Genomic DNA, 144179 nt, shown 5'->3' with positions numbered 1-144179 from the left:
CAATGTTTTGCTATTACCCCCATATAGACCGATCTCCCGATTTTATTTGTTGGGCTTCCAGAAACCGTAGTTTTTACCAGATTTGTCTGAAATTGGAAATTTAGAGGTATTTTAAGACCAATATTGGGTGTGCCGGAAATGGTGCCTATCGCTCCATGTTTTGGTATAGTCCCCATATAGACCGATCTCCCGATTTTACTTCTTTAGCTTCTAGAAACCTTATTTTTTATACCATTTGTCTGAAATTCGAAATCAAGGGCGGCTTTAGAACCACAAATAGGTGTGCCGAAAATGGTATGTATCGGTCGATGGTTTGGTATAGACCCCATATAGACCGATCTCCCGATTTTACTTCATGAACTTCTAGAATCCGTAGTTGTTATCCAATTGGCTTGAAATTTGAAATATAGGGGTGCTTTGGGACCAAAAATAGATGTGCCGAAAATGGTATGTATAGATCTATGTTTTGGTATAGCCCCCATATAGACCGATCTCCCGATTTTACTTCTTGAGCTTCTAGAATCCGTAGTTTTTATCCAATTTGCCTGAAATGAGAAATCTAGGTTATTTTAAGACCATAAAGAGGTGCGCCGGAGGGTTTTAGGACTATAAATAGGTATGTAAGAAATGATTTTATTTTTTTGGGTTTCTAGAAACCATAGTTTTTATCCGATTTGCCTGAAATTGTAAGGCCTCCATATACACCGATTTCAATGCTTGAAAATGGAAGTAAAATTTAACTTCTCGTAATTATCTTTGGATCCAAGTAAACTTGTTTTTTTGAGTGTACACCAGACCGGACCAATCGACATGAAACAATAAATATCGAAAACAAACATCAACAAATTTATCCACAAATCACTAAGTTACCAATATGGAAGCTCAATATCAGCAGCAATCAAATTCGCAAACAGGAAGGGGTCAACAACGAATTTCACGGGAACATCAGGAGATGAACGCTACTGCTCTTCCTCCGTTTGAAGCTTATAATCAACAGCTCTAGTTTGTCCAAATTGAATACGGTTTTGCATTGTCTGGCATTACCCGCGATGAAACAAAATTCCAACACCTAATTGCAAAAATGGACCCAACAACCTGTGAGTATATTTTCAACATTATGTCTAATCCACACGCAGTCAGGACTCAATATATGGCAACTAAAGAATTGTTAAAAATCATCAAAGTTAATTTTTGTTCTTTTCGTAGTTCGTCACATTGACGATCTAGTTTCGTCAATGAGACGACATTATTTTCTTCCCGATCCAGGGAAAGTTAGCCAAAATTAACTTTTGATTTAAATTAATTTCGTTTATATGAAGTCCCATTATATGAATTCCACATTTTAATATAAGTTGGACAAAAGTTTTAAGTGTTTTATTTCCATGATGTATCGAGAATGCTAGTTTTCGTCAATGTGATGAAAGATTCTTCAAATTGATGAAACACACTTTTCTCTGAAATATGTGTCGAAAAAATCTTAAATACTAAATAAAACGGTATATAGTATATGGATTATTGTAATTTACATTTTTCCATTAATACTTAAGTGAAAAACCTAAAAGTCGAATCAATCGTCAATGTGACGAAACAGTGTTCAAAGCGATGATAAAATGCATACGTTATGTAGATGTGCATTTATTTCTCTACCTAAAAAAACACACACAGCCAAATTCGCTTGCTACGTTTCTTTTTTCAAATAACTGTACACAGCTTTTATTAATGAGAGCAAAGTTGTTTTTTGTTGAGTATTTCATGCTCTCTCCACATTTAACTTAACTCAAACGAGAATTTGAGCAAACATTTGTTCACATGGTTGTTTTTAAATCGGCTTCCAAGATGTATAAGAACAACTAAAGTCGTCAAATTGATGAAAAAAGTAATCAAATAGACGAAACATCTACTCCGTTGATGTGTATTCAAATACTAATGCAATAACACATTCTTATGTAGTTGTGTGGTAGAAATGTTGTTTTTTTTTTTTTTTTGTGCGGTAAGAATTTCTCAAATGGTTCTTATCAGTTGATGAGTTTAGTTCAAAGTGTGAAGGTGGTCGCTCATGCCGAAAATAAAAAGCTAATTGAATAACATTTTTCGTTCTGTGAGAAAGACTAATTGAATGAACAAAAATTCAAAAGGCAAAGGGTGAGTTAAATTTTGTTCAAAATTCTACTAGCATCGAAAATATTTTACAATAATTCAAAATATCAATTTTTAAATTCTTCTTTATAATTGTTTTACTCCATAGGCTGAACCCAAAAAACTTTTCATTCTTGCTATTGGTGATCTAAACACTGACATATTAAGGTAACAGCATGTTTGTGTATCTTGATGGTCAATTTATCAAAATGAACAGCTTTCGAAGAAAAGCAGATATTTGCATTTGTATGATACATTTTATGTACGAATTTATTTCGTTAGTTGTACTTTATTTCAAATAAATAAAATTTAAATTTAATAAAAAAAAAATAATATGGTTATTAAGTGTCGTAGAAAATATTTCTGATAATCCATATAAGTCAAATTTGTGATAAGGACGGAAATTGTCTAGTGGACTTATATTCGTCCATTCATTAATATAAATTTCTCCTCCTTACCACAAAATTGACTTGTATTGATGAATATGGTACATCAAATTTATGAGCGGTTTACATCATATTAATGAATCGATTACATCAAATGGATGAATCGATTACATCATATTGATGAATGGATTATGTCAAATTTATGAAAAGCATTCATCGCTATGACGATCGCGTTTGTAGCGACGACGAAGGAGAATCGTAGTTATGAAAAATTTCGTCATCGCATGGATGAAAGAGAATAATCGCAGATATGAAATACATAATCGCATAGATGAAATATTTTCATCACCTGGACGTAATATAGTGGTCTATGGGATGTCAAAGTGTTCATCACAGTGATGAATTACAATTCATCGCCATGACGAAAAATTCATCACAGGGACGAAATGTTACGTTAGCTCATTTTTGACGAAAAATTCGTCACCGGGACGTAAAAATTCGTTCTCATGACGTACATTTTCCTTTCAGTGTATGGGATCAATATACGAGTATAATTATGAACTGATATGGACCAACTTTTGCTTGGTTAATAGAAGACATATACAGACATCGAGCAGCGACTTTCAACCAGATCGGATGATATTTAGATTGTAGGAGAACATCGTCTAAGAGCATATACCTTTTCTGATGTAAAAGAGCTTTCTAATAAAAATCTACCGCGTTGATTTAAAAACAAATTAACTCTATTAATTGACATGAAAATGTTATGTTATAATAATATAAATAAAGATTATCACCGCCCATTGTAGTGTGTAAAATTACTTGGAATTGCTTTAAAGCACTTTTTATACCTCCACCCTATGACTGCGGGTATAAGATGAAGATGAAAGGAAATAAATTTGAAGGTCTACTGAACATTTGTTCGCAAACATTTTAAAAGAACCGAATAAAATAAAAACACGTAAATAAGTAATGATAATAACAAAATATTCTGAATGCAATTACATATGTGAAAAACAAAATTATTTCTGTAGTGATCGCAGTCAACCATATAAAAAACATAAAGCTATGGCCAAATAATTAGCTGCTTTAAAAGTATTTCAAAAATTATATGTGAGACTAAATAGTATGATGGTCATATTTAATTTTAAATAGGTTTTATTAGAGCTCTTGATGATGACGATTAAGTGTTTTAGAAAGGAAAATCACCAGAAGCCGTACACCAAAAAAAAAAAAATACTTTCCTCAGGAACGAAATTTTAGACAAAGGAAATCTGCCTTTTTTCTAAAGTATTTTCTCAAATTTATGATATGCGATTCAACGATTGTCTCTAATTCTTTTTCTTTACTTTTAAAGAAAATTCTTTAGCGTCAAAAGAAAATATTGTTTGTCTAAAACTTCGTTCCTTAGAGAAGAAAATTATTCTTTCAGTGTATTCTTAAATGAGCCAATCTCAATAATCTCAAAGCAGATTAAATAAGATTTGAAAGGCACCAAGTTATCAGAGTTAATACCCAGACCACAGTAAACTAACATCTTTTTACAGAAGCTATGCGTTATATATTTTATTATCTTTTAGTTGAAGATGAATAATTTGAAATTATTATAGTAAAGTATAAACTACCATTTATATGCATTTTATGGCTGCATAAACCATGTAATTATATGGGATACTTTGATTTACTTTATGGTATTTGTATTCGTAGCAATTAAAATTGCAAAGGCACATCAAAAGATTGATTTGTAAAAAAATTGCTTGCAAGGGTACTTTAGTAATGTCAGTGAATTTAAAACTCAACAATTTCCATAGACATGGAGAATAGTGTTTATTGCAAATTGCAAAATTTATAGTAATTATTTAGACACAAGATGTTTCCATAACATCTATAACATCCAGTATGTGACATTTATTCGGTTTCGAAAAATAAAATTGTTTACAGTATTTGCCAAGGTTTTATTCAAATATATTTAATATTTATTGCTAATTTGCACTGACATTCAAATTTTGTCATCACGAAAAGAGTATGATGCATCAGACAAACTATGGTATTATAGCAAGAATAACGCTAATACAAGTCCAATAACCATAAACCAAGCATTCGTTATACGATGACAAGTTTGTGTCTTAAGTCTTTTGTTTGCCCACCTAATCATTGCCATGTACAAGCTAAAAAGATGCATAAGTGGCACGAACAACAAATAAATCTCAAAGCCACGCAGATTTACTATGTGTAAATTTAACAATAAGTAGGAGTAGAAGTATATACACATTAAAATCAGCGAGAGAGAGAGAGCCCAACCCTATAAAAAGTCTAACATACAATAAGACAACAAATTTATTTAACCATATTTAATCGAAAGTGAATGAAAAAAAAAACAAACGTAAAACCTTTATTTTTAATAGAGGAAAAAAATTTATACGAATTCCCCAAAGGCCTTTGAAACAGTAGCCAAACTTATATGATTTTATCATCAATTGTCTTAGAGGAACATTATAAAAACAATAAATAATGTTAATGGTGTTTTGCCATTAAGTTTTCCTCCATATATACATTTTTTTGTATATAGACGAAAAGGAGGTGTTTGCCTAGGATTGAGGCTAAATTGACGTTACTTTACCAACTGTTAAAATGTTTTGTTTATGATCGATAAACTTTGGCTTTAAACGAAACTTAACGGAGGTTTACATGAAACGCCAACGCGCGCTGTTTGTAGACTTTGTAGTTATAGTTTTTTTTTTTTTTGGGGACTATCTAAATTAACTAAAATTGAGATGTTTGTGTTTAATTACAAAACATGTTAATGATGTCAAAATAAAGCGTAATAACTCTCAAAAGGGTGGAACGTAAAACTATTTATTTCAGCCGCTAAAAAATGAAAGGAAAGATCATTGTATATTTGTGGTTGTGAATGTAACAGATAATATTTGTTGAATTTTCTTTACACATGATAATGAGAAATATCCAATATCTACAAACCTATAAGTGAGATAGTATGCTATCTCACATAAAATACCAAATCTCAAAGAAGTTATAATTCTTAGTTTGAATTGAGCAATATATCCATGAAGGCTACATATACACGAAAAAAAAAATGTCGCTAGGGCAAAGATTTCTTGTCCTTAACATATATGAATGCAAATTTTGCTTAGCATAGAATAGGCATTTATCTGATATAAAGAATGTTTCCGCTTTTTCCTTATAATTACGTGATTCAACTTAAAACTGGGTATCTTTACATGAAAGAACATTTCGTTTGACTATAGGAAACTTGTCAGAAAAATTAATCAAAATTAATGAAATCGTCTGTTGATCTTGACTACAAAAGGGGATGTTTTCAACACTTTATTTTAAAAAAATTAATTGTATCAATTCATTTTTTAATTAAAAATTTTAAAATTTTCAATCATTGACTTAATTAAGTTAACGTTTCCATCTTGATTAAAAAGTTAATTCTATCAATTAATTTATTTATTGAAAAAAATTTCAACTTCAATCAACTTTTTAATTGGAAATATTTTAGTCACATTATTTTCAAAGTGCGTATTAATATCCTATTTATACGAAAATATTTAAGGCAAGTAGAAATTTTTTATCGAAAATATTGGCCATTTATTTATTTATTTTTGCAAACTTCAGATCGTAGATTTAAACCGATCTTCATAGATAAGTGTTTTCTTTGGCAGACAAATGAATCGATATATATATATATATATATATATATATATATATATATATATATATATATATATATATATATATATATATATATATATATATATATATATATATATATATATATATATATATATATATATATATATATATATATATATATATATATATATATATATATATATATATATATATATATATCGATTCATTTGAGAAAACACTTATCTATGAAGATCGAAGATTTGGCATGGGGGCTATATACAATTATGAACACGAGTCTACCAAAAATGACAGATTTTTTACTGTTTGGTAGATTGGTAGAATTCTTGATATTTTGGAAGTTTTTGCATGGGGGCTATATACAATTTATACGGGCGCTATATACAATTATGAACACGAGTCTACCAAACATGACAGATTTTTTACTGTTTGGTAGATTGGTAGAATTCTTCATGTTTTGGAAGATTTTGCAAAATATTCCTCTCCAACTATGAAATGCTTCATCAATTTTCTATAGAAATAACATTTTGACAAATTTGTCTACAGAAATAAAATTCTGAAAAATTTTTCTATAGAAATAAAATATTGACAAAATTTTCTATAGAAATACATTGTTGACAAAATTTCCAAAAGACATAAAATGTTGATAATATTTCCTATAGAAATAAATTTTTAACAAATTTTTTTTATAGAAATATAAAATTTTGACAAAATGTTCTATGGCAATAAAATTTTGGTAGATTATTTTTGGCTCGGGTGGCAATCGTGATTTTTCTGTGATTGGGGATCGGTTTATTTGGGTGTTATATATAATATAGATCGATACGGACCAATTTTGGCATGGTTGTTATCGGCCATACACTAGCGAAATGTACCAAATTTCAACAGGATCGGATGAATTTTGCTCCTTCCAGAGGCTCCGGAGTTCAAATCTGGGGATCGGTTTATATAATTATGAACCGATATGGACTAATTTTTGCACGGTTGTTAGAGACCATATACTTACACCACGTACTAAGTTTCAACCGGATCGCATGAATTTTGCTCCTCCAAGAGGCTCCGGAGGTCAAATCTGGGGATCGGTTTATATAAGGGCTATATATAATTATGGGCCGATATGAACCAATTCTGGCATGGTTGTTAGAGACCGTATACTAACACCACGTACCAAATTGCAAGCGGATCGGATGGCTAAATTTCTTTAAATTAAAGAAGAATTAAATGAACTGAAATATTGAATCTTAAGATGTAAGATAAAAACGCTTCAAATATAGGCTAAGATTTATTTTGAGGATTTGGCGTCTTTGGTTTAAAGTTTTTTTGGAATTAAGAAAAATTTTTTACTTTGAATTAATTAAAATTTGGATTTTTTAACTGGCATTTGTTTGTAGGTGATTACCTTTATTAATAAACCGCGAAAAGAGAATGAAATTTTGATAAATAAGATCTGTATCCACATTTTAATTTTTTTGGTCCTAGATTTAAAGCCATATAGGTTTGCTAAAAATTTCTTTATTTTAAAGTAGCCGCATCTTTGGCTCGGAATCAATACCAAAATCCTTTAAGGAAGGTCAAAATCTTTGGAGTGCGAGGGCTAACCCAAAACTAAAAAAAAATAATTTTTATTTAAAGTGTGATACGGTCAAAATTTGGTCAATATAAACTTGACGTATTTCTTTCAATTTTGCATTTAAAAAACCTGAACACCCCTCATTTTGAAGGTGTGTATATGTAGAATGTTGCTCCTATTTTGATTTTGGAATTCACTCTTCAGTTGTCAAAATGCCGTCCAAGCAAGAAGAGCAGCGTATCAAAATTTTGCTTGCGCATCGTGAAAATCCGAGCTACTCGCACGCAAAGCTGGCAAAATCGCTAAAAGTTGCCAAATCAACCGTTACAAATGTAATTAAAGTGTTTGGGGAACGTTTGTCGACAGCCAGGAAGTCTGGATTGGGGGGAAATCGAAAACCGGAAGCCGCTGAGACGACAAAGCGAGTTGCCGGTAGTTTCAAGCGAAACCTCTCTCTCCGAGATGCCGCAAATAAGCTGGGTGTATCGTCTACAACCGTGCATCGAGCCAAAAAACGAGCCGGACTATCGACTTACAAAAAGGTAGTGACTCCAAATCGCGATGATAAACAAAATACGACGGCCAAAGCGCTATCCCGGAGGCTATACACGACAATGCTGACGAAGTTTGACTGCGTGGTAATGGACGACGAAACCTACGTCAAAGCCGACTACAAGCAGCTTCCGGGACAGGAGTTTTATACGGCAAATGGAAGGGGAAAGGTATCAGATATTTTCAAGCACATAAAACTGTCAAAGTTCGCAAAGAAATATCTGGTTTGGCAAGCCATCTGTACCTGTGGCTTGAAAAGCAGCATTTTCATAGCTTCCGGGACTGTCAACCAAGAAATTTACGTGAAAGAGTATTTGAATAAACGTCTGCTGCCTTTCCTGAAGAAACACGGTTGTTCCGTACTGTTTTGGCCGGATTTGGCAAGAACCCTCCCAACACGCCAGAGCTCCGCCCAATTGAGAAATACTGTGCTATTGTCAAGCGGAACCTAAAGAAGACCAAAAAACTGCTAAGGACGAGCAGCAGTCAAGGCAAACTGGCTTTCTGCGGCGAAGAAGGTGGACAAGGTGGCTGTACAAAATCTGATGGCAGGTGTCAAGCGTGAGGCCCGGCAATTCGGATTTGGAAAAGCGAAAGCCTAACTGAATATTTTTCCTGAATTTTATACTAATTGAACTTGAAAAATAAATTTAATTTGATTTTTTAAATAAACGATTTCACCGATATACACGCGTTTTCCCTTGACCAAATTTTGACCGTATCACCCTTTATTGTAACTACAGGTTTGGCCCAAGGTTAGGTTAAGGTTAGGTTAAAGTGGCAGCCCGATTAGGATTCAGGCTCACTTAGACTATTCAGTCCATTGTGATACCACATTAACTAAAAGTACCTATTACATATGGGCACTGCTAGTTTTAACCGCTGAACCTTCTTGATTATTTTTCTTTGTTGAACCAACCAGATTGTTCCAAAAACAGTAGCAGACTGCTTAAGTTAACGTTTTCCAGATCCGCCAGTAATCTGAAGCTATATGCTTCTAAAAGTTGCTTGCGCTTTACACAAAATGCAGGACACTCACACAAGAGGTGTTTAATTGATTCTTTTTCCTCCGCATCATGACAGCTCATGCAATAGTCATTATACTTCGCGCCAATAGTTTTTGCAAAATCGCCTATCAGGCAGCGACCCGTTATAGCAGATATCAGGAGTGATATCTGATGTCTCGAGAACATTAGCATATCTAGTGTGCGGTTTAAGTTGAAATGGGGCCATATTTGCTTGGTGTCGTTACAAACCTTGCAATTCTCCCATCGAATTTGCCATCATAACAGCCTTCTCACGTAGCATGAGCTTGCAGGTAGCTAGGGGCAAACACAGTTCCCCGGTATGTTCCTATGGCCAGGCACCCATATTAGGTGAATATTGTACTGCTCAGCCATCTCATTGAGAGATTTGCGGCAGTCGATGGCCGTTTTCGAGTTGAGGAACACAGAGTCCAAGGATTTTATTGCAGGTTGACTGTCTGAGTATATATTAATGCCCACATTTTTTGGAACATTACTTCTCAGCCAATTCGCCACCTCTCTTATTGCTAATATTTCAGCCTGAAAAACACTACAGTGATTAGGTAATCTTTTCGCCATTCGAAGTTCCAGATCATTAGAATATACTCCGAACCCCACTTGTCCATCCAATTTGGAGCCATCAGTGTAGAAATCTATATATTCTTTATTCCCCGGGGTCTGTGTGCACCACGCCTCACTGTTGGGGATTAGAGTCTCAAACTTCTTGTCGAAAAGTGGACTCGCCAAAGTATAATCCACTACGTTAGGCACATCTGGCATTATTTTGAGGACAGAACTGTGACCGTAACCTTTTTCCGACCACAGCGATAGTTCGTGCAACCGCACAGCCGTTGTTGCAGCTGACTGTTTGGCCAAAATGTCTAAAGGCAATAGATGCAGCACGACATTAAGGGAATTTGTTCCTGTCTTGCTGAATGCGCCTGAAATACACAAACACGCCATACGCTGAACTTTATCTAAACAAGTCGGTTTCTGAAGTGCCGGCCACCAGACTACAACACCATATAGCATTATAGGTCTAACCACTGCCGTGTATAGCCAATGCACAATTTTTGGTTTTAGTCCCCACTTTTTTCCTATTGCCTTTTTGCACGAGTACAAAGCTACAGTTGCCTTTCTCGCCCTTTCTTCAATATTAAGCTTAAAGTTCAGCTTCCTGTCCAAAATAACGCCAAGGTATTTTGCACATTCACCAAAGGGAATTTCAATACCCCCTAAGGAAATAGGCCTAACCGTGGGAGTTTTGCGATCGTTGCAGTACATGACTAATTCTGTCTTTGCAGGATTTACCCCAAGACCATTGTCTTTCGCCCATTTCTCAGTCATCCGGAGGGCCCTCTGAATAATATCTCTGATTGTGGATGGGAATTTTCCCCTGACTGCCAGAGCCACATCATCTTTTATCCTTTATTTTTCTAGAGTAACCAGAAGGCTATTTATAGCAACATTCCAAAGAAGAGGTGATAGAACTCCTCCTTGGGGAGTGCCTCTGTTCACATACCTTTGTATGTTTGCTTGTCCTAGTGTGGCTGAAATACGTCTCTTCATTAGCAGTTCGTCTAACAGCCTGAGTATACATGGATCAACATTCAGAGTTGTCAGTCCATTTAATATCGAGCTCGGATGGACATTATTGAACGCCCCTTCGATGTCTAGAAAAGCCACGATTGTGTATTCTTTGACAGATAGTGAGCTTTCAATAAAGCTGACTAGTTCATGTAGTGCGGTCTCAGTAGACCTGCCCTTCGAGTATGCATGCTGTCCTTTCGAGAACAACCTTGAATCGATGCTAGTTCTAAGATAAATATCTATCATCCTCTCCAGAGTCTTAAGTAGGAATGAGGATAAGCTGATTGGTCGGAAATCCTTCGCCCTCAAGTGAGAGGCTTTTCCCGCTTTAGGTATGAAAACGACTTTTGTTTCCCTCCACTTTCCTGGGATGTATGATAAGTTGATACATCCTTTATATATCACTGACAACCAGGGGATAATTTTGTCAGTTACAGCTTGTAACTCCGCCGGAGTAATTCCATCAGGACCGGGGGATTTGAATGGTCCAAAGCTATTTAGCGCCCATCTTATTCTAGTTTCCGATACAATTTCCTCGACAGGAAACGACCGCTGAGCAACTGTGGCACCGCCAGTACATGGTTCAACCGTCTGATTTCCAGGAAAATGTGTGTCCAATAGTACCTCCAGCGTCTCCTCACTGGACGTTGTCCAATTTCCCTCCGTTGTTTTAATGAAACCTGGAGCGGATTTGGTGGATGCTAGAACCTTCCGTAGTCTGGAAGCCTCGGACGTATTCTCAATACTGCTGCAGTAGTCATTCCAAGAGTTATGCTGAGCCTTTCTCAGTTCTCGATTGTATCCTCTCAGATTCCTCTTGTAAGCGTCCCAGTCCTCAGGGGCTCTGGTGGACTTTGCCTTGTTAAAGAGCTTCCTGCAGGATTTCCTCATATTACTTAATTCCGTAGACCACCATGGTGGTCGATGTTTTCCCCTTGGCTTTCCTCTAGGGCATGCAGCTTTCAGTGAGATGTTGAAGGCCTTAGTAATCCGCTCCACTGCGTGTTCGATATCTTGCACATTTCTCATATTTGTCTCTGTTATTTCCGGTATCATCATATTGAACGATTCCCTATACCTATTCCAGTCAGCTTTCCTAATTGGTGATATGAACATCAAATTTGAAACTGATGTAGCGATGATCTGAGAAGCTGTGTTCACTTAAAACATGCCACTCAGATATCATTTCATTCAGTTCTTGCGAGGCCAAGGTGATGTCCAAAACCTCCTGCCTGTTTTTAGTGACAAAGGTTGGGGCATCTCCCTTGTTGCAAACTACCAGATTAGTACGCAAAATAAACTCTATTAGCGACTCTCCCCTTGCATTAGTATCACTACTTCCCCAAATACTATGATGCGCATTCGCATCGCATCCCATAATGAGTTTCGTCTTTGTTTTCAGTGACTCCTCAACTAAGGTCTTAACGGCACATGGAGGCATCTCCCTGTCATGTCCCATATAGACCGAAGATACCCAATATTTGCATTTGGCTATTTCTAAATTGGCAACGACAGTGTCTGCATTGCACATTGAAGGAAGCAGAAACAAGTTAAGCTCGTTTTTAGCAATTATACAGGCTCGAATTACATCATTACCAGTATACTGCAATAGTTTGAACCCCGGAGTACTTAATTCACATATTTTGTTTCTATAAACATATGGTTCTTGAATAAGAACTATGTCTATGTCCCCTTTCATCAGGAGAACTTTTAAGGCAGCACATGCAGCCTTACAATGATGAAGATTTATCTGGAGGATCCGTAGGACCATCGAGATTTTCAACAACCGTCACATCAGCCGCTTCAATCGAGTCATCAAGAATGTCCTCTTCAGAGATATCGGTGACTCTCGCAATAACCATAGGTTCGACTTTGGTGAGTTCTGAGGCAATAGAAGCCTCCTCACGCATACGGTATCTATCCATGTCTTCAACTTTGGTATCTCCCTCGACTTCGCAAGAGGATCCGCTTACTTCTGATTCAGACAGAGGCTTGTCCATTTCTGAATCCTTTAGCTGATCGTTTTTATACACCTTCATTTGGATATAATGAAAGCCATAACATACACGGCCCTGGGACTTTGCCAGATGTGGCAAAGACTGAGTGTTCAATATAAACACTGCATGCCGTCTTGGTCCATCCACTTCATCCAAACGGCCAACCTTCCAATCAGCTGTTGGAAGATCTGGATTGCATCGTTTCAGTCTATTTAAAATAGATTCAGGGTCAGAAGGGTTTGCAGGTATCCAGGCATGTGCTCTAGGTCTAGCCGGTATGTCTTTCTTCTCGACTAACTCTAGAGCAGCTCCTTCCCAAACTTCACCAATTAGTATCAGAGCAGCTTTAAAACATTCTATAGACCTCTGGTCCTCAAATGCGACTAGCTTAAATCGTCCTTGATACCAACCAGCCTCTTGGTGTCGAGGATCTGGGCCGGGAAACTTTTCCAGCACCTGTGAGTAGACGACAGACAGAGCATTCTCAATTTCCCCCCATTTTTGCTTTGGAACCATACCGTCCAATGCTCCTTTATTAATGATAGCCATCACAAGGCTATCTTTAGCAACTGAGGCAAACGATCTTTGATCCCTTTTGGAGGATGGCAGCTCATCCGGCGATCGTTCCCTTTTTCCAGTCTCAAGAATTCCTTGAGCCCATTTTAAGGAATCGCTTTGTCTAGCCGACAGCGTGCTTGGGTCGACTGATCCTAACTTCTTTAGGATAAACAAAGCATTTCTGCGTTCCTTGAATCTCTTTCGTGAGGGATTACCTCCTTTTGATGTCGTTACCTTAGAAAAAGTTCGACTTGTCAGAGTGTCGCCACCTGGTTTGGCCCAATATACCATTGTTAACTTTGTGAATATTAATTTCATTACTACAAACTGGCAAAACAAATGTACAATACCATGAGACCAAAATTATGGTCAACATTTATTTTTTCAACATTCAGCAATTGCAAAATGTACTACAATTCATTTGGGAAAAATGCCACCTAAGAGCTCTATTATGATGTAATCATCTCTCGAGGTCTAATGAAAATAAAAAATCTAAAACAAACCGAAAACCATAAAAAAGTCGACTATGCGTTTTGGTTTTAGTTGCCCCATATAAGCCAGCATGGAAACTAAGTAAATGTAGCATCGATTGCTAGTAAACTAGTTTCTCGATTACCAAATAATAAAACCTCTTTTAAATCAGACGCATTTTACCAAAACGGCAGACTTTATTGAATTTGCGTATGAATGACACTGAGACAAACAATTCAGGGAATCTATTTGTCAATTGGTAGGGACAGTTATTTATGTTGCAATATATAGATGTCTCTATAAACTGAAACATAGTAAACCGAAAAACTTATGGAAAAAAATAAATCACCTTGAACACTTTGAACTAAATTGTTTTTCATATTTTGAGAGTTCTTCAGTGAGTTGTTGAAATAAGGAAAATTACGTTTACGGAGTTATCGGCTATCATAAAAAATGAACTAAAATAAAGAAAAAATCATTGGCCAACGTTGACCATCCCAGCAAAACAATTTGGAAGTTCTTCCAAAGGCACAACTTTAAAAGCACTTCCAGAAGATATACTCCCAATGATGTTCTTTATTTTAACTACACAGGAAGTTCTTTTCATTCAATTTTTTACAACATGCTTTTTTCATATTTTTAATGGGCAATTTAAACTTTTCTTGTTTCAAATTGGTTAAAACCCGTTTAAGAATTCATAAAATGGTACAAATTATTTAAATTTTATCGAAAAAAAAATGCTAAATCCAATCTGAAAAAATTGTGATTTTTTGAAAATATCCATTAAAAATTATAAAAAATTATAAAAATTATTTATTTGGCAAAATATCACAGAATTTTTTATTTTACATCCAAAACATTGAATTCGTATCACATCTAAAGAAGTGATGCAAATTCAGTGCACCGGCTGTTGAAATAGAGGACTTCCGTCCTATGACAGGCCCATGTTAAATTCATCGCTTCTGCGTCAATTTTGCACTACTTCCGGATCCAAAAAGGACATTTTTATTACTTTTTTGGCGACCCTTTTTTTGCTGGGATATTAACCACGCCGTAGTTCACTCTTATTTTGTTATGTATTTTTTTTATCGGTGTATCTATGAAATTTAATCCACAAAAATTCTTTCAAATGTATATATCTCGTTTTTTTTTCATTATTTGAGTAGTGCGTTTTTCTTAGAAGTGTACTGTTGTCATATCACTTTACCGGTCCTATGGAGATTTGTTTCCAGATTGTTCGGACAGTGTTCAAACATGAGTTGTCCAAGGTAGATACCAATCTTTTTGCATATGTTGCAACATTGACAGTAACTATCTGAGTGACCAACATATGAATACGTACGTATGACAATATCTATAACGAACGCATAAACATTTAGGCCAAAATTCGATAAAGTTCCTATACGCACAATTTTATTTTGCTCGTTTCTGAGGGTTAGGATTTTGGGGGGAAATGTAGAGAATTGTAATTTGAGCAGAAGGGCGATTGTAGAACACTTTGTAAATACCATGAAATAATGACTTTCGATAACAATGGTTAGCAATTTGACGCTTAACTTGAATTAACCATAAATTGGGCAAATCTTAGATTATTGGTTCTTTTTATGGAAATGCTGTATTATACTCAGTCACATACAATGCGATGGGTGCGGTTGACTATGAAAATAAATGAATGGCCCTTATGTTAAGGTATTCCACACTTTGAGTGGAAGTTAACTTTTTTCACATATTATGTTGATGAAGTTTACTTTATATTAGTGGCGCCAAATAAAATCCAATAATGTGTAGTATAATGTCGTGTTCTCATAGTAGCTTAAGTTTCAAGATTAGTTCGATTATTTTCCAAGGGGTCAATTTTAGCATCTGTACTATAAGCGAAATTGAATAGAGAATTATGTAGGTACGAAAATTTTAGATCCCGACCAAAAACTGATGGTCTAAATACGTAAAGTTTTTTGTTTCTAATACTATAGGAAGTAGAACATGCAATTCGTCAAAGCACACTTCAAAAGTACCGATCTACTGTTACTTCCAGTAAAATTTTAGAGACCACTTCTAAGAGATTAGAGTAGAGTGCTTAGGGTGAATGGAAAGGGCACCCAAAGGTCGCCGAAAGAAATATCGCACTGAAAAAAATATTGTCGTGAGGTCAAAGATTTCATGTCTTTAAAATACGAATACAAATTTTGCTTAGCATAGAAGACGCATTTCTCTAAAATAAAGTTATTTTCCTTGTCCAAAGGTCGATAAGCTTTTCAATGAAGTCGTATTGTCCTTATAATTAAGTGATTTGACTTAAAAATGGGTATCTTAACATGAAAGAAAAAATTTATAAGCTAAGGTCAACTTGACTTTAATAATTCAGAAAAAATCTTTAAATTTAATGAAATTGTCTTTAAATTTGTTGTCTTTTTGCATCTTGACTACAAAGCAAAAAATCGTTCAAATATAGGACATGTTTTTCAAAACTTTATTTTAAAGAAGTTTTTTACTTCAAACATAGCATAATTTCTACTGGAAGTCGAGTCCTAATTTGGAAAATAAAGTTGCCGTTAACTCGTTTTTAAAGGACTTTGATAGCATATGAAGAAAAAAAGCTGAGATAGCGAAAAATTAAAATTTGCTTCCTAGAAGCAAGTGCACAAAACCTAAATTTAAAAGAGAATTGTGTCTTAAAAGTATCCTTACTTGTATTCTCCGCTTCTTTGGCTCGGAATCAATACCAAATTTTTTAAAGTAAAGACAAAATCTTTGGAACCGAGTATGCTTTTTTATCAGTGCGAGGACTATGTACCCACTTTTCATGTCCTCTAAAATTTACTAATCGGCATTCCAAGGTAAAGAATATACCAAAAGGAGAATTTGATGGTTATCAGTTATACTATGAATTTTGGTATTGATTCCGAGCCAAAAAAGTGGAGAATTGTTCTAAGGATACATTTAAGATGCATTTCACTTTCAAATCTAAATTTAGCATACTTTATACTAGGACAAAAATTTAATTTATATGTTTTTCCGTCTGTTTTCCTCATGTAATATAAAAAGTCCTTAATAAACGTCTTCAGCACAAATTAAAATTCAACATTCAAACTGGTACAAATTATGCAATGTTTCAAGAAAAAACGTCTTTGAAATACAGTCTTGAGAGACATCTCATATTTCTTAATACGTTTTATCTTTATCGTCAAGGCTTAAAAATCATAGAATTTAATTATTTGAATAATTTTGAAAGATTTATTTTCATACACAAAAAAATCTGATTCAATCAGGAAATTAATTGATCTAATTCATTTTTTAATTGAAATGTCTTCAATCAAAATATTTGGAAGTCAATTAAAAATTTAATTGAGATTATTAATTTTTGTTTCAATTAAAAAATTTGTTGAATCAATTACAATTTTAATTGAATAATTTTTAAAACTCAATTAAAACTTTAATTCGAAAACTTTTCGTGAAATATTATTTTCTGTGTAGGATTTTCGTTTAAGTAAGATACTTATTTATAAGTCGAATCTACTAATTCCAAAACCAAATATCTTCATTAAAAAGTCGATCAATATTTGGTCGAGTTGACAAATTTTAAGCAAAATTCGTATTCGTATTCTTACACGCAAAAAAATAATTCATTTCTACAAAATGACATTTTAGACAAGCATATATCGCTCCTTAATTGTTTTTCACTGCAAGCATGTTTGTTTGGAATAAAAGTATATAGTTTTTGTGATAAACATTCTTTTACAGGATGCAAAAATAATATCATAAAAACTAACTCAAAAAAAAAAAATTATTTTCTGGTTAATTCCCTCACATCTTTCTCATTTCCATCATCTTTTTAATTCTTGGCAGGATACAATAAAAACAATAGGTTAGGTTAGGTTAGGTTAGGTGGCAGCCCGATGTATCAGGATCACTTAGACTATTCAGTCCATTGTGATACCACATTGGTGAACTTCTCTCTTATCACTGAGTGCTGCCCGATTCCATGTTAAGCTTAATGACAAGGGACCTCCTTTTTATAGCCGAGTCCGAACGGCGTTCCACATTGCAGTGAAACCACTTAGAGAAGCTTTGAAACCCTCAGAAATGTCACCAGCATTACTGAGGTGGGATAATCCGCCGCTGAAAAACTTTTTGGTGTTCGGTCGAAGCAGGAATCGAACCCACGACCTTGTGTATGCAAGGCGGACAATGCTAACATTGCACCATCTTTTAGTATACCGATCGGCTTAGAATTAAATTCTGAGTCGATTTAGCTATGTCCGTCTGTCCGTCCGTCTGTCTGTCCGTCTGTCCGTCCGTCTGTCTGTATATGTAATTTTGTGCACAAAGTACTGCTCGCAATTTAAGTCCGATCGTCCTCAAATTTGGCATAGGGCCGTTTCTTGGGACAGAGACAATCGCTATGGGTTTTGGAAAAAATCGGTTCAGATTTAGATATAGCTGCCATATATATTTATCCCCGATTTGGTCATAGTTAGCGTGTTTATCAACCGATTTTCTTGAAATACAGTACATCCAAATATTTTATGAATCTCGAAAATAAATCGGTTCAGATTTAGATATAGCTCCCATATATATCTTTCGTCCGATTTAGACTCATATGACCACAGAGGCCAAAGTTTACTACCGATCTTCGTAAAATTTTACACAGAGGGTAGAATTGACATTCTACCAATGCTTGGTAAATTTGATTAAAATCGGTTCAAATTTAGATATAGCTCCCATATATATCTTTCGTCCGATTTGAGCTTATATGACCACAAATGCCAGAGTTTTGCTGTGATTTGCTTCACATTTTGCACAAGGGGTACGTTTAATAGTATTGTTAAGTGTATCAAATTTTGTTAAAATCGGTTCAGATTTAGATATAGCTCACATATATATCTTTCGCCCGATTTGGACTTATATGGTCTCAACAGCCAGAGTTTTGGTCAAAATCGATTCAGATTAAATATAGCTCCCATATATATCTTTCGCCCGAATTGAACTTATATTGCCTCAAAATCCAGGGTTTTGCCGTGATTTGCTTCAAATTTTGCACAAGGAGTACGTTTAGTAGTATCGGTAATTGTGACAAATTTGGTTGAAATCGGTTCAGACTTAGATATGGCTCCCATATATCTTATGTCCGATTTGCACTCATAGGAACAGGGGGCCCAAAGTTATACTCCCATTTACGTGAAATTTCGCATAGATAGCAGAATTATTATTCTAACTATACATGTGAAATTTAGTCAAAATCGGTTCAGATCATATATAGCTCCCATATATACGTACACCAGAGTTGTGGAAATATGGTAGACTGTTACACATTTTAGACCCATTTTCAATGGAAGTTTACTCCAATTAACTGGATAGCGTTAGCCGATTTAAATTTTAATTCTAGAGATTTTGTAGAAGTATAAAAATTGTCTCCTTTATATAGCTTCCAGCAAATGTGAAGTAGTTGAGATGGTAACACAAATTTTGGCCTACATAGTGGTGAAGGGTATAATATAGTCGGCCCCGCCCGACATTAGACTTTACTTACTTGTTTCTTTGAAATTTGGTATGTGGTGTAGGTATATGGACACTAACAACAATGGAAATATTAGTCCATATCGGTCCATAATTATATATAGCCCCCATATAAACCGATCCTCAGATTTGACCACCGGAGCCTCTTGGTGGAGTAAATTTCATTCGATTCGGTTGAAATTTGGCCGTTAACAATCATGCCAAAATTGTTCAATATCGAGTCCCGTATTTCACTTTTGGTTCCCAAATTACCCCGAAACAGTTCATATCGGTTCATAATTATTTATAGACGCCCTTTTACACACCGATCAAGAACTGAATTATATACGTATTTAATCGGCCTTTTTATACCCTCCACCATAGGATGGGGTATATTAACTTTGTCATGCCGTTTGTAATACATCGAAATATTGCTCTAAGATCCCATAAAGTATATATATTCTGGGTCGTGGTGAAATTCTGAGTCGATCTGAGAATGTCCGTCCATCCGTCCATCTGTTGAAATCACACTAACTTCCGAATGAAACAAGCTATCGACTTGAAACTTGGCACAAGTAGTTGTTATTGATGTAGGTTGGATGGTATTGCAAATGGGCCCTATCGGTCCACTTTTACGTATAGCCCCCATATAAACGGACTCCCAAATTTGGCTTGCGATTGCTCTAAGGGAAGCAAATTTCATCCGATCCGGCTAAAATTTGGTACATAGTGTTAGTATATGGTCTCTAACAACCATGCAAAAATTGGTCCATATCGGTCCACTTTTAAGTATAGCCCCCATAATTTGGCTTGCGATTGCTCTAAGAGAAGCAAATTTCGTCCGATCCGGCTGAAATTTGGTACATGGTGTTAGTATATGGTCTCTAACATTCATGCAAAAATTGGTCCATATCGGTCCATAATGACATATAGCCCCCATATAAACCGATCCTCCGATTTGGCTTGCGGAGCCTCGAAGAGAACCAAATTTCATCCGATCCGGCTGAAATTTGGTACATGGTGTTAGTATATGGTCTCTAACAACCATGCACAAATCGGTCCACGTCGGTCTATAATTATATATAGCCCCCATATAAACCGATCCCCCGATTTGGCTTGTGGAGCCTTTAAGAGAAGCAAATTTCATCCGATCCGGCTGAAATTTGGTACATGGTGTTGGTATATGTTCTCTAATGACCGAGCAAAAATTGGTCCATATCGGTCCATAATTATATATAGCCCCCATATAAATCGATTCCCAGATTTGTCCTCCGGAGCCTCTTGGAGGAGCAAAATTCATCCGATCCGGTTGAAATTTGGAACATGGTGTTAGAATGTGGTCTCTAACAAACATGCAAGAATTGGTCCATATCGGCCCATAATTATATATAGCCCCCATATAAACCGTTCTCCAGATTTGATCTCCGGAGCCTCTTGGAGGAGCAAAATTCATCCGATCCGGTTGAAATTTGCAACGTGGTGTTAGTATAAGGCCGCTAAATACCATGCCATATCGGTCTATAGTTATATATAGCCGATCCCCAATCACACAAAAATTGGTCCATATCGGTTCATAATCATGGTTGCCACTCGAGTCAAAAATAATCTACCAAAATTGTATTTTTATAGAAAACATTGTCAAAATGTTATTTCTATAGAAAATTTTGTCAAAATTTTATTTATATAGAAAATTTTGTCAAGATTTTATTTCTATAGAAAATTTTGTCAACATTTTATTTCTATAGAACATTTTTCCAAATTTTACTTCTATAGAAAATGTTGTCAAAATTTTATTTTGTCAAAATTTTATTTCTATAGAAACTTTAAACTTAATTAAATATATACGTATTTAATCGCCTTTGTTTAGTTTAGTATATACCACGTATGGACTATGTGGTATATATTACGGTGTTAGGAAGTTTTAAGATACCTTGCCATCGGCAAGTGTTACCGCAACCCAAGTAATTCGATTGTGGATGACAGTCTTCAGTAGAAGTTTCTACGTAATCCATGGTGGAGGGTACATAAGCTTCGACCTGGCCGAACTTAAGGCCCTATATACTTGTTTTGTCTAATATAAACCCCGTGTGGACTAACTTACAATTAAGAAGAGTTTTAAGATACCTTGCCATCGGCAAGTATTACCACAGCCCAAGGCAGTGTTTAGTAGAAGTTTCTACGCAATCAATGGTAGAGGGTAAATAAGATTCGGCCTGTCTGAACTTACGGCCGCATAAATGCTTGTTTTATTTGCTTTTATAGGACATTTTTTTTGCTGTAGGGGAAAGCTTTGTTTTTCTAGGAGAAATCTCTTCCCTAAGTATTGGTTACGTGAGGTTTAGTTTTAGTCTCACTTAGACTATTCAGTCCATTGCGAATCGCACGTGGAGAACTTCTCTTTTTTAATAAGTGGTGGCCGATTCTTTGTTTAACTCAATAGCAAGGGACCTTCTGTTTTAACCGAGTTCGAACGGTCTTTCTCATTGCGATGAAACCACTTAGAGAAGCTTGTAAACCACATAATAATGTAATCGAGCTTAAAACATAGTATTTTAAATTCCTCTTAAGTGAAAGTAAAAAATCCGCATTAATAAAAAGCAAGTAAAACTAGATCACACTCATATATAGTTCTATTGTGTGTACGAATAGTTATATCTAACCTTGAAATGATACTAGTATGATGATATGTCTTAGTCATTAAACAAAACAAAAGACTTAAGACACAAACTGGTAACATGTACAAATTCAATAATCGATGCTGGCTAGCATTCGTTTATGCATTCATTCATAAATTCAAATCAAATAATACCACATCTGAACGACATTTAATTTATGATTACCATATAAGAAGTTTTCACATATACCAACAATGTTGGGTTTAACCGATTGAAAATATTACTTATGGAAGTATTTTAATTTATGATATAAAATGTTTCCTATATTTTATGATTACATACTAATTAGAAAAAAAAAATGAGCAAATAAGTGCGGAGGCTATGAGGGTTAATTAATTACAAAATATAAAAACAAAACCTGTTCTTCCTAACATGCCAAGAGGCCTTTGTTTCTTCTGAATTTCCCATCTTATACAAAGACTAGTAGAAGTTTTTTCTCTGCTTTTCCTAGCATGACATGAGTTTACGATTTTATGAATCAATATGATTTTTCTTTCTTAATTAAAGTTGCTTATGTGAATTTGGTGTGAAATGAAAACCTGTTACCGCCTATTTGGTGGTGGGCCTGTTCTGCCATTAGAGTTTTTGTATGTCGGCTTGTTGCAACATATTACATGGGGCAGAAGTAAAAGGCAATCCAAAATAAAAACTCTAGAAAAATTCAGTGCGTATATATGAAATAAAAACAGACTCACTCGCTTATGAGTTAACTTATATATTGGCGGTAATTCCATATGAATGTTGACATTTCGTGTATTGAAAAGTTTATTGACTGCGTGCCATAATTTGTGGTTTATGTTCCCAAAATATGGGTCAATCTAAGCCTATGAAATGATCACAAAAATTTCCAAGTCTACATTCTGTATGGGTGCCATTCGCAGAAGGTCTTGTGAATGTGTGGTTTGTTGTTATTTTTATACTTGAAAGTGTTACTGTTTTTATTACTGGGGCTTTTTTTAATTGCAGGAAATTGCATTTAAGATTCGGTGATTTGAGATGTTGTGGCAAGGATAACTTTTTAATTGTAAATTGGAATTTTAATACTACCATTTATTATGTACACTGCGAAAAACGCATAGCCGGTTCCAAAGTTTTGGTCTTTACACAAATGATTTTGATATGGATTCTGAGCCAATGAAGTGGAGAATTGAAGTAAAAATATCTTTAAGGCAAAATTCCCTTTTAAATTTGTGTTCAGCCTACACTCACAGCAAAAACATATTTGGACATGTTTGCCGCATCCATTTAATGCTTATCTAGAGTATGTAATTGTCGCGAAAACCATGTATATATAATATTTGTTGGCAATAAGCATTTAAATGGTTCTCAGATGCCGCAAACATGTTCTATTATTTAAATGATAGAATTTGAGACCATTATATGGTCGGGAAAATCATGTACCTGACCATTTAATTTTTTTTTTGCTTTTTTGTAGGGAAAAAAGTATTTGTATAGGTCACGTATAGACCTGTCTAGAACCATTACATAGCCATAAAGACCATGTACATTGTTTTCGTGACCATTTATTTTGTTATTGTTTTTTTTTTGCAGCGAAAAGAATTTTATAAAAACATTGAGCAGGTACACACGATTTTTATTTTGCGCGTCAGTCGTGTGTTGATTGTTTCTTGGAATGGACGGAGATTACGGATTTACTGTGTTTTGTGTTAATTTATTTATTCAGAAGTGGCACGTGGTTTTATGTGAATACAAAAAAGGAAAATGTAATTGAAACAAGTATGTACGGCCGTAAGTTCGGCCAGTCCGAAGCCTATGTACCCTCCACCATGGATTGCGTAGAAACTTCTACTGAAGACTGTCATCCACAATCGAATTACTTGGGTTGTGGTAACACTTGCCGATGGCAAGGTATCTTAAAACTTCCTAACACAGTAATATATACCACATAGTCCATACGTGGTATATATTAAACTAACAAAGGCCAATTAAATACGTATATAATTAAGTTTAAAGTTTCTATAGAAATAAAATTTTGGCAAAATAAAATTTTGACATTTTCTATAGAAGTAAAATTTGGAAACAATTTCCTATAGAAGTAAAATTTGGAAAAAATTTTCTATAGAAATAAAATTTGGAAAAAATTTTCTATACAAATAAAATTTTGACAAAATTTTCTATAGAAATAAAATTTTGACAAAATTTTCTATAGAAATAACATTTTGACAATGTTTTCTATAAAAATAAAATTTTGGTACATTATTTTTGGCTCGAGTGGCAACCATGATTATGAACCGATATGGACCAATTTTTGTGTGATTGGGGATCGGCTATATATAACTATAGACTGATATGGACCAATTTTGGCATGGTTATTAGCGGGCTTATACTAAGATTTCAACCGGATCGGATGAATTTTGCTCCTCCAAGAGGCTCCGGAGGACAAATCTGGGGATCGATTTATATGGGGGCTATATATAATTATGGACCGATATGGACCAATTCTTGCATGGTTGTTAGAGACCATATACTAACACCACGCACCAAATTTCAACCGGATCGGATGCATTTTGCTCCTCTAAGAGGCTCCGGAGGTCAAATCTGGTGATCGGTTTATATGGGGGCTATATATAATTATGGACCGATATGGACCATTTTTTGCATGGTCATTAGAGACCATATACTAACAGCATGTACCAAATTTCAGCCGGATCGGATGACATTTGTTTCTCTTAGAGGCTCTGCAAGCCAAATCTGGGGATCGGTTTATATGGGGGCTATATATAATTATGGACCGATGTGGACCAATTTTTGCATGGTTGTTAGAGACCATATACTAACACCATGTATCAAATTTCAGCCGGATCGGATGAAATTTGCTTCTCTTAGAGGCCTCGCAAGCCAAATTTGGGGGTCCGTTTATATGGGGGCTATCCGTAAAAGTGGACCGATATGGCTCATTTGCAATACCATCCGACCTACATCAATAACAACTACTTGTGCCAAGTTTCAAGTCGATAGCTTGTTTCGTTCGGAAGTTAGTGTGATTTCAACAGACGGACGGACGGACGGACGGACATGCTCAGATCGACTCAGAATTTCACCACGACCCAGAATATATATACTTTATGGGGTATATGGGGTATATACATGGTCGCCGCATAGCTTCTATCATATTATTTTGCTCTTCGAATATGATTGTGACAATCATGTTTCCGTTTATCCGTTATTACAGTTTGTTTTTCATGTGCTATCTCAATCCTTTAAAAACGTGTTAAAGTCAGCTTAAATTTCCAAATTCTGGCTCGATTTCAAGTAGAAATTGTGCTATGTAAAAACGCCTTCAAAATAATGTGTGTTAAAACATCTCATATTTTAAACGATTTTTTGCATTGTAGTCAAGATATTAAGCGTCAATAATTTTAAAGACAATTTCATTAATTTTGAAGAATTTTTCTGAATCATTAAAGTAAAAAGTCTGATTCATTAAAGAACTTGGTCGTTTTTAATGTAAAGATACCCAGCCTAAATTTCCAAATTTCGCTTTGACTTCAAGTAGAAATTGTGCTATGTTTAAAAAAAAAAACGTCTTTCAAATAATGTGTTGATAAACATCTCATATTTATAAACGCTCTTTGCTTTGTAGTCGATAGCAAAATTTCAACAAATTTAGGGACCATTTCATTAATTTTTACGAATTTTTCAGAATTATTAACGTCGAGTTTACCTTAACAGAACATTCTTTTTTCGTGTGAAGATAACCATTTTCATGTTGACTAAACACAATTATAAAGACAAAACGTCGCCGTTGAAAAGTTTATTAACTTTTGGACAAGGAAGAACAACTTTAAATCTGGGAAATGCGTCTTTTAGTCCAAGCAAAATTCGCATTTGTATTTTAAAGACATGCAATTTTTAGATTTGCGACAATATTTTTTCAGTGTAAGGGTTGTATGCCAGTTTACATATACTCTAGATCCAAAGATTTCAACGTTCCTTTAAGGATTTTGGTATTGATTTCGTACTAAAGATGAGGTTTCTTTAAAAATAAAGTCTTTAATTAGGAAGTTATCTAGCTTTAAATCTATGATGTAAAAATTTTAAATAGGATACAGATTAAATGATCGAATTTTCATACCCTTTTGGATATTCACGTAGAAATAAATTCCAATTTAAAAACTCTTATTGCAACAGATACGAGTACTTCACTGTAAAAATGTTTTTTTTTTTATCGCAAAAAAAAACTTTAAACCAAAGATGCATAATCTTGAAAATAAGTCGTAGATCATATTTAAATATTTTTTATACCAACCACTAAACGATGGTGAGACCAATATCAGCACATCGAAATATTGATTTCAAACTTCATTAAGAATATATTTTCTGGGTCGTGGTGAAATTCAAAGTCGATCAAGCGATGTCAGTCGGACTGTTGAAAGCACGCTAAGTTCCAAACGAAACGAGCTGTCGACTTGAAACTTGCACAAGTTAATATTATTGCACTGAAAAAAAAAAGAAAGCAAAATTTGCATTCGTATTTAAAAGACATGATTTAAATACGAATGCAAATTTTGCTTAGCATAGAAGACGCATTTCTCTAATATAAAGTTTTTTACCTTGTCCAAAAGTCGATAAACTTTTCAATGAAGTCGTATTGTCTTTATAACAAGTAAGAAAACTCTAAAGTCGGTCGGTGCCGACTATATTATACCCTGCACCACTTTGTAGACCTAAATTTTCGATACCATATCAAATCCGTCAAATGTGTTTGGGGGCTATATATAAAGGTTTGTCCCAAATACATACATTTAAATATCACTCGATCTGGAAGAATTTGATAGACTTCTACAAAATCTATAGACTCAAAATTTAAGTCGGCTAATGCACTAGGGTGGAACACAATGTTAGTAAAAAAATATGGGAAATGTTTAAATCTGAACCAATTTTAAGGAAACTTCGAAAAAGTTTATTTATGATTTATCGCTCGATATATATGTATTAGAAGTTTAGGAAAATTAGAGTCATTTTTACAACTTTTCGACTAAGCAGTGGCGATTTTACAAGGAAAATGTTGGTATTTTGACCATTTTTGTCGAAATCAGAAAAAGATATATATGGGAGCTATATCTAAATCTGAACCGATTTCAACCAAATTTGGCACGCATAGCAACAATATCAATTCTACTCCCTGTGCAAACTATCAACTAAATCGGAGTTAAAAATTGGCCTCTGTGGTCATATAAGTGTAAATCGGGCGAAAGCTATATAAGGGAGTTATATCTAAATCTGAACCGATTTCAACAAAATTTGGCACATAATTCTACTCCCTGTGCAAAATTTCAACCAAATTGGGGTAAAACTCTGGCTTCTGGGACCGTATTAGTCCATATCGGGCGAAAGATATATATGGGAGCTATATCTAAATCTGAACCGATTTTAATAAAATTTGGCACACTTGACTATAGTACTAATTGTTCTTCTTGTGCAAAATTTTAAGTAAATTAGGGTAAAACTCTGGCTTCTGGGGCCATATAAGTCCATATCGGGCGAAATATATATGGGAGCTATATCTAAATCTGAACCGATTTCTTCCAAAATCAATAGGGATCTATTCTGAGCCAAAACACATACTTGTGCCAAATTTGAAGTCGATTGGACTAAAACTGCGACCTAGACTTTGATTACAAAAATGTGTTCACGGACAGACGGACATCGCTATATCGACACAAGAGCCCACCCTGAGCATTTTTGCCAAAGACACCATGTGTCTATCTCGTCTCCTTCTGGGTGTTGCAAACATATGCACTAACTTATAATGCCCTGTTCCACAGTGTGGAGCAGGGTATAATTAAGTGATTTGACTTACAAGTGGGTATCATAACATGAATGAAAAAATGTTTGGGCTAAGGTCAAGTTGACTTTAATAATTCAAAAGAATTCTTTAAATTTAATGAAATTGTCTTTAAATTTCTTGTCTTTTTGCATCTTAACTACAAAGTAAAAAATTGTTCAAATATAGGACAAGTTTTTCAACACTTTATTTTAAAGTCGTTTTTGCTTGAAACATGGCATAATTTCTACTGGAAGTCATTTCTGAATTTGGAAAATAAAGTTGTGGTTAACTTGTTTTCAAAGTACTTTGATAGCATATGAAGAAAAAAAGCTGAAAAGGCGAAAAATTAAAATTTGCTTCCTAGAATCAAGTACACAAAACCCAAATTTAAAAGAGAATTGTGTCCTAAAAGAATCCTTACCTGTATTCACCGCTTCTTTGGCTCTGAATCAATACCAACATTTTTAAAGTAAAGACAAAATCTTTGGAAAGGTGCATGCTTTTTTTAGTGTAAATTGAAACTAGAATGACTTTAGATATATTTGGTAGAAAATCCTGAAAATAGTCATGAACTCATTATTTATGATTTACTATCGAAAACCGACAAAATTGGGATTTCACAGACTCTGGTTTTCGAGATATCAATATGTGATTTTTGACGAATCATTCGTCTCGAGGCGAACGAAAATTCCACGAACAGGCAGTAAGTTCCGACCGAAACGAAACTTGGCACAAGTAAATATTATTGATGTAGGCATTGAGGGCCATATTTGAGGGCACACATTTAGATATAGCTCCCATATAAACCGATCCCGTTTTTTAAGAGCAAATTTCATCCTACCCGGTATAATCTTGGCAATTGGTTAATATCGGTCCATAATTAAATATAGCCCCCATATAGACCGATCCCCAGATTTGATAATCAGAGCCTCCTGGATGTGATGTCAGTATATGTTCTTTTATAATCATGCCAAAAATGTTATTTACATACTATTTTTTAATTCATATGCATTTAGAAGGCCATGGGTTCAATGCCTGTTTCGACCAACCATCAGCGGTGGATTATCCCCTCTCAGTAATGCTGGGGACATTTCTTAGTGTTTCAAAGTTTCTCTAAGTGATTTCACTGCAATGTGAAACGCCGTTCGGACTCGGCTATAAAAAGGATGTCGATTGTCAATTGGGCCAAACATAGAAATTGGTAGCACTCATTGATAGGAGAGAAATTCATCGCTTGTGTTATGACAATGTCCTAGGTTTTTTACCACAAATTAATTAAAACATTGATTACATTATCGATACAAGTAATAAATCTTTAAGAGCATATATTGTTTGTCTCTTCTTATTTCATTATCTTCACTACACGCCAATCAATCATTACACCGAAATGAAATCAATCAGATACATCATTATATGATTCGACAAATAAGCTTACTTTCAAATTTTCAACTTGAGCACCAAGTAAATCTCAATCTCAAAACTAGTTCACAGATTAAAATACCAAAAATAAAAATCATAAAACTTAAATTTTTCTTTAAATGCCAATTCTGGTCAACATAGGTGCAACACGCATTTGTTGCATAGTTGTCTACAAATGCCTCCTCTTTTTTGTTAGTTGCCAGAAAGCCAGAAAGCGTGTTTAGAGTGGTGGTAATGTTTGTAGTTTTTAACACCATTAACAAGGTGCTTTCTGTTTTAAATTGTAATGGTAATATGTTTTTTTTTGTGTGTTTGTTTTACTGTAGCCTTTGAGCGATATTTTTATTGGAACAGCATATAAAAATGCATTTAATTACCAACTACAAAATGACGGGCGGACGAGCGTTATATACTCATTGAGGCAGACAATTGGCCTACTAAGCAAAAAAAAAAAAGATTGTTACAATTTTCGACATTACTCTTATTGAATAATGCTGCTGTAGAATAACCCCATAAGCGTAGAATATAGGCCTAGAAAATTTATTGACAAAGATCTAAAGGTGTGGCGTGGTGGCCGTTGGAGCTATTGACTTTGCTTCCAATGTATACGGAGATTTTTGATTGTTCATCTTTGAGAGGTCAGGGTCTATAAGTTTGGTGATTTTTTACGTAATTTTTTAAATAATCAACGCATTGAATTTATCGTAATTCACTACAAAACTGGTGGAGAACTTTCAGTAACAATCCGTAACACTGCCTTCTTTCTTTGAGGCCACATGAAAGAAAAGCTAACAAACCAACATCAATTGAAGACCTCAAAGATAGAAGTCGTGAGTTTTGGTTATGAACAAAATTCAAGAAACTGATCAGGTACGAAAATTATTAATGCGGGATAGACAACACACCCCGAGAAGGAATATGATCACCTCAAACATGTTTTAAGAGCAAAATGTTATTTTTGGGTGGTGACCATGTATCCTAAACCAAACATTTTAGTATTTTGGAAGAGATAGATACCAAGGATTATGCTTCCCTCGTAAATCGTCAATCACGACCCTACATATGCGTAACAATAAAGTTCTTTTATGTCGTCTATCTCGATTTTGTCATGCAAATCGTGGCTGGTAATTGTGGTCACAGTAGGTTTCAAAACGAGATTCCCCTTGGGCGGTGTCAAAGAAACAAAAAGTGGCCAGCTACCAAATATTGGAGCTCACAATCATTTTGCATAAAAGCGGTTATAGGAGACTGTAAACAAATGACCACCATTAAAAGACCTTAAAGCCTTTTTCCATTCTATTTTGTGGGATTTTTAGTGCACATACACGCAATTTACAGCAGCCAATTTGGTATTTCCTTATGGGCTTAAATCGAGTAACTATGTGCCAGCCAATCGGCCATTTGTTCAGCCTAGTTGATTGCCATTTGACGCTAATTGCAAAAAAAATTGCGTGGTTTTTTATTGATTGAATTTTTATGAATTTTAACTGATACGTGCATGTGCACTGAAAACAAATATTGACCTGATATGAAAGATGATACAACCTAAATTTAACCTATTTATACAATATTAAAGACTCTTTTTCTCTAAATTTAGAGCATGCATTTTTGAAATTCGCTCCCCTCCGTTAAAGTCGTATGACTTTGAAGTAAGGCAATTTTTTCTTAAAGTAAACAAAAACATTTTTGAATTACGTTAACTTTGAATCTTTGGATTAAAAATAAAAGGCTTTAAATTTAGGCTAAGAATTGTTTTGAGGATTTTGCATTTTTGGTTTAGAGTTTTAAAATTGTCATATACCATTGTATTTGTATGGGAATAGAATGAAATTTCGATAACTTGGATATTAGACTACAGCAAAAGTGAACCTTTTAGGCACTAATCGTTCCTTTTTGAGTGTAAATATCTCACTTAAAAATCTCTTTATTTCAAAGAAGCAAAAATCTTTAGCTCGGAAAACCAAACTTCAGGGTCAAAATCTTTGGATCCAAGAAAATGTTTTTTTTTGAGTGTGGTTGAAACAATTTTAAATGCTCTGTTGCATCATTTCTAGTAAGAGGGGAGAACAAGTCGAATACATACTCATATAAAAGTTGATTTTTAAATGCTTTTCGGTTTTGCATTCAATCATAATCAATCGTAGTTTATTTAATGTTGAGTGATTCAATTTCCTGCTACAGCTTAGCCTATCCCTCAACAACATTGTTTGATGTCAAATGAATGACTTGCTATACGCATGTGTCTTAAGTCTTTTGATTTAATTGCCTAATTTCATTAGAGTGCTTGTGTGAGTGTTAGTTTGTATTCGACAGCCTTTGGAATTTGAACACACTTTGAAAGATATCTATCGCATAGTATATTAGATAAAAAAATTTAATTTATTTAACACAACATGTGAACATGTAAATACGCAATTTATCAATATATTCCATGCAATAGACGTTTAAATAAATGGTTTTAAGGCCATGACGGAAATTCTTGGAAAATTGCAATATCGCGATAAATATTTATAAATTATGATAGCAAGAATGTAACATAAATAATATTTTTTAGTCCCTGCACCACACTGTGGAACAGGGTATTATAAGTTAGTGCATATGTTTGCAACACCTAAAAGGAGATGAGATAAAACATTGGTGTCTTTGGTAGTAATCGATTTATCGATGTCAGTATGTGAACACATTTTTGTTATCAAAGTCTAGGTCGTAGTTTTAGTCCAATTGACTTCAAGTTTTGTACAAGTATGTATTTGACATCAGAATCCTATTGGTTTTAGAAGAAATCGGTTCAGATTTATATATAGCTCCCATATATATTTATCGCTCGATTTTCAGTCATTTTTACTCCGATTTAAGTGAAACTTTTCGCAGGGATGTATGTCAAATTTGGTAAAAATTGGTTCAGATTTAGATATAGCTCTCATATATCATTTACCCGATATGCACTTAATTGTCCCCAGAGACCAAATATTCAGCTGAATTTGTGCAAAATAGTGCACAAAACTTACAATTGATTGTAGCGTCAAGTGTGCTAAATTTTAATTGAAATACTCGTATGTGCAGATGAAGCTTCCATATATTTTTTTTTTGCCCGATTTAGATGCATATGACTACCGGAGACCAAGGTTTCACTCAAATTTAGTTAAAACAAGTAAGTAAAGTCTAAAGTCGGGCGGAGCCGACTATATTATACCCTTCACCACTATGTAGACAAACATTTGTGTTACCATCTCAACTACTTAAAATTTGCTGGGAGCTATATAAAAGTTTGCATTTCCAGATACAAATACTATTAATGGACACAGTTTTTTGTACTTCTACAAAAACTCTAGAATTAAAATTTAAATCGGCTAACGCCCTGGGATGAAACACAATGTTAGTAAAAAATATGGGAAATATGAAGCGAGAGAAATTTTAATGCAATTGTACAAAAGAGATTTATGATTTTTCAGGCGATACACACGCAAAAAAATAATTCTTTCCTCCCAAACGAAATTTTAGACAAACAAAGTTCGTTTCTCATTTGCTTTTCGCTGTAAGGAAGTGTATTTTGAAGAAAAGTATATACTTTTTGTGATAAACGTTTATTCTTTTCCAGGATGTAAAAACAATTTCATAAAGAGTAGCTCCAAAAAAAAAAAACATTATTTTCTTGCTAATTGCATTGTCCCTCACATCTTTCTCACATCCACGAGGATTTTTAGTTCTTAACACCTTTTCCTGTAATACCAACAATGTAGAAGAAATTATACGATTTTATAAATTTTTAAAATTTTTTTTACCTTTCGCCTGGACGGAGAATCGAACCGCGGACCATGCACATTGTAAGCCAACACACTAACCACTGAGCTATGTACCTGTTATGGTCATCAATAGATAAATATCAATATAAGTTATATTTATATAGCATAGCTTGCGGCGCCCACGAACCGAATAAACAAAGTTTATTTAACAGAAACAAACATTTAGTTTGGCACCGTGGCGCAGTGGTAGCTACGTCCGACTCTCATGCCAATGGTCGTGGGTTCGATCCCTGCTTCGGCCAAAGTTTTTTTTTTGCTTTTGTTTTTTTACATATATTCCAGATATATTCGGAAGATTCCGAAAAAATGTTCAACATTACATTGTACTATATTAAATTTTGAACTGTAAAATGTGTCTTATTAAAGACCTAAAGTCAGAAAAGAACAGTGTTTGATATAAACGAAATGGACTGTGTTGTTATTTCAAAAATAACTTTTTTTATTGAAAAAATAAAAATTTTGTAACAAACGAATTTTTTTGGTGATAAAAGTTTAAAATTTTCGAAGCAATTCAAAAAACTCTAACAAAATAAAAACGTTTTCGGTACACGTTTTCCAAACGTTTTTTTTCTTTGCGTGTATTTAAAACTCATCCGTTCTGTGGAAATTTTGGCATTGCAGTGTGTAGGATATGCCTAAGATATGGGAAAATTATCACAGAATTTTGTGTAAAGGGTGAGAATTTTGGCCATATTTGTATTCTCTGAGGAAACTATCCAGTCAATTGGAGGAAAATCCCATTGAAAATGGGTCTAAAATATGAAACAGTCTACCATATTTCCCCAACTCTGGTGTACGTACCTATGGGAGCTATATACAATCTGAACCAATTTTGACTAAATTTGACATGCATAGTTAGAATAATAATTCTGCTATCTGTGCGGAATTTCACGTAAATGGGAGTATAACTTTGGGCCCCCCTGGTCATATGAGTGAAATCGGACGGGAGATATATATGGGAGCCATATCTAAATCTGAACCGATTTCAACCAAATTTGCCACAATTACCGATACTACTAAATGTACTCCTTGTGCGAAATTTGAAGCAAATCACGGCAAAACCTTGGATTTTGAGGCCATATAAGTTCAAATCGGACGAAATATATATATGGGAGCTATATCTAAATCTGAATCGATTTTGACCATATTTGGCACATACAATAGTATCGTTAAAAGTACCGCTTGTGCAAAATTTGAAGTAAGTCAGGGCAAAACTCTGGCTGTTGAGACCATATAAGTCCAAATCGGGTGAAAGATATATATGTGAGCTATATTTAAATCTGAACCGATTTTAACAAAATTTGACACACTTAACGATACTATTAAACGTACCCCATGTGCAAAATTTGAAGCAAATCAGGGCAAAACTCTGGCTTTTGTGGCCATATAAGTTCAAATCGGACGAAAGATATATATGGGAGCTATATCTAAATTTCAATCAAATTTACCAAGCATTGGTAGAATGTCAATTCTACCCTCTGTGCAAAATTTCACGAAGATCGGTAGTAAACTTTGGCCTCTGTGGTCATATGAGTCTAAATCGGACGAAAGATATATATGGGAGCTATATCTAAATCTGAACCGATTTGGCTGATATTTTGCAAGATTTTAGAGATTCATAAAATATTTGGATGTACGGTATTTCAAGAAAATCGGTTGATAAACACGCTAACTATAACCACATCGGGGATAAATATATATGGCAGCTATATCTAAATCTGAACCGATTTTTTCCAAAACCAATAGCGATTGTCTCTGTTCCAAGAAACGGCCCTATGCCAAATTTGAGGACGATCGGACTTAAATTGCGAGCTGTACTTTGTGCACAAAATTACATATACACGCAGAGAAGAAACATGATTGTCACAATCATATTCGAAGAGCAAAATAATATGATAGGAGCTATTTTTGCGGCGACCATGTAACATTTTAACCTGCAACCATGTTGGATCAGTGAACATGGTTCTAAGAAAAATATAATTGTCCTCATCTAAAATGTTATTATATTGATAAAAAGAATTTTGTTTGGATGAAAAGACAATGGTCACGATTTAAAATGTTATGGTATTCATTCAAAATGTTTTTCTTCTAGTTAAAAGAACATGGTCACAACCTAAAATGTTTTGATCTTTATGAAAAAACTTTTTTCATCGTCGAAAAAAGGACGCCACTTGAGAAAAGAAAACACAAAATTAACTTTATTTATTTGTTTTTATTTATTTATAAACTAATTCATTGTTTGTTTGTATTTATAATGTCGTGCAAGCAAACATCACATATTTTTACACACACTATTTTATTTCAATTTCAACAATAAGTAATCATTCCATATTTACATCGTGTGCCCATCAAATGTACAAACGCAGACATCATGTAACTGCAAATAAAAATAAATGATCCATATAGAAAAATGCAGAACAAAAAACAGATATATTTTCAATTACACTTTCCTTTTTTGTGTTCACATAAAACCACGTGCCACTTATGAATAAATAAATTAACACAAAACACAGTAAATCCGTATTCTCCGTCCATTCCAAGAAACAATCAACACACGACTGACGCGCAAAATGAAAATCGTGTGTACCTTCTCAATGTTTTTATAAAATTCTTTTCGTTGCAAAAAAGTTAAAAAATTAAATGGTCACGAAAAAAATGTAAATGGTCTTTATGGCCATGTAATGGTTCTAGACATATCTATACTTAACATATAAAAATACTTTTTTCCCTGTAAAAAAGTAAAAAAAAATTGAATGGTCAGGTACATGATTTTCCCGACCATTTAATGGTCTCAAATTCTATCATTTAAATGATAGAACATGTTTGCGGTATTTGATAACCATTCAAATGCTTATTGCCACCATATATTTTTCTCCGCTCGAAAACTATTTTTACAAAGACAAAATACATGGTTTTCGCGGCAATTACGTGCTCTAGATAAGCATTAAATGGATGCGGCAACCATGTCCAAACATGGTTTTTCTGTGCGTGTACAGACAGACGGACGGACGGACAGACAGACAGACAGACGGACATCGCTAAATCGACACAGAATTTAATTCTAAGCCGATCGGTATACTAAAAGATGGATCTATGATCACTATTTCTTGGCGTTACATACAAATGCACAAACTTATTATACCCTGTACCACAGTAGTGGTGAAGGGTATAATTATGCAGGGATAGTAGAATTGACATTTCCACTGTGCAGGTTAATTTTGGTTGAAGTTGGTTCTGATTTAGTTATAGCTCCCGATTCATTCCGATTTACTTGAGAGAGTAGAATTAACATTTTAGCAATATGGTAAAAAAAGTTCATATTTGATTTAGTATTCTACCTATGTGTGTCGAATTTTGTTTTGTATATAAAATTTGTTCCCTTGCCCAATAGTCGATAAACATTTGGACTTAAAATTGGGTATCCTAACATCAAAAAATTGAAACAGGGCATACTCTTTATTCAGTGTAACAAATTTTCAAAATAAAACAAGTATATACGGCCGTGAGTTCGGCCAGGCTGAAGCTTATGTACCCTCCACCATGGATTGCATAGACACTTCTTCTAAGCACTGCCATCCACAATCGAATTACTTGAGTTGCGGTAACGCTTGCCGATGGCAAGGTATCTTAAAACATCCCAACACCGTCTTCTAAATTGTAAGTAAGTCCATACGTTGTATATATTAAATCAAAAAATGCCAATTAAATACGTATATAATTCGGTTTGACAAAGTTTTCTATAGAAATAAAATTTTGACAAAATTTTCTATAACATAGAAATAAAATTTTAACAAAATTTTCTATAGAAATACAATTTTGACACAATTTTCTATGGAAATAAAATTTTGACAAAAGTTTCTATAGACATAAAATTTTGGTAGATTATTTTTGACTCGAGTGGCAACCATGATTATGAACCGATATGTACCAATTTTTGTGTGATTGGGTATCGACTATATATAACTATAGACCGATATGGGCCAATTTTGGTATGGTTGTTAGCGGCCATATACTAACAGCACGTTCCAAATTTGAACCGGATCGGATGAATTTTGCTCCTCCAAGAGGATCCGGAGGTCAAATCTGGGGATCGGTTTATATGGGGGCTATATATAATTATGGACCGATATGGACCAATTCTGGCTCGGTTGTTAGAGACCATATACTAACACCACGTTCCAAATTTCAACCGGATCGGATGAAATTTGCTTCTCTTAGAGGCTCCGCAAGCCAAATCGGGGGATCGGTTTATATGAGAGCTATATATAATTATGGACCGATGTGGACAAATTTTTGATTAGTTTTTAGAAACCATATACTACCACCACGTTCCAATTTTCAACCGGATCGGATGAAATTTGCTTCTCTTAGAGGCTCCGCAAGCAAAATTTGAGGATCGGTTTATATGGGAGCTATATATGTTAGATACCATATACCAACATCATGTACCAAATTTCAGCCGGATCGGATGAAATTTGTTCCTCTTTGAGGCTCCACAAGCCAAATCTGGGGATCGGTTTATATGGGGGCTATATATAATTATGGACCAATGTGGACCAATTTTTGCACGGCTGTTAGAGACCATATACCAACACCATGTACCAAATTTCAGCCAGATCGGATGAAATATGCTTTTCATAGAGGCTCCGCATGCCAAAACTGTGGGTCCGTTTATATGGGGGCTATACGTAAAAGTGGACCGATATGGCCCATTTGCAATACCATCCGACCTACATCAATAATAACTAATTGTGTCAAGTTTCAAGTCGATAGCTTGTTTCGTTCGGAGGTTAGCGTGATTTCAACAGACGGACGGACATGCTTAGATCGACTCAGAATTTCACCACGACCCAGAATATATATACTTTATGGGGTCTTAGAGCAATATTTCGATGTGTTACAAAAGGAATGACAAAGTTGATATACCCCCCATCCTATGGTGGAGGGTATACAAAATCATAGTAATGTCTTGGTTTAGGATGTCGTGTAGTCGACTCCGATTAACTTCAAATCTTTCTTACTTCTTCTATAAACCGAATGAAAATGCTGTTCTAATGAACATGGCTCATCAGTTGTATATTTTTCAATATATGTAACAGTACAAACATTTTTTTGTCTTATTGACACTAGTTTTTTGTATTGGAAAAATGTTCAACAAAAGATTTCAATTGTCCCATAAATTCCCTCAGATCCAATCATCCATCTATGAAATATGTTTGCAATTTGTTTCACCTCATTTTGTCTAAATACTCTTAAAGTTGTCTGTTCTTATCATGAAATTCTCTTCCAACAACTATGGCTAAATTTAGGTGCAGTAGGTAACTTACGGTGACTGCAAGTTCTAGCCAACAAACATAAAATGTTCATGTCAAGCCAAATAAAGTACTTCACACCTTATTCATTTCAAACTGAAATGACACCAATTAAAATTGAAATAAAACAACCAACATAAAAGACAATGTCAACTGAAAAACTCGAGGGATAAAGCCAACAATAAAAAAAAATCAAACAATAAAAGACAATCTATATTGGAAGAATGCATTCAATTCATTGAACACAAATTGTCACCAAAATTTACATGTCTAAGTAATCAGGTGTTAAACGTGATAGATGGGGGAATACAAATTCGGAAAACCTCTATCAACTGATTGGCCTCTTTATACATTTGTCTTAGGGTTGTAATTGGTTTTGGGTTATCGACTACACTCGTAGAATGGACGGGTAGCCATATTAATCATGTAAATCTCGATTAATGACGTTGAATTTTGATTTTATGGAAGGCAATTAAATGTCAATGTGATATCAAATGCAAATTAGTAATGGCATTAATATGTTTTTCAAATGAATGATAAATGTACTCTACATCAGTTCACAGAAGATAAAGTGGATATTTTGCAACTTAACAACACAGACAACCAGTAAGTTCTATTGTTCAATTGTTAAAGAAAACCTCGTAATAATACAAACATTTGTACTCAAGGGTAAGGTTTTGAGATATATGTTTATTTCACAAGACCAAATGGGAACCACGACCACGAAAATAGGACCATATCCTATTTTATATGGACAAGTTGTTGCAGTGTTATTAGAAGGCTATACTAACATCACGTATTATATTTTTACCGGATAGGATGAAATTTGCTCCTCCAAGAGTCTCTGGAAGTCGAAATTGGGGATCGGTTTATATGGGGGCTATATAGAATTATATTATATTTTCCAATTGATAGAGACCTCGAGCTCGTTTTTATCAACAATTATCAATTGGAAAATCTATGTACAGGTCGAATATAATAAAAACATCCATAATATAAGAATTATATTATATATAGAATTATATTATATTATTATTTTTGCAGGGTTGTTTGAGAGCATACACTAATATCATGTTCAACCGGATCGGATGAAATTTTTCTGAAGTCATATCATGGGGTCGGTTTATATGGGGGCTATGGTTAGAAGTGGTCCAAAATTTTCTATAGAAAGAAATTTATGACAAAATTTTCTATAGAACTTAAACTGTTTACAAAATTTTCTATAGAAATGAAATTTATGAGAAAATTTTTTACAGAATTAAAATTTTGGAAAACATTTCTATAGAAATAGAAGTTTTGAGATATTTTTCTATAGAAATAAAATGTTGACAAAATTTTCTATAGAAACAAAATTTTGACAAAATTTTCTATAGAAATAAAATTTCGACAAAATTTTCCAAAGAATTAAAATATTGACAAAATTTTTGAGAACATTTTCTTTAGAAAATTCTAACTAAAATAGTTTTCTAATTGCAACATGTTCCAAATAAGTTCATACTTTTTGTCAAATTAGAGAATATTTATTAAAAATAAAGGAAAAGAGATATGTTTGTACGAATTTATTTCGGCATAAGTCGGCTATCATGTAAAACCTTCTTTCGGAAGGTTCAAGTGTGGTTCACTTTTGGGTTTAGTGAACTGCCTGAATTCATTCTGACAATTGGTTGATAGTTTTGCTGCAAATAGAGGATGCTGATGAGGAATGTGCGTCCATCCAACCATCTTGCAGTCTATAGGGCTTTGCCCAAATAAATTTGACAAACATTATTTTCCTCTGTTGGTTAAGCTACACTTGTAGTTTAGTCAATGCATGGTTTTAGGCTGAAATCAAAAACGACAACAAAAATAATAATTTCTTTCTGTTGTTAAGGAATTTTAGTATATTGAAGGAAAAAATTGGATTTTAAAATTGTTAAAATGTCTTTAGCGCTGTACGAAGTTCAAGACAGTTACAATTTGAGTAAAATTTATTCATTTGGGAGGCTTATGAAATCAATTTAAGCAAACTTTTGTCATTTTAGGTAAATATGAACCATTTTATTATACCCACCACCATAGAATGGTGATGGGGGTATAATAAGTTTATCAATACGTTTGTAACACATCGAATTATCGATTTCCGACTATATAAAGTATATATATACTTGATCAGGGAGAAATTGTAAGATGATATAAGCATGTCCGTCTGTATGTCTGTTGTAATCACGCTATAGTCTTCAATAATGGCGCTATCGTCCTGAAATTTGGCACAGATTCGTCTTTTGTCAGCACGTAGGCCAAGTACGAAGATGGGCTATATGGGTCCATGTTTTGATATAGCTCTCATATAAACTGATCCCCGATTTAGGGTCTTGGGCTTCTAGAAAACGTAGTTTTTATTCGATTTGCCTAAAATTGGAAATCTAGAGGTATTTTAGGACCACAAATTGGTGTGCCGAAAATGAGTAAATCGGTCCATTTTTTTGGAGTAGCCCTCTTATAGACGATCTCCCGATTTTACTTCTTGGGCTTCTAGAAACCGAAGTTTTTATCCGATTTGACTGAAAATTGAAATCTAGAGATATTTTAGGACCACAAATTGGTGCGCCGAAAATGGTGTGAATCGGTCCATTTTATGCTATAGCCCCTATATAGACCGATCTCTTGATTTTACTTCTTGGGCTTATAGAAACCGTAGTTTTTATCCGATTTGTCCGAAATTGGAAATCTAGAAGTATTTTTGGATTAAAATTATTAAAATTATACTCCACACTTTGAAATTTCCACAAATTGTTGTTAAAACTAGGAAAATTTAAGGCAAAGACAAAATTTGATATGGCTTGAAAACAACACATCTGGCGGGAAAAATATTTTCACTACAGCGGTTAAAAAGGCTATTTCAATTCTAAAGAAAGAAAAACCTTCAGACATTAATGCCGCTACAAAAATGGCACGAAATGTTATTACACGCAAAAAAATAATTCTTTCCTCCCAAACGAAATTTTAGACAAACAAAGTTCGTTTCTCATTTGCTTTTCGCTGTAAGGAAGTGTCCAGGATGTAAAAACAATTTCATAAAGACTAGCTCAAAAAAAAACATTATTTTCTTGCTAATTGCATTGTCCCTCACATCTTTCTCACATCCACGAGGATTTTTAGTTCTTAACACCTTTTCCTGTAATACCAACAATGTAGAAGAAATTATACGATTTTATAAATTTTTAAAATTTTTTTTACCTTTCGCCTGGACGGAGAATCGAACCGCGGACCATGCACATTGTAAGCCAACACACTAACCACTGAGCTATGTACCTGTTATGGTCATCAATAGATAAATATCCATATAAGTTATATTTATATATCATAGCTTGCGGCGCCCACGAACCGAATAAACAAAGTTTATTTAACAGAAACAAACATTTAGTTTGGCACCGTGGAGCAGTGGTAGCTACGTCCGACTCTCATGCCAAGGGTCATGGGTTCGATCCCTGCTTCGGCCAAAGTTTTTTTTTTGCTTTTGTTTTTTTTTTACATATATTCCAGATATATTCGGAAGATTCCGAAAAAATGTTCAACATTACATTGTACTATATTAAATTTTGAACTGTAAAATGTGTCTTATTAAAGACCTAAAGTCAGAAAAGAACGAATTTTGTTGGTTGTAAAAGTTTAAAATTTTCGAAGCAATTCAAAAAACTCTAACAAAAGAAAAACGTTTTCGGTACACGTTTTCCAAACGTTTTTTTTCTTTGCGTGTAGTAAGTCTTTGAAGGGAAAGAAATCTAATCCCAGCAAAAAAATTTGGAAGTTCTTCCAAAGGCACAACTTTAAAAGCACTTCCAGAAGATGTACTCCCAATGATGTTCTTTATTTCAACTACACAGGAAGTTCTTTTCGTTAAATTTTTTATAACTTGGTGTTTTCATACTTTTAATGGGCAATTTTAACTTTTTTTGTTTTGTTTCAAATTGGTTAAAAACAGTTTAAGAATTCATGGAATATCTGGCTGGCTAGTATATTCTTGGCAAACAATATGCTTGTTAAAATCAGATACATAATTTCCGTGAAAATAACATCTGTGCGCCAAAAATGTTACATGTTCCCTGGGAAAATGTAACATTTTACTCATATTCCTTCTCTAAGTGTGCAGAATGATTATAATAGACAGATATATATGATAAAATAAGATAAGATACATTTTCAGAAATCGATTATGTTGCAAACGTAATGGCAAACTTATTGCAACCACCATCATTTAGTACAGGATAAACAAAATATAGAAAAAAATATCCAATTCGCTTCATACCATTAGCATACTATAACAAATGATCATCTTTAGCATTTGATTTCTCACACTGATATCGAAGCATATTCAATATTAAAACTATTGTAACATGCTCCTAACCCCCACATCCAATTAAGTGGTCAGAGGTTATTGAATTAAAAATAAAATGCCCTTTAAATGGCATCACGATGTACAGACTTCTTGGAAATATGTAAGGTAGAGATTATAAACAATAAATGGTTAAATGGAAAACTCCTCCATAAATTTTGAATGGCCCACAGGCGATAAACTACAATTCGAATATTTATATCTATTTCTAAAATAGATTGAGAATATAATATATCAATATATCAAATGATTTACTATTGATTGCCATACTCGTATATCAGACAAAAGCAGATAGTTGAGTTGTAATTTATTGCCTCAGACCTGCCAGCTTTGAGGAATTGGAGTTTTGAGGAAAATCTTAAAATGCCATGAAATGATTTGTTTTAGGTATTTATTTGTCAGTAATACGCATTGTTTAGTTTTGTAGTACAATATTTCTGTTATAAGTTTTATTGCTAAAAAAAATAAGTTTTCTAGAAACATTGTGGTTTTATGATTTAATGCCATATCATCGTACCAGGTAGTGGAAGATGGTTAAATGCTCATAGACTATAGACATTGTCTAAGCCATTATGGACACTTAACATCCATTGAGGAATACAGTAATAAAAGCAATTCGTGATAGGCCATACTATGCTAAGGTTAATAGACAAAACCTAAAGTATAGCTCAAAAAACTCTTTACTTGGTGTTGTGTGGTTGTCTAGCCGTTTTGCGGATACGTTGGAACGAACAAGTTTGATGCAACTTTAGTTTGAAATTTAAATAAAATTGATGGGCAGCCTGCTGAGAGGCTATATGTTACATTTTCTATTGGTAGTCGGAGACTTTTTGTCTAGTGCTTGATAGGATTTTGAAAGGCTATTATTAATAATTTTTCTTTTAAAATCTGCAATTAAATTTTCTTTAAGATAATATACACACTATTCATACAAATCGGCTCTATGCATTAGGACAGCCAGAAAACCATAATTAAAGTGTTAAATGGTAAGCTTTAGTATTTCCTGTGAGTATTAAAAACAAAAACTCTACTAAACATTGCTTAACAAGGTCGTTCGTGTTAATGGGCTATGAGGTGTTTTGGAAAAAAATGCAAATCCAATATTCACAATTTATTTTAGAAAAATGGGGAAATAATATTGAGACTGATTTAAGGAAATAATATTGAGACTGATTTAAATTAGTTTTAAACATCACTCCAATATTACATACATAGAAAAGAAGTCAGCTAAAACCAGCAGTCCGTGATTGCTGTTTGTCGTAACAAATAACAACTCGTTAAATTTTAGTTTCTAAAATATTATCCATAGTATTTTCAAGACTCAAAAAGAGGTTTCTGTATACTGCTAAAAAGCTTCTACATACGATAATATACTGTTTTGTCTTAATTTGAGAAATATTCAGACTTTTGAGCAAATATTTTTTATTGTGTTACCTCTATTTTAGTTAAAGGAATTTTTATACCCTAAACCACATAGTGGTCAGGGTATAATAAGTTTGATCGGCCAAAAAATGTGCCTACCAGAAATATTGATTTTAGATAAAATATATACCGATCGGCTCAGAATCACCTCCTGAGTCGATCTAGCGCTAGATGTCCGTCCGTCCGTTCGTCTGTCCATGTATTTGTTGTTCACAGGATACCGGTCGCAATTATTAACCGATTTTGATGAAATTTTGTACAGGGAGTTTTTTGGGCACAAGGACGAACGCTATTGGAAGAAATCGGATCAAATTTAGATATAGCTCCCATATATATGTATCGCCCGATTTCGACAAATGGGGTCACGTTGAGCGTTTTTTCAAACGGATCGTCACCAAATTTGCCAAAAGGTAATCCTTTCCATCACCCTTCAAGTTTGCACAATTTTATCCAAATCGGTTCAGATTTAGATATAGCTCTCATATGTATGTATCACCAGATTTTCCCAAATTTGGCCACAAAACCTTTATTTATCAACCGATCTTACTCAAAGTTGGCTAAATATAATCATCTATAGCACTAACTCTATGTGCAAAAAATCATCGAAATCGGTTCAGATTTAGCTATAGCTCCCATATATATGTACCGCCCGATTTTTCTAAATTTGGCCATACAACCCTTATTTATCAACCGATCTTACCCAAATTTGGCTAAATGTAGTCTTCTATAGCACTAACTATATGCGCAAAAAATCGTCGAAATCGGCCCAGATTTAGATATAGCTCTCATATATATGTATAGCCCGATTTTCCCAAAATTTGGCCATAGAACCCTTATTTATTAACCGATCTTACAAAAAGTTGGCTAGATCCAGTCATCTATAGTACTAACTATATGTGCAAAATTTCATCGAAATCGGTTCAAATTTAGATATAGCTCCCATATATGTATCGCCCGATTTTGAAAAATTCGCCCCTATAACCTTATGTTTGACCATAACTGATAACTGATTTTACTCAAATCTTGCACAAGGTAACCTTTTGTGGTATTAATCAAACCCGCAAAATATTATGCAAATTGGTTCAGATTTAGATATAGCTTCCATATATATGCATCGCTCGATTTTCCCAAATTTGGCCATAGTACTCTTATTTATTAACCAATGTTACTCACAATTTCAATTTTTGATGTACTAGCCGATTGTACTTATACGTACTTGTAGCTCTTACATAAGAATATTGCTCGATTTTTACAAATTTGTATTTATTACCCACACTAATTTAACGATTTTCTCTTTTTTAATAATGGGCTCAATATTAGTGGCATACTAGTTCCGTAGGAGCAATATCAACACAGCCAGTGTTGCTAGAAGTAGGGGAAATTCCCTATATGTAGGGGTTTTCTAATATTTAGCATCTTGTAGGGACATAGGGCCACAATGTAGGACATTTTCACTCAACACAATTTGTAATAATTTTTACATTTTGGTGGCTCTAGAGGAGGAAATTAGAAGCCGGCAAGGCTTGATCTTTAACAATGTGTGGTAAACTTTATTCCTGTAGAAAATTTTGTCAACATTTTATTTCTATAGAACATTTTGTCAAAATTGTATTTCTATAGAAATTTTTTTCAAAATATTATTTCTATAAAAAAATTTTCTCAAAATTTTATTTCTGTGGAATTTTTTCTCAAAATTTTATTTCTATAGAAAAATTAATTACAAAAATTTGTTAATAGAAACTTTTTCCACAATTTTATTTTTATAGAGATTTAACAAAAAAGATTACTAATTTGGGTAAAATTCTACCAACTGTGTCAACCGTGGCGGTAATACAAATTTATATTCTAAGTTATATACGTTGCGTATTCATGTTTTAAGATAATAAAGTACTTAGAACCATTTTTGTTTTGTAAAATTTTTTAAATTTAACGAAAAATATAGTAGGGAAAATTGTTTGGGAATGTATAGGAAAGTAGGGAACTTTTTTTGTCCTTGTAAGGTAAGCCGAACATTTTCCCTGGCAACATTGACTATGAGCTATAGTCAGATTGACACAAAGCACCCATAGACATGTACCCCTTAATTTTCATAAATATGCAACTGCGGTTTATCTCCCAGACCTATATGCTACCCCACAAATGCTTATGATTACTAATTCTGTAATGGTGGTTTAGGGTATGATATAGTACATTTGAATAAGTGAAAGAAAAAATAATTATGTCCAATAAATTTTCTTGAATTTGTCGAAAAATCTATATTTATTTTTGTGAAATTGGCGCAACATCTGCATTTGTAATGCAGATTAGTTAAAATTTTCTAAAATTAACCAAATTTTTTTAGAAAAGTTTGGTGAACTAAAATTTTCCTTTGAGGAGGGTTCACTGTTTTTTGGGTGTAGTTTATTTTATTTTTTTTTTGTTTCAGCCAAAATAAAACATGAATAAGGGTAATGCTGAAATAAGAAACAATGATTACAGTATGCGCATACAGTAACTGTCCTCCCTTCTTCAGAAGAATTTCTGGCGTTTCAGCAAATTTATCTGCCGCGTTTACTAACAATTTTTTGGTTGTTGTTTTCATTGTTAAGATTTAGATTAGATTTTACATCGAATCTGCTCAATAATTGGCAGACTACAGACTTGTTATCGCCTTATCTGTCTGCATGTAGTCGTTGCGATAATGATCTATAGCACGGTTGCCACAGTTAGTACACTGAAAAAAATATTGTCGTGAGGTCAAAGATTTCATGTCTTTAAAATACAAATACAAATTTTGCTTAGCATAGAAGATGCATTTCTCTAAAAAAAGTTGTTTTCCTTGTCCAAAAGTCGATAAACTTTTCAATGAAGTCGTATTGTCCTTATAATTAAGTGATTTGACTTAAAAATGAGTTTCTTAACATGAAAAAAAAAATTTATAGGCTAAGGTCAACTTGACTTTAATAATTCAGAAAAATTCTTTAAATTTAATGAAATTGTCTTTAAATTTGTTGTCTTTTTGCATCTTGACTACAAAGCAAAAAATCGTTCAAATATAGGACATGTTTTTCAAAACTTTATTTTAAAGAAGTTTTTTACTTCAAACATAGCATAATTTCTACTGGAAGTTGAGCCCTAATTTGGAAAATAAAGTTGCCGTTAACTCGTTTTAAAGGACTTTGATAGCATATGAAGAAAAAATACTGAGAAAGCGAAAAATTAAAATTTGCTTCCTGGAAGCAAGTAAACAAAACCTAAATTATAAAGAGAATTGTGGCTTAAAAGTATCCTTACTTATATTCTCCGCTTCTTTGGCTCGGAATCAATACCAAATTTTTTAAAGTAAAGACAAAATCTTTGGAACCGAGTATGCTTTTTTTTCAGTGTTGAATTCTACCAAATAAGGTAGATTTTTTTACTACATGGTAGATTGATAGAATTATTGATGTTTTGGTAGATTTTGCAAATTATTCCTTTCCAACTAAAAGGTAATTCAAACATTTTCTATATAAATAAAATTTTGACGAAATTTCTATAGAAATAAAATTTTGACAAAATTTACTATAGAAAAAAATTTTGACAAAATTTACCATAGAAATAAAATGTTGACAAAATTTTTTATAGAAATAAAATTCGGAAAATTTTTTCTATAGAAAATTTTGATAATTTTTGTTTTGAAATAAAAGTTTCTATAAAATAAAAATTTTGAGAAAATTTTCTATAAAATAAAAGTTTTGAGCAAATTTTCTATAGAAATAAAATTTTGACAAAATGTTCTATAGAAATCAAACGCGAACAAAATTTTCTATAGAAATAAAATTTTGACAAATTTTCCATAGAAAAAAAATTTTGACAAAATTTTCCATAGAAATAAAATTTTGACAAATTTTTTTATAGAAATAAAATTCTAACAAAATTTTCTATAGAAATAAAATTTTGACAAAATTTTCCATAGAAATAAAATTTTGACAAAATTTTCGATAGAAATAAAATTTTGCCAACATTTTCCATAGAAATAAAATTTTGCCAACATTTTCGGTAGAAATAAAACATTGACAAAATTTTCTATAGAAATAAAATTTTGACAAATTTTCTATAGAAATAAAATTTTGACAAAATTTTTTATAGAAATATAATTTTGGCAAAATTTTTTTATAGAAATAAAATTTTGCCAACATTTTCGGTAGAAATAAAACATTGACAAAATTTCTATAGAAATAAAGTTTTGACAAAATTTTCTGTATAAATAAAATTTTGACAACATTTTTTTATAGAAATAAAATTTTGGCAATTTTTTTTATTGAAATAAAATTTTGAGAAAATTTTCTATAGAAATAAAGTTTTGACAAAATTTTCTATAGAAATAAAGTTTTAACAAAATTTTCTATAAAAATAAAGTTTTGGCAAAATTTTCTGTAGAAATAAATTTTTTACAACGTTTTTTATAGAAATAAAATTTTGACAAAATTTTCTATAGAAATAAATTTTTGACAAAATCTTCTATAGAAATAAAATCTTTCTGCAGAAATAAAATTGTTAAAAAATTTTCTATAGAAATGACAGTTTTCAAAAATTTTCTATAGAAATGAAATTTTGATAACATTTTTGGAATAAAATTTTAACAAAATTTTCTATAAAATGTAACTTTTGAGAAAATTTTCTATAGAAATAAAATTTTGACAAAAGTTTCTATAGAACTTAAATTTTCACAAAAATGTCTATAGAAATAAAAAATTCCAAATTCAATTTTTGTGTTTGGTAGGGTTTTGGTAAAAATTTCTCCAAATTTTGGTAGCTCTTAGCTCCGATCAATAAAAAAAGTCTTCGCCGTATTTTTCAAGTCTACTGTTTCGACTTTTTTTGTGTTCTCTGGACATGTTTATCTTCCCTAGCGAAACTACATTGATTATTTAAAAATGCCTACTATCTCTGCTATCCTAAGCACCTAATATCTGTCATTACGAATTCGTGAATCACTCTATCGTCGGTGGCTGCCTTTTTTGCGGTAGCTGAATATGGCTTATAAAAAAATGACGTGCTGTTTGAATTACCTTCCAAAAGTAAAAAATCATCTATCAATATTATTCGCTTTCTATTACTTCTCGATAAAAATTAATATACATCTTCCATAAAGATTTTCCCATTTTGTATACATCTGCCCCATGTGTATGCTTAATATTGCCATTGTCAAAAATATGAATTAATTTTATAGATGAATTCATTTTATAGAAAATTTTAACTAAACCGTAAACGCGTATATCACAAAAATAAGTAAATATTTTTCGATAAATTTAAATTCATAATTAATTTTTTACATGTTTAGGAAAATTTCAAATGCAAAATTGACATACGAAGTCCCATATGGGCGTACAACAGTTTTGCGACAAAAATGTTCCATTTTCATCATCCATAAATATTATTTTCCTCTTGAAACATGTTTGTGGTGATCATGTTCCTTTTCTGCATGTGGACTCTATAATTGATATTTCTCTTGGGCTCATTTCTATGAAAATTAAAATAAAATTAAAATTAGTGGTCTAAATATGATGACATATAAATTCACATGAACTTACTGAGTTTATATGATACATACAAAAATCTGTACGCATAGATCAAAATGAGTTATATATTTCTGGTTATTTTTAAGATATTGCATTTGTATCGCTTATTTAATTTTTTATTTATTTTTTCACATTTCAATGAAAGTGAATCTTCTCTGCAAAAACCGCAAAGTTTGTTTCTTAAGTCTTTTGATTTGTCTAGAATTATAAAATCATTCTTGTACTCACACACCTTAGTTCCTAATATTTTTAGAAGACTTGTATGTGAGCTTAATGACTTGGAACCAGTTTTATATTTAGCAATATATTGAATATAGTCATTTCGTTGTGAAAGTATATACAGGTATGTATAAATTAATATCGATTTTGTTTTATAAGCACACATACACTGTCTAATTAGAGCACGTTAAAAAACAACACGCTTGAATCACAAATCTAACTAACTTACCTGATTTTTTATTTAATTTATCTGAAAGATAAAAATGTAATAACACTTTTACAATAATTACTTTAAAAATATAAATAAGTATATTTTCATTTTTATAGTTAAGAAATGAAAATATTTAGGTATGTAAATATAAATAAATATTTTAAAAAACAATGTAGTCTGCTTTTTATATTATATTATATATTTAATTTATTTTACTTTATTCACTACATTGGGTCTTGTATCTGATTGCGGTGAATTTATTGAGGTGAGCGAACTTTGTTTAGATTTTATTAACAATCAAAAACATACTTCCCAAATAGACTACTTTTGAATCAGGTCATTGTCAAAAAGTGTTTATAATCTTAAAAAGGTGATATGAGATAAATTAACTTGGAATTTTTTATAATAAAGCTTCATATATATTTGGGAGAAACATGACATTGTTTTGCAAATTATAAAAACACCTTGATTTGGATTTGAGTACTAAGACATAAATGTCGTTGGTATTTAATATACACAAACCTTTCTTTGATATTGGAATACCATTCTTTCTCTCTTCACATCTATTTAATATATAATAAAATTTAATATATGCTTCAAATTTTCAGAAAAATAGAAAATTTTAATTTAAATGTTTTAGTTTGTATACCCAAAAGTGACACCACAGTGAAAGAAAATGTAGGTTTAAAATAATTTACAAATAATACTTTGAAGAAAATATAATAATAATAATAATAATAAAAATAAATGTTTGCTGTTGTTTAGAAAATTTTCATGTTTAGCAAAAAAAAATTATTGAAAATGCGTTGAAAATTTTAAAATGTCTTTTGCTCATTTAAAAAAAAAAATATGAACACAAATTAAGTACAATTTATTAATTTTATAAAGATATGAATTGTTTTGTGTGAATTTCGGATTCAGTTAATGTCCATTTCCAATCCATTCATTTGTCTAAAACTAAGTTTTTAGTTCGTTTCCTTACAGCAAACATAGCATAAGTAAAATTTGTATACACAGAAACAGTTAATCATTTTATGGCACGAAGTTACTACCTCGTGCAAAAATTGAACTAAATTATATAAATCCAGAAAACTTTAAAGGACCGGTGTACTTTTTAAATACAATTCAGGAAATTAATCTCATAGAAGAAAAAATTAACTAAAAATTTCATAGTTTGAGGGCAAAAATTGTAAAAATGTCTTTAGCGCCATACGAAGTTAATTTTGGAAAATTTTTAAATAAGCTGTACTGCAAGCGCAGATGTCACACCGATTTCACAAATAAGTAAATATTTTTCGACAATTTCAAGAAAATTTATTTGCATTATATAATAACCATACAAAAAACAGGTATATACCGTAGTAAGTTCGGCCGGGCCGAATCTTAAATACCCACCACCATGAATCAAATATAATAGTTTTGAAAAATTCAGGGGGCTTTGATGACAGATATTTTCCCAAGCAGATCAGTTCAACCAGTACGCTTCCCACATATAAATGTAAAGATTTTACCTATGAAGACTAGATCAGATTCTGAATTTATAAGAACCATTTTTTGTTTGAGTTTTAGAGGAATCATAAACATCTCTTGTAAGTGTGCAAGAAAATGATGAAATAACGCATTGATTTGAAATCTAAAATCTGTGGATTTTCATCCCAATTATTTAAATGAAATTTTGCATTCAGATTCAAGCAATTTTCACGATCAGTACGCCTTCTATACCCTCAATAAGTGAAATCGGTCTATATGGAGGCCTTACCAAATGGACCGATAAAACTAAATCATATACAATTTGTTATGGGTCTAAAATGCCAGTATATTTTCAATTTGTGGCAAATCGGATAAAAACTACAATTTCTAGAAACCCTAGGAGTTAAATCGGAAGTTCATTGTAATGGGGGCTATACCAAAACATGGAAGGACACACAGTATTCAGCAAATTTAAATGTAGTTCTAGAATATAGGCCCCAAATCGGAGGGGCTATATAAAAAACTGTACCGATAATCAATATATTCGGCACACCCCTTTGTGGTCCTAGAATACCTCTAGATTTCCAATTTCAGGCAAATTGGATAAAAACTACGGGTTCTTGAAGCCCAAGAAATAAAATCGGGCGACCGGTCTATATAGGGGCTATATCAAAACATGAACCGATAATCACCATTTTCGGCACATCTCTTTATTTTACTAGAATACCTCAAGATTTCCAATTTCAGGCAAATTGGATAAAAACTACGGTTTCTAGAAGCCCAAGAAATAAAATCGGGAGATCGGTTTATACGGGGGGCTATATCACAACATGGTCCGATAATCACCATTTTCGGTACATCTCTTTATTTTCCTAGAATACCTCTAGATTTCCAATTTTAGGCAAATTGGGTAAAATTAGGATACTAGAAGACCAAGAAGTAAAATCGGGAGATCGGTCTATATGGGGGCTATATCAAAATATGGTCCGATAATCACAATTTTCGGCACATCTCTTTACTTTTCTAGAAAACCTATAGATTTCCTATTTCAGGCAAATTGGATAAAAACTACGGTTTTTAGAAGCCCAAGAAATAAAATCGGGAGATCGGTTTATATGGGGGCTATATCAAAACATGGACCGATACTCACCATTTTCGGCACACATCTTTAAGGTCCTAGAATACCTCTAGATTTCTAATTCCAGGCAAATTGGGTAAAAATTACGGATACTAGAAAACCAAGAAATAAAACCGGGAGATCGGTCTATATGGTGGCTATATCAAAACTTGGACCGGTACTCACCATTTTCGGCACATCTCTTTATGGTCCTAGTATACCTCTAAATTTCAGGCAAATCGGATAAAAAATACACTTTCTATGGGCGCTATACCAAAACATTGACCGATAGGCAACATTTTCGGTACACTTTTTTATGGTCCTAAAATACCTCTAGATTTGCAATTTCAGGCAAATTGGATAAAAACTACAGTGTTTATAAGCCCAAGACCCCAAATCGGGAGGTCGGTTTATATGGGGACTATATCAAAACTTGGACCGATATAGTCCATCTTAGAACTTGATCTGCCTGCATACAAAACAAGAATCTGTACCAAATTTCAGGACGATAGCGCCATTATTGAAGGCTGTAGCGTGATTACAACAGACATACAGACGGACAGATGGACGGCCGGACATGCTTATATCGTCTTACAATTTCTCCCTGATCAAGAATATATTTACTTTATATAGTCGGAAATCGATATTTCGATGTGTTACAAACGGAATGACAAACTTATTATACCCCCGTCACCATTCTATGGTGGTGGGTATAAAAAATTAAGAAATTCTGAACTATTTTGGGGGACAGGAATTTGGTAAATCGTTATGCTTCATTTGTGTATAATTTGTGTGTACACAAGGCAAATTTTTCAAAACATAATATATTTATGAACTAAAATGGTATTAAACTGGCTTTAATGTCAATTTAATAAATTAGCTTTAATGTCAATTTAATACCATTTGAGTGTTGAATGGTGAAGGGGCCTTTTTATACCCTCCATCATAGGATGGGGGTATATTAACTTTGTCATTCCGTTTGTAACACATCGAAATATTGCTCTAAGACCCCATAAAGTATATATATTCTGGGTCGTGGTGAAATTCTGAGTCGATCTAAGCATGTCCGTCCGTCCGTCCGTCCGTCCGTCTGTTGAAATCACGCTAACTTCCGAACGAAACAAGCTATCGACTTGAAACTTGGCACAAGTAGTTGTTATCGATGTAGGTCAGATGGTATTGAAAATGGGCCATATCGGTCCACTTTTACGTATAGCCCCCATATAAAGGGACCCTCAGATTTGGCTTGTGGAGCCTCTAACAGAAGCATATTTCATCCGATCCGGCTGAAATTTGGTACATGGTGTTGGTATATGGTCTCTAACAACCATGCGAAAATTGGTCCACATCGGTCCATAATTATATATAGCCCCCATATAAACCGATCCCCAGATTTGGCTTGCGGAGCCTAAAACAGAAGCAAATTTCATCTGATCCGGCTGAAATTTGGTACATGGTGTTAGTATATGGTCTCTAACAACCATGCAAAAAATGGTCTACATCGGTCCATAATTATATATAGCCCCCATATAAACCGATCCCCAGATTTGACTTGCGGAGCCTAAAAGAGAAGCAAATTTCATCCGATCCGGCTGAAATTTGGTACATGGTGTTGGTATATGCTCTCTAACAACCATGCAAAAAATGGTCCACATCGGTCCATAATTATATATAGCTCCCATATAAACCGATCCCCAGATTTGGCCTGCGGAGCCTCAAAGAGAACAAAATTTCATCCGATCCGGCTGAAATTTGGTACATGATGTTGGTATACGGTCTCTAACAACCATGCAAAAATTGGTCCACATCGGTTCATAATTACATATAGCCCCCATATAAACCGATCCCCAGATTTGGCTTGCGAAGTCTCCAAGAGAAGCAAATTTCATCCAAGCCGGTTGTAATTTGGAACATGGTGTTGGTATATGCTCTCTAACAACCATGCAAAAAATGGTCCACATCGGTCCATAATTATATATAGCTCCCATATAAACCGATCCCCAGATTTGGCCTGCGGAGCCTCAAAGAGAAAAAAATTTCATCCGATCCGGCTGAAATTTGGTACATGATGTTGGTATACGGTCTCTAACAACCATGCAAAAATTGGTCCACATCGGTTCATAATTACATATAGCCCCCATATAAACCGATCCCCAGATTTGGCTTGCGAAGTCTCCAAGAGAAGCAAATTTCATCCAAGCCGGTTGTAATTTGGAACATGGTGTTAGTATATGATCTTTAACAACCGTGCCAGAATTGGTCCATATCGGTCCATAATTATATATAGCCCCCATATAAAACGTTCTCCAGATTTGACCTCCGGAGCGTCTTGGAGGAGCAAAATTCATCCGATCCGGTTCAAATTAGAAACGTGGTGTTAGTATATGGTCGCTAACAACCATACCAAAATTGGTCCAATCAAACAAAAATTGGTCCATATCGGTTCATAATCATGGTTGCCACTAGAGCCAAAAATAATCTACCAAAATTTTATTTCTATAGAAAATTTTGTACAAATTTTATTTCTATAGAAAATTTTGTTCAAATTTTATTCGGTTCATAATCATGGTTGCCACTCGAGCCACAAATAATCTACCAAGATTTTATTTCTATAGAAATTTTTTTATTGTTTATTTCTATAGAGAATTTTGTTAAAATTTTATTTCTGTAGAAATGTTTGTCAAAATTTTCTTTCTATAGAATATTTTGTCAAAATTTTTATTTCAATAGAAAATTTTGTGAAAATTTTATTTCTATAGAAAATTTTGTTAAAATTTTATTTCTGTAGAAAATTTTGTCAAAATTTTATGTCTACTTTGTCAAACTGAATTATATACGTATTGGATCGATCTTTTTTGATTTAATATATACCACGTATGGACTTACATACAATTTAGAAGATGGTGTTAGGAGGTTTTAAGATACCTTGCCATCGGCAAGCGTTACCGCAACTTAAGTAATTCGATTGTGGATGGCAGTGTTTAGATGAAGTTTCTACGCAATCCATGATGGAGGGTACATAAGCTTCGGCCTGGCCGAACTTACGGCCGTATATACTTGTTAAAATTTGATCTCAACTAATCAAACAGTAATTTCATCTCTACTTCAATGCAAATCACTCCATGAATTTGACAATTTGGTAGAGTAGATCAGTTTCAAGTGCCCATATATAATAATGTATTTTTAGTTAATGTGGTATCACAATGGACTGAATAATCTAAGTAATCCAACCAGACCTATGTGTCCGTCGAAAAAAAAAATAATAATAATAAAATTATTATTTACTTATTTTTGATATTGGCGTGATATCGTAAAGCCATTGTCACGACGACTTTATTTAGAAGATTTTGTTTTACACAATCTATAATGGGAGATACATAAGAATCATCCCGTCTGAATATGTTTCCCCATTATAATTCCCAGTGTATGTTCACAGATCTACCAGTGTAGTTTTTATTTGCAAGAATTAATAATGAAGAATACAATTATATTGCATATCTTTTTGTTTACCGTTAATACTTGTTATTTAAGAAAACGATTTATATTTCAAGGTTTTACTGTCCACTTGGCCATTCCAAGATTTTTATATAAACTTTCCGAAATCATTTCTTAACCAACATAACTGGATTCTGAATAGAGGTAGATGCACACGAATTTAAATAAATTAAAAATCATTAAGAACACAAAAGTATCCATAGAATATTTGAACTAATTAGGAAGATTCGACAAAGTATCAAATTGTATAAAATATTAGTTTGTTTTAAAAACTAAAAAAATTGAAAAGTTTTAATTGGAGATTGACATTGTCCACATTCAGATACAAAGTGTGAACATATGGTATTAAGCACACTGACATTGACATCAAATTATGATCGCTGCCATGGTACACAGAGAGTAGACATTTTATTGTTTTGTTGCTAATGGGTTCTTCTTCTATTTTTATACCCTCCACCATAGGATGGGGGGTATATTAACTTTGTCATTCCGTTTGTAACACATCGAATTATTGCTCTAAGACCCCATAAAATATTCTGGGTCGTGGTGAAATTCTGAGTCGATCTAAGCATGTCCGTCCGTCCGTAAAGTTGAAATCACGCTAACTTCTGAACGAAACAAGTAGTTGTTATGTCGGATGGTATTGCAAATGGACCATATCGGTCCACTTTTACGTATAGCCCCCACATAAAGGGACCCTCAGATTTGGCTTGCGGAGTCTCTAACAGAAGCATATTTCATCCGTTCCAGCAGAAATTTAGTACATGGTGTCAGTATATGGTCTCTAACAACCAAGCAAAAATTGGTCCACATCGGTCCATAATTATATATAGCCCCCATATAAACCGATCCCCAGATTTGGCTTGCGGAGCTTCAAAGAGAAGCAATTTTTTTCTGATCTTGCTGAAATTTGGTACATGCTTTTGGTGTATGGTCTCTAATAACCATGCAAAAATTGGTCCACATCGGTCCATAATTATATATAGCCCCCATACAAACCGATCCCCAGATTTGGCTTGCGGAGCCTCAAAGAGAAGCAAATTTCATCCGATCCGGTTCAAATGTGGAACGTGGTGTTAGTATATGGTCTCTAACATCCATACAAAAATTGGTCCACATCGGTTCACAATTATATATAACCTCAATATAAACCGATTCCCAGATTTGGCTTTCGGAGCCTCAAAGAGAAGCAAATTTCATCCAATCCGGTTGTAATTTGGAACATGGTGTTAGTATATGATCTTTAACAACCGTGCCGGAATTGGCACATATCGGTCCATAATTATATAGCCCCCATATAAACCGTTCTCCAGATTTGACCTCCGGAGCCTCTTGGAGGAGCAAAATTCATCCGATCCGGTTCAAATTCGGAATGTGGTGTTAGTACCATACCAAAATTGGTACATATCGGTCCATAGTTATATATAGCCGATCCCCAATCACACAAAAATTGGTCCATATCGGTTCATAATCATGGTTGCCACTCGAGCTAAAAATAATCTACCAAAATTTTATTTCTATAGAAAATGTTGTCAAAATTTTATTTCTTTAGAATATTTTGTTAAAATTTTATTTCTATAGAAAATTTTGTTAAAATTTTATTTCTATAGAAAATTTTGTCAAAATTTTACTTCTATGGAAAATTTTGTTAAAATTTTATTTCTATAGAAATTTTTGTCAAAATTTTATTTCTATAGAAAATTTTGTTAAAATTTTATTTCTATAGAAATTTTCGATTGTGGATGGGAGTGTTTAGAAGAAGTTTCTACGCAATCCATGGTGGAGGGTACATAAGCTTCGGCCTGGCCGAACTTACGGCCGTATATACTTGTTTTATTTACTATTCTGATTTCAATTTAAAATCAAATGTTGACTATAATACAAGAGTAGTTTAACCAAACCCAGACAATTGCATTAAAATGGTGGATGTGGCCATTGGCGGAGCTAGGAAAATTTGGGACTCAAAAATTTCAAATGGAAGCAGTTGAAGTGATTAGTAAAATTATACACTGAATGAAAGCTTTTTCTTTACACTAATACTTTGCCCTTGCGTCCGAGCCAAAGAAGCATAGAATTGAGGTAAGGATACGTTTATGACACAATTCATTTTCAAATTTTAGTTTTTGTTTTTAGACCAAACTTCGTTGGTTTCCCAGAAAAGAAATTAAGCCACATAAATAGAAATTTGACGGTTATCGTCGGATAATATTTAATGCATTCCCCCATATACACTGAAAAAACAGTGAACCCACCAGGAAAGAAAATTTTAGTTAATTGTTGAAAAATTTGATTAATTGTAGAAAATTTTAACTAAACAGTATTATAAACGCAGATGTCGCTCCGATTTCGCAAAAACAAGTAAAAAATTTTCGACAAATTTGAGAAGATTTATCAGACAAAATTATTATTTTTCACTTATTAAAGAAAATTTCGTAGTTTGAACGAAAAAATTGGAGTTCAAAATTGCAAAAATGTCTTTAGTGCCATACGAAGTTCATGATGGACGCATTATTGGTAAAATTTACAAATATTAAGGAATTCTGAACTATTTTGTGGGAGACACGAATTTAGTTCAACTTTATACTTCAATTGTGTATAATTTTTTCTTCTGCTTTAGTTAAGTTAACTTACGTACGCAAAAAATTGTTAATGGCATGGAAACTTTCTTAAAACGTAATAATTCCATGAACTAAAAGAGAATTAAATCAGCTTTAGTGAAATATAGGGTTCACTTTTTTTTGAGTGTATTTATATCTTTACATATCTGGATCTTATTTCGATTCACAAACTTATATATTTCATCGTCCTTTAAAAATGCAATAAAGGCTCTTGCATACATAAAGTTATATACATGATAGTAATGTTCGAATTCAAAGTATGGAGATTAAAGGAAAATCTACCGATAAATATACAGGACCCCCTAGCTACAGCAATGGTTATGACAATACTGAAACTGTCATCCATATAATCGTGTAACAGACTAAAATATTTTGCTTTAATCCAGTTTATAAACATCCTAGGTTAGGTTAGGTTAGGTGGCAGGCCGATGTATCAGGCTCACTTAAGCTATTCAGTCCATTGTGATACCACATTGGTGAACATCCTAACAAAACATTTGAAAGTTCTATACCCAAGTAAAAATTGAGAGATCTAATTTGATACGATTAGATATGAGTAGATCAGAAAAATTGTGAGATCTAATCATATCTAAATATTAGCCAAGATCTAAAGATATAATTATATATATCCTTATGTATAGTTGGATCTGATGTTCGATTTCGTCATATATGGAATTATACATAATTATATGTAAGTCTGTCTCATCATATCTGGGTAAATCTGCTTATATCTAAAGAGGCAAATTTGAGATATCTAATTAGATTCGCCAATTTTCACACGGCTATAAAAATCTTTGTTTTATGCAGTTTTCACAATTATTTTAAATTTTCTTAATTTCACAGGGACTGACATACAAAAAAAAAAAACTAAGCTGTCTAGGATTAATTGAAATTTATTGAATCACAGGAATTATAGTATAAATAAAAAAATAATTGAAAGTCAATTAAAAAATGAATTGATCCCATTCAATTTTTAGAACTCAATTAAGACTTTAATAGGAAAAATTTTTGTCTGTATATAAAAAGGACAAGTAAAATAATGGATATTTCCAAGAAATATTTAAAAAAGTGTACCGATCCATTTCTCGGTTAACGTGGAACTTGTCATATAATATCAAAATAATAAAAGTAATATCAAAATATAATGTCAAAAAAAAAAGAAAGTAGTGAAAATGTTCTCGTTGGATGGGGAAGTGGTACAAAATTGGCGCAGAAGCTATGAATTTAACATAGGACGGATGTCATAGGACGGATGTCCACCATTTCAACGGCCGTTGCACTGAATTTGAATCTCTTCCTAAGGTGTGATACGAATTCAGTGTTTTGCCGACAAAATTTAAATAAATTGTACTCTTTTATTAAACAATATTTTTAACCCATTGAAAAAAAAAATTAAAATTACCCGATAAAGATATGAAAAAATTGAATTAAAAGACATACCCGTGTAGTTAAAATAAAGAACATCTTTGGGAGGATATTTTAGGAAGTACTTTTAAAGTGGTGCCTTTAGAACAACTTCCAATTTTTTTTTATTATGTATAATAATTTTTTTTGTGATATTTTGCCAAATAAATAAGTTTTATAATTTTTTATAATTTTTGATGGATTTTAACGCTTGTCTTAAGCGTTACATTTTTTAAAAAATATTCGCAATTTTTCTAGAATGAATTTACTTTACTTTTTTCGACAAAATTTAAATAAATTGAATTTTTTTACTAATTCTTACTCTTTTTTTAACCTATTTGAAACAAAAAAGCATTCAAATTACCAATTAAAAATATAAAAACGGCGAATTATAAAAAATTGAATGAAAATGCCTTTCTGTGTAGTTAAAATAAAGAACATCTTTGGGAGGACATTTTTGGAAGTACTTATAAAGTTGTACCTTTAGAACAACTTCCTAATATTTCTGCTGGGATGAACTAGTTTTGTTCGAAAGGCATATGCCAAAAAAGTATTTTTATTTTGAGTTTTTCTAATTTCATTGAATTAAAGCACGAACACTTTGTAAACATTCAACTTTTCCAACTTTCATTTTTACTTTTGTCCATATATAAATTATCATAAATAATTTTTTATTTATAGTAACACTGCTTTCAGCTCGGCTGAACTTTGCATCAATCTTATAAGTTAGAATTTTATGCAAGGTAGTTTTATATTCAACTACTTAATGAATTGCAAAATCTAGATTAAGTTCCATCGTTAATTCTTAAGTTTTTCCTACTTTTGTCTATTGCAGACTTTATGTCTACATATGTTTTGTAAGTGTGAATTACAATGAGTGTTAACACGATCGAATATAAATCATTTAAGCGTAAAGAATAAATAATTCATGGTACAAATATTTTGTATAGGTGTATAATATTTTCTAATCTGATTAGGCCGTTATGCCTGTTCATAGACGACTTGTTATTTAAAGATTTTTCCCAATTCTCTACGGTATGAAACCAAACCCAAAAGTATAAATATCTTAAGACATTATGGCCCATCAAAACATATGCTAAACTGTAGAAAAAGGAGGGGTCACATATGAAATCAAAATAATATGTCATGATTTTGTAGTTTTTTATAGACGTTAGCTATTTTATAGAGAAGGTTACGCATTTCGGTTTAATATTGAAGTAAAATTAAAGGGTTTCAAATTAAAAGTGTTATTACGGCACTACTACACAAAAAAAAAATTAACCGAACGAAATTTTGTATAAACATAATTCCCCTCTGAATCCGAATGACAAGTTTTAATTATTTTTATTTGTTTAATAAAAAATCTCTCCAAAAGAAAACTATGTATATAATTTTTTCCTTTGATTTGTATACCCTCCACCATAGGATGGGGGTATATTAACTTTGTCATTCCGTTTGTAACACATCGAAATATAGCTCTAAGACCCCATAAAGTATATATATTCTGGGTCGTGGTGAAATTCTGAGTCTAAGCATGTCTGTCCGTCCACCCGTCCGTCTGTTGAAATCACGCTAACTTCCGAACGAAACAAGCTATCAACTTGAAACTTGGCACAAGTAGATGTTATTGATGTAGGTCGGATGGTATTGCAAATGGGCCATATCGGCCCACTTTTACGTATAGCCCCCATAGAAATGGATCGCCAGATTTGGCTTGCGAATCCCCTAAGAGAAGCAAATTTCATCCGATCCGGCTGAAATTTGGTACATGGTGTTAGTATATGATTTCTAACAACCATGCAAAAATTGGTCAACATCGGTCCATAATTATATATAGCCCCCATATAAACTGATCCCCAGATTTGGCTTAGGTTAGGTTAGGTAAGGTGGCAGAACGATGTATCAGGCTCACTTAGACCATTCAGTCCATTGTGATACCACATTGGTGAGCTTCTCTCTTATCACTGATTGCTGCCCGATTCCATGTTAAGCTCAATGACAAGGGACCTCCTTTTTATAGCCGAGTCCGAACGGCGTTCCACATTACAGTGAAACCACTTAGAGAAGCTTTGAAACCCTCAGAAATGTCACCAGCATTACTGAGGTGAGATAATCCACCGCTGAAAAAGTTTTTGGTGTTCGGTCGAAGCAGGAATCGAACCCACGACCTTGTGTATGCAAGGCGGGCATGCTAACCATTGCACCACGGTGGCTCTCTAACAATCATGCAAAAATTGGTCCACATCGGTCCATAATTATATATAGCCCCCATATAAACCGATCCCACTATTTGGCTTGTGGAGCCTCTTAGAGAAGCAAATTTTATCCGATCCGGCTGAAATTTGGTACATGGTATAAGTATATGGCCACTAACAACTACGCAAAAATTGGTCCACATAGGTCCGATTTGGCTTGCGGAGCCTCTAAGAGAAGCAAATGTCTTCCGATCAGGCTGAACTTTGGTACTTGGTGTTAGTATATGGTCTCTAATAACCATGCAAAAATTGGTCGAAATCGGTCCATAATTATATATAGCCCCCATATAAACCGATCCCCAGATTTGACCTCCGGAGCCCCTTGGAAGAGCAAAATTTATCCGATTCGGTTGAAATTTGGTACGTGATGTTAGTATATTGTATCCAATAACCATGCAGGAATTGGTTCATATAAATCCATAATTATATATAGCTCCATATAAATCCGTCCCGAGATTTGGTTTTGGAGCCTCTTGGAGAAACAAAATTCATCCGATCTGGTTGAAATTTGGTACGTGGTGGTAGTATATGATATTTAACAACCATGCCAATAGTGGTCCATATCAGTCCATAATCATATATAGCCCCCATATAAGCCGATTGCGAGATTCGGTTTTGGAGCCTCTTGGAAGAGCAAATTTCATCCGAGTCAGGTGAAATTGTGCTAGTATATGGCCGTTAACAACCATGCCTAACTAGGTCCATATCGGTCTATAGTTATATATAGCCCTCAGATCGATCCTCAATCACACAAAAATTGGTCCGTATCAAGTTCATAATTGTAGCCCCCATATTTAAATTCTGGCTCTCCACGTACCGTGCAAAAGTCCATATCGATTCGTAATTATTTGTAGACTTAAATATACATAACTTTTTTGTCTAATATATACCACGTATGGACTAACTCACAATTTAGAAAACGATGTTAAGAAGTTTTAAAATACCTTGCCAAGTATTACCACAACGCAAGTAATTCGATTGTGGATGACAGTCTTTCACAGAAGTTTCTACGCAATTCATGGTGGAGGGTACATAAAATTCGGCCTGGCCGAACTTACGGCTTTATATACTTGTTTTATTTTATTTTCATTGTTTTTTTGGTTTTATTAATTCTATTTTCTATTTTTTTCGCAATATTTAATTGTCCAAAATTTTAATTGTGACTGTAAACGGCCAAATAGAGCACTCCTAAGATTTTCACTATTTTTGTAGTGAATTTTAGTAAGGTCAATGCACAAAACAAATGTTGGGAAAACGGAAGTCGAACGATATTCGTTTGTTACAGTTTTGTGTGTCTCTTCGAAAGCTTCAATCGTTTGCTATAAATCTTTATGTTTTTTTTTTCGTAAATATATCCATTTTACACTAAAACGATGCTCTGAATATTTTTTATTATTATATAAATTTAATTTCAATTAATTTATTTATAATTTTATAAAATAATTAAATCAATTTTAATTCAGTTTAATTACTTGCTTATTTCTTAGCACCTTTTTCTGCAATACAAACAATCTAGGCAAAATTATTCGATTTTATATATATTTTTTTAATTTACCATTCACTAGGACGGAGACTCGAACTGCGGACTACACAATTCGTAAGCCATCACACTATCCACTGGGTTACGTAGCTGCTATTGTCATCAACAGACAATTATCGCTATAGCCATCAACGCAAAAAGTCAAACTGTTATAATTGTATAACATAGTTTTTGGCGCCCACAAGCCGATTAAAGAAACTTTATTTAACAGAAACATACATTTATTTGGCCACCGTGAAGCAATGGTTAGCATGCCCGCCTGGCACACCAAGGGTTGTGGATTCAATCCCTGCTTCGACCGAAGTTTCTTTTACATATATTCTAAATATGTTCGGAAGATTCCGAAAAGATGTTCGACAATACATTCTATTATATTATTTTTTTTTTCTATGAAATTTTAAAATGTGTCTTATTAAAGACTTAAAGTCAGAAAAGAACAGTGGTTGCTATAAACGAAATGGACTGTGTTTTTGGATCAAAAAATACTTTTTTTATTGCAAAAATAAAAGTTATAAAAATTTTTTTTTTGATAAAAATTTTAAAATTAAGTTCGGCCAGGCCGAATCTTATGTACCCTCCACCATGGATTGCGTAGAAACTTCTACGAAAGACTATCTTAAAACTTCTTAACATCGTTTTCTAAATTGTGAGTTAGTCCATACGTGGTATATATTAGACAAAAAAGTTATGTATAGTTAAGTCTACAAATAATTACGAATCGATATGGACTTTTGCACGGTACGTAGGGAGCCAGAATTGAAATATGGGGGTCGCTTTTATGGGGGCTATATACAATTATGAACTTGATATGGACCAATTTTTGTGTGATTGGAAATCGATTTATCTGAGGGATATATATATATAACTATAGACCGATTTGGACCTAGTTAGACATGGTTGTTAACGACCACACACTAGCACAATGTACCAAATTTCAACTGAATCATATGAATTTTGGTCTTCCAAGAGGACTGATTATGGACTGATATGGACCACTTTTGGCATGGTTGTTAAATATCATATACGATCACTACGTACCAAATTTCAAGCTGATCGGATGAATTTTGCTTCTCCAAAAGTCACCGGAGGTCAAATCTGGGGATCGGTTTATATGGGAGCTATATATAATTATGGGCTGATAGGAACCAATTCCTGCATGGTTTTTGGATACCATATACTAACATCACGTACCAAATTTCAACCGAATGTGAAGAATTTTGCTCTTCCAAGGGGCTCTGGAGGTCAAATCTGGGGATCGGTTTATATGGGGCCTATATATAATTATGGACCGATTTCGACCAATTTTTGCATGGGAGTTTGAGGCCATATATTAACACCACGTACCAAATTTCAACTGAATCAGATGAATTTTGGTCTTCCAAGAGGCTCCGGGGGTCAAATCTGGTGATCGGTTTATATGGGGGCTATATATAATTATAAACCGATGTGGACCAATTTTTGCACGGTTGTTAGAGACCATATACTAACACCATGTACCAAATTTCAGATGGATCGGATGAAATTTGCTTCTCTTAGAGGCCTCGCAAGCCAAATCGGGGGATCGGTTTATATGGGGGCTATATATAATTATGGACCGATGTGGACCAATTTTTGCACGGTTGTTAGAGACCATATACTAACACCATGTACCAAATTTCAGCCGGATCGGATGAAATTTGCTTCTCTTAGAGGCTCCGAAAGCCAAATCGGGGGATCGGTTTATATGGGGGCTATACCTAAAAGTGGACCGATATGGCCCATTTGCAATACGATCCGACCTACATCAATAACAACTACTTGTGCCAAGTTTCAAGTCGATAGCTTGTTTCGTTCGGAAGTTAGCGTGATTTCAACAGACGGACGGACGGACGGACATGCTCAGATCGACTCAGAATTTCACCACGACCCAGAATATATATACTTTATGGGGTCTTAGAGCAATATTTCGATGTGTTACAAACGGAATGACAAAGTTAATATACCCCCCATCCTATGGTGGATGGTATAAAAATGAATAATGTCTAATAAATTTTCTTGAATTTATCGAAAATTATTTACTTAGTTTTGTGAAATCGGCGTGACATCCGCGTTTCTAATACAGTTTAGTTAAAATTTTTAAAATGAATATATTTTTTCTAAAACTAACTAAAATTTTCTTTCCTGATGGGTTCACTGTTTTTTCAGTGTATTTACTCCGGGCCTAAGACAATCATGTGCTATGAAAGTCCTTTACGAGCGTATTAACGACAACTTAAATTTCTAAATTCATGCTCGACTTCAAATAGAAATTATGCCATGTTTCAAGTACGCTGTTTTGCAGTCAAGATACAAAAAGTCAACAAATTTAATTTCATTCATTTTGAAGAACTTCTCAGAATTATTAAACTTATGCTGACCCTAGTCAAAAAAATTTTGTTCCATGTGAAAACACCCATTTTAAGTCGAGTCACATAACTATAAGGACAAAACGACTTCATTGAAAAGTTTATAGACTTTTGGACAAGGGAAAAATCTTTATATAAGAGAACTGAGTGTTCTATGTTATGCTCATGTCGCATTTGTATTAAAGGTGTGCACGTGAGTAATATTTTACTCACGCACACTCACCAAGGAAAAATCTTACTCACGCACACTCACGCACGATATTGTTTGGTAGGAGTCACGCTGACGCACACTCACGAAAAGAAAATTTGTACTCACGCACACTCACTCACGATAATGTCGTGACTCACGAAAAATACCGTGACTCACAAAAAATGTCGTGACTCACGAACAATTTTTTGAGTAATTTACCTTAGCCTTAGTCTGAAAACATGAGCATTATTAAAATCGAGAGCGTTATTACACTCTTCATATCCAAGGTGTCACTAAAATTGTAAATGAATTTAACTCTTAAGCGTTTTATGTTGGTGAGCGGGATTATTTTCGCGCCTCACGCTCACACACGACATTTTGGTTTGTTAATCACGCTCACGCACACTCACGCTCTTGCCAAGAGCGTGACTCACGACTCACGCGTGAGTTACGACAATTTCGTGTCACGGGCACACATCTAACAGTTTGGCTGATAAGTCTCCGGTCTGACACATAGATGGCATCGCTAGTATTAAATGCATATTATTTTTATATAGTACCAACCTTCAAATGATTCGTGTCAAAATTTGACGTCTGTAAGTCAATTAGTTTGTGAGATAGAGCGTCTTTTGTGAAGCAACTTTTGTTGTGAAAAAAATGGAAATAAAGGAATTTCGTGTTTTGATGAAAATACTGTTTTCTGAAGGGAAAAAATGCGGTTGAAGCAAAAACTTGGCTTGATAATGAGTTTCCGGACTCTGCCCCAGGGAAATCAACAATAATTGATTTGTATGCAAAATTCAAGCGTGGTGAAATGAGCACGGAGGACGGTGAACGCAGTGGACGCCCGAAAGAGGTGGTTACCGACGAAAACATCAAAAAAATCCACAATATGATTTTGAATGACCGTAAAATGAAGTTGATCGAGATAGCAGAGGCATTAAAGATATCAAAGGAACGTGTTGGTCATATCATTCATCAATATTTGGATATGCGGAAGCTCTGTGCAAAATGGGTGCCGCACGAGCTCACATTTGACCAAATACAACAACGTGTTGATGATTCTGAGCGGTGTTTGCAGCTGTTAACTCGTAATACACCCGAGTTTTTCCGTCGATATGTGACAATGGATGTAACATGGCTCCATCACTACACTCCCGAGTCCAATCGACAATCGGCTTAGTGGACAGCGACCGGTGAACCGTCTCCGAAGCGTGGAAAGACTCAAAAGTCCGCTGGCAAAGTAATGGCCTCTGTTTTTTGGGATGCACATGGAATAATTTTTATCGATTATCTTGAGAAGGGAAAAACCATCAACAGTGACTATTATATGGCGTTATTGGAGCATTTGAAGGTCGAAATCGCGGCAAAACGGCCCTATATGAAGAAGAAAAAAGTGTTGTTCCACAAAGACAACGCACCGTGCCACAAGTCATTGAGAACGATGTCAAAAATTCATGACTTGGGCTTCGAATTGCTTCCCCACCCACCGTATTCTCCAGATCTGGCCCCCAGCGACTTTTTCTTGTTCTCAGACCTCAAAAGGATGCTCGCAGGGAAAAAATTTGGCTGCAATGAAGATGAGGAGTACTACCAAAATGGTATCAAAAAATTGGAAGGTCGTTATAATCGTTGTATCGCTCTTGAAGGGAATTATGTTGAATAATAAAAACGAATTTTGACAAAAAAATGTGTTTTTCTTTGTTAGACCGGGGACTTATCAGCCAACCTGTTAATTTGTGTTTTAATGACATGACATTTTTGGCCACACGACTATATTTGTTTCAGTGTATTTATAGAAGAAGAAATTTTATTTAATGATAACACATAACATTGGCTGCAAACGTCTGATGCTTCTTTTGTGGCAAACGATGTACCAAATATAACATTTTTAAAGAACAATAACGAAAATAATACAATTTTCCAAAAATTCTACAAATGTTCGTAAAATATTCAAAGAGTTAATTTAGGAAATGTGACATTGAACAGTATAAATATAAAAATATAAATATAACATTTTTACCACTAAATATTATAATATATGTCGTATTTGTAAAGCCATTCGTTCTTCAGAAAAGAAGAGCGCTTGATGTAAACGAAATGGGTTTATTTTTATTTATCGAAGAAATATAGATAATAAGAACATAATAATAAACTGTCACACATGCCCATCGTTTGCTATATCCGTTTAAAAATGTTTTATTTCTATTCACAATAATATGTCAAATATTTCATGTTTAGAGTAGTTCTGATTGCTCCTCTTTTTTGGTTGCACAGTGTATTTTTTATTATTATTTACGAGTCAATGGTATGGTTTCGGTTTTTGCCAGTCCCACATTTAATTTTTTTTTTAATTCTGACCGGCTTATCTTCTCATATTTGGGATTTCAATATTTTGTTAGTATAAACTTGTTTAAGAATATTTAATCCCTTATTTAAAGATTTTTTTTTAACCAATAATTTTCGATGTTATTTTAAATTCCATAACTTACCGTTATTGCTATTCAAATTATCTTATCCAATTAAATACACAATATGCAAATAATATCCAAATTCGTTTTTCTTTTTCTCGTATTTTGAAAATTAAAATATTTTCGTTTTTTATCTTGATAATCTTGCTATTTTTTTGTTTAAATATCAAATATTGATATTTGCTTAGTTGTACTTTTTTGTAATATTTTTCAAATCGGTTTTTTATTTAACATTGGTCTTTTTGCCCAAGCAACACTGTCAATACAATTTCGCCGCCGGTTTAAAACGCGTTCATAACCCGTTGAGGTATCTCAATGCACTGAATTCGTTTTGCTGCATTACTTTGCAAATGTAGTCTGCCTACAAAAGCGGCAATCACTCCAGCAGCCTCTTGAGATACATTTAACTCGGATAATTCGTAAAGTGCCGAAGTATCGAACAACAAAAGTGTATAGCCAACAACACAGTTCAAACACTAAAACGCATGGCAAATTTTTATGAGCATGCATTCAGCATTCATGCCTTAGATAGTCTTAACATATTCACCATCAGGGATGATACACGATGTTGACGAAAAAGTACTAAAAATCTATTAAAAATGTACTTTTCGAGGTCAAAAGGTGCTAAAATTACATAATATCAAATTTAAAGACTATTGTAAAAGTATACGTATATTTGGATTTTAAAGATTTTTTAGATTATCTAAAAATCTAAAATTCTTAACTTGCAAAATTTTATTTCTATAGGAAAGGTTTTCAAAATTTTATTTCTATAGGAAATTTTTTCAAAATTTTAATTCTATAGAAAATTTTGTCAAAATTTTATTTCTATAGAAAATTTTGCTAAAATTTTATTTCTATATTAAATTTTGTCAAAACTTTATTTCTATATACAACTTTATCAAAATTTTATTGCTATAGAAAATTATTTGAAAATTTTATTTCTATAGAAAATTTTGTCAACAATTTTTTTCTATAAACAATTTGTTGAAAATTTTATTTCTAAAGAAGATTTTGTCAGCAATTTATTTCTATACAAAATTTTATTTCTATACAAAATTTTGTCAAAATTTTATTTCTATACATATACAAAATTTTTTTTTTAAATTTTATTTCTATAGTAAATATTGTCAAAACTTTATTTCTATATACAATTTTATCAAAATTTTATTGCTATAGAAAATTATTTGAAAATTTTATTTCTATAGAAAATTTTGTCAACAATTTTTTTCTATTAAAAATTTGTTGAAAATTTTATTTCCAAAGAAAATTTTGTCAGCAGTTTATTTCTATAGAAAATTTTGTCAAAATTTTATTTCTATAGAAAAACTTATCAACATTTTATTTCTATACAAAATTTTGTTAAAATTTTATTTCTATAGGAAAAACTTATAGAAAATTTTGTCAATAATTTATTTTTTAGAAAATTTTGTCAAAATTTTATTTCTATAGAAAATTTTAACAAATTTTTATTTCTATAGACAATTTTGTCAAAATTTTATTACACGTTTTACATTTGCGGACGAATGTGGTATAGACAATATTCCTCTCAAAAATGTTGAGATCTTGTAATGAAAACTAAAATATCCTCATTTTGCCATATGTTTATTTCTTCAATATCCGATATTTATAATTTTTATACCCTGCGCCACACTGTGGAACAGAGTATTATAAGTTAGTGCATATGTTTGCAACACCCAGAAGGAGACGAGATAGGCACATGGTGTCTTTGGCAAAAATGCTCAGGGTGGGCTCCTGAGTCGATATAGCCATGTCCGTCTGTCCGTGAACACATTTTTGTAATCAAAGTCTAGGTCGCAGTTTTAGTCCAATCGACTTCAAATTTGGCACAAGTATGTGTTTTGGCTCAGAATAGAACCCTATTGATTTTGGAAGAAATCGGTTCAGATTTAGATATAGCTCCCATATATATATATTTCGCCCGATATGGACTTATATGGCCCCAGAAGCCAGAGTTTTTCCCTAATTTGCTTAAAATTTTGCACAAGAAGAACAATTGGTACTATAGTCTAGTGTGCCAAATTTTATTGAAATCGGTTCAGATTTAGATATAGCTCCCATATATATCTTTCGCCCGATATGGACTAATACGGTCCCAGAAGCCAGAGTTTTACCCCAATTTGGTTGAAATTTTGCACTAGGAGTACAATTAGTAGTGTAGTGAAGTGTGCCAAATTTTATTGAAATCGGTTCAGATTTAGACATAGCTCCCATATATAGCTTTCGCCCGATTTACACTCATATGACCACAGCCGCCAATTTTTTGCTCCGATTTAGTTGAAATTTTGCACAGGGAGTAGAATTAGCATTGTAGCTATGCGTGCCAAATTTGGCTCTCATATATATATCTAAATCGGTTCAGATTTAGATATAGCTCCCATATATATGTTTTTCTGATTTCGACAAAAATGGTCAAAATACCAACATTTTCCTTGTAAAATCGCCACTGCTTAGTCGAAAAGTTGTAAAAATGACTATAATTTTCCTAAACTTCTAATACATACATATTGAGCGATAAATCATAAATAAACTTTTGCGAAGTTTCCTTAAATATGCTTCAGATTTAAATGTTTCCCATATTTTTTTACTAACATTGTGTTCCACCCCAATGCATTAGCCGACTTAAATTTTGAGTCTATAGATTTTGTAGAAGTCTATCAAATTATGTCCAGATCGAGTGATATTTAAATGTATGTATTTGGGACAAACCTTTATATATAGCCCCCAACACATTTGACGGATGTGATATGGTATCGAAAATTTAGATCTACAAAGTGGTGCAGGGTATAATATAGTCGGCCCAGCCCGACTTTAGACTTTCTTTACTTGTTAGAGTTGAGTTTATATCTGGGAAACGTTCACATTTAGGGCACAATAACTCTATATAGAATAATTGTGATGAAAAAGTACCAAATGGCTCGCGGTCGTGCCACGGTGCTTTTAGCAGTCGAAATCTATCAAACAAGTACAAAAGTGTCAATTTTATCAACCCTGTTCACCATACTCATTCACCTTATTTGGGGGTGATATTTAACCAAATTTATATGCTAACCCGTATTTATGGTCTGCTTGCAGATCAACCAATGCCAGAAACGTTTGTAGTGCATATGGCAATAAAACTTTAATCTTATATTGTGAGAATGATGTATATTTACAGGGTAACTGACATGTATTCAAACCAAATTCAGGTTTCTATCATTTCTAAAGCGCTCGTTGACCAGTGACAGTTGCTTTTTATACTCCCAACCATAGATTGGTGATTGGGGTATAATAAGTTGGCCATTCCGTTTGTAACACATCGCAATAACGATTTCCATATATAAAATATATATAATAATCAAGCTACCTCATTCAATAATAGCGTTATTGTCCTGAAATTTGGCACAGATTAGATTTTGTCTACAGGTAGGTCAAGTTAATTACTGTAGAAAATTTTATCAAAATTTTATTTTTATAGAAATTTTTGTCAATATTTTATTTCTATAAAAAATTTGTCAGAATTTTATTACTATAAAAAATTTGTCAAATTTTTTTTCTGTATAAGATTTTGTCAAAACTTTATTTCCATGGAAAATTTTGTCAAAATTTTATTTTTATTGAAAAATGTGTCAAAATTTAATTTCTATGGAAACGTTTGTCAAAATTTAATTTCTGTATAAAATTTTGTCAAAATTTTATTTCTATGGAAAATTTTGTCAAAATTTTATTTCTATTGGAAATTTCGTTAAAATTTTATTTTATTTTATATATAGAAAATTTTGTCAAAATATTATTCCATTTGTTTTGTTTTTCTTGGTTGGATTGTTCCTCAATCAGTTTTGTTGTTTTGATTTCAGCTTAAAACCATATGTTGATTAAACTACAAGAAAATCCTAACCAAAAAAGGAAAAGAATATTTGTCAAATTTATTTTTATTTCTATAGAAAATGTTGTCAAAATTTTATTTTTATAGAACATTTTTTAAAAATTGTATTTCTTTTCTTTTGTTTTTCACTGTCGGTTTTTTCCTTAATGAGTTTTGTGTCAACCATGATTGCATTGCGAACAAATAGTGGACGAAAAAACGTTCATACACGCAGAGAAGAAACATGATTGTCACAATCATATTCGAAGAGCAAAATAATATGATAGGAGCTATTTTTGCGGCGACCATGTAACATTTTCACCTGCAACCATGTTGGCTCTGTGAACATGGTTCTAAGAAAACAAGTAAGGAAAGTCTAAAGTCGGGCGGGGCCGACTATATTATACCCTGCACCACTTTGTAGATCTAAATTTTCGATACCATATCACATCCGTCAAATGTGTTGGGTGCTATATATAAAGGTTTGTCCCAAATACATACATTTAAATATCACTCGAACTGGACAGAATTTGATAGACGTCTACAAAATCTATAGACTCAAAATTTAAGTCGGCTAATGCACTAGGGTGGACCACAATGTTAGTAAAAACAAGTATATACGGCTGTAAGTTCGGCCAGGCCGAATCTTATGTACCCTCCACCATGGATTGCGTAGAAACTTCTACGAAAGACTGTCATCCACAAATTTCGAATCACATGGTTGGTTGTTAAATATCATATACTACCACCACGTACCAAATTTCAACCAGATCGGATGAATTTTGCTTCTCCAAAAGGCACCGGAGGTCAAATCTGGGGATCGGTTTATATGGGAGCTATATATAATTATGGACTGATATCGACCAATTTTTGCATGGGTGTTTGAGGCCATATATTAACATCACGTACCAAATTTCAACTGAATCAGATAAATTGTACTCTTCCAAGGTGCTTCGGAGGTCAAATCTGGGGATTGGTTTATATGAGGCCTATATATAATTATGGACTGATATCGACCAATTTTTATACCCTTCACCACTACTGTGGTACAGGGTATAATAAGTTTGTGCATTTGTATGTAACGCCAAGAAATAGTGGTCATAGACCCATCTTTTAGTATACCGATCGGCTTAGAATTAAATTCTGAGTCGATTTAGCGATGTCCGTCTGTCTGTCTGTCTGTCTGTCTGTCCGTCTGTCTGTATATGTAATTTTGTGCACAAAGTACAGCTCGCAATTTAAGTCCGATCGTCCTCAATTTTGTCATAGGGCCGTTTCTTGGGACAGAGACAATCGCTATTGGTTGTGGAAAAAATCGGTTCAGATTTAGATATAGCTGCCATATATATTTATCCCCGATTTGGTCATAGTTAGCGTGTTTATCAACCGATTTTCTTGAAATACCGTACATCCAAATATTTTATGAATCTCGAAAATCTTGCAAAATATCAGCCAAATCGGTTCAGATTTAGATATAGCTCCCATATATATCTTTCGTCCGATTTAGACTCATATGACCACAGAGGCCAAAGTTTACAACCGATCTTCGTGAAATTTTGCACAGAGGGTAGAATTGACATTCTCTGGAGTATGCTTGGTAATTTTGATTTAAATCGGTTCAAATTTAGATATAGCTCCCATATATATCTTTCGTCCGATTTGAACTTATATGGCCTCAAAATCCAGGGTTTTGCCGTGATTTGCTTCAAATTTCGCACAAGGAGTACGTTTGGTAGTATCGGTAATTGTGTCAAATTTGGTTGAAATCGCTTCAGATTTAGATATGGCTCCCATATATATCTTCCGTCCGACTTGCACTCATATGACCAGGGGGCCAAAGTTATACTGCCATTTACGTGAAATTTCGCATAGATAGCAGAATTATTATTCTAACTATACATGTCAAATTTAGTCAAAATCGGTTCAGATTATATATAGCTCCCATTTATACGTACACCAGAGTTGGGGAAATATGGTAGACTGTTACACATTTTAGACCCATTTTCAATGGAAGTGTCCTCCAATTAACTGGGTAGCGTTAGCCGATTTAAATTTTAATTCTAGAGATTTTGTAGAAGTAAAAAAATTGTCTGCTTTATGTTATATAGCTTCCAGCAAATGTGAAGTAGTTGAGATGGTACACTCAAAAAAAAGTGAACTCTCTATTTCACTAAAGCCAATTTAACTTTATTTTAGTTCACGGAGTTATTATGTTTGGAGAAAGTTTCCTTTACTCTAATATTTTTTTGTGTACGTTAGTTAAATTAACTAAAACAGAGGAAAAAAATATACTCAACTGAAGCATAAAGATTAACTAAATTCGTGTCTTCCACAAAATAGTTCAGAATTTCTTTAAATTTGTAAATTTTACCGAAAATGCGTCCATCATGAACTTCGTATGTCACTAAAGACATTCTTGCAATTTTTAACTCCAAGTTTTTCCTTCAAACTACAAAATTTTCTTTAACAAGTGAAAGAACTTAGTTATGTCTAATAAATTTTCTTGAAATTTTCCAAAAATATTTACTTACTTTTATGACATCGGCGTGATGCCAACGTTTGTAATACAGTTTAGTTAAAATTTTCTACAAATATTCAAAATTTTCTAAAATTAACCGAAAGTTTTCTTCCTGGTGGGTTCACTGTTTTTTCAGTGTAACAAAAATTTTGGCCTACATAGGGGTGAAGGGTATAATATAGTCGGCACCGCCCGACTTTAGACTTTACTTACTTGTTTTCATCTGTAGTTCTTGATGCAAAATTAAATGGACTCGATCATTTGAGATGACTGATATTAGCAATGTCACACACTTTTATTCGTCGATCATTTATTACCATATCATGCACTTTGGGTACAATTTCTGTCGTTGTTGCTGTTTTTGGACGTCCACTACGTGGTTCATCTTCAATGCTTGTACGACCACGTTTAAATTCAACAACCCAATTTTTATACCCTGAGCCACACTGTGGAACAGGGTATTATAAGTTAGTGCATATGTTTGCAACACCCAGAAGGAGACGAGATAGACACATGGTGTCTTTGGCAAAAATACTCAGCGTGGGCTCCTGAGTCGATGTAGCCATGTCAGCCGGATCGGATGAAATTTGCTTCTCTTAGAGGCTCCGCAAGCCAAATCGGGGGATCGGCTTATATGGGGGCTATATATAATTATGGACCGATGTGAACCAATTTTTGCGTGGTTGTTAGAGACCATATACTAACACCATGTACCAAATTTCAGCCGCATCGGATGAAATTTGCTTCTCTTAGAGACCTCGCAAGCCAAATTTGGGGGTCCGTTTATATGGGGGCTATACGTAAAAGTGGACCGATATGGCCCATTTGCAATACCATTCGACCTACATCAATAACAACTACTTGTGCCAAGTTTCAAGTCGATAGCTTGTTTCGTTCGGAAGTTAGCGTGATTTCAACAGACGGACGGACGGACGGACGGACATGCTCAGATCGATTCAGAATTTCGTCACGACCCAGAATATATATACTTTATGGGGTCTTAGAGCAATATTTCGATGTGTTACAAACGCAAAAGTTTATTTATGATTTATCGCTCGATATATATGTATTAGAAGTTTAGGAAAATTAGAGTCATTTTTACAACTTTTCGCCTAAGCAGTGGCGATTTTACAAGGAAAATTTTGGTATTTTGACCATTTTTGTCGAAATCAGAAAAACATATATATGGGAGCTATATCTAAATCTGAACAGATTTCAACCAAATTTGGCACGCATAGCTATAATGCTAATTATACTCCCTGTGCAAATTTCAATTAAATCGGAGTAAAAGATTGGCCACTGTGGTCATATGAGTGTAAATCGGGCGAATGGTATATATGGGAGCTATATACAAATCTGAACCGATTTTAATAAAATTTGGCACACTTGACTATAGTACTAAGTGTTCTTCTTGTGCAAAATTTTAAACAAATTAGGGTAAAACTATGGCTTCTGGGACCGTATTAGTGCATATCGGGTGAAAAATATATAGGGGAGCTATATCTAAATCTGAACCGATTTCAATGAAATTTGGCACACTTGACCATAGTACTAATTGTTCTTCTTGTGCAAAATTTTAAGCAAATTAGCGTAAAACTCTGGCTTCTGGGGCCATATAAGTCCATATCGGGCGAAATATATATATATATATGGGAGCTATATCTAAATCTGAACCGATTTCTTCCAAAATCAATAGGGATCTGTTCTGGGCCAAAACACATACTTGTGCCAAATTTGAAGTCGATTGGACTAAAACTGCGACGTAGACTTTGATTACAAAAATGTGTTCACGGACAGACGGACATGGCTACTTCGACTCAGGAGCCCACCCTGAGCATTTTTGCCAAAGACACCATGTGTCTATCTCGTCTCCTTCTGGGTGTTGCAAACATATGCATTAACTTATAATACCCTGTTCCACAGTGTGGCTCAGGGTATAAAAATTGGGTTGTTGAATTTAAACGTGATCGTACAAGCATTGAAGATGAACCACGTAGTGGACGTCCAAAAACAGCAACAACGACAGAAATTGTACCCAAAGTGCATGATATGGTAATAAATGATCGACGAATAAAAGTGTGTGACATTGCTAATATCAGGCATCTCAAATGATCGAGTCCATTTAATTTTGCATCAAAAACTACAGATGAAAACAAGTAAGTAAAGTCTAAAGTCGGGCGGTGCCGACTATATTATACCCTTCACCCCTATGTAGGCCAAAATTTTTGTTACCACCTCAACTACTTCACATTTGCTGGAAGCTATATAACATAAAGCAGACAATTTTTTTACTTCTACAAAATCTCTAGAATTAAAATTTAAATCGGCGAACGCTACCCAGTTAATTGGAGGACACTTCCATTGAAAATGGGTCTAAAATGTGTAACAGTCTACCATATTTCCCCAACTCTGGTGTACGTATAAATGGGAGCTATATATTATCTGAACCGTTTTTGACTAAATTTGACATGTATAGTTAGAATAATAATTCTGCTATCTATGCGAAATTTCACGTAAATGGCAGTATAACTTTGGCCCCCTGGTCATATGAGTGCAAGTCGGACGGAAGATATATATGGGAGCCATATCTAAATCTGAAGCGAATTCAACCAAATTTGGCACAATTACCGATACTACCAAACGTACTCCTTGTGCGAAATTTGAAGCAAATCACGGCAAAACCCTGGATTTTGAGGCCATATAAGTTCACATCGAAAGATATATATGGGAGCTATATCTAAATTTGAACCGATTTCAATCAAATTTACCAGTGCAAAATTTATCTGTGCAAAATTTCACGAAGATCGGTAGTAAACTTTGGCCTCTGTGGTCATATGAGTCTAAATCGGACGAAAGATATATATGGGAGCTATATCTAAATTTGAACCGATTTGGCTGATATTTTGCAAAATTTTCGAGATTCATAAAATATTTGGATGTACTTTATTTCAAGAAAATCGGTTGATAAACACGCTAACTATGACCAAATCGGGGATAAATATATATGGCAGCTATATCTAAATCTGAACCGATTTTTCCTAACACCAATAGCGATTGTCTCTGTCCCAAGAAACGGCCTTGTGCCAAAATTGAGGACGATCGGACTTAAATTGCGAGCTGTACTTTGTGCACAAAATTACATATACAGACAGACAGACAGACAGACGGACATCGCTAAATCGACTCAGAATTTAATTCTAAGCCGATCGGTATACTAAAAGATGGGTCTATGACCACTATTTCTTGACATTACATACAAATGCACAAACTTATTATACCCTGTACCACAGTAGTGGTGAAGGGTATAAAGATGGGTGCCGCATTTGTTAACAGTCGATCGAAAACGCATAAGAATGAACATTTCTCAAGCTTGTTTGTATCGTTTTAAGCGAAATAAAATGGATTTTAAGCGTCGTTTCATAACCGTTGATGTGACATGGATCCACCACTATACTCCAGAGACAAAAGAACAATGCAAACAATGGACTGAAACAATTGCACCATGGGGAGCCACAGTGGTGCAATGGTTAGCATGACCGCCTTACATACACAAGGTCGTGGATTCGATTCCTGCTTCGACCGAATACCAAAAAGTTTTTCAGCGGTGGATTATCCCACCTCAGTAATGCTAGTGACATTTCTGAGGGTTTCAAAGCTTCTCTAAGTGGTTTCACTGCAATGTGGAACGCCGTTCGGACTCGGCTATAAAAAGGAGGTCCCTTGTCATTGACCTTAACATGGAATCGGGCAGCACTCAGTGATAAGAGAGAAGTTCACCAATGTGGTATCACAATGGACTGAATAGTCTAACCTATGGACTGAAGCTGCTTCTAGGAAGCAAATTTTAATTTTTCGCTCCCTCAGTTATTTTTATACCCACCACCATAGAATGGTGACGGGGGTATAATAAGTTTGCCATTCCGTTTGTAGCACATCGAAATATCGATTTCCGACTATATAAAGTATATATATTCTTGATCAGGGAGAAATTCTAAGACGATATAATGATGTCCGTCTGTCCATCTGTCTGTCTGTTGTAATCACGCTACAGTCTTCAATAATGAAGCAATCGTGCTGAAATTTTGCACAAACTCGTCTTTTGTCTGCAGACAAGATGGGCTTTATCGGTCCAGGTTTTGATATAGTCCCCATATAAACCGACCTCCCGATTTGGGGTATTGTGCTTATAGAAATCAGTTTTTATCCACTTTGCCTGAAATTTGAAATCTAGAGGTATTTTGTGACCATAAAGAGGTGTGCCAAAAATGGTGAGTATCGGCCCATGTTTTGGTATAGCCCCCATATAGACCGATCTCCCGATTTTACTTCTTGGGCTTATAGAAAACGCAGTTTTTATTCAATTTACCTGAAATTGGAAATCTGGAGGTAATGTAGGACCTCAAATACGTGTGCCAAAAATTGTGAGTATCGGTCCATATTTTGGTATAGCCCCCATATAGACCGATCTCCCGATTATACTTCTTGGGCTTATAGAAACCACAGTTTTTATTCAATTTATTCAATTTGCCTGAAATTGGGAATATAGAGGTATTTGAGGACCATAAAAAGGTGTGCCAAAAATGGTGCCCATTGGTCCATTTTGTGGTATAGCCCCCATATAGACCGATCTCCCATTTTGCTTCTTGGGCTTCTAGAAACTATATTTACCATCCGCTTTGCCTGAAATTCTTGAGCTACAATAACTGTATTTATTACATGAGTTGCCTGAAATTCGAAATCTAGAGGTATTTTTAGACCACAAATAAGAGTGCCGAAATTGAGGTATATCGGCCCATTTTTTGGTATAACCCCCATATAGACTGATCTCTCGATTTTTACTTCTTGGGCGTCTAGCGACTATATTTTCTGGCCGATTTGTTTGAAAGTGAAAATCTGGAGGTATTGTAAGATCACAAATATGTGAGTAGCAAATGGTGCCTATCGGTCCATGTTTTGGTATAGCCCCCATATACACCGATCTCACGGCTTTATTTCTTGGGCTTCTAGAATCCGTAGTTTTTATCCGATTTGCTGGAAATTAGTAATCTATAATAAAATTTTAAACAAACGAAATTTCTTTTTCTTATAAAGTGTTTTCGTTTATTCAACGATTGTCTCTAAAATTTGTGTCAAAAGAAAACTTTGATTGTCTAAAATTACGTTTCTCAAAAAAGAAAACACTTCTTTCAGGGTATAGCGGGCGCACTGACCATGAAAATTGCTTCAAACTGAAAGTAAAAGTTCCAGATTTTACTCATCGTATTTAAATAAATGCGGAAAAATCTACAGATTTAAGATTTTAAATCAAGGCGTTATTTCAACATATAAAACTCAAACAAAATTGGTTCTCATAAATCCAGAATCTTATCTGGTCTTCATAGGTAGAATCTTTAAAGTTTGTCTTCGGGAGCTGGCTCGTTTGGGAGAAGATTTGTCATCAAACCCCCTACAATTCTATATATTATCAAGTAACCCACTACGACGAAGAGTTTTCATAGTAAACTATTATACTTGATTCATGGTGGTGGGTATTTAAAATTCGGCCCGGCCGAATTTACTTCTTTATATACTTGTTTTTTTTTTTTGAGTTAGTCTTTATGAAATTGTTTTTACATCCTGGAAAAGAATAAACGTTTATCACAAAAAGTTTATACTTTTCTTCCAAATACACTTCCTTACAGCGAAAAGCAACTTTGTTTGTCTAAAATTTCGTTTGGGAGGAAAGAATTATTTTTTTGCGTGTACTTGTTTTTCTTCATATGCTATCAAAGTCCTTTAAAAACGAGTTAACGACAACTTCATTTCCAAATTAAGACTCGACTTCCAATAGAAATTATGATATGTTTCAAGTAAAAAACTTATTTAAAATAAAGTTTTGAAAAACATGTCCTTTATTTGAACGATTTTTTGCTTTGTAGTCAAGATGCAAAAATACAACAAATTTAAAGACAATTTCATTATTTTCAAGAATTTTTCTGAATTATTAAAGTCAAGTTAAGACCTTAGCCCAAACATTTTTTCTTTCATGTTATGATACTCATTTTTAAGTCAAATCATCAAAGTTTACCGACTTTTGGACAAGGAAAAAAAACTTTATATTACAGAAATGCGTCTTCTATGCTAAGCAAAATTTGCATTCGTATTTTAAAGACATGAAATGTTTGACCTCATGACAATATTTTTTTTTCAGTGTTGATAGGCTAAGAAGTTTCCGATTGCTAAGCAAACATATTTAATTTCTATATAATTCTTTATAACTGCTGTAATCAAATGTTTATTCAAAATATAAAATTATTTGGAATACATATATAATGTGTGAGGCCTAATTTAATTCAAAGATTGTTCAAAGGTTGAAGCTTTGTTCGTGCTTTTGATTTTCCCATAGTTTTATTCGTCCACATAATTGTAACCTTCCTCAGGTTGATTTTCAGTCTCGACTGGTTCGTCAAAATCATCCATTTTGGGTTTGGTGCGAACCAAAGACATCGGTGGGGGCAATGGTGTAACAGGTTTAGACAATGAAGGGAATCCATTCAAACGATTTGAATTCCTCACTTCGTCTACAGAGCAACAGAATATAATGCCCATGGAATTATAACGGAAGGTCCAATGATCCCTGTGTAGCCAATCGATTTTATCGCAAATATCCGTACAAAAGACGATATCTTTAGGATCATAAAACTAAGAACGTAAAGAAATACACTAAATATTTGTATTAACATAGATTCCAAAAATAGCTCACATCATAAAATGGTGAATTAATTCCAATGACCACAAAGTTGTTGAAAGTAGAATTAACTTTCGTTGACTTCAAATAGTGCCATACGTATAGAGGAATTTTACGATTTTTCTTGTCCACCAGTTCCACTAATGTACGATTTTTCGCACAATTATCAGTATATATTGGAACAGAAACGGTACCAGAGATACCAGCCAATACATCGTAGGCTGTAGCTGTTTCCTCGATGTGCTTCGCCAGAGCTTGCTCATAAAGACGCCAGTTACCCAAACGTAAAGTAGGCCACCAAGCAAATGTCAATAATCCCCCAAATGTATAATATGAATCTCTATACAAATCGGGATTCTGAATTATCGAATGATTTTCATAATTGGCAAATTGTATCCACTCCCTAAAGTCGGAATTATCATACATTGATGTTGTGATGCTGGAAAAAAAAAAACAAAATTTAAATGTAACAAGTGGGGAAAATGTATGAAGGGAACTGACAATTCATTTTATTCAAATATAGACCTACTTGCGTGAAATAAAACTTCGTGGAATATCTATAATTTCCTTGTCTGGCGAATAGCTCTTCATTTTACTGGGATACTGAAAATTTACAAATAGTTTTATTAGTAAAATAAAATTAATAATTAATTAATGAACTCGATTATTTGTTAAGAATCCAATCGTATCTAAAATCTTAACGTCTTGATATTGCAATCGAAATGTGTCAAATATAAATGAATGCAATGACAAAAAGTGGCGCAAAATAGTAAAAAGTATCATATTTAGTGGCACAAAAAAGATGTGGCAAATTTGCCACTACGATGGCACAACGGTAACACTGGTTACAATACAGACTTCCTATAATCAATCACAGTAGAATATCTCCCTGTGGGTTTCCGCGCTCTACATTGGACCAATCACATAATGCGATTGACTTTTATATAACCGTTCAACTGAAACTGGTGTCAAGATCCAATAATTATGTCGTCGATAAATTTTTAGAAACTACTCGAGGCAGCAACTTCTATAGGGTGCTGTATATATTAACATTGGATATGGAGACTAATCTTCCTTTTCATGCGTATTTAATTTTGTTGTATTTAAATGGTTTATTAAATTTAGAATTTTTTTGTTAAAACATATCAAATATGTTTAGTGTATATATTTTTTATCGTGATTTCACTTACCGTGTAGTTTGAGAATTTTGGTGCTATTGAAAAGTAAATCGTGAGAGGTTGCATTTCCTCAAAATTAAAACAAATTCCAGCCAAATATTCAGTGACAGATGAAAATTGTCGAGCAAGGATATACGAAACCATTGTTGGAGGACACCAACGAAAACGTGTTGCTGATTCATATAGATTCCATTTCAATAAATCACATTTCATGTCAATTGAGTCAGTACGATAACCCATAAAATCGAAGGGACACGTTAGTTTATAACTTGTTTTTCCTGCAAGTGATTGAGGGCTGCAATATGTTAAGGATGATAAAAAATGAATTTTTGTAGCAATTATGGATAGTACTTCAATTATATTCAATATAACGTTTAAAACTATAATTTTTTTTACAAGTAACTAAATCATTTTAAAATTTAATTCAGTTTAAAATAATAAAAAATATATATCCTCTGCACTTAAGGACCGATATGGTCCTTTGACTTTTTCTCTTCCATGGAATTTCTTTTGAGAAGATTTTACAAATTACCAGAATTTTAAATTTTTTGTTGATTTTTAACGGAAACAAGTATATACGGCCGTAAGTTCGGCCAGGCCGAATCTTATGTACCCTCCACCATGGATTGCGTAGGAACTTCTACTAAAGGCTGTCATCCACAATCGAATTACTTGGGTTGCGATAACACTTGCCGATGGCAAGGTATCGTAAAACTTTTTAACACTGTCTTCTAAATTGTAAGTTAGCCCATACGGGGTATATATTAAACAAAAAAAAAAAGCGATTAAATAAAGGCGATAATCTAGTTTGACAAAATTTTCTATAGAAATAAAATTTTGACAAAATTTTCTATAGAAATGAAACCTTGACAAAATTTTCTATAGAAATAAAATTTTGACAAAATTTTCTATAGAAATAAAAATTTGACAAAATTTTCTATAGAAATAAAAACTTGACAAAATTTTCTATAGAAATAAAATGTTGACAAAATATTCTATGGAAGTAAAATGTTGACAAAATTTTCTATAGCAATACAATTTTGACAAAAATTTCTATAGAAATAAAATGTTGACAAAATTTTGTATAGAAATGAAATTTTGACAAAATTTTGTATAGAAATAAAATGTTGACAAAATTTTCTACAGAAATAAATTTTTTACAAAATTTTCTATAGAAATAAAATTTTGACAAACATTTCTATAGAAATAAACTTTTGACAAAACATTCTATAGAAATGAAAACTTTCTATAGTAATAAAATTTGACAAAATTTTCTATGGAAATAAAGTTTTGGTAGATTATTTTTGGCGATATGGACCAATTTTTGTGTAATAAGTCATCGGCTATATATAACTAAAGACCGATATGGACCAATTTTTACATGGCTGTTAGAGGCCATATATTGACAAAATGTACCAAATTTCAACCGCATCGGATGACTTTTGCTATATATAATTATGGACCGATATGGACCAATTTTTGCATGGTTGTTAGATACCATATACTAACACCATGTACCAAATTTCAACTGGATCGGATGAATTTCGCTCCTCCAAGAGGCTCCTGAGGTCAAATCTGGGGATCGGTTTATATGGGAGCTATATATAATTATGAACCGATATGGACCAATTTTTGCATGGTTGTTAGAGACTATATACTAACACCACGTACTAAATTTCAATTGGATCGGATGAATTTTGCTCCTCCAAGAGGCTCCGGAGTTCAAATCTGGGGATCGGTTTATATGGGAGCTATATATAATTATGAACCGATATGGACCAATTTTTGCATGGTTGTTAGAAGCCGTATACTAACATCAGGTACCAAATTTCAACCGGATCGGATGAATTTTGCCCCACCAAGAGGCTCCGGAGGTCAAATCTGGGGATCGGTTTATATGGGGGCTATATATAATTATGGACCGATATGGACCAATTTTTGCATGGTTGTTAAAAACCGTATACTAAGACCACGTACTAAATTTCAACCGGATCGGAAGAATTTTGCTCCTCCAAGAGGCTCCGGTGGTCAAATCTGGGGATCGGTTTATATGGGAGCTATATATAATTATGGACCGATATGGACCAATTTTTGCATGGTTGTTAGAGGCCGTATACTAACATCAGGTACCAAATTTCAACCGGATCCGATGAATTTTGCCCCTCCAAAAGTCTCCGGAGGTCAAATCTGGGGATCGGTTTATATGGGGGCTATATATAATTATGGACCGATATGGACCAATTTTCGCATGGTTGTTAGAGACCATATACTAACATCATGTACCAAATTTCAATCGGATCGGATGAATTTTGCCCCTCCAAGAGGCTCCGGAGGTCAAATCTGGGGATCGGTTTATATGGGGGCTATATATAATTATGGACCGATATGGACCAATTTTTGCGTGGTTGTTAGAGACCGTATACTAAGACCACGTACCAAATTTCAACCGGATCGGATGAATTTTGCTGCTCCGGGAGGCTCCCCAAGCCAAATTTGGGGATCGGTTTATATGGGGCTATACGTAAACGTGGTCCGATATGGCCCATTTTCAATACCATCCGACCTACATCAATAACAACTACTTGTGCCAAGTTTCAAGTCGATAGCTTGTTTCGTTCGGAAGTTAGCGTGATTTCCACAGACGGACGGACAGCCGGACAGACGGACAGACGGACAGACGGACGGACGGACGGACATGCTTAGATCGACTCAGAATTTCACCACGACCTAGAATATATATACTTTATGGGGTCTTAGAGCAATATTTCGATGTGTTACAAACGGAATGACAAAGTTAATATACCCCCATCCTATGGTGGAGGGTATAAAAAATATATATTTATTCAAAAAACCATTTGAATTGACTTTTCAATGTATCGCGTTCAATGATGTTTGCGGCTGAGTGTGTTAACACTCACAAAATGTTTACTTGCCTTAAGGATTTTGATATTGTGAGCTTCACTCACACAGTCATTTCATTTTATACAAAAAGAAAATCTAAATTAGTAGTTTTGAATGAATTGTCAAAAATATTATATGAAAAATAAAATTAATTAGTAGTAGGTTTGAGTTAACTATTAAAAAAATATTATACAAGAAGAATCAGAGTTATGGAAATTATATGTACCATCGGAGTTGAGGAGAGACGTAATTTATTCCGCCCATGATATCCCAAATTCAGCTCACTTTGGTGTGGCGAAAACACTGGAAAAGATAAGAAGGTATTTTTATTGGCCAAGGTTGGTTACCGATGTGCGAGATTACATTGGAGAGTGCGATTTATGTAGGACTTCAAAAACACCAACGACAACGTTGCGACCACCATTGGGACAGATGGTGGAGACCGAAAGGCCATTCCAGAGGTTCTACATCGACTTAATTGGGCCTCTGCCTAGAATAAAAAATAGAGAACATTGGAATTTTAATTGTATTAGACCATTTTTCTAAATTTACCTTTTTAAAGCCAGTACGTAAATTTGTGTCCAAGGAAATTATTAATTATCTTCGGGAGGAGATATTTAATTGTGTCGGAGTGCCAGAGTCAATCGTGACGGATAATGGGTCACAATTCCGCAGCAAGGATTTCGAAAGATTTTTGAAAGATAATGGAGTGAAACACATACTTACCGCTGTGTATAGTCCACAATCAAATGCTAGCGAACGAGTCAATCGTTCTATAAATGAGGCATTGCGTTCTTACGTTCGGAACGATCAAAGGGATTGGGATTTGTATCTGGGAAGTATTAATTGCGCACTGCGTAATAGTGTGCACCAAACAACTGGGAAGACACCATACCAGATAGTTTTTGGGCAGTCAATGATATCACACGGCAAAGATTATGCACTTGTAAAGAAATTAGGAGCACTACAGGATTTTGACAGTCAGCTTGAGAGGCAGGATAGATTTACCCTTATGAGAGACGAAATAAGGAAATCAGTTCGAAAGGCATATGAGAAATACTCTCGAACTTATAATATGAAATCCAGATTAAAAGATTTTAAGATTGGGCAAGAGGTAATAAGGAGAAACTTTGCTCAGAGCTCCAAGATTTCATATTTTAATTCTAAACTTGCTCCAGTTGGTGTAAAAGCCAAGGTACTACGAAAGATTGGACAAGTAAACTATGAACTACAAGATCTTGAGGGAGAGAGTAAAGGCATATACCATGCTAAGGATATTTGGGAATAATTCGTAATTCTTATATATATTTACTGGGATCAGTCTTTGGGATTATAACCCCAAAGCCAGATTTTTGGGAGGGGGTAATTGTGAGCTTCACTCACACAGTCATTTCATTTTATACAAAAAGAAAATCTAAATTAGTAGTTTTGAATGAATTGTCAAAAATATTATATGAAAAATAAAATTAATTAGTAGTAGGTTTGAGTTAACTATTAAAAAAATATTATACAAGAAGAATTAGATTGAAAAACAAATTGTGTAAAGGCAAGAAAATACATTTTGTGTTATAAACAAAAGAAACGAACGAGGAAACCTTTCAATATATAAATTATTGTCTACGCCAATAATAAGTGATAAGTTTCACGGTTTTGTGATTTTTCAATTAGAATATGGCGCTTTTGGGAGGTAATGTATTAAGTCAGAATTTTCATCATCATTTACATAAGAGATTTTAAATTTCAGGAAAAAGGGATAGATCTCTTCTTCCTCCCAAAGAAATATTTTTATATATATTTCAATAATTATTGGAAAATTAGAAGAAAATTATTCATGAATGGTTTCAATGGATATGAAAAGAACCTCTATCAAGAAATTTTATTAATTGTTATCAAGTTTAAATTCAATCATATCAAATCCGACAACAATATTAAACAAAATCGAAGTAAAGTTACATTCAACCGATATGCCCATGGTATTCCCGCTCTAAAATTGATGAAGACTCAATTTTCAAGATTTTTTCTTGCTGAGAGAATTTAAAACCTAAATTTTATATACAATCCATAATATTTTCAAATATTTCAAAGATATTCAATATATATATATATATATATATATATATATATATATATATATATATATATATATATATATATATATATATATATATATATATATATATATATATATATATATATATATATATATATATATATATATATATATATATATATATATATATATATATATATATATATATATATATATATATATATATATATATATATATATATATATATATATATATATATATATATATATATATATATATATATATATATATATATATATATATATATATATATATATATATATATATATATATATATATATATATATATATATATATATATATATATATATATATATATATATATATATATATATATATATATATATAAGAGAGTGAATTATTTAATAACAAAATTTTCACCCAGGATTTAGTGGTGGCAGCAGGCCTGATGTCGACTCGGAAATTCCTTTTGGTTGGTGAGTTACAAACTATATTTTTTTTTAAATCATTCACTCTTAAGAAATTTTAAAACCCTTTTACCACTTTAGTTTTTTTTTTTTTTTTTTGTTAAATTATTACTCGCAATTTTTTTTATCATTTTCACATTATTTCGTAACAACTTCAATACACTTAGAATTATTTTTTTTTTGCATCGAGTTCCAGCGATAACTATCATTATTGTAATAAAATGTAACTAATACTTCGAATATAAAGATGTTCTAATTTATTTATTTACAATTCCATGAAAACTTAGATTGAAGTTAGCGCAAAAAAAACCAAAGGGGTTATTAAAATGTTCTCATATAACTTAGGCTGGGTGGGTAAAGAACGACAGGGGAAATAACAACTTACCTCGTCGAAATGCAAATTCTTCCAAGTAGTTTTTCTAAAACAAATTCTTTTATTTTATTTTATTTTTTTTATCTCCTCAGTTCCTTTCCTATTATATTTCTGTTTCATTCATTGTTTTCTAAAATCAGTATTTAGGGTTATTGCTACCTAATTTTGTTTCAGGTAATGCGCCCTAATCCTTCTCTCGGAATCACGGACTCCATCCCTTCACCCTGAGCACGGCCGGTATTAAAGGTAGCAAGTAGGTTTCGAGAGTCGGAACGCCAGTCGGGTGGTTACAATATTGATTCCGAGCCAAAGATCTCATTTATTGTAATTTTCATTCTCTTTCTGCGGCATATGATTAAATCTATTCACGTACAAACAAATGTCAGTTTAAAAATCCATATTATAACAGATACTTCAAGGGAAAAAATGTTTTCTTAGTTCCAAAAAAACTTTAAACCAAAGATGATCCTCAAAATAAGTCTTAGCATATATTTGAAGCGTTTTTGTCTTAAATCTAAAGATTCAATATTTCAGTTAATTTAAGGACGATTTCTTAAATCATAAATATGTTTCTTTATTTTAAGGGAAATTTGCTTTAGTTCAAAGACATACAAAAAAAGTAAGGAAAGTGTAAAGTCGGGCGTGGCCGACTATATTATACCCTGCACCATTTTGTAGATCCACATCTTCGACATTATATCAAATCCGTCCAATGTGTTAGGTGCTATATATAAAGATTTATGTTCCCATATACATATATTTAAATCTGACCAGATCTGGATAGAATTCTACAATATTTGTAAAATTTAAATTTAAGTCGGCTAATGCCCTGGGGTGGAACACAAAGTTAATAAAAAAACAAGTATATACGGCCGAAAGTTCGGCCAGGCCGAATCTTATGTACCCTCCACCATGGATTGCGTAGGAACTTCTACTAAAGGCTGTCATCCACAATCGAATTACTTGGGTTGCGATAACACTTGCCGATGGCAAGGTATCGTAAAACTTTTTAACACTGTCTTCAAAATTGTAAGTTAGCCCATACGGGGTATATATTAAACAAAAAAAGGCCGATTAAATACGTATATACTATAGTTTGACAAAATTTTCTATAGAAATGAAAACTTGACAAAATCTTCTATAGAAATAAAATTTTGACAAAATTTTCTATAGAAATAAAAACATGACAAAATTTTCTATAGAAATAAAATGTTGACAAAATTTTCTATGGAAGTAAAATGTTGACAAAATTTTGTATAGAAATAAAATGTTGACAAAATTTTCTTCAGAAATAAATTTTTTACAAAATTTTCTATAAAAATAAAATTTTGACAAAACTTTCTATGGAAATAAAATTTTGACAAACATTTCTATAGAAATAAACGTTTGACAAAACTTTTTATAGAAATGAAATTTTGACACAACTTTCTATAGTAATAAAATTTGACAAAATTTTCTATGGAAATTAAGTTTTGGTAGATTATTTTTGGCGATATGGACCAATTTTTGTGTAATAAGTCATCGGCTATATATAACTAAAGACCGATATTGACCAATTTTTACATGGCTGTTAGAGGCCATATATTGACAAAATGTACCAAATTTCAACCGCATCGGTTGACTTTTGCTATATATAATTATGGACCGATATGGACCAATTTTTGCATGGTTGTTAGATACCATATACTAACACCATGTACCAAATTTCAACTGGATCGGATGAATTTCGCTCCTCCAAGAGGCGCCTGAGGTCAAATCTGGGGATCGGTTTATATGGGAGCTATATATAATTATGAACCGATATGGACCAATTTTTGCATGGTTGTTAGAGACTATATACTAACACCACGTACTAAATTTCAATTGGATCGGATGAATTTTGCTCCTCCAAGAGGCTCCGGAGTTCAAATCTGGGGATCGGTTTATATGGGAGCTATATATAATTATGAACCGATATGGACCAATTTTTGAATGGTTGTTAGAGGCCGTATACTAACATCAGGTACCAAATTTCAACAGGATCGGATGAATTTTGCTGCTCCGGGAGGCTCCCCAAGCCAAATTTGGGGATCGGTTTATATGGGGGCTATACGTAAACGTGGTCCGATATGGCCGATTTTCAATACCATCCGACCTACATCAATAACAACTACTTGTGCCAAGTTTCAAGTCGATAGCTTGTTTCGTTCGGAAGTTAGCGTGATTTCCACAGACGGACGGACAGCCGGACAGACGGACAGACGGACGGACGGACGGACATGCTTAGATCGACTCAGAATTTCACCACGACCCAGAATATATATACTTTATGGGGTCTTAGAGCAATATTTCGATGTGTTACAAACGGAATGACAAAGTTAATATACCCCCATCCTATGGTGGAGGGTATAACAAGTAAGGAAAGTCTAAAGTCGGATATTTGTGTTACCATCTCAACTACTTCCAATTTGCTGGGAGCTATATAAAGGTTTGCATTTCCAGATACAAATACTTTTAAGGGAGACAATTTTTTTGTACTTTTACAAAAACTCTTGGATTAAAATTTAAATCGGTTAACGCCCTGGGATGAAACACAATGTTAGTAAAAAATATGGGAAATATGAAGCGAGAGAAATTTTAATGCAATTGTACAAAAGAGCATTTATGATTTATAAGGAGATACATATGAATTCGAGATATAGGACCATTTTAGTAATATTTACAATTTTTGCTATTCATCAGTGGCGATTTTACAAGGATATTGGATAGATCTCGCCAAGATATGTGATCAAGTTTGTGATATATTATTTGGTCAAGTTGGGCGACTTGGATCCTTATTTAAAACTCAACCGTTTTGTGTAAAGTGTGGGAACTTTTGTCATATTTGTATAACCCGGAAAAACGAATATATGGAGGCTTTATTATACCCTCCATCATAGGATGGGGGTATATTAACTTTATCATTCCGTTTGTAACACATCGAAATATTACTCTAAGACCCCATAAAGTATATATATTCTGGGTCGTGGTGAAATTCTGAGTCAATCTAAGCATGTCCGTCCGTAGGTAGGTCGGATGGTATTGCAAATGGGCCATATCGGTCCATTTTTACGTATAGCCCCCATATAAACGGACCCCCAAATTTGGTCAGTTGAAATTTGGTACATTGTGCTAGTATATGGCCGTTAACAACCATGCCTAACTAGGTCCATATCGGTCTATAGTTATATATAGCCCTCAGATCCATATCAATAATTGTATATAGCCCCCATATGAGCGACCCCCATATTTCAATTCTGGCTCCCTACATACCGTGCAAAAGTCCATATCGATTCGTAATTATTTGTAGACTTACCTACACATACTTTTTTTGTCTAATGTATACCACGTATGGACTAACTCACAATTTAGAAAACGATTTAAGATACCACAAGCCAAGTAATTCGATTGTGGATGACAGTCTTTCGTAGAAGTTTGTACGCAATCCATGGTGGAGGGTACATAAGATTCGGCCTGGCCGAACTTACGGCCGTTTATACTTGTTTGATTTAATATATACCACGTATGGACTTACATACAATTTAGAAGATGGTGTTAAGAGGTTTTAAGATACCTTGCCATCGGCAAGCGTTACCGCAACTTAAGTAATTCGATTGTGGATGACAGTGTTTAGAAGAAGTTTCTACGCAATCCATGATGGAGGGTACATAAGCTTCGGCCTGGCCGAACTTACGGCCGTATATACTTATTAACTTTGTCATTCCGTTTGTAACACATCGAAGTATTGCTTTAAACCCCATAAAGTATATAAATTCTGGGTCGTGGTGAAATTCTGAGTCGATCTGAGCATGTCCGTCCATCCGTCCGTCCGTCTGTTGAAATCACGCTAACTTCCGAACGAAACAAGCTATCGACTTGAAACTTGGCACAAGTGGTTGTTATTGATGTAGGTCGGATGGTATTGCAAATGGGCCATATCGGTCCACTTTTACGTATAGCCCTCATATAAACGGACCCCCCAAATTTGGCTTGCGAGGCCTCTAAGAGAAGCAAATTTCATGCGATCCAGCTGAAATTTGGTACATGGTGTTAGTATATGGTCTCTAACAACCATGCAAAAATTGGTCCACATCGGTCCATAATTATATATAGCCCCCATATAAACGCATCCCCCGATTTGGCTTGCAGAGCCTATAAGAGCAACAATTTTCATCCGATCTGGCTGAAATTTGGTACATGGTGTTAGTATATGGTCCCTAACAACCACGCAAAAATTGGTTCACATAGGTCCATAATTATATATAGCCCCCATATAAACCGATCTCCCGATTTGGCTTGGGGAGCCTCTATTCTGTCCACTTGAATAAACTTTTTACAAAATCTGAGTGGCTCTTTTTTATACCCTCCACCATAGGATGGGGGGTATATTAACTTTGTCATTCCGTTTGTAACACATCCAAATATTGCTCTAAGACCCCATAAAGTATATATATTCTGGGTCGTGGTGAAATTCTGAGTCGATCTGAGCATGTCCGTCCGTCCGTCCGTCTGTTGAAATCACGATAACCTCCGAACGAAACAAGCTATCGACGTGAAACTTCGATGGCTCTTTTTTATACCCTCCACCATAGGATGGGGGGTATATTAACTTTGTCATTCCGTTTGTAACACATCCAAATATTGCTCTAAGACCCCATAAAGTATATATATTCTGGGTCGTGGTGAAATTCTGAGTCGATCTGAGCATGTCCGTCCGTCCGTCCGTCTGTTGAAATCACGATAACCTCCGAACGAAACAAGCTATCGACGTGAAACTTGGCACAAGTAGTTGTTATTGATGTAGGTCGGATGGTATTGCAAATGGACCATATCGGTCCATTTTTACGTATAGCCCCCATATAAACGGACCCCCAAATTTGGCTTGCGAGGCCTCTAAGAGAAGCAAATTTCATCCGATCCGGCTGAAGTTTGCTACATGGTGTTAGTATATGGTCTCTAACAACCATGCAAAAACTGGTCTAAATCGGTCCATAATTATATATAGCCCCCATATAAACCGATCCCCCGATTTGGCTTGCGAGGCCTCTAAGAGAAGCAAATTTCATCCGATCTAGCTGAAATTTGGTACATGGTGTTAGAATATGGTCTCTAACAACCATGCAAAAACTGGTCTACATCGGTCCATAATTATATATAGCCCCCATATAAACCGATCCCCCGATTTGGCTTGCGAGGCCTCTAAGAGAAGCAAATTTCATCCGTTCTGGCTGAAATTTGGTACATGGTGTTAGTATATGGTCTCTAACAACCATGCAGAAAGTGGTCCACGTCGGTCCATAATTATATATAGCCCCCATATAAACCGATTACCAGATTTGACCTCCGGAGCCTCTTGGAAGACCAAAATTCATCTGATTCAGTTGAAATTTGGTTCGTGGTGTTAATATATGGCCTCACACTCCCATGCAAAAATTGGTCGAAATCGGTCCATAATTATATATAGCCCCCATATAAACCGATCCCCAGATTTGACCTCCGGAGCCCCTTGGAAGAGCAAAATTCATCCGATTCGGTTGAAATTTGGTACGTGATGTTAGTATATGGTATCCAACAACCATGCAGGAATTGGTTCATATCAGTCCATAATTATATATAGGACCCATATAAACCGATCCCCAGACTTGACCTCCGGTGCCTTTTGGAGAAGCAAAATTTATCCGATCTGGTTGAAATTTTGTACGTGGTAGTAGTATATGATATTTAACAACCATGCCAAAAGTGGTCCATATCAGTCCATAATCACATATAGCCCCCATATAAATCGATCCCGAGATTTGGTTTTGGAGCCTCTTGGAGGAGCAAATTTCATCCGAGTCAGTTGAAATTTGATACATTGTGGTAGTATATGGCCTTTAACAACCATGTCTAACTAGGTCCACATCGGCCTATAGGTATATATAGCCCACAGATAAATCGATCCCCAATCACACAAAAATTGGTCCATATCAAGTTCATAATTGTATATAGCCCCCATATAAGCGACCCCCATATTTCAATTCTGGCTCCCTTCGTACCGTGCAAAAGTCCATATCGATTCGTAATTATTTGTAGACTTACCTACACATACTTTTTTTGTCTAATGTATACCACGTATGGACTAACTCACAATGTAGAAAACGATTTAAGATACCACAAGCCAAGTAATTCGATTGTGGATGACAGTCTTTCGTAGAAGTTTGTACGCAATCCATGGTGGAGGGTACATAAGATTCGGCCTGGCCGAACTTACGGCCGTTTATACTTGTTTTAATTTGTATTTTTGCGGGAATATTTTTTTTCTTTTTGATGCACGACTTTACTTGTTCACGACCGTTCAGGAAAAGAAAAAGCAAGCTCTTCACAGGAAACTCGTGTCTCCCCGTCACACACTACGATTATCGTTACGAGCAGTTTATCATCTAAGTTGTTACCCAAAATATTGACATAGGAACTTGTCTCAAACATACAATATAATGCCTTATGCAAATTGTACAACATATCGAAATAAATTCTACCGTTAATTTTCGAAAATTTAGTCTTAATATGCTTATTTATTAACCGAACTTGCTCAAATTTAGCACGCAGTAAAATTCTGTGGTATCCACAAAAAAATTCGTCTAAATCGGTTCAGACTTAGATATAGCTCCCATATATATGCAGCGCCCGATTTTAAAAAATGTGTCCCTAATAACACATAACAAAGTTTTATGTATTACCCGATCTATTTAGACCCAAACCTATACCAATGTTACCCCACAAATGCTTATGTTTACTCATTCATTAGGGGTGACGGCCCCGCCTGACTTTCTACTTTACTTACTTATTATACCCTCCACCATAGGATGGGGGTATATTAACTTTGTCATTCCGTTTGTAACACATCGAAATATTGCTCTAAGACCCCATAAAGTATATATATTCTGGGTCGTGGTGAAATTCTGAGTCGATCTGAGCATGTCCGTCCGTCAGTCCGTCCGTCTGTTGAAATCACGCTAACTTCCGAACGAAACAAGCTATCGACTTGAACAAGTAGTTGTTATTGATGTAGGTCGGATAGTATTGAAAATGAGCCATATCGGTCCACGTTTACGTATAGCCCCCATATAAACGGACCCCCAAATTTAGCTTGCGATTGCTCTAAAAGAAGAAAATTTCTTCCGATCAGGCTGAAATTTGGTACATGGTGTCAGTATATGGTCTCTAACAACCATGCAAAAATTGGTCCATATCAGTCCACTTTTACGTATAGCCCCCAAATAAACGGACCCCCAAATTTGGCTTGCGATTGCTCTAAGAGAAGCAAATTTCATCCGATCCGGCTGAAATTTGGTATATGGTATTATTATATGGTCTCTAACTACCATGCAAAAATTTGTCCACATCGGTCCATAATTATATATAGCCCCCATATAAACCGATCCTTAGATTTGACCTCCGGAACCTTTTGGAGAAGCAAAATTCATCCGATCTGATTGAAATTTAGTATGTGGTAGTAGTATATGGCCTCTAACAACCATGCAGGTATTGGTCCATATCAGTCCATAATTATATATATCCCCCATATAAACAGATCCCGAGATTTGGTTTTGGAGCCTCTTGGAGGAGCAAATTTCATCCGAGTCAGTTGAAATTTGATACATTGAGTTAGTATATGGCCTTTAACAACCATGTCTAACTAGGTCCACATCGGCCTATAGGTATATATAGCCCACATATAAATCGATCCCCAATCACTCAAAAATTGGTCCATATCAAGTTCATACTTGTATATAGCCCCCATATAAGCGAACCCCATATTTCAATTCTGGCTCTCTAAGTACCTTGCAAAAGTCCATATCGATTCGTAATTATTTGTAGACTTACTTATACATACCTTTTTGTCTAATATATACCACGTATGGACTAACTTACAATGTAGAAGACGATGTTAAGAATTTTTAAGTACACCCAGAAAAAAGGGGCTCTAATGCCAACTGAACTTTAGTTCATGAAGATTAGTTCAATTTAAATTTTGCACAATATGAGTAAATGTTCCTTATTTGAATTTTACTAAAATTGTACCTGTCTTGAACTTCGTACAGCGCTAAAGGCATTATAACAATTTTTAAGTCCAATTTTTTCTTTCAACATTTGAAATTTTCTTACAGCAAAAAATTAATAATTTATAATAATTTTTCTTCAATTTGACAAAAAATATTAACTTATTTGTAACATGTTGCAATTAGAAAACTATTTGAGTTAAAATTTTCTTAAGTAAACCTACATTTTCTTCCACGGTGGGTTCACTTTTTTTGGGTGTATTACCACAACCCAATTAATTCGATTGTGGATGACAGTCTTTCGTAGAAGTTTCTACGCAATCCATGGTGGAGGGTACATAAGATTCGGCCTGGTCGAACTTACTGCCATATATGGCATATAGCATTATAACCACTGCCGTGTATAGCCAATGCGCAATTTTCGGTTTTAGTCTCCACTTTTTCCCTATTGCCTTTTTGCACGAGTACACAGCTACCGTGGCTTTTCTCACCCTTTCTTCAATATTAAGCTTAAAATTCAGCTTTCTGTCCAGAATAACGCCAAGGTATTTTGCACACTCACCAAATGGAATTTCAATACCCCTAAGGATATGGGCTAAACCGTGGGAGTTTTGCGATCTTTGCAGTACATGATTAATTCTGTCTTGACAGCATTTACTCCAAGACATTTCTCTTCAGTTCGTCTAGCAGCCTAAGTATACCTGGATCAACATTCAGAGTTGCCACTCCACTTAATATCGAGCTCGGATGGACGTTATTTAATGCCCCCTCGATGTCTACAAACGTCACGATTGTGTATTCATTGACAGATAGTGAGCTCTCAATAAAGCTGACTAGTATGTATGATCAGCGGTTCGATTCTCCGTCCAGGCGAAAGATAAAATTTAAAAAAATTATAAAATCGAATAATTTCTCCTACATTGTTTGTTATACAGAAAAATGTGCTAAGAACTAAAAAAACCTCGTGGAAATGAGAAATATGGGAGGGAAAATGCAATTAGCCAGAAAAGATACCTTTTTTGAGTTAGTCTTTATGAAATTGTTTTTACATCCTGGAAAAGAATAAACGTTTATTACAAAAATATATACTTTTCTTCAAATAAACTGCCTTTAAAAAAAATGAGATACGATCTTTGTCTAAAATTTAGTTTGGAAGGAAAGAATTATTTTTTTTGCGTGTAATTATAGACCGATCTGGGCTAATATTTGCATGGTTGTTAGAGTGCATATACTAACATAACATGCCAAATGTCAATGGAATTGGATGGAATTTAGTCCATCCAGAGACTCCGTGGGTCAAATCTGGTGATCGAATTATATGGGGCCTATAGGTAAAAGTGACCCGATATGGCCTATTTGCAATACCATCTGACCTACACCAATAACCGGGAGCCACCGTGGTGCAATGGTTAGCATGCCCGCATCGCATACACAAGTTCGTGGGTTCGATTCCTGCTTCGTCCGAACACCAAAACGTGTTTCAGCGGTGGATTATCCCACCTCAGTAATGCTGGTGACATTTCTGAGGGTTTCAAAGCTTCTCTAAGTGGTTTCACTGCAATGTGGAACGCCGTTCGGACTCGGCTATAAAAAGGAGGTTCCTTGTCATTGAGCTTAACATGGAATCGGGCAGCACTCAGTGATAAGAGAGAAGTTCACCAATGTGGTATCACAATGGACTGAATAGTCTAAGTGAGCCTGATACATCGGGGTGCCACCTAACCTAACCTAACCTAACCTACATCAATAACCACTACTTATGCCAAGTTTCACGTCGATAGCGTATTTCGCTAGATCGACTCAGAATTTCACCACAACCCCCCCAGCACAAAAATGTGGAAGTTCTTCCAAAGGCACAACTTTAAAAGCGCTTCCAGAAGATGCACACCGAATTATGTTCTTTATTTTAAATACACCCAAAAAAATAATTCTTTCCTCCCAAACGAAATTTTAGACAAACAAAGTACGTTTCTCATTTGCTTTTCGCTGTAAGGAAGTGTATTTGGAAGAAAAGTATATACTTTTTGTGATAAACGTTTATTCTTTTCCAGGATGTAAAAACAATTTCATAAAGACAAACTCCAAAAAAACATATTTTTTTCTTGCTAATTGCATTTTCCCTCACATCTTTCTCACATCCACGAGGTTTTTTAGTCCTTAACACCTTTTCCTGCAATACCAACAATGTAGAAGAAATTATACGATTCTATAAATTTTAAAATTTTTTTTACCTTTCGCCTGGACGGAGAATCGAACCGCGGACCATGCACTTTGTAAGCCAACACACTAACCACTGAGCTATGTACCTGTTATGGTCAGCAATAGATAAATATCCATATAAGTTATATTTATATAGCATAGCTTGCGGCGCCCACGAACCGAATAAACAAAGTTTATTTACCAGAAACAAACATTTAGTTTGGCACCGTGGAGCAGTGGTTGCTACGTCCGACTTGCATGCCAAGGGTCGTGGGTTCGATCCCTGCTTCGACCAAAGTTTTTTTTTTGTTTTTTTGTTTTTTTTTTTAACATATATTCCAGATATGTTCGGAAGATTCCGAAAAAATGTTCAACATTACATTTTAGAATATTAAATTTGACCTGTGAAATGTGTCGTATTAAAGACCGAAAATCAGAAAAGAACAGTGTTTGATATAAACGAAATGGACTGTGTTGTTGTTTCAAAAATAACTTTTTTTATTGAAAAAATAAAAATTTTGTAACAAACGAATTTTTTTGGTGATAAAAGTTTAAAATTTTCGAAGCAATTCAAAAAACTCTAACAAAAGAAACACGTTTTCGGTACACGTTTTCCAAACGTTTTTTTTTCTTTGCGTGTACCCTGGAAGTTCTTTTAATTATATTTTTTATAACTTGATTTTTTCACAATTTTAATGGATAATTTTAACTTTTTTAGTTTCAAATAGATTGAAAACAGAGTACGAATTCTTAAAATGGTACAAACCATTTCAATTTTGTCGAAAAAAATGCTATATCCAATCTGAAAAAAAAATTGATTTTTTGAAAATATTTGAGGTTAAACGTTTCCGACAGGCGTTAGAATCCATGAAAAATTATAAAAAAAAACAAGTATATACGGCCGTAAGTTCGGCCAGGCCGAAGCTTATGCACCCTCCATCATGGATTGCGTAGAAACTTCTTCTAAACACTGCCATCCACAATCGAATTACTTAAGTTGCGGTAACGCTTGCCGATGGCAAGGAATCTTAAAACCTCCTAACACCATCTTCTAAATTGCACACAAAAATTTTTTTTTCTGATTCAATCACCAAATTAATTGATCCAATTAATTTTTTAATTGAAATGTCTTCAATCACGAAAATGATAGTATCAATCACAGTTTTAATTGGGCATAGAAAAAATTCTTGATTAAAAAATTAATTGATTTTTTAGCAAATTTCAATTAATTTTTTAATTGATTCAATTAAAAATTTAATTGATGTTGATTGCAAAACTCAATTAATCTATTTTAAACTATTTTTAATTACTTTCTGAATTGGCTTAGAGTTTTTATTTGGATTAACAAATGTTTGTTTGAAATACATTTTTAATTAAAAAAAAAATCAGCACTTTTTAACTGAATTAGTCTTTCGAATTTGATTAAAAAGTTAATTGTATCAATTAATTTTTTAATTAAAATTTTTAAAATTTTCAATCATTGACTTAATTAACTTAATGTTTCTATCATGATTAAAAAGTTAATTGTATCAATTAATTTATTAATTAAAAAAATTTTCAACTTCAATTAACTTTTTAATTGGAAATATTTTGGTGATATTTTTTTCTGTGTGTATGTAAGTCCATACGTGGTATATAATAAATCAAAAGAGATCGATCCAATAGGTATATAATTCAGTTTGACAAAGTAGACATAAAATTTTGACAAAATTTTCTACAGAAATAAAATTTTAACAAAATTTTCTATAGAAATAAAATTTTCACAAAATTTTCTATAGAAATAAAAATTTTGACAAAATTTTCTATAGAAAGAAAATTTTGACAAAAATTTCTACAGAAAAAAAAATTTAACAAAATTTTCTATAGAAATAAACTTTTGACAAAATTTTCTATAGAAATAAAATCTTGGTAGATTATTTTTGGCTCGAGTGGCAACCATGGTTATGAACCGAATAAAATTTGAACAAAATTTTCTATAGCAATAAAATTTTCTATAGAAATAAAATTTTGACAATGATGAAAATTTTATTATGAACCGAATAAAATTTTAACAAAATTTTCTCTAGAAATAAAATTTTGGCAAAATTTTCTATAGAAATAAAATTTTGACAAAATTTTCTATAGAAATAAAATTTTGGTAGATTATTTTTGGCTCTAGTGGCAACCATGATTATCCCAGTAAAAACTCTCATTACCCGGTAATCCTGTTTAAAAAATTAATAACCACTTATTAATTGGCATAGCTCCGGATTACATTTACATACGCATGTCCTAGGGGGAAAGTACTTCTCCCCAGGCATACTTTCGGCCACGAAATAAGTAGTGCTTTTAGAGCATATAATCACCTAATATGTAATCACTTATTCGTAGATACACCAAAGCTTGCAAAATAGCCACTTATAGTCTCAGGCAACCAAATCTCGAAAATATTTGTTTCTATCGCCGATTACAATGGATCAAAATATGGCGAGTAATGCTGTAATAGGAGCACTACTTGAACAGAAACGAGTATTGTATAAATAAACAAAAAATCGAATAAATCATCTAAATAAGATTATAAGCAAATTAATTTCACACTTAAAATAGAAATAAATGTAGGTTGTTTTAGGGAGTTGGATTAGTGAATTACGTTATAATATCGATGCCTACATTCCAAAGTGCGCAAAGTCTAAAAAGTGAATTTTATAGAAAACAAGAAACAAGTTTTGTTTTTTGAAATTTCTCAAAACCAGTATGAGATAAAAATGTCCTTATTTTCGGTCTCAAAATCATATTTTTTATAATTTTTGTTTTTTTAGTATGTACGAACTCAAAATAGTGATAATAGAACATGACTAAAAATGACTTAGAGCACTTTAGGCCGAACAATGCTTTTTGCCCTTTTTGGATTGGACATTTTTTAAAACTTTAGACACAGGCTAAGTACAATATTAACCATAACTTTTGATAGAAATGTCCAATAAATTCGAACTTTTGACAGGATAAAAAACATCGAACTCCATCAAAACATGCTAAGTCGACTTAGCGTATTCTGGAATGAGGGCATCGATATATCCAATAGCCAATTCACATTAGGTTCGAAATCTAAATCTGGATTTTAAGTCCCTTTTTTACAAGGCAAATGACATTTGAAATCTAGTTTAAGTGCATTTTGGAAGTATAATGTGAATGAGGTATTTAAAACATAATTGCTTAATGAGTAGTCTCCTGACTCGCGAAATAAAACATATTTTAATTTCAATGGGATCCAAGAACATTAATAAACGCACAAAAAAAAAATTTAAAAAATTATATAAAGGGTGATACGGTCAAAATTTGGTCAATATAAACTTGACGTATTTCTTTCAATTTTGCATTTAAAAAACCTGAACACCCCTCATTTTGAAGGTGTGTGTGTAGAATGTTGCTCCTATTTTGATTTTGGAATTCACTCTTCAGTTGTCAAAATGCCGTCCAAGCAAGAAGAGCAGCGTATCAAAATTTTGCTCGCGCATCGCGAAAATCCGAGCTACTCACACGCAAAGCTGGCAAAATCGCTAAAAGTTGCCAAATCAACCGTTACAAATGTAATTAAAGTGTTTGGGGAACGTTTGTCGACAGCCAGGAAGTCTAGATCGGGGGCGAAATCGAAAACCGGAAGCCGCTGAGACGACAAAGAGAGTTGCCGGTAGTTTCAAGCGAAACCCTAACCTTTCTCTCCGAGATGCCGCAAATAAGCTGGGTGTATCGTCTACAACCGTGCATCGAGCCAAAAAACGAGCCGGACTATCGATTTACAAGAAGGTAGTGACTCCAAATCGCGATGATAAACAAAATACGACGGCCAAAGCGCGATCCCGGAGGCTGTACACGACGATGCTGACGAAGTTTGACTGCGTGGTAATGGACGACGAAACCTACGTCAAAGCCGACTACAAGCAGCTTCCGGGACAGGAGTTTTATACGGCAAAAGGAAGGGGAAAGGTAGCATATATTTTCAAGCACATAAAACTGTCAAAGTTCGCAAAGAAATATCTGGTTTGGCAAGCCATCTGTACCTGTGGCTTGAAAAGCAGCATTTTCATAGCTTCCGGGACTGTCAACCAAGAAATTTACGTGAAAGAGTGTTTGAATAAACGTCTGCTGCCTTTACTGAAGAAACACGGTTGTTCCGTACTGTTTTGGCCGGATTTGGCATCTTGCCATTACGGTAAAAAGGCGATGGAGTGGTACGCCGCCAACAACGTGCAGGTGGTTCCCAAGGACAAGCACCCTCCCAACACGCCAGAGCTCCGCCCAATTGAGAAATATTGGGCTATTGTCAAGCGGAACCTAAAGAAGACCAAAAAAAAAACTGCTAAGGACGAGCAGCAGTTCAAGGCAAACTGGCTTTCTGCGGCGAAGAAGGTGGACAAGGTGGCTGTACAAAATCTGATAGCAGGTGTCAAGCGTGAGGCCCGGCAATTCGGATTTGGAAAAGCGAAAGTCTAACTGAATATTTTTCCTGAATTTTATACTAATTGAACTTGAAAAAGAAATTGAATTTGATTTTTTAAATAAACGATTTCACCGATTTACACGCGTTTTCCCTTGACCAAATTTTGACCGTATCACCCTTTATAACATTATTGATATAAGATTGCTAGTTCAATTTTTTATATAAGATTGTTGTTTATTTTTATTAATTTATATTTAATATTTTTATATAATATTGTGATGTCCGTTAGAGTAGTACACTGTAATTCGTTAAATTGGCCCTGTAAAGGCTTTGAATTGCTTAAATAAATGGAAAATAAATAATATGATAATGGAACTAATTTAAAGCACAATTATTATGAAATATTTGTGATAAATATTTCTTAACGGAAAAATGTTCAGAATTACCGTTACATTACACATTCTTTTTGATTTTTTAAGTAAATGCTCAATTATATGAATAATTATTATACTTAATGGTGCCAACATTTATTCTATTTTATTAAGTCATTAACGGCCAACTGCCTAAAAGTTTGAGAATAGCAATTCGAAACTTACCGAGAAGTATTTATTTTTGTCATTACACGTTAGTCATTATAACTCACCGCAATGTAATGCAACGTGTAATGGCAGCTTTACTCCTGGTAATGCCAATTGTAATGAGATGTGGTTACCTAGTTTTTGCTGGATATGGACCAATTTTTGTGTGATTAGACCAATTTTGGTATAGCGACCATAAACTAACACCACGTTCCTAATTTGAACCGGATCGGATGAATTTTGCTCCTCCAAGAGGCTCCGGAGGTCAAATCTGGAGAATGTTTTATATGGGGGCTATATATAATTATGGACCGATATGGACCAATTTTTGCATGATTGTTAGAGACCATATACCAACACCATGTGCCCAATTTCAGCCGGATCGGATGAAATATGCTTCTCCTAGAGGCTCCACAAGCCAAATCTGGGGATCGGTTTATATGGGAGCTATATATAATTAAGGACCGATATGGACCAATTTTTGCATGGTTATTAGAGACTATATACCAACATCATGTACCAAATTTCAGGCGGATTGGATGAAATTTGCTTTTCTTTGAGGCTCCGCAACCCAAATCTGGGGATCGGTTTATATGGGCGCTATATATAATTATGGACCGATGTGGACCAATTTTTGCACGGGTGTTAGAGACCATATACCAATACCATGTACCAAATTTTAGCCGGATCGGATGCAATTTGCTCCTCTTTGAGGCTTCGCAAACCAAATCTGGAGATCGGTTTATATGGGGGCTATATATAATTATGAACCGATGTGGACCAATTTTTGCATGGTTGTTGGCGACCATATACCAACACCATATACCAAATTTCAGCCGGATCGGATGAAGTATGCTTCTGTTAGAGGCTCCACAAGCCAAATTTGAGGGTCCATTTATATGCGGGCTATACGTAAAAGTGGACCGATATGGCCCATTTGCAATACCATCCGACCTACATCGATAACAACTACTTGTGCCAAGTTTCAAGTCGATAGCTTGTTTCGTTCGGAAGTTAGCGTGGTTTCAACAGACGGACGGACATGCTTAGATCGACTCAGAATTTCACCACGACCCAGAATATATATACTTTATGGGGTCTTAGAGTAATATTTCGATGTGTTACAAACGGAATGACAAAGTTAATATACCCCCATCCTATGATGGAGGGTATAAAAATTACACATTAAAATATGAAAAAACAAGTACATACGGCCGCAAGTTCGGCCAGGCCGAATCTTATGTACACACCACCATGGATTGCGTAGAAACTTCTACGAAAGACTGTGATTTAGTCCATACATGGTATATATTAGACAAAAAAGTTATGTATAGTTAAGTCTACAAATAATTACGAATCGATATGGACTTTTTGTACGTAGAGAACCAGAATTGAAATATGGGGGTCGCTTATATGGGGGCTATATACAATTATGAATTTGATATGGACCAATTTTTGTGTGATTGGGGATCGATTTATCTGAGGGCCATATATAACTATAGACCGATATGAACCTAGTTAGGCATGGTTGTTAACGACCATATACTAGCACAATGTACCAAATTTAAACTCAATCGGATGAAATTTGCTCTTCCAAAAGGTTCCAAAACCAAATCTCGGGATCGGTTTATATGGGGCTATGTACGATTATGGACTGATGTGGACCACTTTTGGCATGGCTGTTAAATATCATATACTATCACCACGTACCAAATTTCAAGCATATCGGATGAATTTTGCTTCTCCAAAAGGCACCGGAGGTCAAATCTGGGGATCGGTTTATATGGGAGCTATATATAATTATGGACTGATAGGAACCAATTCCTGCATGGTTGTTGGATACCATATACTAACATCACGTACCAAATTTCAACCGAATGGCAAGAATTTTGCTCTTCCAAGGGGCTCTGGAGGTCAAATCTGGGGATCGGTTTATATGGGGCCTATATATAATTATGGACCGATATCGACCAATTATTGCATGGGAGTTTGAGGCCATATATTAACACCACGTACCAAATTTCAACTGAATCAGATGAATTTTGGTCTTCCAACAGGTTCCGGAGGTCAAATCTGGTGATCGGTTTATATGGGGGCTATATATAATTATGAACCAATGTGGACCAATTTTTGCATGGTTGTTATAGACCATATACTAACATCACGTACAAAATTTCAGCCGGATCGGATGAAATTTGCTTCTCTTAGCGGTCTCGCAAGCCAAATCGAGGGATCGGTTTATATGGGGGCTATATATAATTATGGACCGATGTGGACCAATTTTTGCATGGTTTTAGAGACCATGTACCATATTTCAGCCGGATCGGATGAAATTTGCTTCTCTTAGAGGCCTCACAAGCCAAATCGGGGGATCGGTTTATATGGGGGCTATATATAATTATGGACCGATGTGGACCAATTTTTGCATGGTTGTTAGAGACCATATACTGACACCATGTACCAAATTTCAGCCGGATCGGATGAAATTTGCTTCTCTTAGGGGCCTCGCAAGCCAAATCGGGGGATCGGTTTATATGGGGGCTATATATAATTATGGACCAATGTGGACCAATTTTTTCATGGTTGTTAGAGACCATATACTAACACCATGTACCAACTTTCAGCCGGATCGGATGAAATTTTCTTCTCTTAGAGGCCTCGCAAGCCAAATTTTGGGGTCCGTTTATATGGGGGCTATACGTAAAAGTGGACCGATATGGCCCATTTGCAATACCATCCGACCTACATCAATAACAACTACTTGTGCCAAGTTTCAAGTCGATAGCTTGTTTCGTTCGGAAGTTAGCGTGATTTCAACAGACGGACGGACGGACGGACGGACATGCTCAGATCGACTCAGAATTTCACCACGACCCAGAATATATATACTTTATGGGGTCTTAGAGCAATATTTCGATGTGTTACAAACGGAATGACAAAGTTAATATACCCCCCATCCTATGGTGGTGGGTATAAAAATTAAGTAAAAAAACTTCCTGTGTAGTTAAAATAATTGACGACATTTTTGGAAGTACTTTTAAAGTTGTTCCTTTAGAACAACTCAAATTTTTTTGCTGGGAAAAGTGTGGAACTACTTTTAGTTGCTTTATTATAAATTGTTTGTCGAGTTATTTTGATGTCTAATTTTTTATTCAATTTTATGAAATAAAACAATAATTGAACCTATAAGTTCAGTCTACAAATTTTAGCTAGGGGGGATATAGCCCCCCTAGGAAAATTGTCTAGCTACGCTAATGGTCCTATGACAAGTTCATGTTAAATTCATCGCTTCTGCGTCAATTTTGCACCACTTCCGGATCCAAAAATGACATTTTCAATACTTTTTTTGACGACGTTTTTTTATACCCTCCACCATAGGATGGTGGGGTATATTAACTTTGTCATTCCGTTTGTAACACATCGAAATATTGCTCTAAGACCCCATAAAGTATATATATTCTGGGTCGTGGTGAAATTCTGAGTCGATCTAAGCATGTCCGTCCGTCCGTCTGCTGAAATCACGCTAACTTCCGAACGAAACAAGCTATCGACTTGAAACTTGGCACAAGTAGTTGTTATTGATGTAGGTCGGATGGTATTACCAATGGGCCATATCGGTTCACTTTTACGTATAGCCCCCATATAAACGGACCCCCAAATTTGGCTTGCGAAGCCTCTAAGAGAAGCAAATTTCATCCGATCCGGCTGAAATTTGGTATGCATATGATCTCTAATAACCATGCAAAAATTCGTATACATCGATCCATAATTATATATAGCCCCCATATAAACCGATCACCAGATTTGATCTCCGGAGCCTCTAAGAGAAGCAAATTTCATCCGATTGGGGTGAAATTTGGTACATGGTGTTAGTATATGGTCTCTAATGACCATGCAAAAATTGGTACACATCGGTCCATAATTATATATACACTGAAAACACAGTGAACCCACCAGGAAGAAAACTTTCGGTTAATTTTAGAAAATTTTGAATATTTGTAGAAAATTTTAACTAAACTGTATTACAAACGTTGGCATCACTCCGATGTCATAAAAATAAGGAAATATTTTTCGACAAATTCAAGAAAATTTATTAGATATAATTAAGTTTTTTCACTTGTTAAAGAAAATTTTGTAGTTTGAAGGAAAAACTTGGAGTTCAAAATTGCAAGAATGTCTTTAGTGACATACGAAGTTCATGATGGACGCATTTTTGGTAAAATTTACAAATTAAAAGAAATTCTGAACTATGGTGTTGAAGACACAAATTTAGTTAATCTTTATGCTTCATTTGAGAATATTTTTTTCCTCGGTTTTAGTTAATTTAACTAACGTACACAAAAAATTATTAGAGTAAAGAAAACTTTCTCCAAATATAATAATTCCATAAACTAAAATAAAGTTAAATTGGCTTTAGTGAAATAGAGAGTTCACCTCTTGAGCCTCTTGGAAGACCAAAATTCATCCGATTCAGTTGAAATTTGATACGTGGTGTTAATATATGGCCTCAAACAACCATGCAAAAATTGGTCGAAATCGGTCCATAATTATATATAGCCCCCATATAAACCTATTGACCTCCGGAGCCCCTTGGAAGAGCAAAATTTATCCGATTCGGTTGAAATTTGGTACGTGGTGTTAGTATATGGTATCCAACAACCATGCCAAATGTGGTCCACATCAGTCCATAATCATATATAGCCCCCATATAAACCGATCCCGTGATTTGGTTTTGGAGCCTCTTGGAGGAGCAAATTTCATCCGAGTAAGTTAAAATTTGGTACATTGTGCTAGTATATGGCCGCTAATAACCAAGCCTAACTAGGTCCATATCGGTCTATAGTTATATATATCCCTTAGATAAATCGATCCCCAATCACACAAAAATTGGTCCATATCAAGTTCATAATTGTATATAGCCCCAATATAAGCAACCCCCATATTTCAATGCTGGGTCTCTACGTACCGTTCAAAAGTCCATATCGATTCGTAATTATTTGTACACTTACCTATACATACCTATTTGGTCTAGTATATACTACGTATGGACTAACTCACAATTTAGAAAACGATGTTAAGAAGTTTTAAGATACCACAACCCAAGTAATTCGATTGTGGGTGACAGTCTTTCGTAGAAGTTTCTACGCAATCCATGGTGGAGGGTACATAAGCTTCGGCCTGGCCGAACTTATGGCCGTATATACTTGTTTTTGTTGGGTCATAATATATATACTTTATGGGGTTTGAGATCAATTTGTCGGTGTGACAACCGGAATGACGAAGTTAATCCTATGGTGTAGTGTATAATAAATTACTTTTGAGTTTTCTATTCTCAAGTGGCGAAAATAGGGGTTTCATAAATATCATACCATTGTAGATTGTTCTTTTAATTGGGGCAAAAATTGTAGATAATATTTTAAATTGTAACCATGTTCTTTTAACTGAGAGAAAAACATTTTTGACGAATACCATAACTTTTTGGATTTTCTTTTAATCCCACAGAAAGAAAGTAAACTATGTATGGGAACAATGAAATATCTCTGAAATGCATTCTTCTCGAAAATTGAAAATAAAGAAAAAATATTAGTCGACAGATCATTATCATTTTAACCACGATGTAGTTTATTCTTACTATTTTGAAAAGTGTACGAAAAACATCTTCTTTTTTCATTGAAATTTTACACAGAAAAAAATTTCCATAGTTAAACTAACGCTAAATTTAACTTATTTTTATTAAAAAAAAATTATTGGCTTGTAGTTAAATTTTATTATTTTTATCGAAATTTTCTAAAGCTTAATGAAGTCTTACTTTTTTGAGGTATATCTCAAAAATTTTATGAACTAAACGTGAATATAAAGTTCAATGACCGTACACATAAGTTAAATATGAACTAATACAAATGAAAATTTTCTTCTTTAATTTTAGTTAATTCCTTCTTTTATGAGAGGGTGTAATTTCGTGAACTGCAGTTAAAAAGTACAACAGTGCATTTAAATTTCCTGATTTTAACAACGCTTTGTGGAAATCTCAAAATGTGGAGTAAAATTTAATTCAATTTTCGTGCGTGGTAGTTGATTCTTCCTAAAAACAGTTCATTTGTTTTCGGTGTACCTGCAGTTAGTTCATAAAACTTTTGGACCATACTTGGAAAGAAAAATTCGTTAAGCTAGGGAAAATTTGTTATAAAATTTTAAAAGTAAACTAAAGCAAAATATATTTGGTATCAGTTTTACAACTGAAGTTTTTTCTGTGTCAAACAAAATTCTTTTTACCAAAACGATAACATTTTAGATGAGGTCCATTATATTTTTCTTAGCACTATGTTTACTTGGCAAACTTGGTTGCAGATGCAAATGTAACATGGTCGCCGCGAAAAAAGGCTTCTATCATATTATTTTGCTCTCCGGATATGATTATGACAATCATGTTTCTTTTCTACGTGTACTTAAAATCGGAAAGATTGCTTTTTATGTACCCAAATTGATTGAATATATCAACTTACCGAGTAAATCTTGTTCCGCAGTATGCTAATAATTCATCTTCGTCTTCCATAACTATTCGTTCTTCATCATTTTGAATAGTAGTGAACCTGCTTCCTATCGACTTCCTAAAAGTTGGTCTTAAAGACGGATCTATGGGTAAATTAATATAGCAATCTGTCGAAACCTTGTGTATAATTGTACACAAAAATATCAATAATATTGCAAAAACTTTGGAGTCCATTTTGGGAAACGTCTTAAATCTTCGAAGGCAAATGTTTGACTGATGTATTAAATGATCCAGGCGGGCACACATATATAGATTAAAATGAAAGCGCCTTAAATAACATGTGTTGCAGTAGGGAGATAATATACGAAAACAATTACAACAAGTATATACGGCCGTAAGTTCGGCCAGGTCGAATCTTATGTACCCTCCACCATGGATTGCGTAGGAACTTCTACTAAAGGCTGTCATCCACAAACGAATTACTTGGGTTGCGATAACACTTGCCGATGGCAAGGTATCGTAAAACTTTTTAACACTGTCTGCTAAATTGTAAGTTAGTCCATAAGGGGTATATATTAAACAAAAAAAAGGCCGATTAAATACGTATATAATTCAGTTTGACAAAATTTTCTATAGAAATAAAATTTTGACAAAATTTTCTATAGAAATAAAAACTTGACAAAATTTTCTATAGAAATAAAATGTTGACAAAATTTTCTATGGAAGTAAAATGTTGACAAAATTTTCTATAGCAATAAAATTTTGACAAAATTATCTATAGAAATAAAATGTTGACAAAATTTTCTATAGAAATAAAATGTTGACAAAATGTTCTATAGAAATAAAATGTTGACAAAATTGTCTATAGAAATAAAATGTTGACAAAATTTTCTACAGAAATAAATTTTTTACAAAATTTTCTATAGAAATAAAATTTTGACAAAATTTTCTATGGAAATAAAATGTTGACAAACATTGCTATAGAAATAAACTTTTTACAAAACTTTCTATAGAAATGAAATTTTGACAAAACTTTCTATAGTAATAAAATTTGACAATTTTTACATGGCTGTTAGAGGCCATATACTAACGAAATGTACCAAATTTCAACCGCATCGGATGACTTTTGCTCCTCCAAGAGGCTCCGGAGGTCAAATCTGGGGATCGGTTTATATGGGAGCTATATATAATTATGGACCGATATGGACCAATTTTTGCATGGTTGTTAGAGACCATATACTAACACTACGTACTAAATTTCAATTGGATCGGATGAATTTTGCTCATCCAAGAGGCTCCAGAGTTCAAATCTGGGGATCGGTTTATATGGGAGCTATATATAATTATGGACCGATATGGACCAATTTTTGCATGCTTGTTAGAGACCGTATACTTACATCAGGTACCCAATTTCAAACGGATCGGATGAATTTTGCCCCTCCAAGAGGCTCCGGAGGTCAAATCTGGGGATCGGTTTATATGGGAGCTATATATAATTATGGACCGATATGGACCAGTTTTTTGCATGGTTGTTAGAGACCATATACTAACACCACGTACCAAATTTCAATCGGGTAGGATGAAGTTTGCTCCTCCAAGAGGCTCCGGAGGTCAAATCTGGGGATCGGTTTATATGGGAGCTATATATATTTATGGACCGATATGGACCAATTTTTGCATGGTTGTTAGAGACCATATACTAACACTACGTACTAAATTTCAATTGGATCGGATGAATTTTGCTCATCCAAGAGGCTCCAGAGTTCAAATCTGGGGAGTTCAAATATGGGAGCTATATATAATTATGGACCGATATGGACCAATTTTTGCATGCTTGTTAGAGACCGTATACTTACATCAGGTACCAAATTTCAACCGGATCGGATGAATTTTGCCCCTCCAAGAGGCTCCGGAGGTCAAATCTGGGGATCGGTTTATATGGGGGCTATATATAATTATGGACCGATATGGACCAATTTTTGCATGGTTGTTAGAGACCGTATACTTAGACCACGTACCAAATTTCAACCGGATCGGATGAATTTTGCTGCTCCGGAAGGCTCCGCAAGCCAAATTTGGGGATCGGTTTATATGGGGGCTATACGTAAACGTGGGCCGATAGGGCCCATTTTCAATACCATCCGACCTACATCAATAACAACTAACTACACGACCCAGAATATATATACTTTATGGGGTCTTAGAGCAATATTTCGATGTGTTACAAACGGAATGACAAAGTTAATATACCCCCATCCTATGGTGGAGGGTATAAAAACAATTTGAAATGAATTAAATTTCATTTGATATGAGCAGTACACGTAAAAAATAAATAAATTGTATTGTAGCTAGACAAATCTAAAATGTAATATCATATATAAAGGATGATTTTTTAAAATATATCAGGGAATTTTTCAAAAAACCAAACACATAAATAAGATTCTAAGAAATGGATGAGAACTTTATTATAGTACGACCGGAATAAATGCTTCAACATTGTCTTCCAATGCATCCAATTGATGCGTATAAACATGAACTGTAACATTGTCATGGCTGGACTCCAGCGTTTTTCATCAGCCTCGACTCCGACTCCGAGTAATAAAATTAAATCTCATTTTACTCGTAATACACTGTGCAAACAAGATCTTAATTTCACATTTGATGCCAATTGAACTCTATATTTCTAATTTAAGGCAATGTAGGTACATATCTATAAAATAGAGGTATAGGAAAATTTGAGTTATTTGTACAAGTTTTCTTAGCATTTTCCTTAGGTTAGGTTTGGTTTATCGCTCTTATCACTTTCTGTGCCAGTGCCCGACGTTATCTTTTAGAAGAAACACGATACTGGGCTACTTTTTCTTTCAGGATATTACTGAGGTGGGAGACTGTAGGTTAGGTTAAAGTGGCAGCCCGAGTAAGTTTCAGGCTCACTTTGACTATTCAGTCCATTGGTGTGGAGCTCGAATCTGGGTATCGATTTATATGGGGGCTATATATAATTATGGACCGACAAGGACCAATTTTGGATTGGTTGTTAGAGACCCTATACTAACACCATGTAACAAATTTCAGCCGGATCAAATGAAAATTGCTTCTCTTAGAGGCGTTGCAAGCCAAATCTGGGGGTCCGTTTATATGGGGGCTTTACGTATAGTGGGCCGTAATGGCCCATTATATATATATATATATATATATATATATATATATATATATATATATATATATATATATATATATATATATATATATATATATATATATATATATATATATATATATATATATATATATATATATATATATATATATATATATATATATATATATATATATATATATATATATATATATATATATATATATATATATATATATATATATATATATATATATATATATATATAATGGGTCATTACGGCCCACTATACGTATACGTACAACAGGGCATTTAAATTTCCTGGTTTTAACAACGCTTTGTGGAAATCTCAAAATGTGGAGTAAAATTTAATTCAATTTTCGTGCGTGGTAGTTGATTCTTCCTAAAAAACAGTTCATTTGTTTTCGGTGTACCTGCAGTTAGTTCATAAAACTTTTGGACCATACTTGGAAAGAAAAATTCGTTAGGCTAGGGAAAATTTGTTATAAAATTTTAAAAGTAAACTAAAGCAAAATATTTTTAGTATCAGTTTTACAACTGACGTTTTTTCTGTGTCAAACAAAATTCTTTTTACCAAAAAGATAACATTTTAGATGAGGTCCATGCAAATGTAACATGGTCGCCGCGAAAAAAGGCTTCTATCATATTATTTTGCTCTCCGGATATGATTATGACAATCATGTTTCTTTTCTACGTGTACTTAAAATCGGAAAGATTGCTTTTTATGTACCCAAATTGATTGAATATATCAACTTACCGAGTAAATCTTGTTCCGCAGTATGCCAATAATTCATCTTCGTCTTCCATAACTATTCGTTCTTCATCATTTTGAATAGTAGTGAACCTGCTTCCTATCGACTTCCTAAAAGTTGGTCTTAAAGACGGATCTATGGGTAAATTAATATAGCAATCTGTCGAAACCTTGTGTATAATTGTACACAAAAATATCAATAATATTGCAAAAACTTTGGAGTCCATTTTGGGAAACGTCTTAAATCTTCGAAGGCAAATGTTTGACTGATGTATTAAATGATCCAGGCGGGCACACATATATAGATTAAAATGAAAGCGCCTTAAATAACATGTGTTGCAGTAGGGAGATAATATACGAAAACAATTACAACAAGTATATACGGCCGTAAGTTCGGCCAGGTCGAATCTTATGTACCCTCCACCATGGATTGCGTAGGAACTTCTACTAAAGGCTGTCATCCACAAACGAATTACTTGGGTTGCGATAACACTTGCCGATGGCAAGGTATCGTAAAACTTTTTAACACTGTCTGCTAAATTGTAAGTTAGTCCATAAGGGGTATATATTAAACAAAAAAAAGGCCGATTAAATACGTATATAATTCAGTTTGACAAAATTTTCTATAGAAATAAAATTTTGACAAAATTTTCTATAGAAATAAAAACTTGACAAAATTTTCTATAGAAATAAAATGTTGACAAAATTTTCTATGGAAGTAAAATGTTGACAAAATTTTCTATAGCAATAAAATTTTGACAAAATTATCTATAGAAATAAAATGTTGACAAAATTTTCTATAGAAATAAAATGTTGACAAAATGTTCTATAGAAATAAAATGTTGACAAAATTGTCTATAGAAATAAAATGTTGACAAAATTTTCTACAGAAATAAATTTTTTACAAAATTTTCTATAGAAATAAAATTTTGACAAAATTTTCTATGGAAATAAAATGTTGACAAACATTGCTATAGAAATAAACTTTTTACAAAACTTTCTATAGAAATGAAATTTTGACAAAACTTTCTATAGTAATAAAATTTGACAATTTTTACATGGCTGTTAGAGGCCATATACTAACGAAATGTACCAAATTTCAACCGCATCGGATGACTTTTGCTCCTCCAAGAGGCTCCGGAGGTCAAATCTGGGGATCGGTTTATATGGGAGCTATATATAATTATGGACCGATATGGACCAATTTTTGCATGGTTGTTAGAGACCATATACTAACACTACGTACTAAATTTCAATTGGATCGGATGAATTTTGCTCATCCAAGAGGCTCCAGAGTTCAAATCTGGGGATCGGTTTATATGGGAGCTATATATAATTATGGACCGATATGGACCAATTTTTGCATGCTTGTTAGAGACCGTATACTTACATCAGGTACCCAATTTCAAACGGATCGGATGAATTTTGCCCCTCCAAGAGGCTCCGGAGGTCAAATCTGGGGATCGGTTTATATGGGAGCTATATATAATTATGGACCGATATGGACCAGTTTTTTGCATGGTTGTTAGAGACCATATACTAACACCACGTACCAAATTTCAATCGGGTAGGATGAAGTTTGCTCCTCCAAGAGGCTCCGGAGGTCAAATCTGGGGATCGGTTTATATGGGAGCTATATATATTTATGGACCGATATGGACCAATTTTTGCATGGTTGTTAGAGACCATATACTAACACTACGTACTAAATTTCAATTGGATCGGATGAATTTTGCTCATCCAAGAGGCTCCAGAGTTCAAATCTGGGGAGTTCAAATATGGGAGCTATATATAATTATGGACCGATATGGACCAATTTTTGCATGCTTGTTAGAGACCGTATACTTACATCAGGTACCAAATTTCAACCGGATCGGATGAATTTTGCCCCTCCAAGAGGCTCCGGAGGTCAAATCTGGGGATCGGTTTATATGGGGGCTATATATAATTATGGACCGATATGGACCAATTTTTGCATGGTTGTTAGAGACCGTATACTTAGACCACGTACCAAATTTCAACCGGATCGGATGAATTTTGCTGCTCCGGAAGGCTCCGCAAGCCAAATTTGGGGATCGGTTTATATGGGGGCTATACGTAAACGTGGACCGATAGGGCCCATTTTCAATACCATCCGACCTACATCAATAACAACTAACTACACGACCCAGAATATATATACTTTATGGGGTCTTAGAGCAATATTTCGATGTGTTACAAACGGAATGACAAAGTTAATATACCCCCATCCTATGGTGGAGGGTATAAAAACAATTTGAAATGAATTAAATTTCATTTGATATGAGCAGTACACGTAAAAAATAAATAAATTGTATTGTAGCTAGACAAATCTAAAATGTAATATCATATATAAAGGATGATTTTTTAAAATATATCAGGGAATTTTTCAAAAAACCAAACACATAAATAAGATTCTAAGAAATGGATGAGAACTTTATTATAGTACGACCGGAATAAATGCTTCAACATTGTCTTCCAATGCATCCAATTGATGCGTATAAACATGAACTGTAACATTGTCATGGCTGGACTCCAGCGTTTTTCATCAGCCTCGACTCCGACTCCGAGTAATAAAATTAAATCTCATTTTACTCGTAATACACTGTGCAAACAAGATCTTAATTTCACATTTGATGCCAATTGAACTCTATATTTCTAATTTAAGGCAATGTAGGTACATATCTATAAAATAGAGGTATAGGAAAATTTGAGTTATTTGTACAAGTTTTCTTAGCATTTTCCTTAGGTTAGGTTTGGTTTATCGCTCTTATCACTTTCTGTGCCAGTGCCCGACGTTATCTTTTAGAAGAAACACGATACTGGGCTACTTTTTCTTTCAGGATATTACTGAGGTGGGAGACTGTAGGTTAGGTTAAAGTGGCAGCCCGAGTAAGTTTCAGGCTCACTTTGACTATTCAGTCCATTGGTGTGGAGCTCGAATCTGGGTATCGATTTATATGGGGGCTATATATAATTATGGACCGACAAGGACCAATTTTGGATTGGTTGTTAGAGACCCTATACTAACACCATGTAACAAATTTCAGCCGGATCAAATGAAAATTGCTTCTCTTAGAGGCGTTGCAAGCCAAATCTGGGGGTCCGTTTATATGGGGGCTTTACGTATAGTGGGCCGTAATGGCCCATTATATATATATATATATATATATATATATATATATATATATATATATATATATATATATATATATATATATATATATATATATATATATATATATATATATATATATATATATATATATATATATATATATATATATATATATATATATATATATATATATATATATATATATATATATATATATATATATATAATGGGTCATTACGGCCCACTATACGTAAAGCCCCCATATAAACGGACCCCCAGATTTGGCTTGCAACGCCTCTAAGAGAAGCAATTTTCATTTGATCCGGCTGAAATTTGAATATATATATATATATATATATATATATATATATATATATATATATATATATATATATATATATATATATATATATATATATATATATATATATATATATATATATATATATATATATATATATATATATATATATATATATATATATATATATATATATATATATATATATATATATATATATATGGCGATGTGTTTCAAACAAATTTAGGCGGATAGAACTATTTTTTGTCTACAAATTCAGTTTGAAAAATATAAATTTGCTTTTTTAACGTGTAAGCCAATAAACACAAAGTGTCTTATCGAAGTGTTTTTTCCTTGTCATAGTAAACCATCAACATTTTCAATTTCAACTTTGTTTATTCAACAACATTATTGTATTTCTTGCTTATTTATGCAAAAACGAAAAAAAAAAAAACAATTTACAGTTCGAAGACTTTTGTAGTGATAAGAAAAAATGAATCTTGGTATTCCCCCAATATGACGAACTTTGAATGACTGAAAAGTAACAAGTCAAACTGAGAAGAAAGACCAATCTTTAAAATTGAGGAAAATCAGAAAAAAATCTTTCAGGTACTTTATTGGAAATAACGGTATCAAAGGTTTATTTGCCTTTAAAGAGACAACTTTGGCAATGACACTAAGACTTCATTAATCTTAAATTCTTTCTCGGAAAAAATATACACGTAATGTAAAGGTGATCGTCAGCGTGATTAAACTTCGATATCCTCAGAAATTCTCCTTTGTTATATAATTTTTAAATCAATCACGAAATTAATTTATCCAATTATTAGGATATTGCTATACTAAATTTGATTCAGTACGTGATGTCAACAACTGTGAATCTAACAACCATGCAAAACTTGGTCCATATCGGCCCATGATTATATATACCCCCATATCGACCGATCAGCAGATTTGAGTATTGCAGCCTCTTGGAGGAGCAAATTACATCCGATCTGGTTGTAATTCTGTACGTGATGCTACCCAGAAAAAACTGGGTAAGCACTACCCAGCCGAAAAAATTTGGAAGTTCGCCCAAAGGCACAATTTTAAAAGCACTTCCAGTAGATGCACACCCAATGATGTTCCTTATTTTAACTACCCAGGAAGTTCTTTTAATTCAATTTTTTATAACTTGGTTTATTCATACTTTTAATGGATAATTTTAACTTTTTTTGTTCAAAAGGTTAAAAACAGAGTAAGAATTCATAAAATCGACGAAAATGCTAAATCCAATATGAAACAAGTATATACAGCAGTAAATTCGGCCGGGCCGAATCTTAAATACCCACCACCATGAACCAAATATTAGGGTTTCCTTTGAAATTTCAGGAGGCTTGAGGACTTGAGAACACTTCCCGAAGATAAATTTAAAGATTTCACCTATGAGGACTATATCAGATTATAGATTTATAAGAACCATTTTTGTTTGAGTTTTAGAGGAATCATTAACATCTCTTGTAAGTGTGCAAGAAAATTATAAAATAACGTCTTGATTTGAAATCTTAAATCTGTAGAAGTAAAATCTGGAAATTTTACATTGAGTTTCAATCAATTTTCATGATCAGTGAGCCTTCTACACCCTCAAGAAATGAAGTCGGTCTATATGAAGGCATTACCAAATGGACCGATAAAAACTTAATCCGATACACGTTTTTGTGAGCCTAAAATACCAGAATATTTACAATTTCAAGCAAATCAGATAAAAACTACGGTTTCTATAAACCCAAGGAGTTAAATCGGGAGATCGTTCTTATGGGGGCTATACTAAAATATGGACCGATACTCACCGTTTTCGGCACACCTCTTTATGACCCGAAAATATCTCTAGATTTCCAATTTCAGGCAAATAGGATAAAAACTTTGGATTCTACAAGCCCAAGAAGTAAAATCGGGAAATCGGTCTATATGGGGGCTATACCAAAATATGGACCGATACTCACCATTTTCGGCACACCTCTTTATGGTCCTAAAATACCTCTAGATTTCCAATTTCAGATAAATTGGATAAAAACTACGGTTTCTATAAGCCCAAGACCAAAAATCGGGAGGTCGTTTTATATGGGGACCATACCAAAACATGGACCGATACTCAAAATTTTTGGCACACGTATTTGTGGTCCTACAATACCTCTAGATTTCCAATTTCAGGTAAATTGAATAAAAACTGCGGTTTCTATAAGCCCAAGACCCCAAATCGGGAGGTCGGTTTATATGGGGACTATATCAAACCCTGGACCGATATAGCCCATCTTCGAACTTGACCTGTCTGCAGACAAAAGACGAGTTTGTGCAAAATTTCAGCACGATTGCTTCATTATTGAAGACTGTAGCGTGATTACAACAGACAGACAGACGGACATCGTTATATCGTCTTAGAATTTCTCCCTGATCAAGAATATATATACTTTATATAGTCGGAAATCGATATTTCGATGTGTTACAAACGGAATGACAAACGTATTATACCCCCGTCACCATTCTATGGTGGTGGGTATAAAAATGGTGAATTTTTGAAAATATTTGAGGTGAAACGTTTCCGACAAGCATTAGAATCCATTAAAAATTATAAAAAATATTTATTTGACCAAATAACAGGTCGGCTGATAAGCCCCCGGTCTAAGAAAGAAAAACACATTTTTTTTTGTCAAAATTCGTTTTTATTATTCAACATAGTTCCCTTCAAGAGCGATACAACGATTATAACGACCTTCCAATTTTTTGATACCATTTCGGTAATACTCCTTCGGTTTTGCCTCAAAATGGGCCTCAGTTTCGGCGATCACCTCTTCGTTGCAGCCAAATTTTTTCCCTGCGAGCATCCTTTTGAGGTCTGAGAACAAGAAAAAGTCGCTGGGGGCCAGATCTGGAGAATACGGTGGGTGGGGAAGCAATTCGAAGCCCAATTCATGAATTTTTGCCATCGTTCTCAATGACTTGTGGCACGGTGCGTTGTCTTGGTGGAACAACACTTTTTGCTTCTTCATATGGGGCCGTTTTGCCACGACTTCGATCTTCAAACGCTCCAATAACGCCATATAATAGTCACTGTTGATGGTTTTTCCCTTCTCAAGATAATCGATAAAAATTATTCCATGCGCATCCCAAAAAAACAGAGGCCATTACTTTGCCAGAGGACATTTGAGTCTTTCCACGCTTCGGAGACGGTTCACCGGTTGCTGTCCACTCAGCCGACTGTCGATTGGACTCAGGAGTGTAGTAATGGAGCCATGTTTTATCCATTGTCACATATCGACGAAAAACTCGGGTGTATTACGAGTTAACAGCTGCAAACACCGTTGAGAATCATCAACATGTTGTTGTTTTTGTTCAAATGTGAGCTCGCGCGGCACCCATTTTGCACAGAGCTTCCGCATATCCAAATATTGATGAATGATACAACCAACACGTTCCTTTGATATCTATAAGGCCTCTGCTATCTCGATCAACTTCATTTTACGGTCATTCAAAATCATTTTGTGGATTTTTTTGATGTTTTCGTCGGTAACCACCTCTTTCGGGCGTCCACTGCGTTCACCGTCCTCCGCGCTCATTTCACCACGCTTGAATTTTGCATACCAATCAATTATTGTTGATTTCCCTGGGGCAGAGTCCGGAAACTCATTATCAAGACAAGTTTTTGCATCCACCGTATTTTTCCCCTTCAGAAAACAGTATTTTATCAAAACACGAAATTCCTTTTTTTCCATTTTTTTTTCACAATAACAAAAGACGCTCTATCTCACAAACTAATTGACTTACAGACGTCAAATTTTGACACCATTTGAAGTTTGGTACTATATAAAAATAATATGCACTAGCGACGCCATCGATGTGTCAGACAGGGTACTTACCAGCCAACCTGTTAACACAGACTTTTTTAATTTACACCCAAAAAGTTGCATCACAACCAAATAAGTGATGCAAATTCAGTGCAACGGCTGTTGAAATGGAGGACTTTCGTCCTATGACAAGCCCATGTTAAATTGATCGCTTCTGCGTCAATTGTGCACCACTTTCGTATCCAAAAAGAACATTTTCATTACTTTTTTGGCGACGCTTTTGTTTTTTCTGGGTATTGATTCTTCCAGTAATACCGGTAATCAAAAACTTACTACTTGTAGTATTACCTGGGATTTAAAAATAATAACTTACCTGCACGGACAGAAAAAACATGTTTGGACATGGTTGCCGCATCCATTTAATGCTTATCTAGAGTATGTAATTGTCGCGAAAACCATGTATTTTGTCTTTGTAAAAATAACTTTTGAGCGGAGAAAAATATATGTGGGCAATAACCATTTAAATGGTTCTCAAATGTCGCAAACATGTTCTATTATTTAAATGGTAGAATTTGAGACCATTATTACATGGTCGGGAAAATCATGTACCTTACCATTCCATTTTTTTTACTTTTTTGCAGAGAAAAAAGTATTTTTATAGGTTACGTATAGACATGTCTACAACCATTACATGGTCATAAAGACCAAGTGACCATTGTCACAATCATATTCGAAGAGCAAAATAATATGATAGGAGCTATTTTTGCGGCGACCATGTAACATTATCACCTGCAACCATGCTGGCTCAGTGAACACGGTTCTAAGAAAAATAAAATTGTTCTCATCTAAAATGATATTATATTGATAAAAAGAATTTTGTTTGAATCACAATACAATGGCCACGATTTTCTTCCAGTTAAAAGAACATGGTCAAACCTAAAATGTTTTGATCTTTATGAAAAAACTCTTTTCGTCGTCGAAAAAAGGACGCCATTTGAGAAAAGAAAATACAAAATTAACTTTATTTATTTGCTTTTATTTATTTATAAACTCATTCATTGTTTATTTGTATTTATAATGTCGTGCAAGCAAACATCACATATTTTTACAAACTCTATTTTGGTTCAATTTCAACAATAAGTAATCATTCCATATTTACTTCGTGCCCATCAAATGTAACAACGCAGATTAAATTAAGAAATTATACCATTAATCAAAATGCAGAACAAAAAACAGGTACATTATTATACCCTCCACCATAGGATGGGGGGTATATTAACTTTGTCATTCCGTTTGTAACACATCGAAATATTGCTCTAAGACCCCATAAAGTATATATATATTCTGGGTCGTGGTGAAATTTTGAGTCGATCTGAGCATGTCCGTCTGTTGAAATCACGCTAACTTCCGAACGAAACAAGCCATCGACTTCGAACTTGGCACAAGTAGTTGTTATTGATGTAGCTAGAATGGTATTGCAAATGGGCCATATCGGTCCACTTTTACGTATAGCCCCCATATAAACGGACCCCCAAATTTGGCTTGCCCTCTAAGAAAGAGAAGCAAATTTCATCCGATCCGGCTGAAATTTGGTACCTAGTGTTAGTATATGGTCTCTAGCAACCATGCAAAAATTGGTCCACATCGGTCCATAATTATATAAAGCCCCCATATAAACCGATCCCCCGATTTGGCTTTCGGAGCCTCTAAGAGAAGCAAATTTCATCCGATCCGGCTGAAATTTGGTACATTGTGTTAGTATATGGCTTTTACCAACCATGCAAAAATTGGTCCACATCGGTCCATAATTATATATAGCCCCCATATAAACCGATCCCCAGATTTGGCTTGCGGAGCCTCTAAGAGAAGAAAATTTCATCCGATCCGGCTGAAATTTGGTGCATGGTGTTAGTATATGGGCTCTAACAACTATGCAAAAATTGGTCTACATCGGTCAATAATTATATATAGACCCCATATAAACCGATCCCCCGATTTGGCTTGCGGAGCCTCTAAGAGAAGCAAATTTCATCCGATACGGCTGAAATTTGGTACATAGTGTTAGTATATGGTCTCTAGCAACCATGCAAAAATTAGTCCACATTGGTCCATAATTATATATAGCCCCCATATAAACCGATCCCCCGATTTGGCTTTCGGAGCCTCTAAGAGAAGCAAATTTCATCCGATCCGGCTGAAATTTGGTACATTGTGTTAGTATATGGTCTTTAATGACCATGCAAAAATTTGTCCTCATCGGTCCATAATTATATATAGCCCCCATATAAACCGATCACCAGATTTGACCACCGGAGCCCTTTGGAAGACCAAAATTCATCTGATTCAATTGAAATTTGGTACGTAGTGTTAATATATGGCCTCAAATACCCATGCAAAAATTGGTCGAAACCGGTCAATAATTATATATAGGCCCCATATAAACCGATCCCCAGATTTGACCTCCGGAGCCCCGTGGAAGAGCAAAATTCATCCGATTCGGTTGAAATTTATGTACATGATGTTAGTATATGGTATCCACCAACCATGCAGGAATTGGTTCACATCAGTCCATACTTATATATAGCCCCCATATAAACCGATCCCCAAGATTTGACCTCCGGTGTCTTTTGGAGAAGCAAAATTCATCCGATCCGCTTGAAATTTGGTATGTGGTGTTAGTATACGGTCTGTAACAACCATGCAAAAATTGGTCCATATCGGTCTATAATTATATATAGCCGGAACCGGAGGTCAAATCTGCATTTGTTCTGCATTTTGCTTATGGTATAATTTATTTTTATTTGCAGTTACATGATGCCTGCATTTTTAAATTTGATGGGCACGAAGTAAATATGGAATGATTACTTATTGTTGAAATTGAACCAAAATAGAGTGTGTAAAAATATATGATGTTTGCTTGAACGGCATTATAAATACAAATAAACAATTAATTAGTGTATAAATAAACAAAAACAAACAAATAAAGTTAATTTTGTGTTTTCTTTTCTCAAGTGGCGTCCTTTTTTCGACGATGAAAACAGTTTTTTCATAAAGATCAAAACATTTTAGCTTGTGACCATGTTCTTTTAACTAGGAGAAACACATTTTTAATGAATACCATAACATTTTAAATCGTGACCATTGTCTTTTCATTCAAACAAAATTCATTTTATCAATATAATAACATTTTAGATGAGGACAATTACATTTTTCTTAAAGTCATGTTCACTGAGCCAACATGGTTGCAGTTTAAAATGTTACATGGTCGCCGCAAAAATAGCTCCTATCATATTATTTTGCTCTTCGAATATGATTGTGACAATCATGTTTCTTCTCTGCGTGTACGCAATCCATGTAGAAGGGTACATTAGATTCGGCCTGGCCGAACTTACGGCCGTATATATTTTTTCCAATTAAAATTCTTATTATTATTTTTTTTTTTAATTGAAAATTCAATTGGTTCACCAAATTTTTAATTGTCTTTGGTGATTGATACAATAATTTGTGTGATTCAATTCTACGTCCAGGCAAAAGGTAGAATTTTCAAAATGTTTAAAATCAAATAATTTCTTTTACATTGTTTGTATTACAAAAAAATTGGATAAGAACTAAATAAATCTTGTGAAAGTGAAAAAGACGCGAGGAAAGATGCAATTTGCCAGTTTGTTTTGAAATTGTTTGTACAACCGGTAAATGAAGCAACGTCCATCACAAAAAAGTTTATACTTTTCTTCCAAATAAACTTCGTTACAGCGATGCTATTTGTTTGTCTACAATTTCGTTTGGGAGCAAAAAATTATTATTTTGCGTGTACATCTTAATGGGGAATATATTGATAAGCAATAAACAGACTTTCAACGATTACTATTTGCGTTTGTTCTTTCAAACCCGAAATATTAAATGCAAAAGTGTCTTTGGCTATTTTATTTAACCCTGCTATTATGGTGGGGTCATTTGATGACCCAAATCGAATTTATAAAGGGTGATTCTTTTGAGGTTAGGATTTTCATGCATTAGTATTTGACAGATCACGTGGGATTTCAGACATGGTGTCAAAGAGAAAGATGCTCAGTATGCTTTGACATTTCATCATGAATAGACTTACTAACGAGCAACGCTTGCAAATCATTGAATTTTATTACCAAAATCAGTGTTCGGTTCGAAATGTGTTTATCGACAAATTTTGTTCAGCGATGAGGCTCATTTCTGGTTGAATGGCTACGTAAATAAGCAAAATTGCCGCATTTGGAGTGAAGAGCAACCAGAAGCCGTTCAAGAACTGCCCATGCATCCCGAAAAATGCACTGTTTGGTGTGGTTTGTACGCTGGTGGAATCATTGGACCGTATTTTTTCAAAGATGCTGTTGGACGCAACGTTACGGTGAATGGCGATCGCTATCGTTCGATGCTAACAAACTTTTTGTTGCCAAAAATGGAAGAACTGAACTTGGTTGACATGTGGTTTCAACAAGATGGCGCTACATGCCACACAGCTCGCGATTCTATGGCCATTTTGAGGGAAAACTTCGGAGAACAATTCATCTCAAGAAATGGACCGGTAAGTTGGCCACCAAGATCATGCGATTTGACGCCTTTATACTATTTTTTGTGGGGCTACGTCAAGTCTAAAGTCTACAGAAATAAGCCAGCAACTATTCCAGCTTTGGAAGACAACATTTCCGAAGAAATTCGGGCTATTCCGGCCGAAATGCTCGAAAAAGTTGCCCAAAATTGGACTTTCCGAATGGACCACCTAAGACGCAGCCGCGGTCAACATTTAAATGAAATTATCTTCAAAAAGTAAATGTCATGGACCAATCTAACGTTTCAAATAAAGAACCGATGAGATTTTGCAAATTTTATGCGTTTTTTTTTTTTAAAAAGTTATCAAGCTCTTAACAAATCACCCTTTATTACCGCATTTCTTTGTGATGGAATATAATTAAAAGATCTTACTACTCAGTGCATGAATTGTTGAAATGTTCTCAATTCAATAGGGTTTGTTAAAATTTTATGTTTGTAGGGCTTTTTATTCTTGGTGTATACACATAAAAGGTTGGGGTCATTTTATGACCCCATATATTACACAGGGGAACAAACTTAAACTTTTTTGTGTTGATTTGAAATTTATAGCAAATTTTAGTAATTTGAGGTCGCTGAATCAAAATCTACACTTGGTTTTTTTCTACGGTTCACTATATTAAATAAAAACAAACCGAAAATCCCAAAGAATATTATCTTTAAGCCGTCTTTACATTGTTTTTCAATTTTCTAAGTAGTTTTAGAGATATCGTTCAAGTTTGAAAAATTGAAATTTTTAACAAAAAAAAAATTTTTGTTCTTTAAAAATTCCTACAAAATAAAAATGGGGCGAAAATCACAGTTTTGTTTCAGAAACAGTTAGTTTAATATATTTCGAATAAAACGAGCTTTATTTCATTACAATCGGCGTACGACTTTTAATATTGTTCACGATTTACTGAATTGATATAAATCGCGATTTCCATACAAAAATGACATTTTCTAATGGGTGAATGTTTGTATGTAATAAGTTAGTTTTTTTTTATGGTTCTGTTGATGAAGAACTGAATATTGTTTTTATAGTTATTTGGGACGCTGAATCCAAATCTGCACGTGGTTCCACATTTCGGTGAAACCACATAGAGAACCTTTGAAACTCAAAAATGTCACCAGCATTACTGAGAAGAGATATTATTCCACCCGCTGAAAAAATACTTTGGTGTTTGTTCGAAACTGGGGTTGAACCCATGACCCTTTGTAAAACGGGCATGCTCACCATTGCGCCACGGTAGCTCCCATTACCACCTTCATACAACTTTTTTACAACCAAAAGGCGCGAGTAAATAAAAAAGTGTACATTTTTTCATTAAAGAAAAACTTTCAATAAAAGCATAACTGGCAAAATAAACGGTATGTTCGTCTCACCGACAGAAAATTCCAGTAACAACAACCTATTCCGATTATCACAAACTATAAAAAAAAAACCTTTTAATTAGATGCACATTTCATTTTTTTTTTACAAAAAAATCTGTTTTTTCTAACATAGTAGCAGGGTTAATTACATTTTATAATAAATTTATTTATTATTATTTCGATATAATAAACGTTCATTCTATATTACTCCGGTAGAAGCCAATAGTCCATTGGACTGTTTAAATCTTCAATTATGGTAGTGATATCGGTAACTTCAGTAACCTCCGGAGGATCGGTAGTATCCTCTGGAAAGCCTTTTAAATAGTTTGATTCTCTAACCTCATCAGGGCTACAACAGAATATAGTGCCCAAAGTTTTGTAGCGAAATGTATTTAATAAGTGTTGCAACCAATCTACCTTAGAGCATATATCTTCGCAAAAAATTAGTTCGTTTTCGGCATAAAACTAAAATATAAAAAGTACAAAATATTTGTAATTGTTGTTTTTCTTCGACAGAGTTGTTCATTTGTACTTACCTCTTGAAATGGTGAGTTTATACCAATAACTACCACATCCAATAACGTATCGTTACTTTTAGACAAATTTTTCACATATTGCCAAATATACAAAGGAATTTTGTGACCGACGTCGTCGATAACTTGCTCCATATAAATTGTCTCATTGCAACTAAGTTTCTTATTAGGATAGGATACATTGCCCGAAATACCAGAGAAGACATCATATCTATTGCCTTCAGATATAACATAATTTTCAAATGCTTCTTCGTATCGACGCCAATTGTTCAAACGTAAATTTGCCCACCAGGGTATGCTAAGTAACTCATCTAATTTATCATAGGTAGCTTTCCGATGAATTTGATCTTGAATTAACGAATGATGTTGATAATTGCTTAACTGCATCCATAAGTTAGTTTGCGAATTGGAGAAAATTGAACTTGTAATGCTAAAATATTAAAAATATTTCATAACACAATTGTTGTTTGCATAAGGGTCAGGTAAACTTACTTCCAATATGGTAGATCTGAGAGTGAATTCGTAATTTCCAAGGACACCTCATAGCCATTTGAATACACCTATCAAATAAACGAGAAATATAACAATTAAATGAAATGCAAAATGTATGGTATATATTTTGGACATTTGAACAAATTAGAAATAATCCACAGGCAAGGTTTCTACACAGAAAAAAATAATTATGTCCTCCCAAATGAAACTTTAGACAAATAAATATCGTTTACCATTTCCTTTTCGCTGTAAGGAAGTTTGTTTGGAAGAAATTTATATAGTTTTTGTGATAAAATTTGATTTGTTTACAGGATGTAAAAACAATTTCATAGAGACGAACTGAAAAAAAAATATTTTTTCTGACTAATTGCATCTACATCTTTCTCACCTCCACGAGGTTTATTTAGTTCTTAGAAACTTGTTCTGTAATACAAATATTCTACATTAGAAGAAATTATTTGATTTTATATATACTTTTTTTTAAATTATACCCCAGCAAGAAAAAGATCCCAAAAATTTAGTTTGGATCCCCAATTTGTGATACGGAAGTAGTGCAAACTTGGATCATCTCCAATGAATTTTACATGGTCTTGTCAGAAGACGGAAGTACTCCATTTTTGGATCCTTTGGATTGCTTTAGAAGTTCATTTGGAAGAAGAAATTTAAAAATCGAAAAAAAAACAAAATTTTTTTTCCGATTTCACTTTTTAATTTTTTCTGTATTTTTTGTTACATTTTTATATTCTTATTATCTAATTTTTACAAAATAAAAAACTTCTTCGCTTTCTCCGGGGGTTGAACCTGGGTCTGTTGGCACCATAACAGAACGCCTTAGCACACTCAGCCACAAACCCAATTGAACACGATGCTTCAAAATTCAAATGTTTTTGACATGACACCACGGCATGACATTCTAACTACTTCCTGAGACGTTTTTTACTATAAACAAAGAACGCTGGTTCAAATCTCACCAGCGGCAATTTTTTTATAAAATATTTTCTAAAAAATTATTTTTTCATGTTATACTTCGTTTTTATTTTTTTTTTTCAGCATATATTTTTGTATAAATATATTTATACCCTAAAGCACATAGTGGTCAGGGTATAATAAGTTTGATCGGCCAAAAAATGTGCCTACCAGAAATATTGATTTTAGACCCCATAAAATATATACCGATCGACTCAGAATCACCTCCTGAGTCGATCTAGCACTTGGTGTCCGTCCGTCCGTCTATCCATGTATTTGTTGTTCACAGGATTCCGGTCGCAATTATTAACCGATTTTGATGAAATTTGGTACAGGGAGTTTTTTGGGCACAAGGACGAACGCTATTGAATTTGGAAGAAATCTGATCAAATTTAGATATAGCTCCCATATATATGTATCGCCCGACTTCGACAAATGGGGTCACGTTGCGCGTTTTTTCAAACGGATCGTCACCAAATTTGGCAAAAGGTAATCTTTTCTATCGCCCTTCAATTCTGCAAAATCGGTTCAGATTTAGATATAGCTCTCATATATAGGTATCGCCCGATTTTCCCAAATTTGGCCACAAAACCTTTATTTATCAACCGATCTTACTCAAAGTTCGCTAAATATAATCTTCTATAGCACTAACTATATGTGCAAAAAATCATCCAAATCGGTTCAGATTTAGATATAGCTCCCATATATATGTACCGCCCGATTTTTCTAAATTTGGCCATAAAACCCTTATTTATCCACCGATAGTACTCAAAGTTGGCCAAATGTAATCTTCTATAGCACTAACTGTATGTGCGAAAAAATCAAGGAAATCGGTTCAGATTTAGCTTTAGCTCCCATATATATGTATAGCCCGATTTTCACAAATTTGACCATAGAACCCTTATTTATTAACCGATCTTACTCAAAGTTGGCTAGATCCAGTCCTTTATAGTACTAACGGTATGTGCAAAATTTCATCGAAATCGGTTCAGATGTAGATATAGCTCCCATATATGTATTGCCCGATTTTGAAAAAATTGCCCCTAATAACTTTATGTTTAACCATAGAGGCCTCATATCTTAACTGATCTTACTCAAATCTTGCACAAGGTAACCTTTCCAATTTGCAAAATATTATGCAAATTGGTTCAGATTTAGATATAGCTTCCATATATATCCATCGCTCGATTTTCCCAAACTTGGCCATAGTACTCTTATTTATTAACCAATGTTAATCAAATTTCAAATTTTGATGTACTAGCCGATCGTACTTATACGTACTTGTGGCTCTTACATAAGAATATTGCTCGATTTTTACAAATTTGGATTTATTACCCACACTAATTGAGCGATTTTCTCTTTTTTAATAATGGACTCAATTCCCTATATGTAGGGTTTTTTCTAATATTTAGCGTCTTGTAGGACGTAGGGCCACAATGTAGCGATATTTTCACTCAACACAATATGTAATAATTTTTATATTTTGGTGGCTCTAGAGGAGGAAATTAGAAGCCGGCAAGGCTTGATCTTTAACAATGTGTGGTAACAACAGTTACCTCTGGTGCCAAAAAAATCTAACAAAATTTGAAGATTACCACAAATTATCACAAATCTACCACACAAAGATTTCTGTAGAAAATTTTGTCAAAACTTTATTCCTGTAGAAAATTTTGTCAAAATTTTTTTCTATAGAAAATTTTGTCAAAATTGTATTTCTATAGAAATTTTTTTCAAAATATTATTTCAATAAAAATTTTCTCAAAATTTTATTTCTATGGAACTTTGTCTCAAAATTGTATTTCTATAGAATTTATTATCAAAATTTTATTTTTATAGACAAAATTTCGCAAAAAAAGTTGTTTATAGAAACTTTTTCCAAAATTATATTTCTATAGAGAATGTGTGGTAACAACAGTTACCTCTGGTGCCAAAAAAATCTAACAAAATTTGAAGATTACCACAAATTATCACAAATCTACCACACAAAGATTTCTGTAGAAAATTTTGTCAAAACTTTATTCCTGTAGAAAATTTTGTCAAAATTTTTTTCTATAGAAAATTTTGTCAAAATTGTATTTCTATAGAAATTTTTTTCAAAATATTATTTCAATAAAAATTTTCTCAAAATTTTATTTCTATGGAATTTTGTCTCAAAATTGTATTTCTATAGAATTTATTATCAAAATTTTATTTTTATAGACAAAATTTCGCAAAAAAAGTTGTTTATAGAAACTTTTTCCAAAATTATATTTCTATAGAGATTTAACAAAAAAAAAAATTGCTAAAAATTGGCAACCGTAGTGGTAATACAAATTTTATTTCATTTCATACATTGCATTTTCATGTTTTAAGATAATAAAGTACTTAGAACCATTTTTGTTTTGTAAAATTTGTTTAAATTTAACGAAAAATATTGTAGGGAAAATTGTTTGGGAATGTATGAGAAAGGAGGGAACTTGTTTTGTCTTTGTATGGTAAACCGAATATTTTCCCTGGCAACATTGACTATGAGCTATAGTCAGATTGGGACAAAGCACCCATAAACATGTACCCCTTCATTTTCTTAAATATGCAACTGCGGTTTATCTCCCAGACCTTTACCAATGTTACCCCACAAATGCTTATGATTACAATTCAGAAAGGGTGGTTTAGGATATGATATAGTCGGCCCCGCCCGACTTTCTACTTTACTTACTTGTTTATTATTATTTTTTTACTTTTTTATTGATATTCGATTTTTTTCGAAATTTAAGTGTCCAAAACTTATATTTTCACTTACAACGGCCTATTTCCGTACTTTCTAGGACTTGTCCAAAAGGACTGCATTGGAAGTGGAAAAAATCCCGGGATGCGCTTTAAAGGAAATGTTTCCAATTTTTTTGTTGTTTAGTTTGTAATCTAACACTCTATCCACTGGGCTACACCAATAGAAAAAAGTACGTTCCAAAATCGTGAACGGACGGTATAAAAAGGAAACAAGTACGTTCACGTAAAATTAAAACGGAAAAATTGGTCCATATCGGCACCGGAGGTCAAATCTGGGGATCGTTTTATATGGGGGTTATATATAATTATGGACTGATATGAACCAATTCCTGTATGGTTGTGGGTACCATATACTAACATCACGTACCAAATTTCAACTGAATCGGACGAATTTTGCTCTTCCAAGGGGCTCCGGAGGTCAAATCTGGGGATCGGTTTATATGGGGGCTATATATAATTATGCACCGATGTGGACCAATTTTTGCATGGTCATTAGAGACCATATACTAACACCATGTACCAAATTTCAGACGGATCGGATGAAATTTGCTTCTCTTAGAGGGTCAGCAAGCCAAATTTGGGGGTCCGTTTATATGGGGGCTATACGTAAAAGTGGACCGATATGGCCCATTTGCAATACCATCCGACCTACATCAATAAAAACTACTTGTGCCAAGTTTCAAGTCGATAGCTTGTTTCGTTCGGAAGTTAGCGTGATTTCAACAGACGGACGGACGGACATACTCAGATCGACTCAGAATTTCACTACGACCCAGAATATATATACTTTATGGGGTCTTAGATCAATATTTCGATGTGTTACAAACGGAATGACAAAATTTTCTATAGAAACAAAATGTTGACATAATTTTCTATAGAAATAAAATGTTGACTAAATTTTTTATAGAAATTAAATTTTGACAAAATTTTCTATAGAAATAAAATTTTGACAAAATTTTCTATAGAAATAAAATTTAGACAACATTTGCTATAGAAATAAAATTTTGACAAAATTATCTATAGAAATAAAATTTTGATAAAATTTTCTATAGAAATAAAATTTTGACAAAATTTTCTATAGAAATAAAATTTTGACAAAATTTTCTATAGAAATAAAATTTTAAGAAAATTTTCTACTGAAATAAAATTTTGACAAAACTTTCTATAGTAATAAAATTTTGACAAAATTTTCTATAGAAATAAAATTTTGGTAGATTAGTTTTGGCGATATGGACCAATTATTGTGTGATTGGCCATTGGCTATATATAACTATAGACCGATATGGACCAATTTTTGCATGGCTGTTAGCGGCCATATACTAGCGCAATGTACCAAATTTCAACCTAATCCGATAAATTTTGCTCCTCCAAGAGGTTCCGGATGTCAAATCTGGGGATCAATTTATATGGGGGCTATATATAATTATGGACCGATATGAACCAATTTTTGCATGGTTGTTAGAGATCATATACTAACACCACGTACCAAATTTCAACCGCATCGGATGAATTTGCTCCTCTAAGAGGCTCCGAATTCAAATCTGGGGATCGGTTTTTATGGGGGTTATTTATAATTATGGACCTATATAGACCAATTTTTGCTTGGTTGTTAGATACCATATACTGATACCACGTACCAAATTTCATCTGGATCGGATGAATTTTGATCCCCTAAGAGGCACCGGAGGTCAAATTTGGGAATCGGTTTATATGGGGCCTATATATAATTATGGACCGATATGGAGCAATTTTTGCATGGTTGTTATACAAAATTTCAACCGGATCGGATGAATTTTGCTCCTCCAAGAGGCTCCAGAGGTCAACTCTGGGGATCGGTTTATATGGGGGCTATATATAATTATAGACCTATATGGACCAATTTCTGCATGGTTATTACAGACCGTATACTAACATCACATACCAAATTTTCAACCGGATCGGATGAATTTTTCTCCTCCAAGAGGCTCTGCAAGCCAAATCTGGGTATCGGTTTATATGGGGGCTATACGTAAAAGTGGTCCGATATGGCCCGTTTGCAATATCATCCGACCTACATCAATAACAACTACTTATGCCAAGTTTCAAGTCGATAGCGTGTTTCGTTCGGAAGTTGAAGCGTGATTTCAACAGGCGGACGGACGGACATGCTCAAATCGAATTTCACCACGACCCAGAATATATATACTTTATTGGGTCTTAGAGCAATATTTCGATGTGTTACAAACGGAATGACAAAGTTAATATACTCCCAATCCTATGGTGGAGGGTACACAAAATATTAAGAAAGTTTATATTTTTTTCCATATAACGTAAATAAAATGGTAAACATATGCATGAAGATAAATTGTAAATATAACTAGCCGAGACACAAACCAGGTAGTTTTTGCCCGCCCACATAATAGGTTAATTACAATTTGGGGAGATCAAATATTTAATAAAAATCAGCACTATATTGGAATTTTTACAAAACCCGACAATCGGCCAATCAAATATTTTTTACCATTTAATATTTTAATTGTCAGAATGAGTTTGACTTTTCAAAATCCAAAACTTCGACTGAATCCTACAAAAATTCGACTGAATCCTACAGTTATTTAGTTGCGTTAAGATAAACTGTAAATATAACTAGCCGAGACACAAACCAGGTAGTTTTTGCCCGCCCACATAATGGGTTAATTACAATTTGGGGAGATCAAATATTTAATAAAAATCAGCATTATATTGGAATTTTTACAAAACCCGACAATCGGCCAATCATATATTTTTTTACCATTTAATATTTTAATTGTCAGAATGAGTTTGACATTTCGAAACCCAAAACTTCGACTGAATCCTATAAAAATTCGACTGAATCCTACAGTTATTTAGTTGCCAACCCCATTAATTTCATTTATTTCAATTTATTTTGGATCTATATATTTTAGAATGCATTTTTTTTTTTAGTTTAATAAACTATAAGTTTTAACAAGTCTAGACTTTTTCTATAATCACATATCATAATATTAATGGCATATTATGGTTAATACATTCATTAACATTTTGTTTATTAAGGCCGGTACTATATTACTTTTTTCAAATAGTTCGATTCAAAGCAAATAATTTAACTCAATCTTTTTCACCAAAATTTTGTCGAGATTGAATAGAAATATGTTGATTTTTACTGATATAATTATTTTGAAAAAGTAATCGCGAAAATAATGTGATTTTCAACCCGGCCTTTATATAGTTGAAGCTATCATGTAAGAAATTAAAATCATCTTACCATTTCGTCTGTGAAATTCGGTGCTATAGTTCTTCGTAATGAAGTTATTGTCATTGCATCAATGTCATAACAAATATGAATTAAATGTTTATGTCCCAATCTTGCTATGTAAGATGCCAGTGGTCGAGGACACCAAGTAAATGAAGGCGACGATTCAAAAACTCCCCATTTTGAAGATTTGCATTGGATTTCGATGTAGGTATCGCGATTATCATCCATCCTGTATCGACCACGATAATTATCACAATCAAATTCTTTTTGAAACGTATCAGCGTAAGGCCTTAAAAAACACCAAATACACCAATAAATATAAGAAAATAGGTCAAGTATAATAAAAACGATAACACACAGAAAAACAAAATAACACTAAAATATCTCCAATTAAAAACTTAATTGAAGTTGAAGACTTTTTGAATTAAAAAATTAATTGATACAATTAACTTTTTGATCAAACTCGGCAGACTAAGACAGTTAACAAAATGATTGAATTTTATTAAATGTTAATAAAAAATGTATTTTCTATTTCCTTTTAGATCTAACAAACCCAAATATGTGTTGAATCGCATCAACGCTTGTCTCTTCTTCTCTTTATTTGCCTTTAAAGAAAATTCTTTAGCGTCACAAGACAACTTTGGTTGTCTAAAACTTCATTCCTCAGAAAAAAAATCTTCTTCCAGTGTATGTATTCGGTTTAAATCAATTCTTAGAATAAATGATATCGTTAACACAACGTTGGATGTTCGACAATTTTCTTTGAAATTATATTTTGGCTACCATCATAAATATATTAATCGAGTTTTGGATCGATTTCCAAATTATCAAAAGTCAATTAGAAAAATTTGTATATTATATAAAGTCATTTCATTTCTTCTATCACGAGTCGATTTGAACTAAAAGCTAAAAACGTTTACTTTGTAGAACATTTCTCTTTACGAAAGAAGGGAAGAAATTCGTAGAGATGTGATTAAGTGAAAGAAAACAAGAATATACGGCCGTAAGTTCGGCCAGGCCGAAGCTTATGTACCCTCCATCATGGATTGCGTAGAAACTTCATCTAAACACTGCCATCCACAATCGAATTACTTAAGTTGCGGTAACGCTTGTCGATGGCAAGGTATCTTAAAACCTCCAAACACCATCTTCTAAATTGTATGTAAGTCCATACGTGGTATATATTAAATAAAAAAAAAATCGATCCAATACGTATATAATTCAGTTTGACAAAGTAGACATAAAATTTTGACAAAATTTTCTACAGAAATAAAATTTTAAAAAAATTTTCTATAGAAATAAAATTTTCACAAAATTTCCTATAGAAATAAAAATTTTGACAAAATTTTCTATAGAAAGAAAATTTTGACAAAAATTTCTACAGAAATAAACTTTTGACAAAATTTTCTATAGAAATGTAATCTTGGTAGATTATTTTTGGCTCGAGTGGCAACCATGATTATGCACGGAATAAAATTTGAACAAAATTTTCTATAGAAATAAAATTTTGACAAAATTTTCTATAGAAATAAAATTTTGGTAGATTATTTTTGGCTCTAGTGGCAACCCTGATTATGAACCGATATGGACCAATTTTGGTATGGTTGTTAGCGACCATATACTAACACCACGTGCCTAATTTGAACCGGATCGGATGAATTTTGCTCCTCCAACAGGCTCCGGAGGTCAAATCTGGAGAATGTTTTATATGGGGGCTATATATAATTATGGACCGATATGGACCAATTCTGGCACGGTTGTTAAAGATCATATACTAACACCATGTTCCAAATTACAACCGGATCGGATGAAATTTGCTTCTCTTTGAGGCTCCGCAAGCCAAATCTGGGGATCGGTTTATATGGGGCTATATATAATTATGGACCGATGTGGACCAATTTTTGCACGGTTGTTAGAGACCATATACCAATACCATGTACCAAATTTCAGCCGGATCGGATGCAATTTGCTCCTCTTGGAGGCTTCGCAAACCAAATCTGGAGATGGGTTTATATGGGGTCTATATATAATTATGGACCGATGTGGACCAATTTTTGAACGATTGTTAGATACCATATACCAACATTATGTACCAAATTTCAGCCGGATCGGATGAAATTTGCTTCTCTTTGAGGCTCCGCAAGCCAAATCTGGGGATCGGTTTATATGGGGGCTATATATAATAATGGACCGATGTGGACCAATTTTTGCATGGTTGTTAGAGACCATATACCAACACTATTTACCAAATTTCAGCCGGATAGGATGAAATATGCTTCTCTTACAGGCTCCACAAGCCAAATCTGGGGATCGGTTTATATGGGGGCTATATATAATTAAGGACCGATATGGACCAATTTTTGCATGGTTGTTAGAGACCATATACCAACACCATGTACCAAATTTCAGCCGGATCGGATGAAATATGCTTCTCTTAGAGGCTCCACAAGCCAAATCTGGGGATCGGTTTATATGGGGGCTATATATAATTAAGGACCGATATGGATCAATTTTTGCATGGTTGTTAGAGACCATATACCAACATCATGTACCAAATTTCAGCCGGATCGGATGAAATTTTCTTCTCTTTGAGGCTCCGCAAGCCAAATCTCGGGATGGGTTTATATGGGGGCTATATATAATTATTGACCGATGTGAACCAATTTTTGCATGGTTGTTAGAGACCATATACCAACACTATTTACCAAATTTCAGCGGGATCGGATGAAATTTGCTTCTCTTTTAGGCTCCGCAAGCCAAATCTGGAGGTCGGTTTATATGGGGGCTATATATAATTATGGACCGATGTGGACCAATTTTTGCATGGTTATTAGAGACTATATACCAACACCATATACCAAATTTCAGGCGGATCGGATGAAATATGCTTCTGTTAGAGGCTCCAAAAGCCAAATCTGAGGGTCCCTTTATATGGGGGCTATACGTAAAAGTGGACCGATATAGCCCATTTTCAATACCATCCGACCTGCATCAATAGCAAGTACTTGTGGCAAGTTTCAAGTCGATGGCTTGTTTCGTTCGGAAGTTACCGTGATTTCAACAGACGGGCGGACGGACGGACATGCTTAGATCGACTCAGAATTTCACCACGACCCAGAATATATATTCTTTATGGGGTCTTAGAGCAATATTTCGATGTTTTACAAACGGAATTACAAAGTTAATATACCACCCATCCCATGGTGGAGGGTATAAAAACACAAGTTGGTTTTAGTGGATTGTAAAATAATGAGGTTGTCGTATTGGTCGAACACGCGGGTAGTTTCATACGATTTCGAAACCACTCGGTAATAAACGATGATTTCGAGACCGGATCAATCAATGCTCGCGGAGGATACGAAACACCGCTGTGAACAACATTAACCATCGCGGACTTCAAGAACACGGGTCTATTTTGCGACACATAAAAAGCCTGCCGGGATACACTCGCAGCCGAAGTGGAGGGTTGAGGTTGGTCGATAGAAGCGTTAGTCACAGGTTGGAATTCTGGAGCAGAAGTCGAGAGTGCCACAGCTGGAACCGAAGTTGTATTAGTGCGCGATGAGTCCTCCCGATGCAAAAAGGTATGATGCCCTTGATTGCATTTCAAACAACAATGCCTACTTGAACAATTTCTATCCTCATGTCCTTTCTTCAAACAATTTAAACATAAACGATTACGTTTTACTGCTGTGAAACGATCCAATGGTGAGAGACTACTAAACTTAGGACATGCCGTGATCGTATGACTCTGTTTAGGACACAAAACACATCTAGCATTAGACGTAGATTGTGATGCTTTAGGGGAAGACGCATTCGTAAAATGTGTCTTTATCTTTTTCCTTAAGGCTGCTGCGTAAAAGCATTATTCCGTAAATCATGAAGACATAGTAACGTCCGAATCCGACAAGAACATATCTAACTCGTTCCACGACGAGGGGGCCTATTTATATTTTATCATTTGTTCCCATAATGTCTGAGTAATCTCCGGTAAACGCTGCAGACAAATGAACACAAAAATCTGATCCCAATACTCGGTCGAAACGTCATACGTAGCTAACTCGTAGTCCCAATCATTTATGCCTTTTTGAATGGATTTCAAACCCGGCGAAGTCTCTGTCGACACAACAGGAATCGCGTACTTTTTTTCGTGCTTGAAAATATCTTCTTTGGTCATAAGGCTTATTATTTTCAACAAATCACTTGACGCATGCAGACAATTGTCACAATTGTATACTATATTTTCGAATTCTGCAAGAGCAGAAATAACTTTATCATTATCAACATTCGCACAGAGTTTATGGAATTTTCTTTTACAAACAAGACAAACTATTTCACAGTCCATTTGAATAGTTTTATAGCATTGAGAACACATGTGGCTGCACTATGCGGCTGCATTTTTAAACAACTGATCAGAACGAGTGACACTAGCTGATTGAAACCGAATTTAAAACAAGTATATACGGCCGTAAGTTCGGCCAGGCCGAATCTTATGTACCATGGATTGCGTAGAAACTTCTGCGAAAGACTGTCATCCCCAATCGAATTACTTGCGTTGTGGTAATACTAATTTTTGTGTGATTGGGGATCGATTTATCTGAGGGCTATATATAACTATAGACCGATATGGACCTAGTTAGGCATATTTGTTAACGGCCATAAATTAGCACAATGTACCAAATTTCAATTGACTCGTATGAAATTTGCACCTCTAAGAGGCTCCAAAACCAAATCTCGCAATCGGTTTATATGGGGGTTACATATGATTATGGACTGATATGGACCACTATTGGCATGGTTGTTAAATAGCATATACTAACACCACGTACCAAATTTCAACCAGATCTGATGAATTTTGCTTCTCCAAGAGGCTCCAAAACCAAAACTCGGGATGGGTTTATATGGGGCTATCTATAATTATGGACTGATATGAACTAATTCCTGCATGGTTTTTGGATAACATATACTAACATCACGTACCAAATTTCAACCACATCGGATAAATTTTGCTGTTCCAAGGGGCTCTGGGGATCGGTTTAAATTTCAGCCTGATCGGATGACATTTGCTTCTCTTAGAGGCTCCGCAAGTGAAATCGGGGGATCGGTTTATATGACAGCTATATATAATTATGGACCGATGTGGGCCAATTTTTGCATAATTATTAGAGACCATATACCTACACCATGCCAAATTGGGGGATCGGTTTCTATGGGGGCTATATATAATTATGGATCGATCATATACATACACCATGTACCAAATTTCAGCCGGATCGGATGAAATTGGCTTCTCTTAGAGGATTCGCAAGCCAAATCTGGGGGTCCGTTTATATGGGGGTATACGTAAAAGTGGACCGATATGGCCCATTTGCAATATCATCCGACCTACATCAATAACAACTACTTGTGCCAAGTTTCAAGTTGATAGATTGTTTCGTTCGGTAGTTAGCGTAATTTCAACAGACGGATGGACGGACATGCTTAGATCGACTCAGAATTTCACCACGACCCAGAATATATATACTTTATGGGGTCTTAGAGCAATATGTCGATGTGTTATAAACGGAATGACAAAGTTAATATACCACCATCTTATGGTGGAGGGTATAAAAATATATAAACTAATTTTCGCACGATAATTAGGGAGCCAAATTTAAAACGTATCAGATGATGCCTCCAGGATGCTCTGAAAATCAAATCTGGCGATCGGTTTATATGGAGGCTATATAATTATGGACCAATTTTGGCACAGTGCTTGGAGGGGCGCTTCGCAAAAGGAGAGTCTTGCCTTCTTGATGAAACTGATTCCAGATGTAGTTTATCAGTAATGATAGCAAAGCGAAGCATTTTGGATCGGATGATATTTGAACCTCCAGCAAGCTCCGGAAATCACGTCTGGGTATCGGTTTATATGTATAGGTATTATAGATGTGCACGTGAGTAATATTTTACCCACGCACAGTCACGACGGAAAAATCTTAGTCACGCACACTCACGCACGATATTGTTTGGTAGGACTCACACTCACGAAACGAAAATTTGTACTCGCGCACAATCACGCACGAAAATGTCATGACTCACGAAAATACCGTGACTCACGAAAAATGTCGTGACTCACGAACAATTTTTTGAGTAATTTGCCTTAGCGACGTGTCTGAAAACATGAGCATTATTAAAATCGAGAGCGTTATTACACTCTTCACATTCAAGGTGTCACTAAAAGTGTAAATGAATTTAACTCTTAACTCTTAAGAATTTAACTCTTATGTTGGCGAGCGGGATTTTTTTCGTGAGCGTGAATCTTTACTCACGCGTGACTCACGTGTGTGAAAATGCTTGATATTAAAATCTTAATGGATCTAAAATTTTAATATCAAGCGAGTACGGAAATAAATAAATTACCACTATTTAAAAATTGCAACAAATTGGAGCAAATGTACCAGTTCTGTCATAGGTCCGTCAGTGGCAATTTGCACCAATTTCCTGTAGGGTATAGACAGAAATGTGCCTATTTTAACGTGACTATTAGATGCCATAGGTTAGCACCGCGTACCAAATTTCGAGTTTATTTTGTTCAGAAATTACAAAGTAGAGAAGTTAAAAAAAATCGATTTTTCCAAAATTATGAAAACTTGGCTTTTTTAAAATATGCATTAAATAGAGAAAACCATATTTTCAGATTCTGGTTAAAATACCACATTCCTGCACTGAATACCATATTGCAGGCTCTGACTTTTGCGCTTTATTTCTTGTTTCCAATATATTTTGAACTCACTTTTCAAATCCGTTTGCACAAAAAGCTTTTATTGTATCCCTGGCTTCTAAAGAAAATGATGATGGTGGGTTTTTCATTGCAAAATAATTATTTCCAATGCCCTTCCATAAAATAGGCCTTATTTGGGGATCACTTGGCAAATTCACAATGCAAGAGGGCGATATTGAAGAAATGCCGATTAAAAAAATCACGTATTTAAAAAACTTAATTTTGTAATCCATTTTATATGGGTATCAGTATGGATATGAACGATTTAGTTTTTAACGACTCTTTTATATGAGAAGGATACAGTGTTGCCAGACATTTTTAACATTTGATCGAATTTTTGCAATAAGCATTTAAATTATTTTATTTCAAATAAAAATTTGACAATATCTTCTGAAAACTTCTATTCCGAAATTCCGAAATATTGAACTGACTATGAATCAGTGGTGCCCCTTTGATGCTTTTAGATTTCCAAAAAGCACCAGATTGTCTTTTTAGTGCATTTTCTAAAAAATCACTAACTTGGTGCTTTCTGGCGTTTTCATTTAATTTGAACAGTATTGAGATTAATTGAGAACATCTTTTCATATAGAAATTCTGATTAGACTATCAATAACTTAAGAAGCTCAACTATAACGGTTGGCTGATAAGTCCCCGGTCTGACACATAGATGGCGTCGCTAGTATTAAATGCATATTATTTTTATATAGTAACAACCTATAAATGATTCGTGTCAAAATTTGACGTCTGTAAGTCAATTAGTTTGTGAGACAGATCGTCTTTTGTGAAGCAACTTTTGTTATTGTGAAAAAAATGGAAAAAAGGAATTTTGTGTGTTGATAAAATACTGTTTTCTGAAGGGAAAAAATACAGTGGAAGCAAAAACTTGGCTTGATAATGAGTTTCCGGACTCTGTCCCAGGGAAATCAACAATAATTTATTGGTATGCAAAATTCAAGCGTGGTGAAATGAGCACGGTGGACGGTGAACGCAGTGGACGCCCGAAAGAGGTGGTTACCGACGAAAACATAAAAAAATCCACAAAATGATTTTGAATGACCGTAAAATGAAGTTGATCGAGATAGCAGAGGCCTTAAAGATATCAAAGGAACGTGTTGGTCATATCATTCATCAATATTTGGATATGCGGAAGCTCTGTGCATAATGGGTGCCGCGCGAGCTCACATTTGACCAAAAACAACAACGTGTTGATGATTCTGAGCGGTGTTTGCAGCTGTTAACTCGTAATACACCCGAGTTTTTCCGTCGATATGTGACAATGGATGAAACATAGCTCCAT

The 144179-nt window shown here is 34.0% G+C and overlaps 2 protein-coding genes across 3 annotated transcripts; both read right to left on the bottom strand.

Annotated features, from left to right (window-relative positions):
- Positions 1-81778: 81778 nt before the first annotated feature.
- LOC142226461 (uncharacterized) lies at positions 81779-115193 on the bottom strand. 2 transcript variants are annotated; one of them, XM_075296501.1, is made up of 5 exons: positions 114924-115193; positions 83465-83747; positions 82804-82877; positions 82290-82713; positions 81779-82228 (listed from the first exon to the last, which is right to left on the bottom strand). In XM_075296501.1, the coding sequence occupies exons 1-5, from the start codon at positions 115142-115144 to the stop codon at positions 81935-81937; spliced, it is 1296 nt and encodes a 431-aa protein (XP_075152616.1). In that variant the 5' UTR covers positions 115145-115193; the 3' UTR covers positions 81779-81934. The 2 variants fall into 2 exon arrangements, with proteins under 2 accessions (XP_075152616.1, XP_075152615.1); XM_075296500.1 differs by lacking the exon at positions 114924-115193 and adding an exon at positions 111020-111287.
- Positions 115194-128182: 12989 nt separating this feature from the next.
- On the bottom strand, positions 128183-143124 carry LOC142226460 (uncharacterized). The gene is made up of 5 exons (XM_075296499.1): positions 142895-143124; positions 136129-136408; positions 129135-129202; positions 128646-129072; positions 128183-128574 (listed from the first exon to the last, which is right to left on the bottom strand). Exons 1-5 carry the CDS (start codon positions 143113-143115, stop codon positions 128314-128316), a joined length of 1257 nt encoding a protein of 418 aa, XP_075152614.1. The 5' UTR covers positions 143116-143124; the 3' UTR covers positions 128183-128313.
- Positions 143125-144179: the final 1055 nt, after the last annotated feature.

The sequence above is a fragment of the Haematobia irritans genome, chromosome 2 (genome assembly GCF_050003625.1).
Source record: "Haematobia irritans isolate KBUSLIRL chromosome 2, ASM5000362v1, whole genome shotgun sequence".
NCBI classification, from domain to species: domain Eukaryota; kingdom Metazoa; phylum Arthropoda; class Insecta; order Diptera; family Muscidae; genus Haematobia; species Haematobia irritans.
The sequence above is the reverse complement of the archived record's forward strand: the minus strand, read 5'-3'. Positions and strand labels throughout refer to the sequence as shown.

Excerpts from the sequence above, each read along its gene's own strand:
- LOC142226461 (XM_075296501.1), bottom strand. The coding sequence starts at position 115,144 with ATGGACTCCAAAGTTTTTGCAATATTATTGATATTTTTGTGTACAATT. Across the intron at positions 83,748-114,923 it reads TGCGGAACAAGATTTACTCG|CCCTCAATCACTTGCAGGAA; the intron begins GTAAGTTGATAT and ends AACATATTGCAG. Across the intron at positions 82,878-83,464 it reads CAAAATTCTCAAACTACACG|TATCCCAGTAAAATGAAGAG; the intron begins GTAAGTGAAATC and ends GTAAATTTTCAG.
- LOC142226460 (XM_075296499.1), bottom strand. The coding sequence starts at position 143,115 with ATGGATTACAAAATTAAGTTTTTTAAATACGTGATTTTTTTAATCGGC. Across the intron at positions 136,409-142,894 it reads TGTGCAAACGGATTTGAAAA|GCCTTACGCTGATACGTTTC; the intron begins GTGAGTTCAAAA and ends GTGTTTTTTAAG. Across the intron at positions 129,203-136,128 it reads CGAATTTCACAGACGAAATG|GTGTATTCAAATGGCTATGA; the intron begins GTAAGATGATTT and ends TTTATTTGATAG.